This window comes from Microcebus murinus, chromosome X, assembly GCF_040939455.1.
Source record: "Microcebus murinus isolate Inina chromosome X, M.murinus_Inina_mat1.0, whole genome shotgun sequence".
In the NCBI taxonomy this organism is placed as follows: Eukaryota; Metazoa; Chordata; class Mammalia; order Primates; family Cheirogaleidae; genus Microcebus; species Microcebus murinus.
The window spans coordinates 6,858,234-7,002,412 of NC_134136.1; the positions used below are offsets into that span (position 1 = coordinate 6,858,234).

The window sequence follows — 144,179 nt, forward strand, 5'->3', positions numbered from 1 at the left end:
AAAAATGAACAAAATAGCAATAGCAACAATGTATTTAGTTATGTATTATACAAGGGCTGTCCAGAAGGTATCCAGCCATTGTTAATATAATGAGAATGGTTTGCACGACATTGATGTAACCTGGCAGCCAAGGCGAGTGGACTGTAATGCGCATGTGTGAACAGTGACAACTTCACTGTACTAGTCAATGGGGCGCTAGACGTCATTGAGTAGCATGTGTAATATGTGGCCGTTGCATTCAAAATGACTCAACAAGTAGAGCAATAAATCTGCATCAAATTTGGCATTAGCTTGAACATTCTTCCACAAAAACTATTCGGACAATTCAGGCTTTTGGGAATGATGCAATGAGTGCAGCACAAATAAAAGTGTTGCACAAATGTTTCAAAGATAGTTGAGAATCTATTGAAATCGATCTATGTTCTGGAAGGCCTGCAACAAGCAGAACACCTGAGAATGTTGAATGTGTACAGGTTAGTTTAAGAGAAACTGGGAAAACTGTGTGAGCTACCAAGGTGCCTACTTTGAAGGGAAATGAGGCATCATTGTCCCATGTACAATGTTACTTGTATCTTGTATCTTCTTCAATAAATGTCTCTATTTTTCATATTACATGGCTAGATACTTCCTGGACAACCCTTGTATATGTGCTTATGTATAAATGAAATGAATGATAGCTATGTTACAAAGTTCAGGAAGAAGAAATAAGAAATATTTTGTTATCATTAGGAACTTACACTACATGGGAGGGAAACAGTATAGTGTTATTTGAAAGTAAACTTGGATTAGTTGTAAATGTATGTTGCAAACCCGAGGGCCACAACTAAAATAAGTAGAAAAGAATTATAATTGATATGGTAAGAAAGGAGAGAAAATGGAATCGCATTAAAAACTCAATTAAAACAACAAAAGATAGAAGAACTATGTGTCTTAGTCTATTCAGACTACTGTAACAAAATACCTTAGACTGGGTAATTTATAAACAACAGAAATTTATTGTTCAATGTTTTGGAGGCTGTAAAGTCCAAGATCAGGCACTAGCTAATTCAGTGTCTAGTGAAGGCCCTCTTCATCATAAATGACACCTTCCAGCTGTTTCTTCAAATGGCAGAAGAGAAAAATAAGCTCCTTTAGACGTCTTTTAAAAGGGCACTAATTCCATCCATGAGGGTAGACTAATCACTTCCCAAAGGCCCCACCTCTTCATACTATCACTGTGGGAGTTAAAATTTTAACATATAAATTTGCGGAGACACAAACAGCAATGTGGAAGACAAACATAAGAATAATAAAACAAGGGCAACATATAGAACACATAATAAGTATGGTATATATTGATCTAATTATGTCAATAATTTCTTTAAACCACCTCCATGGTCTAAATACACCAAGCATAAGAGATATTCAAAGTAGACCCCCCAAAAAAGACCCAACTATATGTCATCTACAAGGAGCTCACTTTAATATAAAGATACATATAGGTTAAAAGTAAAAGAATGGTGAAAGACATGACATGCAAACAATGACAAAAGAAAGCTAAAGTAGCTATATTAATTTCCAACAGAAGAGAATTCAGAGCAAGGAAAGTTATTAGGCATAAAGAGGGGTATTACATAATGATAAAAAGTCAATACTCCAACAAGAAGTAACATTCCATAATGAGTGAGCACCTAAAAACATAATATCAAAATATATGAAGAAAAAACTGATAGAACTTTAAGGAGAAATAGATGAACCCACTGTTATAATTGGATACATTAACATCTTTCTATCAGAAATGAACAGATCCAGCAGACAGAAAGCTGGTAAGGACATAGTTGAACTCAATAGCACTACCAATCAACTAAATATAATTGACATCTATAGACCACTTCATCCAACAACAGCAGAATACACATTCTTATCAAGCTGATATGGAATATTCACCAAGATAGACTACATTCTGAACTAAAAATACACCTTAACAATTTTAGAAGAATAGAAAACATTCAATATCTGCTCTTGCCACAATGGAATTAAACTAAAAATAAATAATTGAAAGATAGTTTAAAAACCCCCAATTACTTAGAGATTAAACAATATACTTCTAAATAACACATGAGTCAAAGAAGAAATCTCAAGAGAAATTTAAAAATATATTTAACTAAATGAAAATAAGAATACAATTTGTCAGAATTTGCAGGATGCAGCCAAAGTAGTGCTTATAGAGAACATTATAACATTGAATACATATATTGAAAAAGAAGAAGGTCAAGAATCAATAACATAAGTTCCAACCTGAAAGAACCATTAATAGAAAAAGAAGATCAAATTAAACACAAAGGAAAAGAAATAATAAGAATTCAAGCAGAAATGAGTGAAATTGAAAATAAGAACACGATAAGGAAATCAATAAAATCAAAGGCTAGTTCTTTGAAAAGGTCAGTAAAATCAATAAGCTTCTTGTCAAGCTAACTAAGAAAAAAAAAGAGATAAGACACAATTTACTAATATCAGAAATGAAACAGGGAACAACACTACAGTTCTCATGAACATCAGAAAGATAATAAATATCATGAACAACTCTATGCCCAATTTGATAACCTAGGTGATACACAGACAAGTTCTAGAAAGATATAATCTCCCAAAATTCACACAAGAAAACATAGACAATATGATTAGTCCTCTATCTATTAAAGAAATTGATTCAATAATTAATAGTTTTCCAAAACAGAAATCACCAGGCCCAGATGGGCTCACTGGTGAATTCTACCAAACATTTTAAGATTAACTTGTACCAATTTCTATAACCTATTGCAGAAGGTAAACAAAAAAGAATATTCTCTAACTCATTCTATGAGGCCAGCATCACCCTAATATCAAAATCATACAAAAACATTACAAGAAAAGAAAACTACAGAACAATATCTCTTATGAGCATGAATGCAAATATCCTCAACAAAATATTAGCAAAGCAAATCAAATACTGTGCAAAAGAATTATATACTACACCAGATAGGATTTAAACCAGGTGCACAGGGCTGATTCAACATTAAAAAATCAATTAATGTAATCCATGAACATCAACAAGATAAGGAAGAAAAACCATGTGATCATATCATATCAATAGATGCAGACAAAGCATTTGACAAAATTCAGCACTCATTTATGATAAAATCTCTCAACAAAGTAGGAATAGAGGGAAACTTCCTCAAATTGATAAAGAAAATATACAAAAAATATACAGTTAATATTCTATTTAATGATGAAAAACTAGAAGCTTTTCTGCTAAGATTAGGAATAAAGCATAGATGTCCCCTCTTCTCACTGCTTTTCAACATTGTAATGGAAGATATAGCTAGAGCAGTAAGAAAAGGAAATAAAAGGTATACAAATTGGGAAAGATGAAATAAAGCATATGTCTTTCTACATATAACGTGATTGTGTGCATAGAATCAACAATGAGCTGGGCGTGGTGGCTCACACCTGTTATCCTAGCACTCTGGGAGGCTGAGGCAGGAAGATCATTTGAGCTCAGGAGTTTGAGACCAGCCTGAGCAAAAGCAAGACCCTGTCTGTACTAAAAATAGAAAGAAATTATCTGGATAACTAAAAATATAAGAAAAATTAGCCAGGCATGGTGGCAAATGCCTGTAGTTCCAGCTACTCAGGAGGCTGAGACAGAAGGATTGCTTGAGCCCAGGAGTTTAAAGCTGCTGTGAGCTAAGCTGATGCCATGGCACTCTAGCCCAGACAACAGAGTGAGACTCTGTCTCAAAAAAGAAAAAGAAAAGAAAAGAGAAACAACAACAAAAACACCTCCAGGAACTAATAAGCAATTATAGCAAATTTATGAGATACAAGTTTAGTATAAAAAAGTCAATTGCTTTCCTATTTAATATATGCCAGCAGTGAACAAACAAGTGAATTTTGAGATTTAAAAACACATTACTATTTACATTATCACCAAATAAAAAAGAAATACTTAATTATAAATCTAACAAAATATATATGAGGAAAACCACAAAACTGTGAACAAAATCAAAGAACTAAATAAATGGGGTGATATTACATGTTCATGGATAGGACATGGATATATCCTAAATAAATGAAGTGACATTACATGTTCGTGGATAGGAAGACTCAATATTGTCAACATGTCAGTTCTCCTCAACTTGATCTATAGATTTAATGGAATCTTAATCAAAATCCCAGGAATTCTGAGGCTACAGAATAACTGATTCTAAAGTTCATATGTGGAGTCAAAGACCCAGAATAGCCAAAACAATATGAAAAAACAACTCACTATACGTACAATGGAATACTACTCAATTACAAAAAACAATGGTGATCTAGCACCCCTTATATTTTCCTGGATAGAGCTTGAGCCCATCCTCCGAAGTGAGGTATCACAAGAATGGAAGAATAAGCACCACATGTACTTGCCATCAAATTGGCACTACCTGATCAACACTAAGGTGCTCACACAGTAGTAATATTCATTGGGGGTTGAGAGGATGGTGGTGGGTAAACTCACAACTAATGGACTCAGCGAGCATTGTATGGGGGAAGGGCACACCGCCAATCCTGGCTGGAGTGAGGCAAAGTCATAACATGTAAGCAAAATGTTTGTACCCCTATAATATCCTGAAATTTAAAAAAATCTACAGTAATCAAGACAGTATAGTATTGGCAAGAGAACAAATAGATCAGTGGAACCCAATAGACAACACCAAAACAGAACCACATAAATATAGTCAACTCATCTTTGACACAGTGGCAAAGTCATTATGATGGAATAAAGATTTTATGGTGCTAGAATATGGAACTAGAGAAACTGATCATGATGCTGGGAAAAAACTGGACATCCACATGCAAAAAGTGAACCTAGGAACAGACCTCACATCCTTACAAAAATTAACTCAAAACGGATCATAGACCTAAATGCAATAGAAAATTATAAGAGTTCTATAAGATAACATAGGAGAAAACCTGGATGACTTTAGGTATGGCAGTCACATTTTAGATACACAAACAAAACATGATCAGTGAAAGAAATGATTGATAAGCTGATCATCATTAAAATTAAACTTTTCTGCCCTGCAAAAAGTGGTGTCAAAAGAATGAAAAGACAAGCCACAGACTGGAAGAAAAGATTTGCAAAAGACGCATCTGATAAAGGATTATTATCAAAAACATACAAAGAAGTTTTAGAACTCAACAATAGAAAAAATCCGATTTAAAAATTAGCAAAAGGGATTGGGAGTGAAGCAAGATGGCCGAATAGAAACCTACAGCAGTCATCTCTCCATATGAATACCAAATTCAACGACTATCCATGCAAGGAAGCATCTTCAGAAGAACCAAAAATCAGGTGAGTGATCACAGCACCTGGTTTTAACATTATATCAAGGAAACAGGCACTGAAGAGGGCAGAAAAGACAGTCTTGCCCTGCCTACACTACGCCCCCCACATCCCCTGGCAGTGCTGTGCCAGCATGCCAAATGGAAAGAAAATCTGTATGCCCTGGGGGAGGGAAGTCAGGTAATTATGGGATTTTGTATTAGAATTCAGAGCCACCCTGTCACAGGGGAACACAGCATGGGGCAGAATTCTGCTGGCAGCCACAGAGGAGGAGGAAACATTTAGACTGCCCAGCCACAGTAAAGAAAATCATCCATCCCAAAATCTGAGCTTTGGCCAGCTCCAACACTGGCTGATAGAACGTGGCCTGAAGTCTGTAATAAATTTATAAGACTGTCAGGATACAAAATTGCAGTCCTAGGGCACTTCTTACAGTTGCAGGAAGCTGTAAGGCCAAGTTACAGTGGCTGTCATCCCTCCCCCAACTACAGGCAGTGCAGCTCAGGGAGACCTTTCTTCCACGTGGAAAAAAAGGGAAGTTCCAGAGGACTTTGTTTTGCAACTTGGGTACTGGCTCAGCCACAGTAAAATAAAGTACCAAGCAGATTCCTGAAGACACTGAGTCTAGGTCTTAGTTCATGGACAGCATTTCTAGACTCACTCTGGGACAGAAAGAAACACACTGCCTTCAAGGGAAGACCTCAACCCTGGCAGGATTAATCACTTTCTGACTAAAGAGCACTTAGGCCTTGAATACTCATCAGATGTAGCCAGGAAATAGTCACCACAGGCTTTGAGTGACACTGGGCAGGCTTCAGGTGTGACTTGGCACAGTCCTGTCTACCGTGGCCATGAGGGGGTGCCCATATAATTCCTTCCCCAACTATAGCAGCCCAGCAGAGATAGTGAAAGCAGAGAGTGAGAAGCTTTTCCTGATAATCCAGAAAATTCTCCCATATCTTACCCAAGTCCACCAAAGCAGTACCACCAGGAGTCTGTAAGAGTAATAGCATTACTGGGCTTGGGGCAGCCACAGTGCTGATATGGCTATAGCGACCAAACATTTAGATCAAAACTCTCCATTGCCTTTGAATATCTGAAAAGGCCTCTCAAGAAAGGTGGGTTTAAAATAAGCCCAGACTGCAAAGATTAAAATAAATACCTAACTCTTCAATCCTAGGCATTGACAAACATCCACAAGTATCAAGAACACCCAAGAAAACATGACCTCACCAAAGGAACTAAATGAGGTACCAGTGACCATTTCTGGAGTGATAGAGATGTTGACCTTTCAGACAAAGATTTCAAAATAACTGCACACAAATGTTTATTGCAGCACAATTCATAATTGCAAAGATGTGGAATCAACCCAAGTGACCAGCAATTCATGGGTAGATTGACAAAATGTGGCATATGCATACTATAAACTACTACACAGCTATGAAGAAGAATGAATTAAAACTCCTTGCGACAATTTGGTTGGAACTGGAAACCATTATCCTAAGTGAAGTATCTAAAGAATGGAAAAGCAAACACCACATGTACTCACTATTAAATTGGAACTAACTGATAAGCACACATGTGCACAGAGGGAAGTAAAACTCAGTGGAAATCAAGCATGGGGGAGCGGGGAGGAATGAAGGGGAGAAGAGGGGAGGTGAAAACCTATCTAACAGGTATAATGAACACTATCTGGGTAATGGGCACACTTTAAACCCAGACTCAAGCATAACAAAATCAATACATATAAAACCATTTGTACCCCTGTAATATTTTGAAATAAACCTTAACATTTGTACCCCCATAATATGCTAAAATAAATAAATAAATAACAAACAAAATAGCTGGCCTGAAGAAGCTCGATGAACTTCGAGACAACACAGAGAAGGAATTCAGAAGCCTATCAGTGAAATTTAACAAAGAGATTGAAATAATAAAAAATATAAAAATACCAGAGCTGAAAAACTCAATCGATAAAATAAGAAATGCATCAGAGTCTCTCAACAGCAGAATTAACTAAGAAGAAAAAAGAATTAGTGAGCTTGAAGACAGGCTATTTGAAAATATACATTCGGAAGAGCAAAAAGAAAAAAAGAATAAAAAAAAATGAAACGCACCTAAAACATAGCCTCCAAAGGGCAATCTAAGACTTATTGGCCTTAAAGAGGAGGTAGAGGGAGGGAATTCAGTAGAAAGTTTATTCACAGAAATAATTACAGAGAACTTTCCAAACTTAAAGAAAGATATCAATATTCAGGTACTAGAAGGTCACAGAACACCAAGCAGATTTAACACAAATAAGACTACATTAAGTCCTTTAATAATCAAGCTTCCAAAGGTCACAGATAAAGAAAATATCCCAAGGGAAGCAGAAAAAAGAAAAAAATAACACATAAAGGAACTGTGATATGTCTGGCAGCAGACTTCTCAGTGGAAACCTTATAGGACAGGAGAGAGTGGCATGGCATATTCAAAAGGCTGAAAGAAAACCGCCTTAACCCTAGAATATTATATCCTATAAAAATATCATTCAAATATGAAGGAAAAATAATAACTTTCTCAGATAAACAAAAGCTGAGGGATTTCACCAACACCAGACATGTCCTATAAGAAATGCTAAAAGGAGTTGTTCAATCTGAAAGAAAAGGATGCTAATGAACAATATCAAATCATCTGAAGGTATACAAATCACTGGTAACAGTAAGTTCACAAATACAGAATACTCTACTGCTGCAATTGTGGTGTATAAACCTCTTGTATCTTGATTAGGAAGTGTTAAAAGACAAACCTATCAAAACCAATTACAATTATTAATACTTTTTGAGAGATAGATAGTAGAAAAAGGTATGAATGTAAGCAACAAAAAATTAAAAAGCAGGGCGATGGATTTAAAGAGTTGAATTTGTGTTAGATATCTTTTGTTGTTTAATTGTTTGTAACTAGAGTTGTCATATGTTTAAAATGATTATAAAATGTTTTTTTCAGGCCTCATGGTAAACCCAAAGCAAAAAACCTACAACACAGATACAAAAACTAAAAAGCAAGAAATTAAAACACGCTACCAGAGAAAATCACTTTTAACAAAAAAAGACATGAAGGAAGGAAGAAAGTTAGGGCCAGAAAACAACCAGAAATCATATAACAACATGACAGTAGTGGGTCCTTACCTATCAATAACAACATAGAACTTGAATGGACTAAATTCTCCAACCAAAAGGCAGAGTGCCTGAATGGATTTAAAAAAGGACAGCCAACCATATGTTGTATGCAAGACACAAACTTCACCTATAAAAACATACATAAACTGAAAATAAAAGTATGGAAAAAGATATTTGATGCAAATAGAACCCACAAAAGAGCAAGAGTAGCCGTATTTCTACCAGATAAAATAGATTTCAAGACAAACATTATAAAAAAATTGACAAAGACAGTCACTATATAATGATACAAGGGTCAATTCAGCAAGAGGCTATAATGATTCTAAACATATATGCACACAGCATTGGAGCACCCATATGCATAAAGTAAATATTATCAGAGATAGAGAGAGAGATAGACTCCAATATAATGATCGCTGGAGACCTCAACACTCCACTTTCAGCATTGGACAGATCATCAAGACAGAAAATCAATAAAGAAAACATTGGACTTAATCTGCACTGCAGACCAAATGGACCTAACAGATATTTACAAAATGTTTCATCAATAGGTGCGGAAAACACATTCTTCTCCTCAGCTCACAGATGATTCTCAAGGATAGATGATATGCTAGGCCACAAAACAAATCTTTAAAAATTCACAAAAATTGAAGTCATATAAAGTATTTTCTCTGACCATGATGGAATGAAACTAGAAATCAATAACAATAGGAACACTGGAAACTATACAAACAGATGGAGATTAAGCAATATGTTCCTGAATGGTCAGTGGGTCAATGAAGAGATTAAAAAGGAAATTTAAAAATTTCTCAAAACAAATGAAAATGAAAACACAATATATCAAAACCTCTGCGATACAGTACTAAAAGGAGTACTAAAGCAGTACTAAAAGGAAAAGCAGTACTAAAAGGAGTACTAAAGGAGTACTAAAAGCAGTACTAAAAGGAAAGTTTATAGCAATAAATGCCTACATCAAAGAGTAGAAAAGCTTCAAATAAACAAGCTAATGATGCATCTTAAAGAAGTAGAGAAACAAGAGCAAACCATACCCAAAATTAGTAGATGAAAAGAAATTTAAAAATCACAGTGGAAATAAATGAAATTGAAACAAAAAAAAATTACAAAAGTCAACAAAATAAAAAGTTGGTTTTTTGTAAGGATAAACAAAATTGATGCACCTTTAGCCAGACTAAGAATAAAAGAAAGAAGACCCAAAAAGTAAAATCAGCAGTAAAAAGAAGACATTACAACTGATACTGCAGAAATTCAAAGGAGCATAAGAGATTACTATACGTAACTATATGCCAATAAATTTTAAAACCTAGAAGAAATGGATAAATTCCTAGACAAATACAACTTACCAAGATTGGGCCAGGAAGAAATCCAAAACCTGAATAATCCAACAGTAAATAATGAGATAGACGCAGTAATATAAAGTCTCCCATCAAGGAAAAAACCAAGACCTGATGTTTTCACTGCTGAATTAAACCCAGCATTCAAAGAACTATTACCAATCCTACTTAAACCATTCCAAATAATTGAGGAAGAGAGAATATTGCTAAACTCATTCTACAAGGCCTATATTACCCTCATAACAAAACCAGACAATGAAAGAACAAAACAAGAAAACTATATATCAATATCTCTGGTGAACATAGATGCAAATATTAATATTCTCAACAAAATACTAGCAAACCAAATTCAACAACATATTAAAAACATGATCAAGTGGTATTCCTCCAAGGGATGCAAGGAGGTTTTAACATATGAAAATGAAGCAATGTGATGCATCATATCAACTGAATGAAGGACAAAATTATATCATGATTTCATTTGATGTTGAAAAGCATTTACTAAAATTCAACATCCTTTCATGATAAAAACTCTTAAAAACTGGATAGAAAAGGAACTTACTTCAACATAATAAAAGCCATTCATGGCAGACCACAGCTAGTCACAGCTAGTATCATATTGAATGGGGAAAAACTGAAAGCCTTTCCTCTAAGATCTAGAAAAAGAAAACGTTGCCCACTTTCACCACTGTTATTCAACATAGTACTGGATGTTCTAGCTAGAGCAATCAGACAAGAGAAGGAAATAAAGGGCATCCAAATTGAAAAGGAACAAGTCAACATATCCTTGTTTGCAGATGATATTATCTTATATCTAGAAAAACCTAAAGACTACACACACACACACACACACACACACACACACAAACCTATTAGAACTGTTGAACCATTTCAGTAAAATTGCAGGATACAAAATCAACATACAAAAATCAGTAGCATTTCTATATGCCAACAGTAAACAAATTGAAAAAGAAACCAAGAAAGCAATCACATTTACTATAGCTACAAATAAAACAAAATGCCTAGCAATAAACTTAACCAAAGAAGTGAAAGATCTCTATTAAAAAAACTATAAAACATTGATGAAATAAATTAAAGAGGACACAAAAAACGGAAAATATTCCATGCTCATGGATTAGAAGAATCAATATTGTTAAAATGTTCATACTACCCAATGCAATCTACACATTCAATGCAATAGCCTTCAAAATACCAGTAACATTCTTCACAGATGTAGAAAACAAATAATCCTAAAATTTATATGGAACAACAAAAGACCCAGAATAGCCAAAGCCATCCTGAGCAAAAAGAACAAAACCAGAGGAATCACGTTACCTAACTTCAAATTATACTAAAGAGCTATAGTAACAAAAACAGCATGGTATTATCATAAAAACAGACACATAGACCAATGGAATAGAATAGAGAACCGTGAAATAAATTCACACATCTATAGTGAACTTATCTTCAACAAACACACCAGAAGCATACAGTGGGAAAAGAACAGTCTCTTCAATAAATGGTACTGACAAAACTGGATGTCCATATGCAAAAGAATGAAACTAGACCCTTATCTCTCACCATATACAAAAATCAAACCAAAATGGATTAAATACTTAAATTTAAGAACTGAAACTAGGAAACTTCTAAATGAAAATATTGGGGAAATGCTTCAGGACTTTGGTCTGGGGAAGAACTTTTTGAGTAATACCTTCAAAGCACAGGCAACCAAAGCAAAATTGGACAAATAGGATCACATGAAGCTAAAAAGCTTCTATACAACAAAGGAAACAATCACCAAAGTAAAGAAACAATCCACAAAATGGGATAAAATATTTGCAAACTACTCATCTGACAAAGGAATTAATAACTAGAATATATAAGGAGCTCCAACAACTTAATAGGAAAAAATCAAATAATCCAATTAAATAAATGGGTGAAAGATTTGATTAGTCATTTCTCAAAAAAAGATATACAAATGGCCAAAAAGTATATGAAAAAATGTTCAACATTATTAGTCATCAGAGAAATGCAAATCAAAACTACAATGAGGCCGGGAGCTGTGGCTCACGCCTGTAATCCTAGCTCTTGGGAGGCCGAGGCGGGCGGATTGCTCAAGGTCAGGAGTTCAAAACCAGCCTGAGCAAGAGTGAGACCCCGTCTCTACTATAAATAGAAAGAAATTAATTGGCCAACTGATATATATATAAAAAAAAAATTAGCCGGGCATGGTGGCGCATGCCTGTAGTCCCAGCTACTCGGGAGGCTGAGGCAGAAGGATCACTCAAGCCCAGGAGTTTGAGGTTGCTGTGAGCTAGGCTGACGCCACGGCACTCACTCTAGCCTGGACAACAAAGTGAGACTCTGTCTAAAAAAAAAAAAAAAAAAAAAAAAAAAAAAAAAACTACAATGAGGTATCATGTTGCCGCTGTTAAAATGACTTTTATCAAAAGACAGGCAATAACGAATGCTGGCAGAGATGTGGAGAAAGGAGAACCTTAGTACAGTGTTTATTTTTAATTTTTTATTTGTTTTATTTTTTCAGCTTTATTAAGTTTTAACTGACAAAACATTGTATTTATAATGTATAAAGTAATGTTTTGTAATATGTATACATTCTTTAAGATACTTTTAAAAAATTACTTTCTGGATCCACAAACTGCAACTGGCATAAGTGTGTCTCTAACAAAATCCCCCATTCCTGCTAGATCTTTTTTTTATTTTTTATCTTTTTTATTTCAGCTTATTATGGGGATAAAAATGTTTAGGTTTCCTATATTACCTTTGCCCCACCTGAGTCAGAGCTTCGAGTGTGTCCATGCCCCAGACACTGTGCACTACACCCATTAGATGTGAATGTACCCATCCCCTCCTCCCCCACCACCTGTCCAACACCCAATGAATGTTACTACTAAATGTGCACATAAATGTTGATAAGTTAATACCAATTTGATGGTGAGTATACGTGGTGCTTGTTTTTCCATTCTTATGATACTTCACTTAGTGGAATGGGCTCTAGCTCCATCCAGGATAACACAAGAGGTGCTAGATCACCACTATTTTTTGTGGCTAAGTAGAATTCCATGGCATGCATATACTACATTTTATTAATCCACTCATGTATTGATGGGCACTTGGGTTGTTTCCACATCTTTGCAATTGTGAATTGTGCTACTGTAAACATTTGAGTGCAGATGTCTTTTTTATAGAATGTCTTTTTTTCCTCTGTGTAGATGCCCAGTAATGGGATTGCTGAATCAAATAGTAATTCTACTTGTAGCTCTTTGAGGTATCTCTATATTACTTTCCACAGAGGTGGTACTAGTTTGCAATCCCACCAACAGTGTATGAGCCTTCCTATCTCTCCACATCCATGCCAACATTTATTGTTTTGGGACTTTTGATAAAGGCCATTCTCACTGGAGTTAAGTGATATCTCATTGTGGTTTTAATTTACATTTCCCTGATGATTAGAGATGTTGAGCATTTTTTCATATGTTCGTTGGCCATTAGTCTATCTTCTTTTGTTTTTGTTTTTTTTTTGACTGCCCTATGCAATGGTAAGTCTATCTTCTTTTGAAAAGTTTCTGTTCATGTCTTTTGCCCACTTTTTGATAGAGTTGTTTGATTTTTTTGTTACTGATTTTTCTGAGTTCTATGGGAATGTAAATTAGTGCAACCACTATGGAGAACTGTATGAAGGCTCCTCAATAAACTAAAAATAGAACTACCATATGACCCAGAAATCCCACTGCTAGGTATGTATCCAAAAGAAGGGAGTTCAGTATATTGAATGTGTATGTTTATTGGAGCACTATTCACAATAGCCAAGATTTGGCATCAACCTAAGTGTCCAACGATGAATGAATGAATAAAGAAAACTTGGGCCGGGCGCTGTGGCTCACGCCTGTAATCCTAGCTCTCTGGGAGGCCGAGGCGGGTGGATCGTTGGAGCTCAGAAGTTCAAGACCAGCCTGAGCAAGAGCCGAGACCCCGTCTCTACTAAAAATAAAAAAAAATAAAAAAACGTTAATTGGCCAACTGAAAATGGAAAAAAAAAAAAATAAAGGAATAAAAAAAAAAAAAAAAAGAAAAGAAAACTTGGTACATATACACAACAGAATATTTTATAGCCTTAGAAAAGAATGAGTTCCTGCCATTTGCAACAACATGGATGGAACTGGATAACATTATATTAAGTGAAATAAGCCAAGCACAGAAAGACAAATCTTGCCTGTTCTCACTCATATGTGGGAGCTAAATATTAAAATCAATTGATCTCCTAAAGACCTAGAATAGAATGATGGTTACCAGAGTCTGAGAAGGGTAGTAGGGAAGGAAGGATAAATTGGGGATGGCTAATGGGTGCAAAAATATAGATAATTAGATAGAATTAACAATATTTGATAGCACAACAAAGTGACTATAATCAACAAGTTAGAGTATTCTTTAAAATAACTAAAAGAGTGGAATTGGAATGTTCCTAACCCAAAGAAATGATAAATGCCTGAGGTGATGGATACCCCAATTACACTGAATTGATTAATTCACATTGTATGCTTGTATCAAAACATCACATGTGCTATATATATATATATATATATATATATATATATACACACACACATACAATTATGCACCCATAATTAAAAAAATAATAAAAATGAGCAAAAGACCTCAGCAAAGATGATATGCAGATGGTAAATAAGCATATAAAAAGATATTCAGCATTATATGGCATTAGGGAATTACAAATGAAAACAAGATACCACTACATACCCATTAGAATGGTCAAAATCCAAAACACTGAGAACACCTAATGCTGGTGAGGATGTGCAGCAACAGGCATTTTCATTCATTGGTGGTGACAATGCAAAATGGTATGGCCACTTTGGCAAACAATTTGGCAGTTTTTTTTAAAATTAAACATCCTGTTATCATACAATCCAGCAATCATGTTCTTTGGTATTTACCCAAATGAATTAAAAAATTATGTCCACAAAAAAATCTATGCACAGATGTTTATAGCAGCTTTATATATAATTGCCAAAACTTGGAAGCAGCCAAGATGTCTTTCAGTAGGTGAATGGAGAAATAAACTGTGGTATGTCCAGACAATGGTGGACTATTCAGTCCTAAAAAGAAATAAACTAATCAATCCCTGAAAGACTCGGAAGTGAACGAAGTCAATCTGAGATGGCTACATACTGTATGATTCCAACTATATGACATTCTGGGAAAAGGCAAAACTATGGAGGCAGTAAAAAGATCAGTGCTTGCTAGGGATTTGGGAGAAAGGGATGAATAGGCAGTGCACAGAGAATTTTAGAGCAGTGAAACTATTCTCTGGGATAGTACAATGGTCGATACATGTCCCACATTTGTCAAAACCCATAGAATATACAACACCAAGAGTGAAGCCTAATGTAAACCAGGGACTTTGGGTGATAATGATGTGTCAATGTCGGTTCACTGATTGTAACAAGTGTATCACTATAGTGTGGGAGTTGTTTTGTTTTTTAGTTGCAGAAATTCATTAAAACTGAAAAATGTTGTTTAATCTTATATGCCATGAGCATCCATCAAGCTGCCTTTCAAAGAGTAAGCTGCATCTTTGCTGCAGTCACAAAAGCCCTTAAAGACTTTAGGATAACAGAAGGTCTATTTGTATGTCTCCAAACATGAATTCTTAATTCTGAAAGTAAGGGACAGTACAGTATAAGACATTTATATAAAAGTCATGATAGTAATCCAAATCCCTAAACATTTTCTTTGAGGCAATAAATGGCTAAATTCCCCTTTTCAAGAGTATAAGTTGAATTGTTACAGCCAGATGTTAATAGTACAGGAGGTTATGGGGGGAGGTGTCCATATTTCTTTCATCAACTTGTTCATGCATCCCAGTACTTCCTGGCTGCCACAGTTAGCATGTTCTTCAGAACTAATCTAAATCTCTTCCGTTATAGTCTTGCCAATTTTCCCTTTTATCCTGTGTTTAGTAAATATGGACTTTACAGCTAGGCCATTATTCAAGTTCTGATCCATAGGCCCTGCATGAACATTGTAGTCAAACTAGAGAATGATATACTGGCTGCTTCTTACTGGATGTTTGACCTTGGGCCAGTTACTAAAACTCACTGAGCCTCCATTTCACCTCCACTCTCTATCCCTATAAAATAAGGTTTATCTCATCTACTCCCTTTGATTGTAGTGAGCCCAATGGGAGTTTGCACCAGCAAGGACTTAGCACAGGTTCTGGTGTAGAGTGCTGCCTCTAAACTGGGCCTCTGGTTTTCTTTCCTCAAGTAGATAGGCAAGACTTGCATTTCTCTTTTTATTTTAGAGAATCAGCCTCCGTTATCTTCTTTGACTTTTAGTTTGAAACTCCCTACCATGGCTAGAGTGTAGGGTCTGCATTGTCTCTGCATCGTTGGTTGGCCTCTCTACCTTCTGTTTCTTTTTCTCTCTCTTTTCTGCAAAATTTCTCCCCTACATGTTTCTTCTACGTTTTCTAAGCACTAGGCATTGACCCCTACTTGCCTCTTCACACATACATACCTTCTCTTTCCCAGAGCTGAACCATCCTCGGATGTTTGAGAAGCCTATTTCTTCACTGTGTTTTCTTTTGGCCTTCATCTCAGAGCCCTGGATCTTCCTCATTCTTGTTCTCCTAGCCCAGAACTGGTCAGCTGGATCTGGGGCCAGGGTGGGAATAAAGCCCTGGTCATCCACCACTCCAATGGGTGCATGCCCTAAGTACGCACATTCCCACAAAAGAACCTCAATCTTTCTCCAAAACATGCCTTGATCTTGCCCCGACTGTAATGATTTGGGACAGGCCCAGAACCTAGTGTTGCTCATTCTCCAAGGTGTCTTGCCCTAGAAGTACAAAAGCCCATCCCAGTGATGAAGATGGATGGAAAGGGCATGAAGCTCCTCTCCTACCAGAGACCCGATCACCAGCAAATCTTGAATGGAGAGGCAATGTGCAGGGATATTCAAACTGCTCTGGGTCTTCACCCCAATTACTAGCCACCTTCTATGCACTGATGTGGGCCAGGAGAATCAATAGTAGGCCTATGCCCTATGAAATCCCAACCACTCTGCAAATGACAATAATAGCTGTTTGTTGAGCACACTACTGTTGCACTGAATCCTCCTAACATCCCTATGGCTTTCCATTGTCTGTCCCAATTTTCATGTCGAAAACTGAGGCTAAGAAATGTGGGATGCCTTGCAGAGATCCACAGTCAGTCAAGTTTGGGTTTAAATCCATGTTCCATAGATCACCTAATCGTGTATACTTTGGGTAAGTCCCTGCCCTATTCTCAGCCTGTTACCATATCACTAAAGAAGGACTTAGGTCTCTGCATTCTTCACCTTCCTCCTAGTAGTAGTAGGAAATAAATATGGACTTTATTTTAGAGAATAAAGGAGGGCCCAAAATTTGATGACTGGAGTTAAACTTCATAGTACAAAAAGACCCATTCTCCTCTACTTGTCCTCCTGCAGAAGCCCAGACTAGACCTGAATCTGGGCCAACGAGGTGGAGGAGAGTTAAAAGGGGTATAATAGAATCAAGAATATCCTTGGGCTACTCTTGCTGCACTGGGAGGCCAGACCAGGCTTAGAAAATGTTTACCAGGCAGTGAGATTCTCCCAAGCATTAAGGCTGTTAAACAAAAGGATTACCCAGATGCCCATAGTTCATCACAGGTGGACTGCATTGTTTGCAAAGCAATTTCAGATTCATTATCTCCCTCAAGCTTTACAATTAATCTGGGCTGTGGAGAACAGCCCAGAGTCTAACAGAGGCCCCATTTAACCCCTGCTTCTCTAAGTCTCAGAAAAACTAAGAGATTACTCCCTAGGCAGGGGTCCTCAAACTTTTTAAACAGGGGGCCAGTTCACTATCCTTCAGACCGTTGGAGGGCCGGACTATAGTTTAAAAAAAAAACTATGAACAAATTCCTATGCACACTGCACATATCTTATTTTGAAGTAAAAAACAAACGGGCAAAAACACCTGCATGTGGCCCGCAGGCCGTAGTTTGAGGACGCCTGCTCTAGAGGCACTAAGATCATTGCATTGAAGCCACCTGTCTGATTAATCTTCAAATTAAGAAAGAAATCAAGAGTTTTGGTCAAATAAATTAGACTGGAACCTCCCTGTCTGTCCTCCCCCGTCCTCCCACCCATACACACAAACAAACCACAAACCACAAACTAAAGGAATCTTGAAGCCAAGTTCTGCCAAACACTGGGTGATGTTCTTACCGGCTTCTCTTCCAGACATCCCTGCAGTTGGGTCAAATCGCGATTTTCAGTCTACAGCTCCAAGTTCATTTATAGACTCAGTACACAAATATTTCTCAAGACTACCATGTGCAGGGGCAGTCCATTCCACTGGGCTCATACACACCTCCCATGCCCCTTTAAGGTGCTCAGATCCCAGAAGATTCAGATAAGGCCTCAAATAAGGCAGGGATTTTGTTTGGGGTTTGTTTTGTTTGTTTTGTTTTATTTTTACCTCTAAAGCAGACAAATAGTGTCAGTTGGGAAGGGGAGTTGGTAATGGGATTTAGAAAAGAGAAAGAGTGCTTTCTGAGAGGAAAAACATACACTACATAGGGCTTTAGGAAGAAGGGAGTACTTGAGCAGAGCCTTAAATAATAGGGAGAATTTGAACAATTTTTTCTCTCTACAATTTGAGGATTGTGGACAGAAACAGTCTAGGCAAAGGGAACTGCACATGCAAAAATATGTGTTTTTGGTGAAAAGAGTGTTGATCTGGTAGTCAACAGACCTGAGTTTGAATCACAGTTCTGTCATTCACTTTCCTAATGATTAATTACCTCCCCCTTTCAAACCCTCAGTTTCCTCATATATAAAATAATATTGGGTTAGCTAACTTCTAAAGGTCCTCTGTGTGCTTTATTTCTGACATATTTTTTGAAATATCAGGTAGCACCTAGTTTCCCTCAGGATATAATAGGTGAAATAGAATAATACAAGGGTAATTGGGTCTATATTGTGAAGACTTCTGAATGCCAGGCCTGGGAGCCTGACCAGAGAAAGAAAATATTAATAGAAGCCAAGCCTCGGGCCTCAGCCCTGACATTGTACATTTAGCCTGGTACTAACTTGAGAACACATACTTTGCAATCAGGATGGCCTAGAATTGGAACCTAACTTTATCACGCACCAGCTGTGTGCATTTCAATAGTTGTATTGCCTCTCTGAGCCTCAGTCTTTTCATCTCTAAAATGGGAATGATCATAAATACCTCATGGGGCTGTTGTAAAGATTAAATAAAAGTGTGTAAAAAGTGCCTGTGGGTATGTTACTTTCCTGACCGTTAGTCCCTTCTCCCCAACACCAGGCTTTAATTGGTCTATACTGACCAATTACTTTTTTTTCCTTCATGTTCTCTGAAGCAGGCTTCAAAATATGTATGGAATCCAATCGCTTCTGTCCACCCCCACTGTCATTCTCCTGGGTTATTACAGTAGTCTTAATTGATCTTCCTGATTCTATTTTGCCTGCTTACAGTTTATTTCTTAATCCAATGGCCAGAGCAATCCTGTCAAAACTTAAGTCAAATCATGTAACTCCTCTGCTCTCAACCCTACAATGTCTCCCCACCTCACTTAGAGCAAAACCCAGAATCTTTACAATGGCCTATTCCCCGTTAGCTTCGGGATCCCATATATGCTTTAGCTATATCGTCTTCCTTGTCATTTAGACAAGCATTCTCTTTTTACTTGTTCCTTCTATCTGGATCCTCTCTCCGCATTGCTTACTCCATTAACTTTTTTTTTTTTTGAGACAGAGTCTCGCTTTGTTGCCCAGGCTAGAGTGAGTGCCTTGGCGTCAGCCTAGCTCACAGCAACCTCAAACTCCTGGGCTCAAGCGATCCTCCTGCCTCAGCCTCCCGAGTAGCTGGGACTACAGGCATGTGCCACCATGCCCGGCTAATTTTTTCTATTTTTAGTTGTTTGGCTAATTTCTTTCTATTTTTAGTGGAGACAGGGTCTTGCTCTTGCTCAGCCTGGTCTCCAACTCCTGAACTCAAACAATCAGCCCGTCTAGGCCTCCCAGAGTGCTAGGATTGCAGGTGTGAGACACTGCTCCATTAACTGTTTCATATTTTACTTAAATGCCATTTCTGAGTCAAGTCCTCCTAGACCACCACATTGACAATTAAAACACCCCCAGCATTCCCTATCCTCCTCCACTGCTTTTTCTTTTTTATAATAGCATTCGTTGCTGACATACCATAAAATTTAATTACTTATTAGTGTCTCTCCTGACTACAACATAATCTTAATAAGATTAGAGGCTTTGTCTGTTCACTACAGATTTCTCCATACACAGAATGGCACCTAGTACTCAAATATTTGTTGAGTGAATTAATGGTGACACAGCTATTTACATGCAGTGGCCCCATACTGCGTGCCAAGCACTAAGTTAAGCAGTTTGAGTGTATTATCTCAGTAAATCCTGTCCTGTAATATAGGTATTATTAGGATCTACATTTTTAAAAGCATATTCCCTGAGTAGGAAGCAGCCTGGAGTAAAGATTGTAGTAGGTCTTGGGGACAGGGAAGTGGAGAGGAGGAACACAGGAGGTGACCTGGATTTTTGAGGCAAGATCTTGAGTTCATTGGAATCTACTAGCAAGCCCATATCTTTTCCAACAATTGAAGCTTTACAAAGGAAATCTCAAGTCTGCTGCAGCTGTCATGGATTTGAGACTGTGAGAGCTCTTGCCCTTTGGGGCATTGGCTTTGGGACAGAAGCCATACCTGGCAGAAGGGGACACCTGAGACTAGTGGATCGACATGAAAATATGAAAGACCACTATCCACATGGTTCTTCTCTTTCTCTCCTACTCTTTTTCATAACTTACCATCTTTATCTTCCTTTCATTTACACATATTTGTAAAACATTTGATTAACTCAGCCTGCCATCTACTGGAATGTAACCTTAGAAGGGTAGAGCAGGAATTTTTGTCCCTTGCTCGCTGCTGTATGCCCAGTGCCTAGACAATTCCCGGGGCACACAGTAGACACTCAGTATATAGTTGTGGAATGAATCTCTGCCTTTGGAAACAAAGCCACCCTCCTTGGGGATGGTGTAGGGAGGAGAAGGGAGAGCCCTTTTCAGTGGCAACATGGGCGAGTGCCGTGTGGAAACCCCTACCAGGGAATGTGTGCAGAGGAGAGATCAAAGATGCACTGAGCCTGGGCAGATCGGCGAGAGGGAGGCGGCGGCTGCGGTGTAAAGACTGAATCCCAGCGAACAGGACTTTGCCCTGCTTCTGCTCACCTCTCAGACTTTGGAAAGAGCTGGTCAGAAATCCCTGGAGGAGATCCTGCCTCCAAAAGCGCGAGACTGATACTATGGGGACCAGAGAGACAGAAAGGCTAGGAGCTTGGGGGAGAGGGAGCATAGAGTGAACAAGTTCCTGGGAAAGTGGAATGGCCCTTCATTTGAATGCAAATGCTATGTAAAAGCCTGAAGCCCCTTGACGTCAGCCCAGCCATTGGTGGCCCATCTATAGAGGGCTACCAGTCACCTGGAAACCGTCGGGGGTAGGAAACGTGGGACGGAGTAGTCTAGGGGCGCAGAGGAGCTTGCTGCACAACTACCTGCTGATAGATTTATTCTCCGCTGCTTCTCAAAGTCGGGTTGGGGCCTTGGAACTCAGGATGGCTTAGGGAGCTCCTTCTTTCTGTCCTAGCCACCATGTACGGAAGCTGCCTTTTGGAGAAAGAAGCAGGCATGTACCCGGGCACTCTCAGGAGCCCCGGGGGCGGCGGCACAGCTGGGGCGGGCGGCGCTGGGGGCGGCGGGAGTCCGCTGCCAGCCTCCAACTTCGCTGCAGCCCCGGCTTACGCTCACTACGTGGGGTATCCCCATATGCCCAGCATGGCCCCTCACGGGCCATCCCTGGGAGCCTGGGGCGCACCCTACAGTCCCCCGCGAGAGGACTGGAGCGCGCACCCTGGGCCGTCCAGTACAATGGGCACAGTGCCCATGAACGACATGACCTCGAGCCCCGCCGCTTTCGACTTGCCCAACTACAGCAACCTGGGGCCCCTAGACGGCGGGAGTAGCGGCGGCTGCCTGCCAGGCCCGGCTGGCCGGTCGCTAGTCCCCATCGACGCCGCGGGCACCGCAGACGCCACTTCCCCCAGCAGGAGCCGCCACAGCCCCTATGCCTGGATGCGCAAGTCCGTGCAGGTGACGGGTGAGTAACGCATTGCAATGCTCACACACTGTCCTTCCCTCCCTTCTCTACTTCTCTTGGCTTGCCCGCCGTCCTACTTCGCAGGCGTCTCCTGGGACAGTCAGCTGAGACCTCTGCCTGCTTGCCCGGGCCATGAGGTAGCTCCCTCGCGTGCACCTGGGCTCAAAGCTCGCTAAATTTGGCAGTTGGGACTACACCTACCCTATGGGTGGTTTTTCGCCATTCGCTGCTCGATCAAAGGAGTGAGCGCTTGGACAGTGGGCATGTTGAGCCGCAAGGATCGACATCCAGTCCTGTAGTTGCCCAGTGGGAAAACAGATGCACGGGAGAGCTCCGCGGGTGAATGAGGCGAGAGGACAGCGCAGATGTCCCGAGGTTCGGGCCCCGCTGCCAGCCTGCTCCATTTCCAAACCCTGCCCCATCCGGGCGGGCCGTTCCTCCCACCCCCGCAAAAAGTGGTGGCGTTCAACTTAGGTTCACGGTGCTTGGCTGGCAATGGACCCTCCAGTTTAGCCACGAAGGCCCAAAGGCAAAGGGGTCTCGCACCCTGTCCTCCGAAGGAAGCTCCAGCTTCCTTCGTCCAAGGTGGCACAAGCGCGTTGGCCTCAAGTACATTGCCTTCTTCCGATGGCATTGAGGCGGTCGAGAAGGTTATAGCACTGAGCTGGCACATAATACACTACGCAGTCCTCACACCTGCCGGGCGTGAGCGAGTATCAGCCCCAGCACTATTAAGTGGATTAAAGCCCTCATAAATATCCAGGCAGGACTCCTCCAGGCGGAGGGGCTGAATGCAATTCTGCGACAGCGACAGCGCACGGGAAGGCACAGTCTTGCCAGCCCAATGCCGACTAGCAAGAGATGGGGGGATGGGGGCTTGGGGGGGGGAGAGATATTTGTTTTCAGCTGTCTGTAGTTCGTTTACCACGTTCTTATTATTCCAACCCTCACTCCCTGTCATTAGCAAAATTCGACTCTATCACTTTCAGCCCTCTGGGGAGGAAAAGACATTTCAATAGCATTTGTCCACAATGATTATGCTCCTGTTCACAGTTCTGCATTTTCTCTCCCCTCCGAAAAGCAAAGGCAGGAGGAGGATGGGAAGGGACCCACTTTTACCATTAGGAGAACTTTCAGCCAGAGGAGGGAGTTCCAGTTGATTAGAACATTACTAGGGTGGCAATCCCAAGTTAAAAATAGAGTTTAAATACATACTTTAAAGCTTTTGGGGGTAAATCTGCACTTTTAAAAAAAATATATGGGTGACTCCGCCAGCTAAGTAGAATAGAAAATGAGGTTAGGATAAGGCATTCCTAGAGCCCTTATTACATCTAATCTCGGGGTTGTAATTAACATCCATTCACTAAACCCCAACAATCAGCAAAAAGATACAAAAGTCAGAAAAGTAGCTGCTCTCAGTTCAGGGATTATGTTTTGAAACACTTTAAAAGAGGAAAGTCACTAACATGTTGTTTGCAATGGAGAACAATGAAAAAAAAGGACAAAAGAAATTATCTTGAGCCATGAATTTTCTGTTTATGATAGGTTTATCTGCTTAAAAGTTTCCCATTTGCATTTACTTTCACTAGCCTGAGCCTCTCTCTTGGGTAATTCTGGTCCCAGGGGAAGTTTAGAAGGGGCCTCCTTAGTCTGCAGCATCTTCATCATTGGCTAAACCCTCAATCCTGACTTAACTTTACCACCTTCACAAGATTTTCTCTCCAATTTCAATGAGAAGTTTAAAATTGAGTGATATTGGAGCCCCTTTGACTCATGGCAGCCTATCCTATGGATGAGGCTTTGTTAAATTCAACCTTTGTTTCATTTTAATGTCTTATATATGAAAATTATCCTTTTGCTATATTCTTGTAGCCTAAGGTGCACATTTAGCAACAATTTAATAACATGATACAAAATACAGGCCCTCCTCCTAGAAAAATGCATAAAAGCACACAAGCATACACACAAATAATTTTTTACATAATTTCAGGAGATTCATGGATTCACTGAAGCCTTTTCACAGATATTAGGATATAAGCCCCACAAAACAATTAAGCTGATCACGTCACTGGACCACAATGTACCCATTTATATGCTTAGCACATAGTTAAATAAATATTTGTTAAATGAATGAATGAATCAGATCCTCCTAAATTTTCTACTTCACTCTGTAATATTGTGGGACAACACATGGTTTATGGCTGAGAGGCAAATAGATGAACTACAAAATGAAAGTAACCTCTCTCTGATTAAAATAATCAAATGAAAGATATTTCTATAACTGGAGAATGTTTTATTTATTTTTTATTTTATTTTAGTGTATTATGGGGGTACAAGTGTTAATGAAGAATATTTTAAATAGATTTAAGTTAAAGAAAGAAGAATGTACATATTAAGGGGCAATCAGAAAACATTTCCTAGTGACCATTATAGCATTTGATTTTCTAATGAGAGCAAAGTAGTCTAATTTAAAAGTTAGATATGTCTATTCCATTTAGTTCCAACACTGGTCTATTCCAGTACACATTTCAATTGAAAGATTATACGAAAAAGAATCTGATAGAAAAGTGTAGGCCAGGCGTGGTGGCTCACGCCTGTAATCCTAGCTCTCTGGGAGGCCGAGGCGGGCGGATTGCTCAAGGTCAGGAGTTCAAAACCAGCCTGAGCAAGAGCGAGACCCCGTCTCTACTATAAATAGAAAGAAAACTAATTGGCCAACTGATATATATATAAAAAATTAGCCGGGCATGGTGGCGCATGCCTGTAGTCCCAGCTACTCGGGAGGCTGAGACAGAAGGATCGCTCGAGCCCAGGAGTTTGAGGTTGCTGCGAGCTAGGCTGACGCCACGGCACTCACTCTAGCCTGGGCAACAAAGTGAGACTCTGTCTCAAAAAAAAAAAAAAAAAAAAAAAAAAAAAAAAAAAAAAAAAAAAAAAAAAAAAAAAAAAAAAGAAAAGTGTGTATGGAAAGTTAAGTATTTTCATGCATTTTCATATTTTAAACATTAGTAAGGTAGTAACTAAACAGGGCTGGAAAGAGGCTTTCTTTTTAGGGGAGGGAAGGAGGAGTAGAGGAGGAAATAACGATTGATTCTGATTCTGATTGTCATAAACCACTGGACAAAACTGAGGAAGTTATACTTTAAAGGCTTTATTCAATTAGGACACTTTATAAAATGAGTTGCTTAATAATTCTTGAGGCTTATCATTGTCTTCCTTGGTTTTGCTCATTTCACTGGGCAACTTTAAAAGATGAATTTGGATGCAATTTTTAGATAAAAGCAGTGAAGAGTTGCCATAAAGTAAAAGTCATCATGGTGGGGTCCATTACATAATACTCCCTGCAGAAGAATATTGATTTTCATCATCTTTACCCCCATACTATCATTATCATAACCCCTAGGTTTCGAGAGTGATTTTCTATCTAACAGCCCTTTTATAGCCAGTCTCTCAAACGAGCACTATTTTTATTTCATTTAGTGTGATAATAAGTTGCCATATATAATGACATTTGCTTGCAAACTCTGGGGAGATAGTGTCTGCTGGGTAATGGGAAGGACTCCATCTATTTTAAACTACAGAGGTTGGTCCATGTCTTTGGGGAGAAAGCAAATATATTTTAGACTTTGTTACTTTCCTAAAGAAATTCACAACAGCAGCTGAGAAGGGAGTCCCTCACCCTCAGAAATGTCATAGTCTCTGGAAGAAGAGAATGGTTTGAACAATAAAAATAACTACTCTTAGTGCTTTTTTGTTGCTTGGGCATGGAAGTATGGACATTATGCTTTGCCTGAAAATGTCCAAACTTCCTTCATCATTTAATATGGTTTCATCATGTGAGGGGAAGAGAAAATGGTGTGGGAGGAGACAGTTCAAGGAGGGGGACACAAAAAGAGCACCAGGAAATTCAATTGTTTTTCTCTTTGTAAACTGTGCAGTCAGTATTTTCCCCTGAACTCTGTCTTCTTGGGGTTTTAGGTCTTATCTGTCAGATTGGGGCAACAGACTCTTTTTAACACTACGCATGGCTTTGATATGCAGCCAGGCTCTTCCTCATGCCTCCTTTCTTCAGGGGTTATATTGCCGGAAAGGGTGAGGATTTTCATGGCAAATAAAGAGGCCTGGTCTTGACTTTATTGTCCTCAGAAGAAACTGCAAGAGGGGAATTTATGACCAATGGGGGCGGGGAAGAACTACAACCTTTCCAGAGTTCTTCAAGTCTGGTTCCATTTATTGATCACCAAAGAGCAGAAAACACCGACACACACACAAGTTGAATTTTAAAACTTTCTGCCTCAAGTTAGAATTTAAAAACTCAATCACTTTAAGATTAGGAAGGATTTTAGGAAACATCTCTTCAAAGATATATTTTGATCCCAAGATTTGGGGTTCTGGAAATAAATTAAACTTCAAGGTTTTGACTTTGTTCCCATGTATAAATTTTGTCTTTGCAATAACCAAAAGCTAGACCTCTGGTTTCCTGAGTTTCTGTTTAGATTCAGAAAATCAGCTCAAAATTTGGGACTTTAAGGTAGGGTAACTGACTGGGCCTCATCGTTTTCCATTAATGGGAATGGGGAGAGATTTTATTTAGTTCATAAGTCCATGAGTTATTCAGCCATTTAGTTGAATCATAAAATATATCTCTCATCTAGAAATTATTTCTACATTCATGTTCTCTTTTTTTCTTGCCTGGAGATGAAAGGGTGTCTGACATTTGTTTAGGGCTTGTAAATTCCAAACCAATTGGCTGGTGTTCCTGAATGTAAAGAGAGTTCAGGATGGAATCTGATGCTATGTAGCTCCTTTGTTAGGCCTGTGCTGCATCTTAACACCTCAATGGAGTTTAGGTAACTACTTTAAAGAAGGCTTTGTCCTACTGATCGCCCCCCAAAACTTCACATCAAAAACAACCAGGGAAGATCAGAAGGAGTTTCCAAAAGCCATAGAGAAAAAGGAGGAAGATCCTGGAGGGGGTCAGAGAAATTGAAAAGAAAAGGAAACTTCCTAATTACCTTTGGAAAATTTGAAAGGAGGAATACAACTCTATTTGAAGGAGGGCATGAGAAATTAGTTAAATGTTGTAACACAAAGCAAATGTTTGGATATTCTTTCAAAGGGCATGGAATACTCACTCTATTCTGCTTAAGTCAACACCCCTCCTTCCCCTAGTCAATACACTGGGAATAAAAATTGGCTTAAGACTGTTATATAAAAACTATTTGTTCTAATAAGTAATGGGGTTATTCTGAAATAGAATTTGCTAAGTGACAGGAAATGTTTTCTTTTTAAATTACTATCAAAACCAAATTCTGTCTGAGGAGTATATGTAACTATAATGTAAGGATCCCAAAATAGTTTGTCACAATTGGGCCATTCTTATGCTTCTCGGCATGTTAAAACTTGGAATAACATTTAGCACACTGGAATAGGAGTCAAAAGTATGTGTTTGGGTCTCCTCTCCTCAGCTCACTAGCACAAAGTCACTTACTTAACCCTCACTGAGCCTCAGGTTCCTTGTCTATAAACTGGGGATAAGACATGTTCTACATGATTCAAGAAGGTAGGTAATAGGTTTAATGGGAAATAGTATGAAAGAACTGCACAAAATGTAATAGGAAGTGCATGTATAAATAGATGTTGCTACTACTGCAATGCTATGCCCCAATGTAAGTGGGAAAGAAGTTGAAAATCATGGATTAAATGTTTAAGCATTTTTTTCACTTTTTTATCTTTTATTTTTTCATTTCAAAATACTAAGGGGTTACAAATATTACATGGATACCTTGTACAATGCTTAACTTGGGGCTTTTAGTGTGCCCATCACCAGAATAGTGTTTATTGTACCCAATTGGCAAGTTTTTATCCCTCATTCCCCTCCCATCCACCTCCCTTCTTGTTTTCCAATGTCCTTTAAACTTCTTTGTGCCAATGTGTGCCCATTGGGTATTTTTAATGCTTTGATGTAACAGTAGGCCAATGGTAGAAAGATTGTGATTGACTGATCATTTTAGGAGAAACATTAATTAGAGAGATGGTGGTTTCATATATACAGAGAGATACAGATTTAGAGATAGATGTCTATATGTATAGATGATAACAGATAGACACAGAGATATACTGATATCATGACCACAGATGAGAATGTATTTAATGGAGAAATAGACTTATGAATATTTACTTTAAAAATATACTTGCTTTATATTTTAAAGTAATAGATGAAGGTAGGAAGCGTGGCTATGATTTCTTCAACCAAAACAATCTCCAAAGAAGCAGAATACGATTAAATGCAATGCTTTCTTCCCTAACAGGAAAAACCAGGACAAAAGAAAAGTATCGTGTAGTTTACACAGATCATCAAAGGTTGGAGCTGGAAAAGGAATTCCACTGTAATAGATACATCACGATCCGAAGAAAATCAGAGCTGGCAGTTAACCTGGGCCTTTCTGAGAGACAGGTATACCAGAAGTACATCCAACATGTCCCATATAGTGATTTAAATATGCTGAAGTTTTAGGGAAGTCTATAAGCAGAGATGGAGGCAAAACAGAGGACCAAGACATTGTCTAAGTTTTCCTAAAGCCCACTTTCATCCTGTTGGACCTGTGCACCTTGTGAGTATGGAAGCAAAGGATAAGGGCTTAGGAGGTGGAGAGGAATTATAACTCCAATGGAGTTGGTCAAACAAGTCAAAACTTTGATCTCGTTCCCCAAGTAGTCACAACCAACGTGTGAAGTGGAGATTTGGCAATTATCTGGTTCATATTAGTAAAACTCCAACTGTAACTGGACACCAATGCTGCTACCTGAACCAAGTTTTTAAGTTATTCAGTGTTGGAAATTTAATTTAATTTTCTATAGTCTACATAATTCTATGATGCCTGCCTCAAATTTAGCTTTTTGTGAGTGCTCAATGAAGATTAAATCATGACAAGGATCAACAGTTTCCATTTACTCAAATCTTGAAATTATATACTACCTGATGTTTTTTTCACTTAAGTCTAGGAGTAATCCTGGAATCATAGAATTCTAGAATTGTAAAGTCCATTAATGTATTGCCTTAACCCAAGCAGCTTGCTTTTCCATGTGTAAAGGCACATTGGTATTGCTCTGGTCTTCATCTCCATCAAGAAATATAGTATTTCATCACCCTCATTCACTCAGTTCTGTTTTCATTAATTTTTTACTTTTAGGAAGTTTCTCTTAGTGACTGATTTAATTATCTTTGCTATTTAAATCCCTTCTCTGGCCGGGCGTGGTGGCTCACGCCTGTAATCCTAGCACTCTGGGAGGCCAAGGTGGGCGGATTGCTCAAGGTCAGGAGTTCAAAACCAGCCTGAGCAAGAGCAAGACCCCATCTCTACTAAAAATAGAAAGAAATTAATTGGCCAACTAATATATATAGAAAAAATTAGCCGGGCATGGTGGTGCATGCCTGTAGTCCCAGCTACTCAGAGGCTGAGGCAGGAGGATCGCTTGAGCCCAGGAGTTTGAGGTTGCTGTGAGCTAGGCTGACGCCACCACGGCACTCACTCTAGCCTGGGCAACAGAGTGAGACTCTGTCTCAAAATAAAAAATACATAAAATAAATAAATCCCTCCTTCTTATTGGTACTCCTTAGCATTTGGCATTGTATCGTTATTTATTTCTACCTGTGCAACAGAGGAGGTGGGTGAGGTGGAATGTAAAGAGCATTGCATTCAGAGTCAGTCAGTAGCCCTAGACTTGCTCTCGGTTTTATTTCTTGCAAGGCACTTAGTCTATCTGAGTCTCAGCTTTTTTCTTATATACGTTAAGTGAGCATACTTCACAAGGTCGTGGTAAGGCTCAAATGAAGTGATACATATGAAAGGGCTTTGTAAATGCCAAAGTACCTGTACAATATTAGCAATCATTGTGTTAACTGCATTCAGTATGTAGCCCCATTAAATACAAAGCTTTTTGTGTTTCAGGTGAAAATCTGGTTTCAGAACCGCAGAGCCAAGGAGAGAAAAATGATCAAAAAGAAAATCTCCCAGTTTGAGAATAGTGGAGGCTCAGTGCAAAGTGACTCTGGCTCCATCAGCTCTGGGGAACTGCCTAACACTTTTTTCACCACCCCATCTGCGGTCCGTGAATTTCAACCTATTGAGATACAGCAGGTCATAGTCTCTGAATGAAAGAAAAGCAAAGAGAAACGGAAAGTACCCTTTCTTTAGTGGTGTCTTTTCCAGTGTCTTTTTCATCTTTAAGATATCAGCAAGGGAGTTCGAGTGGGGCAGCATTTGGAACAGGTGGATGTGCAACGGGTTGAAGATAATTTAGGGGACGCTTACTGTCAGAAACTATCCCAAGAAAACTCCTGTCATGTGCTATGCTATATGTCAGTCACTCAGGAAGCTTAGGGGTAAGCTATATATTTAAAAGTTGAATCACAAGCCTTTGCAACTCTGTTTACAATTTCAGAAATTTGCTTGTGAACAGACTGTAAAAGACAGTTATGTTAGGAGGCACTTTATGTATACTTGCATTTGTTATTTGATGCTGGGTGTGTTCTCTTATACTGTCTTTTGGGGAATGCGAAGAAGGTGCCAGATTATCTCCAGCTACCTTTCCAAGTGTTCTATTCACAAGCTAAAAAAGTTTTCCTAACAAGATAAATTTGTAAAAAGCAACAGAGGGTGATTCTGAATCCATTGTCACTGGTTAATAAAAACAAATAAAAAAGACCATTTTGTCCCTCAATCATATTTGTCTGACATCAATTACCTTATCTCAGAACTTTTAACCTACAGTGTCAATTTTAAATCTTGTCAAAACAATGAATTAAGACTAGCAAGGCAGATCTCCAATTCACAGAATCAACTGCTCCCCTCTCCTGTCTTTCCACTCCAATTACTGTTATAGTCCAGTGCCAATCAGACTTACACAAGCACAAGGACAGTGAGGTGCCCTGTAGCCCCTCCCTGCCATCACCTTTCACCTGTTCAATATTACCCACATCATGTCACTTTAATGTAGTGTACCCCAAGGAGCAGTAGTTTACAGGTTACAAACACAACTTGGCTAAGGAAAGGGGTTGCAGTGAGCAGGGTTGCCTGGAGTTTTTGTGTTGGTTCAGTATACTGTTTGCATATTGAAGTGGTCAAAAGCTAGACTCTTAATCCTTTTAAACTGAGATGATTTAAAAACTTTAAAGAAAAGATTGATTAAAGTAAGAAGGCAATCAATCAGGGTACAACGTTTCTCTCTTTTTTAAGATGCATCTTTGTTGTTCATAAGAGAATTAGAATTTTGAGCACAACTACCTGTCTTTGGGTTGACAGTAAACCATTTACCCCCTTCTCCCTATGAAAATCTCAGAAAGAGGCTTTACTTTCTGTGGCTGCTCCTGAAGGTACCTCATTTAGTTCTGAAAATATTTAAGGGAAAACCCCTTACATCTTCAATATGATCTCTTGGCATTATAATCTTCCCAACACATTTATGAGGAAGGTATCAATTGTCCCATTTTATTGATAAGGAAACAGGTGTGAGCCATCAGGTCACTTTCCAAAAACACATAGCAAGGAAATTGTGGATGCTGATGAGAACTCCTAGCTACAAAGGATGTACCCTTTTCTATTCATTTTAGATTTGATTATATTATTGAAGTTGCCCACAGCTTCCTAAACACCAATCAAAGGGTAATTACCACCTATGAATGCAGCCTTAGCCTTTTGTTTTCCAGCTTCTTTACCCTCCTGCTCAGTGAATTTGGGGTTTATACTAATAATCTTAATAATGCCTTATATGTGTATGATATTCTATATTTTTTAATGCACTTGTACACTTGTTATATTATTTGGCCTGATTAGATATGCAAGAATTCTATTCCTATTTTGTAGTTTAAGAAACTAGAGACTAGAAGGGCTTAAACGTCTTTGGTAAACCAATTCTGTTAGCCCAGGTCTATGTATTAGAGGATGGTGATGAGGATAGACAAATTTAAATTCCCATTTTCTGCAAAAATTTACTGACTTTCCAGTAAGTTGACAGCAAAATCTAGGACTAGAATTCAGGTGCACTGATTCAGTGAATATTTATTGAGTGCCTGCTCTGTGCCAGGCACTACACAAAGATTCTTGACTCTCAGAACAACACATTCTACTCAACCTGACTGCCTCCAATACATTTTGGGTGGACTACATAGCATGCTAATTGGCTGACAAGTCATATAGAGTGCTGAAAATAGAAAATCAACATTGAAATGTGTCCTTCCAATGTAGTGTGGACAGAGTAGGGGTGTTACTTGCCTATGTACACTCAAAACTTAATTTCTTTATCCCACTCCACAAAAGATGTAACTTTCGCTATAGCAGTTGAATTTTCCTAGTACCTCCTCTTTCTTGTTGTAAACTTTCGTTCCATGGAGAAGAGATATTTCCCTATTTTTATAGATTCTGATTCTGTAAAATCTGTAAACAGAACCAAAAAAATGCAGCCTTTGTTTTTAACAGCATATTGCAGCCACTTTCTCTATGAAGACATGCGAATTCTTTCTCTGAGACCTGAGAAAAACATACACCCCCATGATTTTATGGCTAGATTACGGTGGTGTATGCTGGAAGTATGTAGGGAAAAGAAGTCTAAACACCAAAGCTTAAAACCTGCATTCAAAATAGGCTTCAATAAAGACTTTCTTTCTGGCAAGGGAAGAGGCAGGAATGAAAACATAACAAATGGCTGACAGTGTTCAGTTACAGTAGTGGGATTATGAGGGGTTTCCTTCTTTTCATTACTTTTCAAATTTATGCTGTTCTTATTATATTCCTTAAGAATATTCTTGACCAGGCGTGGTGGCTCACGCCGGTAATCCTAGCACTCTGGGATGCTGAGGCAGGCAGATTGCTTAAGGTCAGGAGTTCAAAACCAGCCTTAGTGAGACCCCATCTCTACTATAAATAGAAAGAAATTAATTGGCTAACTAACATATATATAGAAAAAATTAGCTGGGCATGGTGGCGCATGCCTGTAGTCCCAGCTACTCGGGAGGCTGAGGCAGGAGGATTGCTTGAGCCCAGGAATTTGAGGTTGCTGTGAGCTAGGCTGACGCCACGGCACTCACTCTAGCCTGGGCAACAAAGTGAGACTCTGTCTCAAAAAAAAAAAAAAAAAAAAAAGAATATTCTTAAAGAAATATATTTTCACTCCAAACATTTTTTTTATTTCAGCATATTATGGGGAACAAATTTTAAGGTTTCGAATAATGCCCTTGCCCTCCCTCCCCCCACAAGCCTGAGCTTCAAACGTGACCATCTCCCAGATAGATGGTGCACATCTCACTCATGATGTATATATATATATACCCGTCCCCTCCTCCCACTCCCACCTGCTCAACACCCAAACATTTTTTTATTTTATCCTCAAATAATTTTCAGACTTTAGAATCCTCCTTGCAATTTATTCAAGTATTCCAATCTCCCAGTACCTTTCTTACGGCCCTTGATTTTATCTGGGAGTTGTTTGTGTGGAGTTGCAAACTAGGGTCTTTGGGAAGATCTGGCTTCTTTTCAAAGAAAGAAGTGAAGCAAAGCCCAAGGAAAGTTTTCCACTCTTGGCTCAGATCCAGAGAATCTAGCTTCTTTTCCGGGTTGGAACATTTTAACACTATCAAGCCAAATTAAGAAGGAAAGGAGGGGCCATCAAGGGCAAGGGTGGTGGAAGGGAAATATGTATTATAACAGGGAATGAGGAACATTTGGGGGGTTATGGATATGTTTATTATCTTAATTCTGGACACTGTTTCATGAGTGTATACATGGATCAAAACTAAAACTTGTATACTTTAAACATGCAGTTTCTTGTGTGTCAGTTATGTTTTAAGAAAGCTGCAAAAAAATATAGCAGAGTGGTTGCAACCCTAATAATAAAAAAGAGGGGAGGGAGTCACTAGAGGATTTAGTCTATGAAGATAGTCACTTTATATAACTTAGGTGCAGCCCCCTGGGTAGGAATCACTTGCTTGTATATTCATGTCTTAGTGTGCTACTGAGGACAGACATTAATAATTGATAATCATTGGGTCTTTCATATGTGAATAAATTTGGAGGGTAGAAGGAGACCAGTGTATGCGAGCACTGAGTCTTCAAAGTGGCAATGCAAAGAAGTCCCCTATTGCATGCCTTCAGGGACAATATTGTGATTTAGTAATAAAAGATATTTACATAGTATGGTATAAGAAGCACTAAATTAGGAATTGAGACCTGGAGTTTTAGGTTTTTTTGTGTTTTTTTTTCTGTTCAAAACAGTTTATTTTATTTTATTTTATTTTTGTCAGACAAACACATTGATTTCTGGACCACAGTAGAGGATGGAAACCTTTCACAAACTTATTTATTTGAAAATACAAATATAAAATTATACTTTCCACATCTGTGATGTGAGAGACTGCCATCCACATAGTAATTTTTTTACAACAGGGCTTTAAGAAAGCCACACACAAAGACCTGAAAGATGCTTGAGACATATATATATAGATAGATACATATATATGTATATATATAAAAAAAAATACTCACTACCAAAGTTCTCATCAGTTTCATACTAAAGTATAAAAGTAAGGGTGAGGTCAGCCACAGTGCTAGGGAGAGTTTTATTTAGATACATTTATGTCCACATGAAACGCTTAGACTTGCATCCTATTACACATGGAATTCCGCATCTACAATACACCATGAACGGCAGATTGGCTAGCCCACGCTACTCAAGAGGACACGCACGGATTCCACACAGGATGGCACAGTATGTACAGAATACAGTAGTACAGAGCCTTCTGGGAGGCTCTGGAACTTTTGTCTCTCAGCCCCCCGGCCCCGCCCCCCTCACGCCCCTGCCTCCCGGAAATGAAATCCTGCCTGTGACAATACATTCTGATGATCTGATAGCCAAGTGTTTGGATTAAGGTTGCTCCCCAAGAGGGGATGGGTTGTATCTATATGTTTTTGTGTTTTAGTTTACTTACTTTTTTTTTTTTTTGGTGGAAAAAAAAAGAAAGAAAGAAAGAAAGAAAAAGAAAACAAACATATTACAGTATTAAAGTATTGCTTAACTTCCAGCATCTCCTTGTGTAGTGTCTATGCCCAGGAGGGACTGAGCTGACTTCTGCTTGCTTTCTACTTTAGGGTGAGGGTGGGGGAACCTGCCAGTGTCGCTCTTCAATGTGCTTGCCTACAGTCTGTCCCTCTCCTCTACCCTCGGCCTCCCCTGCTTTTGCCGTCCTTGGGAGATGGCCAGGCTTGTGAAGCACATTCAAGAAAAAAGAAAAGAAAAGAATTCTCCCCTCCCCCACCCCCAGTCTCTTTTCTGTCCCTGCATGCCACTTGCAACCGATAAAGAGAAGTATGAGTTAGTGTTTCTTTTGTAAACAATTTCGTATGCAATATAATACAGAAAGCATGGCTGACCTTCAATAAAAAAAGTAGTAAACTATATTGCTTTATTCTTGAATATGCTGCAGTGAGTGAATGGCAGAATGAGCAGTGTGGTGGTGGAGGCTAAGTCCCTAGCCCTCGTTTGCACTAAAGATCAAAATAGGTTTTGTTTTTCTATTTGGAACCAAAAATAATTTTTTTTCTCCAAAATCCCCAAATGAAAAAGAACAACAACCAAACCCCACCCCGCCCCACAAAATCGAAAACAAAAACAAAACAAAGCCAAAAACAAAAAAACTGAACACCTTTCAGGTCATTAGAACCAACAATTACCCAATGATTTTTATACTAGTCTAGCAAGATGTGTGTAACATTCACTGGCTGTGATTGCTGTGCAGTGAAACATTAAATTGACAGCAATAGAGCCATGCTACCTTAAAGTCCAAGCTACGAGTTCAAATTAAGATGAAGGTTATGAAGGGTAAAAAACACAAAGGCCTGTTGGGGCTTCGTTTGAATCAAGCCCATGAGCGACTGGGATAGAGCACGAGGCTGTTTGGTTTTCCCGATGGGTGGAAGGAAGGCCACAAACCAAGTCTGCGGAAACTCCTGGAAAACAGACCAAAGGCTCGGTCATCTCCATCAGCCCCAAGTCCAGGCAGAGCCAGGAACGGGGCCAGGAGCTAGTGCCACTCACTCTCCTCTGCTTGCGAGGAGAGGAGTTCGGGGGTCTCAGGCAGATGGACCTGGAAGCCAGAAAGTCACCCGGTGGCTATTTGATAATTCCGGGGAAAAGCCATCAGCCAAGAGGGTTTCTCCCCCAGGGAAGGCGAAAGGTGGTTCCCATGTTCGCCATTGAGCTTAACTGAAACAAAGACAAGGCTGAACATCAGTGCTAAAAGAAATTTACAAAAATCTTTCAAAATGGACTTCTAGATGGATGGGGGGGACTAACGTGAACCTTAACCTAGGTAGCCACATTTAAACATATCGGATTTCCACGAGATTTGTGCTATGGGCTACTGGGTCTCTTCAAAAGGTATATAAACATCTAAAACATATTCACACAGATTATCAATTTTTTCTGAGCATTCTTAAAAAAATATTTTTTTTCTCTTAGTAAAATCATTTTAATATACCATGCCTCCCTCTTTTAAAAAATAAATTTAAAAAATCCAGTTTTGCATATCTAGCATTAGCATTTAAGGTAGTATGGCACACCCCTTCACAGTGAGGGGGGATGGGGGTCTACAAAACGCCATAGAGTCTGCCGGCATTTGAACATTGTGAGACCTTGGGTTAGTTGAAACCACATCAGATCAGCAAAAATAAAATTAAACTTGAAATTAAAAAAAAAATTAAAGGAAAAAACTGCCCCAAAATTATTAGCTTGTTTTTTTTTTCATAAATAAGAGAAAGTTCTATCCTTACTGGTCCTAAATCTGAATAACTATGTCTAATTTTTTAAACCTTAATTATGTTATACCTATCAATATGTACTAGAAGAAAGAGGAGAAAAAAAGTCACTACACTAGTACCAGGACAGCACGCTTACAAGATAGCCATTTTATACATTATTAACATACAATGATCAACAAAGAGTCTTTTAAGAGGTGATGAGGGTGCAGAGAAAAGGAAGGGAAATACAGTACATCACCGACATAGACAAAACAGTAATTAAATTCCCTAGTCTAGACACTGAATTTATGGGAATTTACTGTCTCTTTTTTTCCTTTGTTTTTGCTTTTAAATAAAACTTATATTTTGTTATTTTATTATTTGAACAAATTTTGATATTTTAAAAGCGCTCAGCATTGTACTTTAACCTGGTTGTTTGGAAATTAAAAAAAAGAAAGGAAAAAAAAATAAAAAAACCTCACCAAACAATCTAATATTTTATTGGAAAAACAAAGAACATGATTTTTTTATTATTATTATTTTAAAAAATGTTGTTACTGTTTAATTAGAATTGAAAAGGCTTTTTTTCTTTCTTTCCAAGTTAGCATTTTGGAGTCTTTAGTTTGAAGATGCTTTTGCCCTACCATGTCTGTGAATGTCTACATTAGTCTACTTTGTTAGTAAAATTTATAAAAATAGGAGTGCAGCAGCTCTTTATAATAAATGTCGCATTCAGTGTCTCCTACTGGCTGTGCCTTAAGTACCAAATTTATAAACGTAACAATTTAAAAAATATTAATAAAACGTCAATATCACATTTTAAAAAAGAAAAAATATATATATCCACACTACAATATGTTTTAATGCCATCTATTGAGTTGTACTTCTATAGTTGCTGTTGCCGACCTATTACCAATATTTAAAAAAGAGTTAAACTAAAAAATATCCTTCATCATAAGTATCTTTCCCCAACCGAGGACCATATATTATAACAGCCAAATGTTAAACATGTGCAAACAGGAAATTGTCACTTTTTCCCACCAGTCACGGTGCAGTGATGTTTATACTTTTTACTTTTAAAATTCTGTTTACATCTACAATAAATTAAAAAAAAAATTCTTCCATAGCCTCTCTGGTGATACTTGCAGCACTGAGGTATTAAAAAAAATATATAAACCAAAAGGTTCCTTTCCTAATTTGTAAATAGAAAGCGAATGGAGAAAGGGTTGTGTTAACGTAGGCTCATCCACTCCTGGCCCGTGGGCCCCCCCGGATCTGGAAGCAGGGGGGGGGTCGGGGGGAGAAGAGAGGCAAAGTGTCCTAGGGACCTTTGGAGGTGCTGAAATGATTGGACAATAGAAAATGATCAAATATTTAAAAATTAAGACTGAAAAAGAATGTCTCCCCATCCCCCCCCACCCAAGCCAAACAGGTGTGCTTTGAAACTTTAAATATGTTAAATATTAAAACTGTAGCTTTAGGCCGGGCGCGGTGGCTCAAGCCTGTAATCCTAGCACTCTGGGAGGCCGAGGCGGGCGGATTGCTCGAGGTCAGGAGTTCGAAACCAGCCTGAACAAGAGCGAGACCCCATCTGTACTAAAAATAGAAATTAATTGGCCAACTAATATGTATAGAAAAAATGAGCCGGGCATGGTGGTGCATGCCTGTAGTCCCAGCTACTCGGGAGGCTGAGGCAGGAGGATTGCTTGAGCCCAGGAGTTTGAGGTTGCTGTGAGCTAGGCTGACGCCACGGCACCCACTCTAGCCTGGGCAACAAGCGAGACTCTGTCTCAAAAAAAAAAAAAAAAAAAAAAAAACACAGCGAGATATCACTTATCTCCAGTGAGAATAGCCTTTATCCGAAAGTCCCAAAACAATAAATGTTGGTGTGGATGCAGAGAGATAGGAACACTCATACACTGCTGTATGAGGGACTGCAAACTATTACAATCTCTGTGGAAAGGTATACGGAGATACCTGAAAGAGATACAAGTAGAACTACCATTTGATCCAGCTATCCTATTACTGGGCATCTACCCAAAAGAACAAAAGACATCTGCACTCCATTGTTTATAGCAGCACAATTCACAATTGCAAAGATGTGGAAACAACCCAAGTAGCCATCAGTACTTGAGTGGATTAATAAAATGTGGAATATGTATACCATGGAGTTCTACTGACCACAAAAAACAGTGGTGATCTAGCACCTCTTGTATTATCTTGGATAGAGCTAGAACCCACTCTACTAAGTGAAGTATCCCAAGAATGGAAAAACAAGCACCACATGTACTCACCAGCAAATTGGTTTTAACTGATCAACACTTCAATGCATATATAGTAATAACATTCATTGGGTGTCGGGCAGATAGGAGGGGCTGGAGGGGATCAGTATATTTATACCTAGTGGGTGCAGTGTGCATCATCTGGGGGATGGACACGCTTGAAGCTCTGACTTGGGTAGGGCAAAGGCAATATATATAACCTAAACATTTGTACTCCCATAACATGCTGAAACAAAAATAAATAAATAATAAGTAAAATTTTACAAAGTATCTTTTTCAATCACAGTAGAATAAAGTATAAAGTCAGAAATCGACAGCAGAAGAAAATTAGAAAATTCTTAAACGTAGAAAGTAAACAACAGACTTTTAAACAACACTAGGCCAAAGAAGAAATCACATGAAAAATCAGAAAATACCTTGAAACAAATGAAAACAATAACAGATCATATCAAAACTTATGAGATACAGTAAAGTAAGTACTAAGAAGGAAATTTAGAGCTGTAAATACATTAAAAAAGTAGTATTTCAAACCAACAACTTAATTTTATTCCATAAGAAACTAGAAATAGGACAAACTAAACTCAGAGCTCTTAGAAGGAAAGAAATATTTAAAATTAGTGTGTAGATAAATAAAACAGAGAATACTAAAAACAAAAGAGAAAATCAACAAAACCAAAATGTGGTTCTTTAAGAAGATCAATGAAGTTAGCAAACTTTTAGCTTGATTGCCTAAAAAAAAGAGTAGACTTTTACTAAAATTAGTAATGAAAGTGGAAATATTAATATCAATTTTGCAAAAATAAAAAGGACCATAAAAGAGTGCTATGAACAATTGTACGGCATCAAATTTTGTAACATAGATGATAAGGGCAAATTTCTAAAAACCTTCCAAGACTGAATTTTACCAAAGACAGCCAAATATTACAAGAAAAGAAAAACATTGAGCTATATCTCCTTTGAATATTAATGCAAAAATTGTTACCAAAATACTAGCAAACCTAATTCAGTAGCACCATAACATGAGTATACACAATGACCAAGTGGGATTTATTCCTGGATTGCAAATGTGGTTAAACATATGAAAATCTATCAATTTTCATTTTTTTTAGAAACAGTTTCCTGCTCTGTAGTTCAGGCTGGAGTACAGTGAGACAATTTTAAAATCCACCAATTTTATACACTACATTAAAAGAATAAAGGGAAAAACCATATGATTACCTCAACTGCTGTTGAAAAAGCATTACATAAAATTGAACACTATTTCATTTAAAAACACTTAACAAACTAGGAATAAAGAGAAACTTTACTCAATATAATAATGCCCATTTATGTTAAACACATAGCTAAGATCATACTTAATGGCAAAAATTTGGAAGCTTTTCCTCTACTACCAGGAACAAGACAAGGATTCTTGTCTTTTGCTATGTCTGTTCAACATACTATTGGAAGTTCTAGCCAGAACAATGGGCAAGAAGAAGAAATAAAATCATCCAATTGGAACAAAAAAAATTAAATTAACAATGTATGAAATGACATTATCTTATATAGAAGACTGTAAAAATTCTACACACACATGTATACACATGAAAACACACAAATACAACTAAAAAATGAATTCAGCAAATTTACAAGATACAAAATCAATACACAAAAATTGGTTACATTTCTATCAACCAACAATGCCTGATCTGAAAAGAAAATTAAGAAAATTTAATTTATATTAACACAAAAAAAGAATAAAATATGAATAAAATAAGAATAAGAAATATACTTAATGAAGGAGATAAAAGATTTGAATAGTGAAAACTAGAAAATGTTGCTGAAAGCAATTAATGAAGACATAAATAAATGTAAATACATTTCCACATTCATGGATTGGAATACTTAATATTGTTAAAATATCAATACTAGACAAAATGAACTACAGATTCAATACAATCTTTATCAAAATCTCAATGAAGTGTTTTATTTTGTAGAAGTAGAAAAACCCACTCTAAAACTTATATGGAATCTCAAGTTAGACTGAATAGCCAAAATAATCTTGATAAAGAACAAATTTGGAGGACTCACACTTTGTGATTTCAAAAATTACTATGAAGCTACAATATTGAAGAGTGTGGTACTGTCATAAAGAAAGACAAAATTAAAAATGTTCTTGTTGCTAATGAGTGAAATGTGTAACGTTTGGGGGATGGTCACGCTTGAAGCTCTGACTCGAGGTGGGAGGAGGGGCATGGGCAATATACGTAACCTTAACATTTGTACCCCCATAATATGCTGAAATAATTTAAAATGTTCTTGTTGCAAATGATATTAAAAAAATGAAAAGAATACTCCTAGGAGGAGAGAAAATATTTGCAGTCATATATCTAACAAATGAGTTGTATTCAGAAAATATATATAAAATACAACTCAATAATAAAAGATAAATATCTCACTTAAAAATTAGACAAAAATTTGAATATATGTCAAATCAATAATCTAACCTTCCACCTCAAGGATATAGAAAAAGAAGAGAAATATAAACCCACAGCACACAGAAAAAATTAAACAAGAATGATAAGAGCAGAAATCAGTGAAATTTAACCCAGAAAAATAGTAAGTAAATAAATAAATAAAATAAAACAAAAAGCTTACTCTTTGAAGCGTCCAAAAAAACTGGCAAACCTCTAAAATGATTGGAAAAAAAGAACACACAGGCTGGGCGCGGTGGCTCACGCCTGTAATCCTAGCTCTCTGGGAGGCCGAGGCGGGTGGATTGCTCGAGGTCAGGAGTTCGAAACCAGCCTGAGCAAGAGCGAGACCCCGTCTCTACTATAAATAGAAAGAAACTAATTGGCCAACTAATATATATAGAAAAAATTAGCCGGGCATGGTGGCTCATGCCTGTAGTCCCAGCTACTTGGGAGGCTGAGACAGAAGGATCGCTTGAGCCCAGGAGTTTGAGGTTGCTGCTAGGCTGACGCCACGGCACTCACTCTAGTCTCAAAAAAAAAAAAAAAAAAAAAGGACACACAAGTTACCAGCATCAGAAAAAAAAGGAACTATCACTACAGACCCTGCAGACATCAAAAGGATAAGAATATAATACAAACAACTGTGCACACATGAATCTAAAAACTTAAGTGAAGCGTATGAACTCCTTGGAAAACACAAAGTATAACAATTATCTCAATATCAAGTTGATTATTTGAATACCTCTATGGCTGTTAATATAATTGAATTTACGATTTGAAACTCCCCCAAAAAAGTCTTCCAGCTCAGAAGATTTCACTGGAAAACTCTATCAAAGGTCTAAAGAATTAAAATCAATTCTACACAACCCTTCCAGAAAATAGAGGAGGAAAGAACATTTTTCAATTCATTTTGCAAAGCTAGAATCTTGATACTAAGATCAGACAAAAATAGAAAACTACATAATACCCCTACAGATGGAAAAATCTGCAGCAAACTATTAGCAAATAGAAATCAGCAATATGTAAAAAGAATTATATACTATAACCCACTTGGGTTTACTCCAGGGATTCAAGGCTAGTTCAATATTCAATTAATGTAATCCATTATATAAAAGAAGAAAATTAAAGAAGAAAAATGACATGATCATATCAATTGATACATACAAAGCATGACAAAATTAAACACCCATTGATAACTAAAGCTCTCAGAAAACTAAAAATGGAGTGGCGTTTTCTCAGCTTGATTAAGAATAAATACCAAAAAATCAACAACTAAATGTATCCTTAATGCTGAAAGTCTGAATGCTTCCTCCCTAAGCTCTAGAACAAGGCAAGGATATCTGTGTTCATCACTCTTACTCAACACAGGCCTGGAAGTTCTAACCAGTGTAATAAGGTATTAAAAGGAAATAAAAGGCATAAATATGAGAAAGTAAAAACTAAAATTTCCGGCCGGGCGCGGTGGCTCACGCCTGTAATCCTAGCACTCTGGGAGGCCGAGGCGGGCGGATTGCTCAAGGTCAGGAGTTCAAAACCAGCCTGAGCGAGACCCCATCTCTACCATAAAAATAGAAAGAAATTAATTGGCCAACTAATATATATATATGTAAAAATCAGCCGGGCATGGTGGCTTGTGCCTGTAGTCCCGGCTACTCGGGAGGCTGAGGCAGGAGGATCGCTTGAGCCCAGGAGTTTGAGGTTGCTGTGAGCTAGGCTGACGCCACGGCACTCACTCTAGCCTAGGCAAGAAAGTGAGACTCTGTCTCAAAAAAAAAAAAAAAAAAAAAAACCTAAAATTTCCCACATTAGCAGATTATATAATTGTCTATGTAGAATGCCCAAAAGAGTCTACAAAATTTTTTTTTTAATTTATTGATATTGAGTTCAGCCAAGTAGCAGGATATAAGATCAAAACACAATAATCTACATTGCATTTTCTTAGACAAAATATTAACATGTGAAAACCAAAATTTTAGAAGACAATACTATTTACAATTGCTCAATGACAGAAATACTTTGTTGTAAATCTAAAAAATACGTACAGGATCTGCATCTCAAAAACTTCAGGGGCCGGGCGCGGTGGCTCACGCCTGTAATCCTAGCTCTCTGGGAGGCCGAGGCGGGCGGATTGCTTGAGGTCAGGAGTTCGAAACCAGCCTGAGCAAGAGCGAGACCCCGTCTCTACTATAAAATAGAAAGAAATTAATTGGCCAACTAATATATATACAAAAAATTAGCCAGGCATGGTGGCGAATGCCTGCAGTCCCAGCTACTTGGGAGGCTGAGGCAGGAGGATTGCTTGAGCCAGGAGTTTGAGGTTGCTGTGAGCTAGGCTGACGCCACGGCACTCACTCTAGCCAGGGCAACAAAGCGAGACTCTGTCTCAAAAAAAAAAAAAAAAAAAAAAACTTCAAAATGTCCATGAAAGAAACTAAAGAAGATTGATGTAAATGTAGAGACATACAGTGTTCATGGTTTGGAAGACAACATAATAATTAATTCTCTCCAAATTTCAAGTTTAGTGGAAATGCCAATCAAAGTCACAAGATTTTTTTGTACTTATACACAAGATTATTCTAAAATGTATATGAAGAGGCAAAAAAGCTAGAATAGCTAAAACGAGTTTGACAAAAAAGAATAGGCTGAGAAGCATTAGTGTACCCAATTTCAAGACTTATTATATAGCTACAGTAATCAAGACTGAATGGTACAGGTGAAGATGTAGATGCATAAACATTGGAACAGAACAGATAACCCAGAAATAGACACAAAAATTATGCCCCAACATTTACAAAGTTGCAAAAGCGGAGGAGAGCCAAGATGGCCAACCAGAGACATGGCTTCTTGGACCGTCTGGCATAAGAGTAGAGTGTCCGACTCAGGAGAGCAGAGAACAATTATTGCACAGATGTGGACAACTGGGAGAGACAGCAGAGGAGTCTGGAGACCCTACCAAAAGGAGCTGTGAAGCTAAGAGAAAGGAGGAGAGAAAAGAGAGATCGGCAGCCTGAACCAAATCCAGGGAGTCCTGGAGCCCAGTGAAAGAAAGGGCGGACGTCTCTCCTCCCCCAACCCAGGTGCCTCCGGCCAGCAACAGGGCACAGGGGAGTGCTAAGAGGGAGCAGAGAGCTGACATCTCTGCATCTGGATCCCTCCTCCTCTGCACCTCCTCCACTGCTGGCATCTCAGAAGGTTATTCTGACTGAGGCCTGCCTGTAGCCATGGCTCCACCCCCCAGCCCCAGAGTAGCTGAGAAACTTGGCTCCCTGCAACAGGAGCGCATTCCCAGCCAAACCTGCCTCGGAGGGAGAGCCGCGGTAGTGGCAGCTCCGACACTAGAACGGTGAGGGAGACCACGTCCCCTCCTCCCACCATAGTAGCCCGTAGAATATTCTGTGCCGAGTGACCTGCTTTTCAGCACTGAAGGTGGGACAGCTGCAGTTCGCGATGTTCCTGCCCAGAGGCATTTGGTGTGTTCACCTCATGACGGCTCAAATGGAGGGAGGCGTTGCAGTTCCCTGCTTGGGTGGCAAGAGAGAGCCCTTGTGAACATATCCAACGGGAGGGTGTGGAGGAGCACAGAGGAGAGGGGGGGCTGTGAGCACACCCCATCCCCCAATACCTGCTGGAGAATAGCCATACCGGAGTAGGCTGCAGCACTAGGGCTGAATTTGTATAGGTCGTGGTTCCCATGGCAACTGACTGCTTCGGAGCTCAGGCTGAACTGAAACAGTGGTGCCCCACATTACTCACTTCAATAGGGAGTGCAGCTTGATCCAAGAGTCTCTTGAGCTGCCACTACCCCCCTGATGGGAATGTCCCCCCATTGGAGACCTCTGTGGATAGAGAGACCTACCTGACTTGGGGGTCTAGTGGTGGGAAAAGGGTGTACAATTGAAGCTCCTCCTATCTGCCAGCATTGCATGTAGACACATGCCAGCATGTCAGACACACAAACTGTGGGTTAGCTGGAGAGCCAGTCTTTCATGGAGAGGGAATGCACATAGACTAACAGGAGGGGGAAATGCTCTGGAGTCGCAGAAAACAAGTAGGGAGGAGACATGCCCCACCCTGCAGAAAAACCAGGCTAGTGGACAGGGATGGAAAAAGCCTGGCTAGAGGCCTCAGCAATCAATCTCATGATTAGGCTCCTCCCAACAGGAGCAGCTCCCCAGGCTTGGAGAGGTAGCCTTAAACTCTGTACCAGCAGCTCCCCCTAACAGCTGGGTAAGCAAACTCTGAGCTCCATAGAGGCTCAGCAAAGCCCCACACCCAGGCTCTCCCACCCCAGCCATGATCTATCTTGCTCCTACCTCTATGCCAGGGGGAACAGGGTCCAAGCAACCCTTGGAAACCACAAGGCCCCTCCCAAAGCTAAGGGTATTCATAAACCCGACCTAGGGGACCAAAGCCTACCACAGGCACAACAGAATACCTCCACAACTGGCTCAACAGAATACCTCCACAACTGGCTCCTCCATGTAAACTGTTAATATAATCAATGACAGTGGGAACAAGCCCATAGCTAAACATACCACCTTCCATCTCAAGCTATGGATTGGTACCCACAAGTACAATCCATTGGCTCAGAGATTAAGATGGGACACCAAACTCACTACACATTGGGAAGAGGTGAAGACAACAGGTCAGAGGTAACCCAAGAGGTTCATCAAATCTGCTAAAACACCCCAAAGGCAACTCAGGACTAGCATTTCTCTCCCAGCACAGTCAGAGATTGATCTTTAGGGACTCAGAGACAGGGCCATAAACTAGTCCTAGCACCCCCAGTTCTCAACCCAGTGGCCAAATGAGAAGGAATCGGCAAAAGAACTCTGGAAACATGAAAAATCAGAGTGAAAAGATGCCGCCAACATAAATCAATAACTTCTCACCAATGGATACCAACCTAAACAAAATGCTTAAAATGACAAATGAAGAATTTTGAATATGGAGTGTAAGAAAGATCAATGAAATACAAGAGAAAATAGAAATCCAACACAAACAAGCAACAAAAACAATACAGGAAATGAATGAAAAAATCTCTAAGGAAATTGAAGTATTAATGAAAACCAAAATACAAATTCTGAAAATGAAAAATTCATTCAAGGAATTACAAAACACAGTAGAAAGCCTTAAAAATAGGCTAGATCACACAGCAGAAAGAATCTCAGAGTTTGAAGATAACATCTGTGAGATAAACAAAATCAAAGAGAAAAAGCAGAAAAACAAAAGGAATGGACAAAGCCTACAAGAAATGTGGGATTATATAAAGAGTCCAAACATAAAAATCCTAGGCATCCCTGAGGTCAAAGGAGGAAAGGGTTGGATAATTTACATGAGGGAATAATTGAGGAAAATTTCCCTGATATACAGATACAGATACAAGATATACAGATATAAGAAGCACACAGGATTCTTGGGAGATTCATCCTGAATAGGTAATTACCACATCATATAGTCATTAGGCTGGCCAAAGTAAACACGAGAGAGGCACTCCCATGAGTATTAAGGTGAAAACAGCAGCAACATACAAAGGAAAACCTATTAGACTAACTGAAGACTTCTCAACTGAAACCTTACAAGCCAGAAAGAAGGGATTGGGGATGCATCCTCAGTCTTCTAAAACAGAATAATGGCCAACCTAAAATTTTGTATCCTGCAATACTAAGCTTCTTATATTAAGGAGAAATAAAGACTTTCCCAAACACGCAATCACTGAGGGAATTTGTAAAGACCAGACCTGCCCTGCAAGAAGGACTCAGACCTGCATTATACACTGATCAGCAAAATAGACACCCACCAGTGAAAAACTGCCCAAAAGCTAAAGTCCAGAACCCAGATACTACCATTGTTTGAAAGGTAAAACAAAACAATAAGGATCTGCACAATAGAATGAACAGAAATCCACCCCAAATATCAATCCTCTCAATAAATGTGAATGGCTTGAACTGCCCACTGAAGAGACATAGGCTGGCTGACTGACTGGATAAAAAAAATACAAGCCAAGTATCTTCTGTCTCCAGGAAACACATCTAACCCACAAGGACTCATTCGGATTCAATGTGAAGGAATATAAAACAATATTCCATACAAATGGAAACCAAAAGAGAGCTGGTGTAGCCATTCTCATATGAGATAACAGACTTTAAATCAACAAAAATAAAGAAAGCCAAAAATGGTCACTATAGAATAGTGAAGGGAACAATTCAACAAGAAGATTTAACAATCCCAAATATTTATACACCTAACACAGGAGTGCCCAGATACATAAAGCAAATCTTACTTGAGCTAAACAAAATGATAAACAGCAATGCCATAATAGTGAGAGACTTTAAAACCTCACTGAAAGAACTAGACAGATCCTCCAAACAGAAAATAAGCAAAGAAACAATGGACTTATATATAACTCTAGAACAAATGGGCAATACAAACATCTACAGAACATTACAACCAAGAAACACTGAATATATGTTCTTCTCTTCAGCGCATCAGACTTTCTTCAAAATTGATCACATCCTAGGCCAAAAAACAGATACAACATATTTACAAAATAGAAATTATTCCATGCATCTTCTCAGACCACAGTGGAATAAAATTCGAAATCAATTCCAACAGAAACACTCCTCTTTACACAAGGTTGTGGAAATTAAACAACCTATTGCTGAATGATTATTAGATCAAGGAGGAGATAAAGATGAAAATCAAAAGATTCTTCGAACTAAATGATAATGGGGACACAAGTTATCAAAATCTATGGGATACAGCAAAAGCAGTCCTGAGAGGAAAATTCATCACCTTAAATGCTCACATCTAAAAGACAGAAAGATCACAAATCAACAACCTAATGAATCGTCTCAAGGAACTGGAAAAGGAAGAGTAAAAAATTCCTAAACCCAGGAAAAGAAAATAAATAACCAAGATAAAAGCAGAACTAAATGAAATCAATAACAAAAGAACTATATAGAAGATTAATGAACCAAAAAGTTACTTCTTCCAAAAAATAAGCAAAATTGACAGGCCTCTTGCTAGATTGCCCAGAAGCAGAAAGGAATGGACTTTAATAAGCTCGATGAGAAATGAAAAAGGAGAAGTCACTACTGATGTTGCAGAAATACAAAACATCATCTTTGAATACTATAAAAATCTCTATGCACATAAATGTAAAAACATGGAGAAAATGGACAAATTCTAAGAAACACACAACCTTCTTAGGCTCAATCAGGAAAAATAGGAATCCTGGACAGACTGATAAAGAACTAAAATTGAAGTAGCAATAAAAAATCTTCCAACAACAAAAAAGTCCCAGACCAGATAGTTTCACACCCAAATTTTACCAAACCTACAAAGAAAAATTTGTACATATACTGCAGAAACTATTCCTTAACATTGAGAAGGAAGGAATCCTCCCCAACTCATTTTACAAAGCCAATATCACCTTGATACCAAGTCAGGAAAGACACAACAACAAAAAAAGAAAACTACACATCAATATCCCTTATGAATACAGATGCAAAAATTCTCAATAAAATCTTGGCAAACCAAATTCAACTACACATCAAAAAAATAATTCACCATGACCAAGTGGGCTTCATCTCAGACATGCAAGCATGGTTCAACACGAATCTATAAATGTAATTTACCATATAAACAGAAGCAAAAACAAAGACCATATGATCCTCTCAATAGATACAGAAAAGGCATTGGACAAAATTCAGCATCCCTTTATGATAAGAACTCTTAACAAAATAGGCATAAATGGGACATACCTCAAAATAGTAAAAGCCATATACAACAAACCCACAGCCCACATCATACCAAACAGGGAAAAATTGAAAGCATTCCTGCTTAGAACTGGAACTAGAAAAGGTTGCCCACTATCACCACTTCTATTCAACATAGTGCTGGAAGTCCTTGCCAGAGAAATCAGGCAAGAGAAGGAAATCAAGGGTATCCAAATGGGGAAAGAAGAGGTCCAACTATCATTCTTTGCTGACAGTATGATCTTATATCTAGAAAATCCCAAAGATTTAACCAAGAAACTCCTGTAATTGTTCAATGAATTCAGCAAAGTCTCAGGCTACCAAATCAATGCACAGAAATCAGTAGCTTTCATATATGCCAAAACAGTGAAGTTGAGAATCAAATTAAAGGCTCAATATCTTTCACAATAGCAACAAAGAAAATAAAATACCTAGGAATATATTTAACTAAGGAGGTGAGAGACCTCTATAAAGAGAACTTCAAAACACTGAGCAAAGAAATTACAGAGGGTGGGAACAAATGGAAAAATATATCATGGTCTGGATCAACAGAATCAACATTGTTAAAATGTCTATACTACTCAAAGTGATTTACAGATTTCATACAATCCTTATTAAAACACCAATGTCATTTTTTGCAGACCTCAAAAAAATAGTTCTATACTTCATGTGGAACCGGAAAAGATACCAACTAGCTAATGCAATCCTACATAATAAGAATAAATCAAGAAGCATCACTTTACCAGACTTCAAGCTATACTATAGGGTATAGTAACCAAAATAGCATGGTACTGGCACAAAAACAGAGACATAGATCTATCAATAAAAACAGAGGACACACATATGAATCCATCCTCATATTGCCATCTGATCTTGGACAAGGAAGATAAAACATACACTGGGGTAAAGAATCCCTATTCAATAAATGGTGTGGGGAAAACTGGATAGCCACATGCAGATGGCTAAAACAGGATTCATATCTCTCACCCCTCACAAAAATTAATTCATGATGGATAACAGACTTAAATCTAAGGCATGAAACTATAAGAATTCTAGAAGAAAATGTTGGAAAAACTCTTATAGACATTGGCCTAGGCAAAGAATTTAAGACCTCAAAAGCATTCACAACAACAACAAAAAAAAAATAAATGAAAATAAAGGCTGGGCATGGTGGCTCATGCCTGTAATCCTAGCACTCTGGGAGGCTGAGGTGGGCAGATCGCTCAAGGTCAGGAGTTCAAGACCAGCCTGAGCAAGAGTGAGACCCTGTCTCTACTAAAAATAGAAAGAAATTAATTGGCCAACTAAAAATATATAGAAAAAATTAGCCGGGCATGGTGGCTCATGCTTGTAGTCCCAGCTACTCTGGAGGCTGAGGCAGGAGGATCACTTGAGCCTGGGAGTTTGAGGTTGCTGTGAGCTAGGCTGATGTCATGGCACTCTAGCCCGGGCAACAGAGTGAGACACTGTCTCAAAAAAAAAAAAAAAAAAAGGAAAGAAAAGAAAAATAAATGGGATTTGATCAAATTAAATAGCTTCTGCATAGCCAAGGACACAATCAATAGAGCAAATATACGACCTACAGAATGGGAGAAAATATTTGGATGCTATATATTCAATAAAGGGCTGATAACAAGAATCTACAAAGAACTGCAGCAAATTAACGAGAAAAAAATTAAGCAACCCCATTAAAAAGCGGGCAAAAGACATGAACAGAAACTTTTCAAAAGAAGATAGATTAAGGCCAACAAACACACGAAAAAATGCTCCACATGAAAAAATGCTCAACATTGCTAATCATCAGGGAAATGCAAATCAAAACCACAGTGACATATCACCTAACTCCAGTGAGAATTGCTTTTATCCAAAACAACAGATGATAGCGAAGATGCAGAGAGAAAGGAACACTTACACACTGTTGAGGGACTGCAAACTACTACAACCTCTATGGAAAGTAGTACGGAGATACCTCAACAACTAAAAGTACACCTACCATTTGATGCAGCAATCCCACTAGGTAGTTACCCAAAGGAAAAAAGACATTCTATTAAAAAGACACTTGCAATCGAATGTTTATAGCAGCACAATTCACGATCACAAAGATGTGGAATTGACCCAAATGCCCATCAATACCTCAATGCATTAATAAATTTTGGTATATGTATACTATGGAGCACTACTCAGTCATAAAGACAAAAAGATATGGAAATCTAGTATCTTTTGTAACAACCCGGATGGAACTGGAGGCCATTCTTGCTAGTGAAGTATAGCAAGAATGGAAAAACAAACACCACATGTACTCAATACTAACTTGAATTAATCGACCCACACTTTTGTGCACATAGGGAAGTAAAATTCAAGGGAAATCAAGCGTGTGGGAGGGGGGAAGGAGGGGATGAGTAAATTCATACCATAAATTCATACAGGTATAATGCACAATAACTGGTTGAAGGGCACACTTATAACTTTCACTCAAACTGTACAAAAGCAAATTATGCAATCAAAATGTATGTACTCTGGTAATATTCTAAATAAATAAATAAGTGTTACAGCTGTTTTAAACTTGAGTCCCTCTCAGATGATAAAGCCTGTGATCTTATGCCTCAGGTCCCCATCCATTAGATGAGAGAGTTAATCAAATGCCCTGCTTAAAACAGGGGGAAGAATGTTAGGTAGCCTGCTTTCTTTTCTATCCACTCCTTGATTTACTATTCTCAATGCTAAAGTATCATTTAGAAGCCATGGTGTTTCTTGTGTTTATTGACAATATATAAACAAAATGTGTTTTTGTCAGCTTGTTCAATCCCAAATTTTCCTACAGTTCAGTAAAATAAATTACCATTGGAATCACACATACCTTTTAAGCACAATGTATATACAAAAAAATGGATGAGCAGTTTTGACTATACTTGTGCATTTAGCCAAGTATAGCACTTCCCTGAACCACTTTGTCCTTTTGACATCTGACTAAATGTCAGGGGCCTCTTTCCATTTGGGGAGAATTTCCTCCTCCCTTTCCTTTCCTCCCATTCCCCACAGCCATCATTTCTTCACTTTTACCATAGTTCCAATACCTTATTAGCACTTGTTGCAAAGTCTACCCTTTGCTCCCTTCCCTTTCTCTCCTTCATATATCCCTTCCTAACCTAATCTCAAGTGGTGAAAAGGAGAAACTACCATTTAAGCAGTAATCAGCAAAATACTTTTCCCTCTAGATATTAACTTAGTGGACCATTGTGGATAATATATTTGGAAAAATTTTAGTCTCATCTATGGTTTTTGTTTTTGTTTTTTGCTTCTTGAAAGAGAACTGGTGCAGAATATGGAATTGATCTTAAGTCTAAGGCATTTCACTCCCACAGTTGATATATGACACATTTATTAACATCCAAGAAAAGCAAAGATATATATATGTTGCCAGAAGGCTATTATGAAATATTTTAAGGTTCCAGTTCTTATAATTTCTGGCTAATAGATGAAGTTCTCTATAATACAAAAAGCTATATTTTGTTGCTTATTGATAGTGCTACAGCTTACTTTTAAAAGTTCCTAAATGATCAAACTTTTGAATAAAATGGAAAATTTTTCACTTTAATAACACAAACTCCTTGATGATAATGATTTGATTTGTTACTCTTACCGAACTAATTTCTTCCTCCTACATACACCCTACAAACTTTGTTTATACTGTTATACTGTTACACTGTTACTGTACTGCTCATCCTGAATTAAAGTGTGGCTGTCCGTTTCTAGAGTCTCACCATGTGATTGGCATGTGGCTGTACTACAGCAGAAAGAGCAATGAAGCTGGTATTAGAATACCTGGATTACAACATTTGTTGTGTTACTTAGCTGTGTGCTTTCATGACTTAATGATATGGATTTTTGTGCTGCTGCCAAATATGAACTAGTTTGGTACATTGTAAACTCAAAATATATGATCTCTACAACATTTTAGTAGGTGTGGAGAAGACAGACTATTTAAAATGGAACATTTTGGACAAAATGTCACCATAAACCTCAATAAATTTCTTCAAATTTCTTGAGACTCGGTTTTGGCATCAAAATATATATATCATGCCTACCTCACAGGATTGTTTAAAGGTTAACTGAAGTGTTATGTGAAAGAGCCTAGCCCAGTGTCTGGAAAATGGATGATGTTAATCCATGTTTTATTAGGTTGGCAGGCTTCCCCACCCCCCACCCCCTTAAAAAAGCCTCCAAAATTCAATATACATATTCTATATTCTGATTCATCTTTTAAGAAACAGCTCAAAAGGCACCGCTGTACAAAACCTTTCCAAACAACTTCAGGCAGTATAGCCCTTTGGTAGGAGCACTGGGCTTTTGGAATCAGAAGAGACCTCCAAATGTAAAACCAGATCTACCATTTAGTAGCTCCCTGACCTTGGACAAGTTATTTAATCTCTCTGCATCTAGATTTCCTATCTGCAAAATGAGATCATCGTGGTACATACCTCATAGGGTTGTAGAGGATTAAATGAGACATGTATATAGAGCACTTATTACAGTCCCTGACATTTACAAAATCCTCCATAAGTACTACATAGAAGTAGTAATAGAGTTTCCTCTTGAGTAAAATGTTAATAAAAAATGCTTCCCCTGCCTTTCAGTGCTGTGGCAAAGTTGTGACGCAAAAGCCTTTTAAAGTGTCAATTGTTAAACGGTAAGAGATTGGTATATACCGTATATTTTGGGCAAAGAGCTAACTTTACTTTCATAGAATATGCCTTCCCTCGCCCGCCTGCACTGGCGGTAATAATACCCAGCTTAATTAATAGGAAATTAAGTCAGAAGCTGCGTCCCCCAGATAGAAGCCGCGGGCGCGGAGAGCGCAGTACTAAGATCAGCACCGCAGAGCGGACCTCGGTAATTCCCCGGAGTTCACCTCGAACAGCCCCCTCCCCTCCGAGCCGCGCAAGCGTACACTGAATTTGCTCGTCTCTCTCATACCCCCGCCTCCAACAACCGTCCCCCCCGCCCCCCTCCCGTGTGCCCAACACGCAGGCGCGTTTCCTCAAATCCCGTCCCTACCCCCCTCCTCCTCCTCTCTCTTCATTTCGTTCCCCCTCCTCTTCCAGCACCTCAGCAGGTTCAAACTCTTCTCCGTGAGAGTGGCGGCGATCGCCAGGTCACGTGATGAGCATCCTGCTGCCCAACATGGCGGAGTTCGACACCATCTCGGAACTGGAGGAGGAGGAGGAGGAAGAAGAAGCAGCAACGTCGTCGTCGTCGCCGTCGTCGTCGTCGGTATCTGGGCCCGACGATGACGAGGATGATGATGATGATGAGGAGGAGGAGGAGGAGGAAGAGGAGGAGGAGGAAGAGGAGGAGGAGGAAGAGGAGGAGGCGCCGCCCCCGCCTCGGGTAGTGAGCGAGGAGCATCTGCGGAGATATGCCCCCGACCCTGTATTGGTGCGGGGCGCCGGCCACATCACTGTGTAAGCGAGAAGGGGCCACGGGGTTTGAAAAGGCTGAGATTTGGCAACAGTGGAATGAAGGAGCCAAGGGCCTGGGGAGGGGGGAGGGCTAACTGAGGCATACAGTTAGTAAAGGACACCTGGTCTAAATGGAGAAACTGAGGATGGATAGGTGTAAAGGAAGTGGGGAGAGTATAAGCGTGATGCAACAACGCCAGGTAAAAAATGAGTATAGGACAGGGAAGTTAGGGGGTTGGGAGCCAGAGGGATTGGAGTAGGGGCGAACCTCCTTTCTTGTATGTATGCGGGCAAGTGAATAGTCTCCTAAACTGCAGGATGTACTAGAAGGTTCTTTGCTGCCAAGATTGGTAGCTAGTGGAAAACAGCGACTGCTATGACATGTGACAAGAACTAGGCTTGGCTTCTTCAAAACAGAAACACAATATATTTTGTGAATAGTATTATGGAATGTCCATTCACCCACATATTCATCTATCCATTCTTTCTATCTAATCTTTCCTTAAATATCACACCATTAGAGGTTCAGGTTGAGAGGCAGCTATGGACAGTAGAAAGAGCAATGGATTGAGAGGGCTCTTAGATGCTAGTCCCAGTTTTGCTTCTTATTGGTCCTGTGACCTTGGTCAGGCTGCTTCCCATTTCTGGGCCTTGATTTCTTCATCTGTAAAATAAAGAGTTTGGAATACTAGATGGTTTCTAAAGCTTTTCACCTGTAAGAGAATTTAAGATACCTCCAGGGGATTTTGTATGCCCAAATATTAAATATGCAAACATTAAATATATATGGAAATTTAGTCCTCCAGGAGCTGAAGATGATTTGTTGAAAATTTATCCAGGGTGGCCTTTTAAAATATTGAACTCTTGGATTATGTTTGAGAAAACAAAATGGGGAGGGACTTCATAACATAGTAGTTGCGATGCAAAAGAAAAAATGATGGTTCTCTGGGCTTTAAAGAGTGCTTTTTCATTTTTATTTGGTTGAACTGCAAATGCTTGGAAATTTGAGTATTGTGTTCATCCTCTTAACTATGCAGTCATTTACTGCATTTTCAAAATAGGCCTATTCTTTGTTATTGTGTCATGCTGCCTCTGATTTTGATGATGGCTCACCTAATCCCTTTGACTTTCAATTGAGTTCATAATGTATTATAAATCATATATTAGAATATGTACTACCTCCCCCATCGTGTTAGCTTTAATTTTTAGCATGCTGAGTATTATCATTGTGATATACTTTTGTAATCTTTTCATGAAATGTATTAACAGAGATTTTGAAATTGTGGAAGGGCTTGGGGAGAGTTTTAGACCTGCTTTTTGATTAGGCGATTTTAAGATAATTTTTCCTGGTCCAAGAATTCTGCAGATAGCTTACAGTGTTCAGATGCCAACTTACTGCGCTATTTTACTTCCTTTCATCACTAGGGAGACAATTTATTACTCTAAGTATTATTCTGGCACCAAAGGTTACTTTCATGCTGATTATTTCACATGACTCTATTCCAATCCCTAATTTCATACTCCAACACTGTACCCCCACATTATTTTCTAAAATTCTGACGATGGAGAAAGAGCAAGGAAACAGAATTTAAATTCCCTGAAACTTATTTGTAATTCCCTTCTACCCTCCACGCAACCATAATAAAGTACTTACCAACCTGTTTTCTTCATGAAAAGTGGAGCACTGACACTTGCCATGCCCAGGCCCTTATGATTGGTGTAATGTCCCTCCCAGCTTAAAAATTCTGGAATTAGGAGTGTTAAGTAGTAGTGCTGGTAGTAACTGTTGGTATTAATTGACTGAAGCAAAACCTGAAAAGTAGTGTACCAGTACTTGAATCACTAACCAATGTATAGTTTGGAAACTTTAGTTTTATTGTATGCATTCTCTCATCTAGAAAGTGTATTTGATGTTAAATGTCTGGGATTTGAAAAAAGATTACATGTTTAGGAGAAAGTTTTACTAGATCTGAGAAACAGGTCTTTCTATGGCAGTAAAGCCTTACTTACATCAGGTAAAGTAAAATACTTATGAAACAGTTAATCTTATTTTGAGACATCTAAAATATCATCTTCTGTTTCATTTTTTTCTGGCATAGGAATGTTAGAGTTACCCTAAATTACATGCCCTATTGGAATGAAATATTTCTTATTCTCGCCCAACCCTGAATTTTTTCCATTCTTTGTGCAGTCTTTTATTGTATAGAGGACTTTGTTTCCTTTCAGAGTTTAAAATTCGAGTTATCACCTCAGACTCTATATATATTAAGCCCAACATTTTTCTCTCCCCACATTGTTTGTGCTTTCCAATTGCCTCATTTCTGACCCTGATACTACCATTTTAATCTCTCAGTATAACACCTAAAATCTTTGAGATATTTTGACTCTTCCTTCTCCTTGATTTGCCCTATGCTAGTCTGTCTCCAGAATTATGTCATCAGACCTTTTGAAATGTCGCTTAGATTTTTCATTTTCTCCATTCCTATTTGGCACTACTCTAGTTTGAGTTGCCATCATCTCCTGCTTAAATTATTGCCATAGTCTGCTGCCTCTCCCCACTCCAATCCATCGTGCATGCTTATGCCAAGCTAATTTTCTTAAAACACAATTTAATCATGTCACTTCCTACTGCAAACCTGCATTGGATCTTAATTAGGCCTGAGTTCCTTTGCCTTCTTCCTGCAACCTTAGAGTTCAAGGAGTCCCTCCATTTGTCCAGCTTTCAGCCCTCCATTTGTACCTTCCATACCTTCTCTTAGATCTTGCTCCATCAGGCAGCCTCAATCCCTCCAGTATTCCTCTTTCTACCTCTCTAGTAGCTCAGCCTTTAAACATATTCAGTCTAATTTTTTAGAAACAAAGTAAGACAAAAGCCTTCCTCTACCCATATTCCCTTTAGTTACTGTTTAATCTGACTTCCTTCTCCAAATTTCTAAAGAGTAGCTATGTTCACCTTGTCTATTTTCTCTTCGCCCCTCTGTGATCTACATTCTGCTACCACAACCACAGAGGAGCTGTCCTCAGTCGTAATCACTGTGACCTTCTTGTTGCTAAATCAGTGGACATCTTTCATTCCCTATCCTCCTGGTCCTCTCTACTGCATTCGACATCTATGATGACTCCTTTTTTCAGAAGCTTCTACTCTGGGGTCACAAACACACAGGCCTGCAAAAGCAAGGCAGGTCACAGAAGAGAGTGCAGCATTAAGGAGAGATGGGGGCTTGGTTCAGCTGGAAGGTATCTATCTTTTCTAAAGGTGTTCAAATTCTGATTTAAGAAAAAAAAAAGACATCTTTCCAGCCAAACAAACCTGAGAACTCCTTGGCCACTTCACTCTTCTGGTTCTCCTTATACTTTTCTGGCTATTCCTTAACTGCCTCATTCATAAGCTTCTCCTCCTCTTTTGCCCCTTAAATATCAGTGATCTCTAGAGTTTTGTTCTCAGACTGATACTTTTCCTATTCCCTACTCTCCGTGGGTGGTCTCATTTTACCTCTCATGTTTTCAATTATTTGATGTCACTCAAATATGGATTTTTTGTTTCAGACTCTGCTCGGGGTCTTATCTGAGCTTTTCTCAGTGGCCCACTGTCATCTTAAATTCAACATATTCAAACAGAACTCATTCCCCCATATTCCCTTACACCTCCCATTACCCATCTTTGGTTTTCTTTCCTACTTACACTTCCGACAGCTAAGCAATTAGCAAATATTAACAATATATGACCTAAAATTTTCTTTTTTTCCTCCCTACCACCATTTCACTACCGTAACTATCTGTCCTGCCTTCATCCTTGTCACCCTCACATCCATCCTCTAGCCTGCTGCTACATTAAGACACCAAAATTGTGTATCTAACTAAACCACTTTTCCTGCTTAAGATTATTCTGTGGTTTTTCCTTTACCTCAGCATGTAGTCTATGCTCCATAACATGGCATACAGGACTGGACCCTGCCTATGTAGCAGCCTAATCTTCTGCCATTTCCCTTACTGCTTGTTTGTTATCTGCTGTTTGTTATCTCATTGCCTCTGCTCAAGCTGGGGCCTCCATCTGGAATGCCAATACCTTCTCTTGCCCAGGTTCTCCATATGTCACCACCTCCTGCAAGTCCTCCCTGCCCCCAATAAATTATAAGTTGCATGCAACAACAGTTTGATTCCCTCTCAATCCTCAGTGCCTAACACAGTGCCTGACATGAAGTGAGTTGAATGAATATTGGTTCACTTTAGTAACGCTCGCTATGCCCATTCAACAAATACTACTTAGTTGAATCTCACTGTGGAGAGTACTTATTTCTAAGCATAGAGATATGTAGATACAACAGTATCACTAATCCCAGTGATAGGGTTTATGTCATGGGCTTAGCTCTGAAAACTTTGTTAAGCTAGCCCCTATGTGTCAGTACCCTTGTCTCTTTGTATTATGTTAAAATTTTGGATTTCCTGGTTACTTTAACAAGATACTGATCTTCTAACATGCAATTAATTATAATTTCTTAAGTAGAATGACCTAACCATATAAATTATAATTCCAGTTCTGACATGATGACCATAAATGTATATTTGGAGATCTTTTTCCAATTTAAAAAAATATATATGGCTAAATTAACTCCCACAGATCTGAGATTATAGAAACAGAAATAATGAAATGTCTCTTGAAAGTATTAAGTGTTTCAGAAATACTATACATCTCAGGGATATAACAGTATCACTTTTTTCTTCATATTTTTTAGGATAAATATTTGGATCCAGTGTATTGAAATACAGAAAAAATTATATCACATGAGATTTTTTCCCTTATTTATTAGACTCTTTATATTACTCTTTATATTACTTAAAATATTTATTTACTCTTGATGTTGCACCTGTGTAGAAGTTAGTAGAGATGACAGATTACCAATTCTCAGAGACTCATAAAATTTTCTCATTAAAATTAATCTGAAAAAGCTGGAGTTGCCAGATTATAGAATTGAAAAAGATGGCCAAATTTGCTAAACAATGCACTTCTGCAACTCTTAGCACTATAAATATTGATACTTCACAAATTAGGTAATAGAATGCCTTTTCTATAAACAGATGTCTTTGAGGAATTGCAGTGATACATTGTTAATTTGTGTTTATACAAGGTGAATATTTTATAAGGTTTTGGGCTTTGAGAATGCTGAAGCTGTGATAACTTGCCATTGTACAGTGTGGTAAGACATAATTATTTCCATGTGAAAGATTAAAGAGATTTAACTAGAATCTTTTAAAAATCTCTTTGTATTTTATGGCGTAGCTTTTCCCTTTGTATAGTAGAGTTCAGTCTACATGCTTCAGAATCAGTATTACTACAAGTGTATAGTTTTCTAGTGAAGCCATGCTTCTTGTTGGCAGAATTTTACTACCCTGTTTTCTTAAACAAACTGAGCATGTGAATTTTGATTTGTGCAAGATTTTTAAAAGGCTGATGTATAGTCACCTTCAAAAAGGTGAAAAACAGTGAGGGATGTAGGGAGGAAGAGAAGAGCGATGATCAACTAGAGGGCCCATCCTTCTTTGCCTCAGTTTCCTTTCCTTCAAAGAATTGTTCTAAAAAATTCAAAATTTGAACATTGAAGACACTTGACAAAGAAATACAATTAAGAACCACCAACTGGGTCAACTTCAAACACAAAATAAATTCTATATTTAATGAAGTCAATAAAATGATAGTGTGAGCAGTTCCAAGGCAAGTGCCTGTTTGTCTAATGCTGAAGAGCCCCACATCTTGGCTAATGTCTGTCACTGATCAGCAATGAGCAGATGAGTTTGTCTAGCCTCTGTGGACTCATAGTTTTTTAATGGTTGGTTTATGAAACAGAGCTGAGGTATTTATTCACCAACAACCATTTCAACATTTTCCTAGTAGCTACTAAGTGAAATGTCGGGCCTAAGGTTATTTAATATTTTTTTAATGTGCTAGGTCTCTAAAGGGGAAAGTTAAGCAAAGAAATCCCTGGTAGCCAAGAACAGGATTGCTACTGCCTATTAGCCAAAATTATGAAGAGAGTAGGGGACTTAGTTTGCCTTACTTCATACTTCTTGATGCGGATATATGTAGGTCATAGGGGAATATATTAAGAAGTAAAATGATACTTTCTTTACCATTGCTAATATACTTTTTATGGTTTAGGAAATGTGATCCCTTTTTATATTAGAGAAGAAAATTAGTGATATGAATATAGCCAGTGTTTCTTCAGAACTTGAGCACTGGGCTAAGCTGTGTAAAGAATACAGAGAAAACAACTAGGCCTTGCTTTACAGAGCTAACAGGTACATTGCCTTTAAGATATTGACATGGAGCAGCAAATAATAAAAGACAACATTTTATTAACCGTTGAATTGTATAGAGCAGATTAAAAATGGCAATGAATGTTCGGAGAAGGGAAGCCCATGATAGGCTTGAGCATTCAAGCTATTACAGCAGGAGTTGGAACTTGAGCCTCGAAGCCTATGTAGGACTTAAACTAGGGACAGGAAACAAGAGGAACCACGTGAGAAGAGACAGGAGCCAATGTGGCAGTGGCAATGGAAAGGAAAGAATCACTGTGAGAATAATTTCAATGGAGCAAATGACAGAACTTAGGGACCACCTGGTTATAAGCAAGGTGCAAAAAAAGGAGAAGGAAGGTGCGAATATGCTTCCAAGGTCTAGGTTAAAGGAAGAGAATAATGTGTCACTGACATAGATGAAGAATTTGTAAAGGGGAACACATTTCCAAGAAAAGATAACATTTAATTTTATATGTTTCACATAAGATGGTATTATTTTGTGGTAAGATATCCAAATGGAAATTTTCATTATACAATAGAGATGAGAGACTAGAGCATATTTGAAAATATATTACTAGAGAAATAAATTTGTTGGTCATCAGCATAGAAGTGATTGTCAAAGCTATCAAATACAGTTAAACTGTTCTAATTCCCTTAGAAAGAAAAGCAGAAGACTAAAAACTAAATTTTGGGAAAAGGCAAGAGTGTTAGGGAAGAATGGAAGAATGGGAGTAGTTAGGAAGGGAGTAATCAACAGTGTCACAGCTGCAGACAAAGTCAAGAGAAAAAGTTCTGAGAAGAGGACATTGAATTTGGCAGTAAAGAAGAGAAGGTGAATTTGTCTTTTTGCATAAATTTACTGAATAATAAATTATTTTCAGCAAAACGACAGCATCAAAAATCAGGTTTCAAAATGTCTTAAGAAAGGAGAGGATATTAGGGAAATGAAAACAATGGAAAATCCACTTACTGGTGATAAGTGAAAAGAAAATAGCAAAGGTAAGAATTTTTGAAATAATAAAAATATTCTATACATTTTGAGGGATACATGTCTGTATCCACTACATATTTGATATCTAGTGGAGGAATGGCAGCTGGCAAAAGCTAAAATGGTAGCAGTCTCTAATTGAGGTAAGAACATATTATTGACATTGCATCTAAAAGGCATTTAGACAAGATGTGGAAATAGAGCTCTACTTTATATCATGTTTACTTTCTAAAAATGAAAACTGCATGTATTTCTTTGTCACACAATAAGAATTTACTTTTTGTGTAATAATGAATTAAAACGTCTGACTAGTGATAGTCACTATTTGACTAGCTAAATGATTTAAATGAAATGTTTCTTGCACTATTGAATATTTGTCACGTCATTGATTGCCGAGTTAGCACATAATTACAAATATATGTTTAATACTAGAGTGCCAGTTTTTCAAGCAGCAGATGAAAATTGCCATAAATATTCATACACAGGGGTGTCTCATCTTGTTTTAAGTTTGGCTATACTTTAAATTTATAGCTTTAAAGGGAAAGTGCTTGCATATTATAATCTCATTACATGTTGTACTGACACCTGAACAGAAGTAATGAAGAATTTTTTTTAATGTAGTTAGGGTCTTTTTATACTTGCTAATTAATTTTCTCAACTGTTTTAAAATATGGAATTTGTTTTAAAATACATTTTGAATGCACATAGCGTAGTATATTTAGGCACAGGTAGGTATCTTGCCACTAGCTGCTAAGTATAGAGAGATTTTGTGCTTAAGACTGACTTGTGTCTTTGAAAATGGGCTACTAGCATAAATGATGCAAGCACAATATGATATTCCTGCATAGAGTTGTAAATGTACATTGTATTCCTACCATTTCTTTAATGTGACCCTAAGACCAAAGTGCCATAAATCAGTTGAATCAAATAGTACAGTAGCTTATTATTCAACAAGGTTTTGATCCTTTTGTAGTTCATAAGCGTGATGATTGGGTTTTCACGCGCATGCGTGAGATGTGCCTCCCTCAGACCTTGTTACGACATCGGCGCATTACCCGTCTGACGTAAAAAAAGAAAAAAAAAAAAAACACAAGGTTTTATTAAACACCTGTTAGGGCAGAAAGGACTTCAGGTTAAACATTTGAAAGTTGCGGCCCCCCCCCCCACTTACTAACTGCATGACTGTGGGTAAGTCATTTAATTAGTTTATTTTTAATTTTTTTTCTAAATGTCAGCTTCCTTGTATATAAAATAGAGATAACAATACCTCTCTTGAAGGCTTTTAAAGTATAGAAGTAATATATAGTCATGGATCACGTTAACTATAGGGATACATTCTGAGAAATGTGTCTTTAGGTGATTTCATTGTGCAGACATCATAGAGTGTACTTCATCATAGAGTGTACACATCATAGAGTGTACATCATAGAGTGTACACAAACCTACATTGTATAATAGCCTACTACATGCCTGGGCTATGTGGTATAGCCTATTACTCCTAGACCAAAACCTGTACAGCATGGTACTGTACTGCATATTATAGGCAGTTGTAACACTATGGTAAGTATTTATGTATCTTAACATATCTAAACATAGAAAAGGTACAGTAAAAATATAGTATAAAAGATAAGAAATGGTACACCCATATAGGGTACTTACCATGAATGGAACTTGCAAAAATTGGAAGTTGCTCTGGGTGAGTCAGTGAGTGAGTGGTGAGTGAATGTGAACGCCTAGACATTACTGTACACTACTGTAGACTTTATAAATACTGTATGCTTAGACTACACTAAATTCATTTTAAAAATGTTTTCTCAATAATAAATTAACCTTAGCTTACTGTAACTTTTTTATTTTATAAACTTTTAAAAAATTTTTTTTGACTTTTGTCAAACACAAATACATTGTAGAGCTCTATAAAAAAATATCCTATCCTTATTCTATAAACTTTTTTCTATTTTTAATTTTTTTAACTTTTTTGTTAAAAACTAAGACATACACATGTTAGCCTAGGCCTACATAGGGTCAGAATCATCAATATCACTGTCTTCCACCTCCACATTTTGTCCCACTGGCAGGTCTTCAGGAACAATAATACACCTGGAGCTGTCATCTGCTATGATAATAGTGCCGCCTTCTGGACTACTTCTTGAAGGACCGGCCTGAAGCGTTTTACAGTCAACTTTTTTTATATAAGTAGAAAGAATACACTCTAAAATAATGATTAAAAGTATAGTATAGGCTGGGCACAGTGGCTCACGCCTGTAATCCTAGCACTCTGGGAGGCCGAGGAGGGTGGATTGCTCAAGGTCAGGAGTTCAAAACCAGCCTGAGTGAGACCCCGTCTCTACTAAAAATAGAAAGAAACTAATTGACCAACTAAAATATATATATACACAAACAATTATCTGGGCATGGTGGCACATGCCTGTAGTCCCAGCTACTCGGGAGGCTGAGGCAGAAGGATCGCTTGAGCCCAGGAGTTTGAGGTTGCTGTGAGCTAGGCTGACGCCACGGCACTCACTCTAGCCTGGGCAACAAAGTGAGACTCTGTCTCAAAAAAAAAAAAAAAAAAAAGTATAGTATAGAAAATACATAAGCCAGTAACATAGTCATCTATTATTAATATCAAATATTATGTACTGTACATAATTGCATGTGCTATACTTTTATGTGACTGGCAGTGAAGTAGGTTTATTTATACCAGCATCACCACAAACACGTGAGGAGTGCATTGCACTATGACATTACAAGCAGTACAACATCACTAGGTGATAGAAATTTTTCAGCACTGCTATAATCTTACAGTACTGCTGTCATATTTGCAGTCTGTCATTGACCAAAATATCAATTATTATGCAGCACATGGCTGTATTTATTTAGCACAGTGTTGAGCCCATGGTATGTACATAGTTATTGGTAACTGTTATTGTTATTGCCTACTTCATGTGGAGTTCTCAATAAATGTTAGTGTCTTTTCCTTTTTGCTAACAACCTGTTCTCCACTAACATAAAATTGTAGTCACTAACATTAAGGAAATAACCTTTGTTATCCCTATTGAAATCAACAAGCAGGTGAGTAAAGGCTTGTAAAACTGATTTTTACTTCTTAATACAGATTTCAGTGAATGTACTAAAAGAGAGATCTTTCAAGACTAGGATCTGTTTTCTCAAAATTGGTCAAGTTCACACATGAAAGCCATTTGTAAGGATCAACCTTTGAGTGAATAGTAACTGGTCACAAGTTGTCCAGCTCTATAGTTCCAAAGGCTCTATTAGTTGGAGAGGAGGTACTTTTTATTAGGAACATTTGCATACACATACACGAAAGTGCAAAGAATAGTCTGATGCACTCCCACATACTACCCATCATCCAGCTCCAACAATTATAAACTAAAGTGTGTTTTGACAGAAACAATTAAATCAAAAATTGACATTTCCACCTGTATATATAAGTGTTTCTCTAATTTATTATTTTTTAATCCCACATCATGAGTCTAGTTAGAATCCCACTTTAACATTTGTTCCTTGTTAAGCTTCTTTTACTATTAATTTGGATTAATAAAGATTTATTTTCTATAAGCATCATATAAAATGTTTTCAGTTCACATTTTTAAATCAAAAGACCAAGAGAAAAATGCATGATTTTGTAACTTTTTTAAAAAAAAAAGAGGGAAAGAGTTAAATGTGCCGGGTAGAATATATTTTGTTTTGTCTTTGTTTTTAAGGTTTGGCTTGAGCAACAAGTTTGATACTGAATTTCCCTCAGTTCTAACAGGGAAGGTAAGTGAGAACCTGCTTTGAATTTTTCAATTCTAAAGCATTGTTTTATGGCTTATTCAGTGTTAAGACAAATGCTCTGAATCATTGGTAATAAAGTTAAATAACAGGAGGCCTCCGTACTTGGAAACTGTGTTGGTAGTGTCTGAAAGCTGTCTCCATGGCTACCAGCCTCTGACCAATTATTTTGTCCATTGTCCATTAATGCCATCTATTATTTATTTATCTGCTCAGCTTTTGCAGTTTTTCATGTTTTCCTCAGCACAGGAAGCTATAATTGTTTTCATCTAGGTCAGTAATTGCCTATGTTTTTAGAGTTAAAGGTATTTTTTAACTATATCACTCTATTAATTTTTAAAGTGCCATATAGTATGATTTATTATACATGAAAAAAAATCAAATGTTGGTTAGATATTTTTCTGACTTTTGGATAGTTTTGAGTTTCTAAAATTAGACTCACTGTTATAAATTAACTTTCTGTTCCCTGGTTCCTCTACATTCAGTAGTATCTTCTAGCAAATTCAAAGACCTCCTAGAATTTGAAACTATAAGTCTAGAGACCTAGTGTACAGCATGATCACTATAGTTAATATTGTATTGTATACTGGAAATTTGCAAAGAGAGTATATTTCAGGTGCTCTTACCACACACACACAAAAAAGATAACTGTCTAAGGAGATAAATATGTTAATTTGCTTGACTATAGTAATTTCACTGTGTATATGTGAATAAAAATATTATGTTGTATACTTCAAATATATACAATTTAAAAAAAGAAACTAGATTTGGAAAATCCTCTTGTAACTGTAATGCTAACTTTCTAGGCCCAAAAGGAGAAGACTCTGCCTGGGGCAAAATGTTATTTACTTTCCTTTGTTACTGGAGGAAATGTAGAAGAAGAGAGAAAAGCCATTAGATTACAGAATGGTCAATGATTTCCAAATGGCTAATAGCTGAATGCTTGGGTGGCTAAAATGATGATTTGGGGTTAATTTTTTGTATTTCAGAGGCTGTAATTTAATTTCATTCTGTTTAATTTTAGTACTAGAATAATGTTATTTGTCAGTATAGATTTTTAGTGTATTTTCAAATTATTCCATTTTGAAAGGGCTTTTGTACTATTTCAGTGTGAATTTTTCTCATATTGTTAGTGAGAAAAGCCAGGTATGAATCAGTACATATAGTATTATAAGAAATGGGAGAAATAAACACATTAATAATTGTATTTTTGCATAAAGGAGTTCTAGAAAGATATACATGAAACTAATAAAAAATGATTACTTTTGATGGAAGAAGGGGAATGAGATGGATGGAGGCAAGGGTGACAATGAGGCATTTGCCTGAATATCTTTTGGTATTGTTTTCATTTTTGAACCTTCATTTAGTTTTAATTTGTTCTCTCTTGTTCTAAATTCTTTGAGAATGGGCTAAGATGCTTCTACCGATACTGCCTTCTTTTTGTCATGATGCATTTTCCAGCTGTTTACTTTCCTCACTTTTGGCCTAATGACAATCTTCTTCACAGCCTTCTACGGTGGGTAGAAAAAGACAGCAGACCTGTTTATTTTTTCAAAGAAGTATCTGTGAAATCATAAGAAATTCTATTTAATTTAACCTTGAAAGTTATGTTGTACTTTATTTGCTTCGTTTCCCCCCTGAAAAACCAGAGCTAGCTTGAGACAAAATAGTTAAACAAGCTTTACAGTCAGATCTGGGTTGAAATCCGGGTTGTGTCATTTACTGGCTGTGTGGTCTTGGGCATGCCACTTTTCTGAGCCTCCAGTTCTTATGTAAAAAATAGAGATGCTGCTGATAGCGATCTCACTTCCTGTTTTAAGGATTAAATGAGAGAGCATATATAAAATTGCTAGTATATTGTTAGGTACTTATTAGTTTCCCAATGTTAGTTTGTGGTTGCTATTGACTGTTCTTCGTCAATGTATCCCAGTTTCACCCTGATTATTTTTCCAATTTACTCACTCAATTTTTAATTGCTTTCACTACTTTATCTAAATAATGGTGTTTTCTCTGATCCCACCACTAATTCGTCCTTATTGACTGTGGACGTTTTCTATCTCTCCTGAGGTATAATAGCAAATCTTTCCATAGATTAAAAAGCAGATGATCATAGTCCCTGGCTAAATTAACCCTAGAAAATTTGTGGCCATTTAACTTTTTAGGACACAACCTTTTGGTGTGAGTTTTGGCCTCACTCTCTAGTATGTTGTGCTTTCCTATCCTATTCATTTAGAATAATTCAGCAATTGAAGCAGCAGCCTAGACTTGAATTTGTTTACATAAATTAAGCATTCATTTGTTTTCTCCTAATGAATAAAATAGCTGTGGTAATATCTCTTGAGTAATAACATATTTGTAGAAAGATGATAAATTCAATATTAAAATTTAAAAGAATGTGAATTACCAGAGCTACAATGGAAAACTTATTCTTCATGTTTCCCTTGATGCTGCTGCATGTGTTATCTGGGCAGTTATGTCCAGCTTTAATATTGACTTCGTTTTTAAAAAGTTTGAATTACAGGTCCAAGAAATTCTAGAAAATGCATATCCTAAAATGTATGTCAGTGAATGGAGCTCCCAGGTATAAGAATTAACCGTTTTTGAAACTGGGCAATTTTATGTGCTCAAGGAATCCTCAGAATATCTTTTCACACCTCATTTATTTCCAAGCCATCTGAAACTAAAAATTCCACTGGCCCAAAATATAGTATACTTTTTTAAACTAGAGAAGTAAGAATGGTAAGCAGCTTTTGATTTGCATTCATACAACCTAAGTGCTCTGGATACGAGCTGTTCTTGAAGATATCTGTTCTTTCCAAGTTACTGTTTTTGTAGCACATATAATGATGCATGGATATTTATTCAGTGTGCATTATCTATAGTATACAAAATGTCTCGTGTTAGATAAGGTATAAATGATAGTGTGATTTTTTTTTTTTTTAGTGTGTGTTTGGTGATGAGAAAAACTCTAAAAGGAATTCTGAAAGTCTGATTTTTGAAAGTCACATGGTAATAACATTGGTTTCATTCATTTTCTCTTTAATAAGATAATTTTTTCCAGTAGGCACTTTAATTTGTGTAGTTTCCTTTGGATTATCAAAATGTTTCTCTGATAACTGGGGGGAAGAGGCAAAAAGAATTTACAGAATCTGAAAAAGAATTAAAAGGGAAAAAAGGTCTGAATTCCATACTTACTTAACAGCCCTTGTGTTAAAATGTTTAAAAATAAATAAATGTAACTGCTAAAGTAGAAAAAATATTACAAAACTAGTCATCCAGTATGAATGAGATCCTAAATAGCTTTTATACCTGCCTGAGCTAAACAAAATTGCGGAGTACAGTCTATAAATCCAAAAAGCCATTTTAACAGGGTCTGTATGGCTCAATATTAATTTGTTTGCTTCCTACATTTAGAAAAGATTGTTTTCTCTGTTTCACTAAAGATAAGTCCTCCTGAGTGGAGAGGAGGTAAAAAAAAAAAAAAAAGATAAGTCCTCCTGTCATGACAGGACATATAGAGCAGGTATAGACACGCATATTCTGGTGACTAGAAAATGAAAGAACCACAGAACTTTAGAAATGAAATTAAAGCTTCCAGCCCTCAGCCCTCAGCTTGAAACAATTATATGGTGTTAAGGGGAGATTAGTGTGCAGTGTTGGGAATCGTAAGCTATAAAAATTGATCTTCACTATTGTGATCCAGTATGACAAGTGATTGAAAGGGTTATGTTCCCTACTATTGAAGGAGGGAAATCAGTCCTGCTGGGGTTTGCTTAGATTTTCTTCTGTTTGCAAAGTTTCCTGCATCCTGTTATAAAATATTATGACCCTTTCCCCTACCTTTATGATGTGGTTTTCTTTTTTCTTTCCAAAAGAGTAAAAGAGAATGAAATGTTTCTTTACAACCTACCGTTCGGCTAGAAAGTAAGGGGCTTCCAACTACGCTTCATTACTACAGATACTCAATTATATGGAAGTAAATGAGTAAAATGTTATTAACTCTGATTCTACACAGTTAACTAAACATTTCTTTCACATTGTTTAAAATTGGGAGTTAACCAATTCTCATTTCCTATGTTTTTATCTCTGTTTTATTACTTTTACTGTTATTCAAATACAGATTTCTTTCACAGCCAATCCTGGCCTCCTTTTAAAGTCAAAATGCAGATTTTAGTTTGTTGTTTGAAATTCTAGTAAAAGTGTTTCTTTTCAATATATTGTCTTATAACTTCAAAAATTTGAATTCTCAGTTTTAATAACTTGAGTGTTTTAATTTTTAATTTGAGGTAAGAGAGTACATACAAACTAAGAGTTATGTATTAAAAGTGGAAAGTGTTGGTAAAGAAGGAAAATTGTCACATTTTAGGAATGTTTTTGCTTTCATTTCCAGAAGTGTATAATAAAAGAAAAATTTTATGAACAATTTTATGTACTTAGCATACAATTTATTTTATTCAGCATGTTTTAAATAAAGAGCCAGTTTTCCTTTCCCCTCTTTCCTTTAATTCTCTAGATTTACTCTCCCTCAGACTTCCAACACTATTTATCCCTAATAGAAGTGGAGCTTTCTTTTCTGAGGCTCCTTATAAATATATTTTTTTTTTCTTTTGAACTGTCTCATTTCTGCATTAGGCCTCACCCTTTACTTTTATTTTTGCATCTGTGCTGTGCTTACTTTTAAATAAAAAATTTAAATTATAATTACAAGCAGTTAAAATTGTAAATGGACAGATTTAACAGTTTTATGATGTGCATGAGTTTATATAAAAATTTGCCATATTTTAAAAATGTGTTAATGATTCTGGATATACAATTTAAAGAGAAGTGATAGTAACATAATATTACAGATTAGAGCTAAATATGTACATTTTTCCTTATTTTAATTTCTGTTTGGTTGCTCAGTGATTCCCTAGGAAAAAAACAAGTTGAATATTGCAGTAAATCTTAAGATAGTAACTTTGTACCTTTTTTTTAGAAAGAACATCTTGGTTTTTTTCACTGAAGAATTGAAGAACTGAAGAGTGTTGAATCTGCATTCAAAATGTAGCAGATTATCCTTTTGTTTATAATATTATGTATAGCCAAACTGTGGAGAATTGTTATCTGATTAAAACCCTTGTCTTCAGCTGAGAATCCATGCAAATGAGCTTTTCTTTTCTTTCTCCAAATCTTAGAGACATTATTCATAGACTTGCTTTTTCAAAACATTCCAGTCAGGAGGTTCTTTCCAAGGTTTAATTTCCATTCTCTGTGAGGTATATAAAACAAAGATTATTATTCTCATTTGATTTTGCCTGGGATTTTTCATAGCTAATAAATAACTGTAGTCTAGATCTCTTGATTTACTATCTAATGTCCTTAGCTTGTTGGTAGTTTCTGTTTTTAATGATAAGACATGATTCCCTGAATTTATTTTCATACTTACCCCAGAAATTTTGTCATTTAATAGGAATTCTTTGTACACAGTGATTGTCTTTCTATCATGTTGCTGACAATCTAGATGGAGAATGAGATTAGTTTACTTGCCCCATGTAAACACATTTTCAAACCTTACAATTTCACAACTCTTGTTGGTTAACAAATTAGGAAGAAAATCCAATTCCTAAGCTAAGCAATTAACCTTATTGGGGACATAAGCAATTCTAGTAAAACTTATTTATTCAGTGTTCTAATCATGATTGAGCTGAATTCGGTGGTCCTGTATCTTTATAATATCTGCTAATAGGTATATGTTTTATAGTTTTGATTCTAAGACATCTCTATTAAAAGACAATAATGTAATAAATTGATTACTCTAGTACAATTTTTATTTGGAAGAGTAGTAAGGCTCGGCCAGGCGTGGTGGGTCACGCCTGTTATCCTAGCACTCTGGGAGGCCGAGGCGGGAGGATTGTTGGAGGTCAGGAGTTCGAAACCAGCCTGAGCAAGACCCCGTCTCTACCAAAAATAGAAAGAAATTAATGGACCAACTAAAAATATATATAAAAAATTAGCCGGGCATGGTGGCACATGCCTATAGTCCCAGCTACTCAGGAGGCTGAGGCAGGAGGATCGCTTGAGCCCAGGAGATTGAGGTTGCTGTGAGCTAGGCTGACACCACGGCACTCTAGCCTGGGCAACGGAGTGAGACTCTGTCTCAAAAAACAAAACAAAAAAAGAGTAGTAAGGCTCTATACTTTTGATCTCTAATGTGCTAATGAGGTTTTCATTTTACAGCAGATTACTTTTCCGTAACAATTTCATAATTTTTCCTTTTACAGCCAAATGCTGAAATTTTTCCCATAAACCTTACATTCTGATGGCCTTGTAAATGAAAGGGAATCACTTTTGTGATCCAGAAATGTGACTTCACTGAAAGCAAACTATTTTTAGTATACCTTTGAATTGTATAACCTTCAAGCAAATTTTGGTGTAAATCTAATTATGCCAGTCATGCTCATGCCTTTGAACTGACTTTGTCATTGTTTACAGAAAGGCAAAAGCAGCCACTTCCAGGAATGGAAGTAGTAACTAGAAATATTAAATCTGTGTATTTAGAGCTTTCCACTTTCAAACTTTACAGCACTTATGTGTCTACTTTATGCTGAATATTACAAGCCATTTTGAGTGTAATCACTAGGCATTGGCTTTTGTTAGTGTAACTTTTCCCTGCAAACAATGCCAAGTGTTAAAATTGTTATGTTGCAGATTTGCCAAGGAAAAAGGTTTGAGAGTTGCCTTTTAAAAAGTAGTCTAGGAATATTGCCAAGATCTAATTTTAATTCCATATCCTCTAGTAGTATTTGGATTTTTATTATATCATGCTTGTAGTCTTACTCAACTTTTTTTTTTTTTTTTTGTGTTATATGTGTAACATGGACTTACTCAACTTTTAGAATGACTGGAGACTATAATATTGCCTTGATAATGAGAATATTTGGTAAGAAAACTACTAGACAGGTAGTTTTCCTTCACCATCAGTTTTATCGCTGCCATTTTATTGTTGGTCATTTCAGAAGTTTTTGAACATCAGACTAAGTTCTGTGAACATGAAATTATATGGTTTCGCTTTGCAGTGTCATCCAAGAGTATGTGATGTATATTTATGGAGAGTATATATATTAAGACATTTGTAATTCCTTAAAGTGTTTGTAATAAAACTAACATTTTTCTTAGGTTTAGAGATAAATAGTGGAAAGCTGCCCACAAACTGTTAAAGATTATGCCCTGTTGTAGGTGGCTCCAGAAGAATTTAAGACCAGCATTGGCCGTGTGAATGCATGTTTGAAAAAGTCTCTCCCAGTCAATGTGAAATGGCTGCTGTGTGGTTGTCTCTGCTGCTGTTGCACACTGGGTTGCAGCCTGTGGCCTGTTATTTGTCTCAACAAAAGAGTGAGTAATCATTTTATTATATAATAATAATAAGAGCTAACCTTTATGGAACACTTACTATGCACCAAAGACTCTTTCCAAGTACTTTACATGGTTTATTTAATTCTCATAACAATGTTATCCTTTTTGTAGAATTAAGGAAACTCAGGGACAGAGAAATCAAGTTATTTGTCCAACCTTTATCAATACTTTATCACTTAATATGGGTTCTCATCATTTTAAATAAATGCAATGTAAGTGAAGTACTTAAGTAATTATAAATGTAGATAGGCTACTTACACTTTTTATAAAACCTGAAGCCATGACTTAAGTTATTTCCAGGTTACAAGTATATGGGAGAGCTTCTTCTGATCCAAAGAAAGGCAGAAGTGATAATAACCTACAAAGTTTGGGGGAAAATCCTTAGTTTTGAACACATTACAATAACATTCTAACATGACATTACTAGTATGTCGTGGATTTAAGACTATTATCTTAATCTTGTCTTCTTTAAAATTTCATTTTAGTTTTTGGAATTCTTTTCCCCATTGGTAAGATATCTTTTAAAAATTTTAATTAAAGCCAATGAGGAAAATTAATTCATTTTTCCTAGTACCATATTAATGATTTCATTTAAACTTTTAAGTAATATTTAGCCCACTAAATCAGATTGAAAATTATAGTACCTTGTGGAGGAATAATTGGTGGCACAGTAGTTTCTTTAAGGCCACAAATATTCCCAAGAAGTACTCATTATTATTTTTCCTCTCCATCTTTTTCCTATCTTCTTTAATGTCTGTTTGAAAAAGACAAATAACAAAATACTGCCTATGAGTTTTTAATGGAAAAGTTAAGCATTTTATTGATTCCCTTGGTAAACACTAGTTGGTCAGAGCTTTACTTTAAATACAGCTTAGTTTATTGTTTGTCAAAGCATGTTCAATATTTTTGTATGGCTTTCTATCAGTAAAAAAAAAAGCTGACAGCATAAGTTCCTTTCCTTAACTGTTATATCTTACTTTTAAAAGTTATAATCTATAACTCCTACCTATCTCCATTATTTTAAAAGCTTCAATGCGAATTACTCATGATTTGGATTTCTCATCATGTAAATAGAGCTAACCTCAGTTACTTAAGAAGAGATTTTTTTATTTTAATGTTATCCATTATCTATCTTTTTTTCTGATGTCCTCTTTATGCTTTGCCTATTTGTAAATACTTCCACCAGAAGGCCTGAAATAGGGAGACCAGTTTTGTTTTTTTTTTTGATCATTTGATTTTACTATGAGCACTTCTAATAGAATATTCAGTGGAAAATAGGATAACACGGATGCTGTGATCTCTCCCTATTCTTCATTACTTTGGATAATTAAGAGTTCAAACTGAAATTGAGTTATCTGTGTATTCAAATTCCCTTATCTATCAATTTAAATAGTTTAATTAATATAGATTTGCAAACTATCATCCATGAGCCAAATCCAGCCCACTGTGTTGTTAAACATAGGAGTCAATTACCAACATTTAAAAATGGGAATATTTAAAATAAAATTTGGGATATCTAGTCTCTCATAAAATCTAAAGATCTGGCAATACTAGACTCACATGCCTATATTTTAGCAATTGGCTCTAGCTGAGTGGCGGCTGCTCCTTTTAAATAGAACAGTCTCTAGTTCACCATAGAACCTGCCTTGCTCTATTAGGCACTGTAGTCCACAGCCTCTGATTTTGTATATGCCATGTTGTCAACACTCTACTAGACAATGAAACATGAAGTACATGCTGATGAACTTGTTCAAAACACTGTCCTTTCTAGAGCCTCAGTCTCCTCACCTATAAAATTGGAGTAATACTACTTACTTTTAAAGAGGTTTTGATGATGAAGAGATTTAAGAGATTTAGCTTTTTTGTCTACATATAAAATAAAATAATTTAAGAATTTTATGCCTTCACTACTGCTTCCTAATTTGTAAAATAAGTTGTATAGACTATAATTTCTATAATAGTTTAATTGGAAGGATGATTAACATTCATAAAGTCCAAATCCCTTATTTTACAGGTGTGGAAACTGAGATCCAGAGAGGTGAAGTAACTTTCTTAGGGTCACGCAGGAAATAGCACAACCAGAAAAATAATCCTTACTTTTTTTTTGTTTCATTTTTGTCTCTAACACTGTATTTCCTTGACTACATCATATTTCTTTCATCAAATTTCCTGAGGTAAGAAACATTAGGATAAGTGGTATGATAAATAGTTGGCCCACTGGGTTTTAATTCTCTAGCATTGGTTGGAAAATTTTTTCATAGAGAACCAGATAGTAAATATTTTAGGTGTTGTGGGCCAGAGGTCTCTGTTGCAACTACACAGCTGTGCCATTATAGCGTGTAAACAGCTATAAATAATACATGAGTGAGCATTCCTGTGTTCTCATAAAACTTTATTTACAAAAACAGATAGTAGACCAGATGTGGCCTGTGGGCTATGGTTTGCCATCCTGCTCTAGCCATCTCTAATTGAGTATCTAGCTTTATAGAAGTCATGTCTCTGTTTAGCCACAAAATACAATGGAAATAATAGGATTATTCTGTCCTACATCAAAAAAGTTGCTATGTGAACTAATGATTGTAAAATGTTTCCAAGGAAAGAACTTCTATGTAAACAGTCTGCCTTATGAACTATATTATTAACCAGTAATAATTCATGGACTTTTTCTTTTTTAATTTCAAAATATTAAGGGAGTACAAATGTTTTTGGTTACATGGATCACTTTTGTAATGTTTGAGTCATAGCTGTAAGTGTGCCCATCTACCAAATAGTGTTCATTATACCTGTTAGGTAGGTTTTTCCCCCTCCCCTTTCCCCCTCCCCCTACATGATTTCCACTGAGTTTTACTTCCTTCTTTGCACATATGTGCTCATTGATTGGTTCCAGTTTAATAGCAATTACATGTAGTGTTTGTTTTTCTATTCACTAAATACATTACTTAGTATAATGGTTTCTACTTCCATCTAAATTATTGCAAAAGACATTAATTTGTCCTTTTTATGGCTCAGTAGTACTTCTTCATGTATATATACCACATTTTATTAATCCACTTATGAATTGGTGGGCACTTAGGTTGATTCCTCATCTTTGCAATTGTGAATTATGCTACAATAAACATTTGAGTGCAGGTGTCTTTGTGATAAAAAGATTTCTTTTCCTTTGGGTAGATACCAAAGTAGTGGGATTGCTGAATTGAATGGTAGTTCTACTTTTAGTTCTTTGAGGAATCTCCATACTGTTTTCCATAGAGGTTATACTAATTTGCAGTCCCACCAATAGTGTACAAGCATTCCTTTCTCTCTGCATTCCTGCCAGCATATATTGTTTTCAGAATTTTTAATAAAAGTCATTCTAACTGGGGTAAAGTGATAACTAATTATCATTTTAATTTTGCATTTCCCTGATAATTAGTGACATTGAGCATTTTTTCATATGTTTGCTGGCCATTTGTCTATCTTCTTTTGACAAGTTTCTGTTCATATCTTTTGCCAACTTGTTAATGGGGTAGTTTGTTTTTTTTTCTTGCTGACTTACTTGAGTTCTTTGTAGATTCGGCATATTGGCCATTTATCAGATATAAAGTTTGTGAATATATTCTCCAATTCTGTAGGTTGTCTGTTTGCTCTGTTGATTATTTCATTAGCTGTATAGAAGCTTTTTACTTTAATCAAATCCCATTTATTTATTTTTGTTGTTGCTATAATTTGTCTTTGGGGTCTTAGTCATAAATTCTTTCCCTAGGCTGATACCTACAAGAGTTTTCTCTACATTTTCTTCTAGAATTCTTATGGTTTCATGTCTTACTTTTAAGTTTTTTATCCATCTTGAATTAATTTTTGTAAGTGGTAACAGATAGGGGTCCTGTTTCCTTCTTCTGTATGTGGCTATCCAATTTTCCCAACACCATTTGTTGAATGGGGCTTGTCTTCTTCAATGTGTTGTCTGCTTTGTCAAAGATCAGTTGGTTGTAGGTAAATGGTTTTGTATCTGGGTTCTCTGTTCTGTTCCATTGGTCTGTCTCTATTTTTTACCAATACAATGCTATTTTGGTCACTATAGCCTTATAGTATAATTTAAAGTCTGGTAATGTGAAGCCTCCAAATTTGTTCTTTTTGCTTAAGATTGCTTTGGCTATTCAGGCTCTTTTCTGGTTCCAAATGAAGTGTAGAATTATTTTTTCTGGATCTCTGAAGTATGGTGTTGGTATTTTGATATTGATCGCATTGTATCTTTAGATTACATTAGGTAGTGTGGACATTTTAACAATATTGATTCTACCAGTCCATGAGCATGGTATGTTTTTCCATGTATTTGTGTCCTCTGCAATTTCTTTCCAAAGCATTTCATAGTTCTCCTTTAGAGATCTTTCACCTCCATGGTTAAGTATATTCCTAGATATTTTATTTGCTTTGTAAGTGTTTTGAATAGTATTTAATCTTTGATTTGACTCTCAGTTTGACTGTTATTGGGATATAGAAATGCTACTGATTTATGTACATTGATTTTGTAACCTGAGACTTTGCCGAATTTATTTATCAATTCCATGAGTCTCTTGGTGGAGTCTTTAGGATTTTCTAGATACAAGATCATATTGTCAGTGAAAAGCAATAGCTTGGCCTCCTCTATCCCTTATTTGGATACCCTTCATTTCTTTCTCTGGCCTGATCACTCTGGCTAGGACTTCTAGCACTCTATTGAAGAGAAGTGGTGACAGTGGGCATGTTTGTCTTGTCAGTTTTTAAGGGGAATGTTTTCAATTTTTCCCCATTTGGCATGATGTTGGCTGTGGGTTTGTCATATATGACTTTTTAAATTTTGAGATATATTCCTTCTGTGCCTAGTTTGTTGAGGGTTTTTATCACAAAAGGTTGTTGGATTTTGTCGAATGCTTTTTCTGCATCTATTGAGATGATCATACGGTCTTTTGCTTCTGTTTATGTGGTGAATCACATTTATTGATTTCCATATGTTGAGCCATGCTTGTATCTGAGGTATGAACACCGCTTATTCATGGTGGATTATGTTTTTGATGTACTGTTGAATTCAGTTTGCTAGTATTTTATTGAAGATTTTTGCATCTGTAATTCATAAGGGATATTGGTCTGTAGTTTTCTTTTTTTGTTGTTGTTGTGTCTTTTCTTGGCTTTGTATCAAGGTAATAATGGCTTTGTAGAATTAGTTGGGGAGAATTCTCTCCTTCTTAATTTTATGGAATAATTTCTGTAGCATGGGCACCAGCTCTTCTTTGTAGGTCTGGTAGAATTTGGCTGTGAATCCATCTGATCCAGGGCTTTTTTGTTGCTGTGGGAGGTTTTTTATTACTGCTTTGATCTCACTGCTCTTCATTCATCTATTCAGGAATTCTATTTCTTCTTCATTGAAGTTTCAGAGGTTGTATGTTTCCAGAAATTTGTCCATTTCCTTTACATTTTAAAGTTTATGTGTGTAGAGATTTTCATTCCTGATTGAGGTTATTTGGGTCCTTTCTCTTCTATTCCTGCTTAATCTGTCAAGAGATCTGTCAATTGTGTTTATCTTTTCAAGGAACCAACTTTTTGTTCCATTGATTCTTTTTTTTTTTGCTAGAGTGAGTGCCGTGGCGTCAGCCTAGCTCACAGCAACGTCAATCTCCTGGGCTCAGCGATCCTACTGCCTCAGCCTCCCGAGTAGCTGGGACTACAGGCATGCGCCACCATGCCCGGCTAATTTTTTGTATAAATATTTTTAGTTGGTCAATTAATTTCTTTCTATTTTTGGTAGAGACGGGGTCTCGCTCAGGCTGGTTTCGAACTCCTGACCTTGAGCAATCCGCCCGCCTCGGCCTCCCAAAGTGCTAGGATTACAGGCATGAGCCACCACGCCCGGCCTTCATTGATTCTTTGTATTATTTTTTTTGTCTTCCATTTCATTTAGTTTTGGTCTGACCTTTGTTCTTTCTTTTCTTCTGCCAGCTTATGTAGTGAGAGATAAATAGTTCTGCCAAGAGTAAAGCAAATTACCTATTATATCTGTATAATTTAGGCCTTTCATTCATGCTTTTCACAAAATACATTCTATGCTCTTAGCAAATACAGCATGCATAAAGCTAGTGCAGAGTGTATTATAACTTGGTTAATAGCATATTTTTTATCATCTTTGAACCTATTAATATTAGCATTGAACTTGAGTCATTTGGTTACAGCTATATATAAGAAAATGATGCTTGTGACATATAAGTACTAAAAGCTGATAAATTTGCTTCCTTTGTTTTTTGTATTTGTGGTAAGTTTTACTGTCTAACATGTAGGCTTTTATCTGCTTTGCAAAGTATAATGGTTGGTATTGAGACAACCTTGATACTTTTCTCAGTTTGAGAGTTATACATCTAGTTTTTAAAAATACTTTATTGAGAAATAATTTAGATAACATAGTTTAATCATATTAAGAGGACAATTTATTAAATTTTAATATACTTATAGAGTCATGCAACCATCTCTGTGATCTAATTTTAGAATATTTTCTTCATCCTAAAAGGAAACTTTATGACCATTTTTAGTCACTCCCCATTTCATCCTAATCTCCCCAGCCCAAAGAAACCACCAATCTACTTTCTCTCTTATAGTTGCATTTTTTTATTATTATGAGTACAAAATAGTTATATATCTTTATAGAGTACATGTGATATTTTGAAACAGGCATATAATGTGAATTAATCAAATCAGGGTAATTGGGGTATCCATCATGTCAGGCATTTATCACTTCTTTGTGTTAGGAACATTCCAGTTCTACTGTTTTAATTATTTTAAAGTATACCCTAACTTATTCTTGATTATAGTCACCTTATTGTACTATCAAATATTTTTCATTCTATCTGACTATATTTTTGTACCCATTAACCATCCCCACTTTAGCTCTCCCTATCTGATACATTTCCCAGCCTCTGGTAACCATCATCCTGCTCTCTGTCTCCCGGAGATCAGTTGTTTTGAATACTTAGCTCACACATGTGAGCGAGAACATGCAAGATTTGTCTTTCTGTGCTCGGCTTATTTCACTTAATGTAATGTTCTCAAGTTCCATCCATGTTGTTGCACATGGCAGGATTTTATTCTTTTATGTGACTGTATAATATTCCATTCTGTATATGTACCACAATTTCTTTATCCATTCATCCGTAGATGGACAAGTAGGCTGATTCCAAATATTGGCTATTGTGAATAGTGCTGCAATAAGCATGGAGGTATGGATATCTTTTCAATACAGTGAATTCCCTTCTTTTGGATATATACCTAGCAGTGGAATTGCTAGGTCATACGGTAGTTCTATTTTTAGTTTTTTGAGGAACTTCCATATTGTTCTCCATAGTGTGCCCTATTTTACATTCCCACCAACAGTGTACAAGGGTCCCCCTTTTTCTACATCCTCATCAGCATTCATTATTGCCTGGTTTTTTTTTACAAAAAGCCATTTTAACTGTGGTAAGATGGTATCTCATTGCAGTTTTAATTTGTGTTTCTCTTATGACTAATGATGTTGAGCACTTTTTCATATACCTGAGCATCCAAATTGGAAAAGAAGTCAAATTATCCTTGTTTGTAGATGATATGATCTTATATCTAGAGAAACCTACAAACTCCACCAAAAAAACTATTAGAACTGATAAACAATTTCAGCAAAGTTGCAGGATACAAAATCAGCATACAAAAATCAGTAGCATTTCTATATGCCAACATTAAACAATCTGAAAAAGAAACTAAGAAAATAATCCCATTTATAACACTTACAAATAAAAAAAAATACCTCGGAATAAACTTAACCAAAAAAGTGAAAGATCTCTATAAGGAAAACTATAAAACATTGATGAAAGAAATTGGAAAGGACACCAAAAAACGGAAAGAAATTCCATGATCATTGATTGAAAGAATCAATATTGTTAAAATATCCCTACTACCCAAAGCAGTCTGCAGATTCAGTACAATCCCCTTCAAAATACCAATGGGATTTTTCACAGAAATTGAAAAAATAATCCTAAAATTTATATGGAACCACAAAAGACACAGAATAGCCAAAGCCATCCTGAACAAAAAGAACAAAACTAGAGGAATCACATTACCTGACTTCAAATTGTACTATAGATCTCTAGTAGCAAAAACAGCATGGTATTGGCATAAAAGAGACACATAGACCAATGGGACAGAATGGAAAACTCAGAAATAAATCCACGCATCTATAGTGAACTTATCTTCAACAAAGGTACCAAGGACATACAGTGGAGAAAGGATAGTCTCTTCAATAAATGGTGCTGGGAAAACTTCATGTCATTATATGGAAGAATGAAACTAGCCACTTATCTCTCCCCATATACAAAAATCAAATCAAAATGGATTAAAGACATAAATCTAAAACCTGAAACTATAAAACTGCTAAAAGAAAACATTGGAGAAAGGCTTCAAGACATTTGTGGGGCAAGGACTTCTTGAATAATGTCCCCAAAGCACAGGCAACCAAAGCAAAATTAGACAAATGGGATCACATCAACCTAAAAAGCTTCTGCACAGCAAAGGAAATAATCAACAAAGTGAAGAGACAACCCATACAATAGGAGAAAATATTTGCAAACTACCCATCTGACAAGGGATTAATACTAGAATATATGACAAGCTCCATGAACTAAATAGGAAAAAATTAAATAATCCAATTTAAAATGGGCAAAAGATCTGAATAGACATTTCTCAAAAGAAGACATGCAAGTAGCCAACAGATTTATTTGCATTTCAGTGCATTTCATGTATTGCAGCCATACAATATGTATTTTTATGGCTAGCTTTTGAGACTGAGCATAATAATTTTTATTGTAGGAAAATGTACATGACATAAAATTTGCCATTTAAGCAATTTAAAGTATATAATTTAGTGGCTTTAAGTACATTGGCAGTGCTATGCTAGTATCACCACTATCTAGCTTCAGAACTCTTTCAACACCTGCAAGGCATCACCTTAATACCCACGCAACCATCACCATGGTTGCATGTCACTCCTTATTTCCCTTACCTTCTGGAAGTTAAGGAGCATTCTCTCTGCTGTTTTTCAAAACAGTTTAAGAAGCATTGGTATTAACTCTTTTGTAAATATTTGGGAGAATTTACCAATGAAGCCATCTAGTCTTGGGATTTTTTTTTTCTTAGAAGGTTTCCAGTTACTCATTCAATCCCTTTACTTGTTACAGGTCTATTCAGATGTTCTGTTTCATTTTTTTTTACTATTTATGTTAACATTGGTAGCTATATCATAACAATTTTATTTTATTTATTTTTAATCTCTTGTAATTTTTTTTATTTCGGCATATTACAGGGCTACAATGTTTAGGTTACGTATTTGGCCCTTGCCCCACCCGAGTCAGAGCTTCAAGCCTGTCCATCCCCCAGATGGTGCACACCACACCAATTAGGTGTGTATATACCCATCCCCTCCTCCCCCCTCCCATCTGCCTGACACCTGATGAATGTTATTACTATATGTGCACTTAAGTGTTGAACAGTTAATACCAATTTGAAGATGAATACATGTGGTCCTTCTTTTTCCATTCCTGGGATACTTCACATAGTATAACGAGTTCCAGCTCTATCCAGGATAATACAAGAGGTGCTATATCACTATTCTTTTTGTGGCTGAGTAGAACTCCATGATACACATATACCACATTTTATTAATTCATTCATGTATTCATGGGTACTTGAGTTGTTTTCACATCTTTGCAATTGTGAATTGTGCTACTACAAACAGATATCTTTTATATAGAATATCTTTTGTTCTTTTGAGTAGATGCCCAGTAATGGGATTGCAGGATCAAATGGTAGTTCTACTTGTATCCATTTGAGGTGTCGCCATGTTGCTTTGCACAGAGGTTGTACTAGTTTGCAGTCCCACCAGCAGTGTATGTGTGTTCCTAATTCTCTGCATCCATGCCAACACTTATTGTTTCAGGACTTTTTGGTAAAGGTCATTCTCACTGGAGATAACTGATATCTCATGATGATTTTGATTGGCATTTCCCTGATTATTAGAATATTGAGCATTTCTTCATATGTTTGTTAGCCATTAGTCTATCTTCTTTTGAAAAGTTTCTGTTCATGTCCTTTGCCCACTTTTTGATGGAGTTTGAGTTTTTCGTACTGATCTTCATGAATTCTATATAGATTCTAGTTATCAGCCGTTTATTGAATGTGTAACATGCAAATATTTTCTCCCATTCTGTAGGTTGTCTATTTGCTCTTGTGATAGTTTCCTTGGCTCTGCAGAGCTTTTTAATTCATTTTTGTTGTTCCTATGCTTGCCTTTGGGGTCTTCTTCATAAATTCTTTGCCTAGGCCAATATCTATAACAGTTTTTCCAACATTTTCTTCTAGAATTCTTATAGTTTCATGCCTTAGGTTTAAGTCTGTTGCCCACCATGAGTTAATTTTTGTGAGACGTAAAAGGTGTGCATCCTGTTTTAATCTTCTACATATGGCTATCCAGTTTTCCCAGCACTATTTATTGAATAAGGATTCTTTTTCCCAGTGTATGTTTTTGTCTGCTTTGTCAAAGATTAGATGGCTATATGGGGATGGTTTTATATCTGGGTTCTTTGCTCTATGTCTCTGTTCTTGTGCCAATAAAATGCTGTTTTAGTTACTGCAGCTTTGTAGTATATAGATAGAAGTCTAGTAATTTTTTTTTTTTTTTGCCTCCTAACCTTGCCAGATCAAGATGTGGATGTCAGTCACAGGCATCAAAGGGAGAGAGGGCACAGAATGAATTCCATCAAGCCACAATTTGGCCACCTAGCTCGCCCTGGGAAATATCAGAGAGATTTCAGTTTGAACTGAGTAAAAGGACGAGTTGAAAAGTCTAGTAAATTGATGCCTCCCAATTTGTTCTTTTTGCTTAAGATAGTTTTTGCTTTGTGGGGTCTTCTCTGGTTCCATAAGAGTCATAGAATTATTTTTTCTATATCTATATCCTTAGTTAAATGTATTCCTAGATATTTTATTTTCTTTGTTGCTATTGTGAAGGGTATTGAACCCTTGATTTGGTGACTGTTGTTGGTGTATAGGAATGCTTATGATTTCTGTACATTGATTTTGTAACCTAAGACTTTACTGAATTTATCAATTCCAATAGTCTCATGGCAGAATCTTTGGCGTTTTCTAGATATAAGTTCATATCATCAGCAAAGAGTCATAGTTTGACCTCTTCTGTCTCCATTTGGATACCCTTGATTTCCTTCTCTTGTCTGATTGCTCTGGCTAGGATTTCCAGCATGATATTGAATAGAAGCAGTGATAAAGGGCAACCTTGTCTGGTTCCAGTTCTAAGTGGGAATGCTTTCAATTTTTCCCCATTCAGTATGATGTTGGCAGTGGGTTTGTCATGTATGGCTTGTATCATTTTTAGATAAGTCCCATCTATGCCTATTTTGTTAAGCGTTCTTATCATAAAAGGGTGTAGAATTTTGTCAAATGCTTTTTCTCCATCTACTGAGAGGATCATATGGTCTTAATTTTGCTTCTGTTTATGTGGTGAATTACATTTATAGATTTGTATGTTGAACCATTTCTGCATCTCTACGATGAAGCCCACGTGGTCATGATAGATTAATTTTTGATAGTCACCTGAATTCAGTTTGCTAGGATTGGGTTGAGTTTTTTTGCATCTCCATTCATAAGGGATATTGGTTTTGTTGATTTTTTTTCCACATATTTTGTGTGTCTGTTGTTAGTTGTAACTAACAGGTAACATGTGTGTTTATAATTGTTGTTTCTTCTTGATAGACATATCCTTTTATCAGTATATATTGTTATGGACTGAATTTCTTCCTCACTCCTCACCCTCTCCTCTCTCCCCCTTCTTTTCTCTCCCGCCCGTATTCCCCTTCCCTCCTCCTCTCCTTCTCCCCACTATGTGAAAGTATAGCAAGATGGCAGCTGTCTACAAGCCAGGAAAAGGGCCCTTACCAGATCCTGACTATGTTGGAACCATGGTCTTGGATTTCCCAGCCTTCAGAACTGTGAGAAATAAATATATTTTTTAAGCCACCTAGTCTATGGTATTTTGTTCTAGCAGCCTGAGCAAACTAAGACACATAGACACACACACATACACACACACACACACACTGATCCTCTTTTTATTTTGTACCTTTATAATATTTAAAGTCTATTTTGTCTGATGGTATAGCCACCTCAGCTCCTTTTTGGTTGCTGTTTACATAGAATATCTTATTCCATCTTTTCACCTTTCAGCCTATTAATATCTGTGTCTTAATGCTTAAGTTGGGGCTTTAAAAAAACAACAACAAAAAAAATATCTGTGTCTTTAAATATAAATGAGTTTCATGTGGACAACATATAGATGGATCATGTTTTTTAATCCATTTCCATATCTCTACCTTTAATCTATTTACATTTTAAATCATTGATGATAATTTATTAGCTTGCTAGAGCTGCTGTCACAAAGTACCATGGACTAGGTGGCTTAACCAACAGAAATGTATTTCCCTACAGTTCTGGAAGCTAGAAATCTGAGATCAGGGTGTCAGGAGGGGAGGGTTGTTTTTTCTGAGACCTCTCTCCTTAGCTTGGAGGTGTCTTCTCCCTGTGTCTTCAAATAGTCTTCCCTCTATGCATGTCTGTATCTTAATCTCCTCCTCTTTTAAGAACGCTAGTCATATTCGATTAGTGCACTCCCTAAACACCTCATTTAAATACCCTAATTACCTCTTTAAATACCCTATTTCCAAATATAGTCACATTGTAAGGTACTAGGGGTTGTGACTTCAAGACATGAATTTTGAGAGAGTATAATTTGGCCTATAACACATAAAGAAGACTTACTTTTGCTATTCTGATATTGTTTCCTGTATCATATCTTTTTTTATTCCTCAATTTATTTTGTTTAATTGAGTTTTGTAGTGTGCTGTATACCTTCTCATTTCCTTTTCTGTATATTTTTTAGTTATGTTCTTAGTTGTTACAGTTAACATTTTAACACATTGCCACACTAGAAAAAAAATTTCCTTGGGGCCATAGTGTTTTATTAGGAAAATAGAATAAAAACTTCAAAAACTAAATGATCCTTTCTAATTTAATAAAAAATGTGTTATTTTTTATTATTTTCTATGTGTGAGTTATATGCAAGTTGAAAAATAGTTCTCACAGCTCCCAAGTTGAAGAGACATGTGAGTTACATATGCATCATGAGGCCCCAGGCTCAAAACTAGCATGACTTAAATATAACTCACATGGCAGTTAATGTGTTAAACTTATAACACACTAGTTTGAATTAATACCACCTTAGCTTCAGTAGTATACGAACATTACTACATAGCTTTGTACTTTCCTCTTTATGTTGTTATTATCACAAATTGCATCTTATATTTTGTGAGCCCATTAATATAGATTTATAATTATCGTTTTGTGCATTTGTCTTTTAAGTCATGTGGAATAAAATAGGAAGTTCCAAACCAAAAATTTAGCAGTATTGGCTTTTTATATACTTACGTAGTTTTACCATTGTTCTTTATTTCATCATATGACTTGAATTATTGTTTAGTGTCCTTTCATTTCAGTCTGAAGGTCTGTCTGTAGAATTTCTCACAGATGGTTGTAATAATCATGAACTCTCTCAGTCCTTGCTTGTCTGGGAATTTCTTAATTTTTACTTTTCTTTTCTTTTTTTTTTTTTTTTTTTTTTTTTTTTGAGACAGAGTCTCTCTCTGTTGCCCAGGCTAGAGTGAGTGCCATGGCGTCAGCCTAGCTCACAGCAACCTCAGTCTCCTGGGCTCAAGCAATCCTTCTGCCTCAGCCTCCCGAGTAGCTGGGACTACAGGCATGTGCCACTATGTCCGGCTGATTTTTTCTATATATATTAGTTGGCCAATTAATTTCTTTCTATTTATAGTAGAGACGGGGTCTCGCTCTTGCTCAGGCTGGTTTTGAACTCCTGACCTCGAGCAATCCTCCCGCCTCGGCCTCCCAGAGTGCTAGGATTACAGGCGTGAGCCACCGCGCCCGGCCAATTTTTACTTTTCTTAAAGGACAATTTTGCTAGGTATAAAATTTTTGGTTGATAATTACTCTTTTAGCACTTTAAATACTGAATGTCATTCCACTGTTTCTGACCTTCATGATCTCTGATGTGAAATTAGCTATTAATTTCATTAAGTATCCTTTGTACTTAACAAATCATTTCTGTTTTAACTGCTTTTAAAATTTTTACTTTCAACAGTTTGATTATAATTTGTCTTGGTATGATTCAGTGTGAGTTTATCCCACTTGGAACTTATTTGGCTTCATGGACTTTTCTTTTTATCTGTGTATAAATTCAAATAAATGTCTGTGTCACTTGGTTTCATCCTGAAGAACTTCCTTCAGTATTTCTCATAAGGTGGGTCTACAGGCAACAGATGCTCTCAGTTTTTATCTAGGAAAGTCTTTATTTTGTTTTCACTTTTTTATATGTAATGTTTTAATTAGTAGATTTTTTGAACAACTTTAGGTTTAGGTTTATAGGAATAAAATGAGCAAAATATACAGAGTTTCCATAAACTCCCTCATTCAATACCAATCTCCCCTACTATTAGCATCTTGCATTAGTGTGCTACAGTTGTTATAATTGATGATCCAATGTTTATATAGTAGAGTTAATTAAAGTCCATGGTTGGTATTAGGGTTCTACATTCTGTCAATTTTGGCAAATGGATAATGACATATATCCATTATTTATAATATCATACAGAATAGTAGATTCTTGGCCCTAAAAATCCACTATTCTACACCTATTCGTCCTACCCTCCCACCCTCAAACCCTGAGCAATCACTAAACTTCTTATTGTCTCCATAGACTTGCCTTTTCCAGAATTCCATATAGTTGGAATTATACAGGATATATTCAGATTGGCTTCTTTTACTTACCAATATGCATTTATTGTCCTTTCATTTCAGTGTAAAGGTCTCTCTTTAGAATTTCTCACAGGCAGTTCTAATAGTCATGAACTCCCTCAGCCCTTGCTTGGCTGGGAATTTCTTAATTTTCACTCTTTTTAAAGGATAATTTTGCTAGGTATAAAATTTTTGGTTGACAATTATTCTTTCAGCACTTTAAAAACAGTATGTCATCCCACTGTCTCTGATCTTCATGGTCTGACCTTCATGTCTTTTTGTGGCTTGATAGTTTCTTTTTATCACTAAATAATATTTAATTGTTGGGATGTACTGAAGTTTGTTTATTCATATATTGAAGGGCATCTTGGTTGCTTCTATGGTTTGGCAATCATAAATAAGACTGTTATAAATGTTGAAGTACAAGATTTTGAGTGGGGAGTTTCTGATGATTGGATCATATGGTAAGAGTATGTTTAATTTTATAAGAAACTGCCAAACTATCTTCCAAAGTGGCTGTACTATTTTGCATCCCTACTGGCAATGAATAAGACTTTTTTTTTTTTTGAGACAGAGTCTCGCTTTGTTGCCCAGGCTAGAGTGAGTGCTATGGCATCAGCCTAGCTCACAGCAACCTTAATCTCCTGGGCTCAAGCAGTCCTTCTGCCTCAGCCTCCCAAGTAGCTGGGACTACAGGCATGCACCACCATGGCCGGCTAATTTTTTCTATATATATTAGTTGGCCAATTAATTTCTTTCTATTTATAGTAGAGACGGGGTCTCGCTCTTGCTCAGGCTGGTTTCGAACTCCTGACCTCAAGCAATCCTCCCGCCTCAGCCTCCCAGAGTGTTAGGATTATAGGCGTGAGCCACCGCGCCAGGCCAAGAATAAGACTTTTTGTTGCCCCACATCCTCACCAACATTTGGTGTTTTCAGTGTTATGGATTTTGACCATTCTAAGAAGTGTATAGTTATATCTCACTATTGTTTTAATTTTCAGTTGTGCAAAATCATGATATTGAGCAGATTTTATAAGCTTATTTGCCATCTGTATATCTTCTTTGGAGAGGTTTCTGTTCAAGCCTATGTCCCCTATGCCCATTTTTTGTGGAATCAGTACAGGATGGTTCCTGAAGGAAAAGAGGGCTGAGTGCCCTCCAAGTCACCCTTTCTCACCCATTTCTCGAGGAACCATAGCAGGGTGGGATCTGAGGTACCTATGCCCACTTTTTAGTTGGATTGTTTATGTTTTTATTGTTGAGTTTTTTAAAGAGTTATTTGTATACTTTGGATACCAGTCTTCTATAGGAAGAATATTTGCAAATATTTTCTCACAGTCTGTGGTTTGTCTTTATATTCTCTTAATAGTGTCTTTTGAAGAACAGAAAATTTTGATTTTAATGAATTCCAGCTCACCAATTTTTTCTTTTATGCATTGTGCTTTTTGGTGCTATATTTAAGAATCCATTGCCAAACCCAAGCTCTCCTAGATTTTGTTAGAGCATATTCTAGGAGTTTTATAATGTTGCATTTTATAAGTAGGTCTGTGATCTATATTGAATATTTTATTGTGAAAGGTCTAAGGCTTGTGAATTGATTCACTTTTTTCATGTGGATGTCTAGTTGTATCAGCACCATTTGTTGAAAAAACTATCCTTTTTCCATTGACTTGCCTTTAATCATTTGTCAAAGATCAGAAGACTGTATTTGTGTGGGTCTATTTCTGGCCTCTCTATTCTGTTCCATTGATTAACTAATCAGTTATTTGAACAATACCACACTATCTTGATTACTGTAGCTTTGTAGTAAGTCTTGAAACCAGGTAGTATTGTTAGAGTAGGAAACTAGGAGACAGGTCTGAGACTGGATGCAGGTGCTTGGAGATCAGGTGCAGGTATTAAACAGCTCTTAAGCAGAAGCTAACTAGAGGGACTGACAACCACAGACAAGAACTGGCCCCAACTGGCATGTCAATTATCTCTGCCTCCTTATGTGAACTTTGGCTAATTACGATATAATTCACATTGTGGTTTTAAAATTTCTTTGCTTTTGAAGTCACCATGATAGTTCCAATACAGCCATATAAAGTCTGAAAATGGGAGGAGACTCAATTCTAGGAATTACTACTCAAAATTTTAGTAAAAAGCTAACCCATTAGCCATGAATATTCCTCCCCTCAATTAGTAAGACTAGAAAATATCTAATACCACTTCCTCTCAGTGCAGCTGCTCTTTTCAAGCCTGCCTGTTCTCTTTTCTGAGAGTATACTTTTGCTTTTAAAAGAGGATTTGCTTGCTTGGCTAATGGGGTGTGTCTTGAAATTCTTGTCTGCAACATACACCAAGAACTTGGAACAACCTCCGCTTGTAGGCCAGTGACAGTCTCAGTCCTCTGAATTTGTTCTCCTTAACTGTTTTATTGACTATTCTGAATCTTTTGCCTTTGCCTATAAACATTATAATTAGTTTGTTAATATTCCCAAAAACAACTTGCTGGGATTTTGATTGAATTTGCATGTAATCTGTAGCCTAAGTTGGGAAGAACAGACATCTTGACAATACTATTTTTATTTCAGCATATTTTGGGAGTACAGATGTTTAGGATACGTGCGTTGCCTTTCCCTCCATTACCCCCCACAACAGAGTGAGAGCTTCAAGCGTGTCCATCCCCCAGATGGTGCACATTGCACTCATTATGTATGTATATGCCCCATCCCCTCCTCCCACCCTCATCTGTCCAATGCCCGATAAATGTTATTCCTGTATGTGCACTTAGTTGTTGATCAGTGAAACCAATTTGCTGGTGAGTGCATGTGGTGCTTATTTTTCCATTCTTGGGATACTTCACTTAGTAGAATGGGTTCCAGCTCTATCCAGGAATATACAAGAGGTGCATTGTTTCTTAGAGCTGAATAGTACTCCATGGTATACATATACCACATTTTATTAATCCACTCATGTATTGATGAGCACTTGGGTTGTTTCTACATCTTTGCAATTGTGAATTGTGCTGCTATAAACATTCAAGTGCAGGTGTCTTTTTTATAGAGTGCATCTTGACAATATTGAGTCATCTTATTCATGTTCAAGATATATCTCTTCATTTTTTAGGTCTTTCATTTCTTTCATCAGAGCTTGGTAGTTTTCCTCATATAGATCTTGTACATATTTTGTGAGATTTATACCTTATTTGGGGGTGCTAATTATGTTATTGTTTTTAATTTTAAATTCCATTTGAATTCGTACTAGAATGAGTTAATACTTTGGGTGCTGTTGGGATGAAATGAATGTATTCTGCATGTGAGAAGGACATAAATTTTGGGGGGTCAAGGGTTTATAGCTATCCAAAATTCATATGTTGAAACTTAATTAGGAGGTGCGACTTTTGGGAGATGATTAGATCATGAGGGCAGAATCCTTATGAGTGGGATTAGTGCCCTTTCAAAAGAGACCCTAGAGAGCTCCCTTGCTCTTCTACCACATGAGGACACAGCAAAATGGCCCTCATATGACACTAAATCTGCCAGCAACATGATCTTGGACTTCCCAGCCTCCAGAACTGTGAGAAATAAATTTGTTCTTTATAAACCACCCACTCTGCGATATTCTCTTATAGCCGCTTGAACAGACTAAGACAATCCCCAATCTTTTTTTTTTTTTTTTTTTTTTTTTGAGACAGAGTCTCGCTTTGTTGCCCAGGCTAGAGTGAGTGCCGTGGCGTCAGCCTAGCTCACAGCAACCTCAAACTCCTGGGCTCGAGCGATCCTTCTGTCTCAGCCTCCCGAGTAGCTGGGACTACAGGCATGTGCCACCATGCCTGGCTCATTTTTTATATATATATCAGTTGGCCAATTAGTTTCTTTCTATTTATAGTAGAGACGGGGTCTTGCTCTTGCCCAGGCTGGTTTTGAACTCCTGACCTTGAGCAATCCGCCCGCCTCGGCCTCCCTACAATCCCCAATCTTTATACTTTCTTTTCTTTCTTATCTTATTGAGTGGTAAAAGTGTGCCTCCTTGCCTTATAACTGATCTTAGCAGGAAATAATCTAGTATCTCACCTTTAAGTATGATGTTACGTGAAGATTTTTTATGGATGCTCTTTATCAAGTTGAGGAAATTCATCTATATTCTTAGTTTTCCGAGAGTTTTTATCATGGATGAGTATTGCTATTTCTCATATAGGTTTTTTTGTATCGTATTGATGAGATCATCTGATTTTTCTTCAAGCCCATTGATGTGATGGATTACATTAATTGATTTTCAGATGTTGAACCAGCTTTGGATACCTGGAATAAATCATACATGATTATCGTAAACATTAATACATTATATTTGATTTGCTAATGTTTTGTTGAGTGTTATTGTATCTTTGGTCATAAGATATTGGTCTGCAGTTTTCTTTTGTGTAATATCTTTGTCTGGTTTTAGTATTAGGGAAAAACTGGCCTCGTAGAATGAGTTAGGAAGTATTCCCTCTGCTTCTCTTTTTTGGATGATATCATTCAGAATTCATGGCCGGGCGCGGTGGCTCACGCCTGTAATCCTAGCACTCTGGGAGGCCGAGGCAGGCGGATTGCTCGAGGTCCGGAGTTCGAAACCACCCTGAGCAAGAGCGAGACCCTGGCTCTACTATAAAAATAGAAAGAAATTAATTGGCCAACTAATATATAGAGAGAAAAAATTAGCCGGGCATGGTGGCACATCCCTGGAGTCCCAGCTACTTGGGAGGCTGAGGCAGGAGGATTGCTTGAGCCCAGGAGACTGAGGTTGCTGTGAGCTAGGCTGATGCCATGGCACTCACTCTAGCCTGGGCAACAAAGTGAAACTCTGTCTCAAAAAAAAAAGAATTCATATAATTTCTTCCTCAAATGTTTGGTAGAGTTTACCAGTGAATCCATCTGGATCAGGTGCTTTCTGTTTAGGAGGTTATTAATTATTGATTCAGTTTATTTAATAGATGTAGGCCTATCTAGATTGTCTTTTTCCTTGTGTGAGTTTTAATAAGTTGGCTTTCTTAAGTATTTGATCATTTTTATATAAATTGTCAAATTCATGAGCATGAAGTTTTTAATAATATTCCTTCTTCATCCTTTTCACATCCATGGAATCAGAAGTGATGTTCCCTGTTTTGTTTCTGTTAGTAACTTTTGTCTTCTCTCCTTAGTTCTTACTTAACCTGGCTAATGATTTATTAAATGTACTGATTTTTTTCAAAGAACAAGCTTTTCATTTTATTGGTTATCTCTATTGATGTCTTGTTTTCAATTTCATTGATTTCTGCTCTTAATTTGTATTATTTATTTTCTTATACTTTGTTTTTTATATCAAAATATTACAGGGGTATAAATGTTTTTGCTACATGGATATCTTATATAAGGCTTAAGTTGGGGCTTTTAGTGTGCCCATCACTAGAATAGTGTTCATTGTAACTGATATGTATGTCTTTAGCCCTCACCCCTGTCACCATCCCTCCTTCTTGCTTTCTAGTGTCCTTTGCGTCTCTTTGAGCATGTGTGTGCCCATCACTTAGCTCGCAATTATTAAAGAGAACACGTGGTGTTTGTTTATCCATTCCTGAGATACCTTACTTAGGATAATAGTCTCCAGTCCCATCCAAGTTGCTACAAAAGACATTATTTCATTCCTTTTTATGGCTGAGTAGTATTCCATGGTATATCTTATACTGAATTTTCATTATCCACTCATAAATTGACAGACATTTAGGCATTTTCCACATCTTTGCAGTTGCGAATTATGCTGCAATAAACATTTGGGTGCAGGTGTCTTTTTGATAAAATGACTTCTTTTCCTTTGTGTAAGTACCCAGTAGTGGGATTGCTGGATCAAATGGTAACTCTACATTTCTTTCTTTAAGAAATCTCCATACTGTTTTCCATAGAAGTTGTACTAATTTGCAGTCCTACCAAGTGTATAAGCATTTCTTTCTCTCAGCATCCATGCCAGCATCTATTGTTTTTCGACTTTTTGTTCTTTTCATTTTGTTTTTATTTTTTGAAAGCAGTCACTGGTTACTAACTGAGCAGATTAGAAAAATAATCATGGTAGATACCTTAGTTCATTCTTCTAATGAGCCTATAGACCTGGTCTTTGCTGTTGCCAGCATCTCTACCTTCTGCAAAATGGGTTGTCTTTTTCTTCGTTTCACCCTGTGGAGATGATAAGTTGAGGGGCCACAGGAAGTTATTTGCTTCTTTGAAGCATTTTCTAACAGTATAAATCTCATGAATCAGGTCCTCCATGCAGATGATGCCATATTTGCCAAAAGATGGAGCAATCAAAGCATTATCTATCAACACAATTCACTTCTTATTGATTTTGCCATAACCACGCTTGTAGATTAGTTCATTTACTGACTTCAGGTTTGAGTACCCCCATGCAATGTATGGTTCTACAATCCTCAACATGTTCATTGAAGCCTTGTTGAGCTTAACAAAGGTTCCATTGAAGATCTGGTGAAGGCAAAGAAACTGCAACACCTTTTGGACCTTTGGGCTCACACCATCGATATCTCTGATTCTGATGACAAACGCCAATTTGGATTCTGCAGGTGCATAGAAGTTGCCAGCTTTCCTTGCCATCCTAGCCATTCAAATCTCAGTTCTGTGCGTCTGCCTATATTCCTTGTGATAATGCTAGCCTTTTTTTAGATAAGCTTCCTCCTTGCTTTTTGAAGCATCTTTTGGGCAAACTTCTTTCTCAGGCATTTGATCTTCAGCTTTGCGAAATTCCTTCACTTTTTCTTAAGGGTTTCTGGCACAGCAAGAACCTTCTTTTTCTTCTCTGTGACACCCTCCATGGTTCCAGCCAGAAAAGAGCTCAACTTTTTAATAATGGCCATTCTGACAGGGGTAAGGTGGTATCTCACTGTGGTTTAATTTGCATTTCCCTGATGATTAGTGATGTTGAGCATTTTTTCCTATGTTTGTTGGCCATTTCTCTAACTTCTTTTGAAAAACTTCTGTTCATGTCTATGCCCACCCATTAATGGGATTATTGGTGGAGTTGTTTGCTTGCTGATTTGTTTGAGTTCTTTGTATATTCTAGATATTAGTCCTTTTTTGGAAGTATAATTTGCAAATGTTTTCTCTGATTCTATAAGTTGTCTATTGATTCTGTTCATAATTTCCTTTGCTGTGCAGAAGCTTTTTGACTTAATTAAATCCCATTGATTTATTTTTGTTGTTGCTATATTTGCCTTTGGGGTCTTCATCATAAATTCTTTGCCTAGGCCAATGTTTACAAGAATTTTTCCTATGGTTTCTTCGAGAATTTTTATGGTTTATATGTGTTACATTTAAGTCTATTATCCATCTTAAATTAACTTTTGTATATGGTGAGAAATAGGGGTCCTGTTTCATTTTTTTGCATGTGGCTATCCAATTTTCCCAGCACTATTTATTGAATAGGGCTTCCTTTCCCCAGAGGATGTTGTTGTCTGCTTTGTTAAAGATCAGTTCAAGCCTGTAATCCTAGCACTCTGGGAGGCTGAGGTGGGAGGATCGCTCAAGGTCAGGAGTTCAAAACCAGCCTGAGCAAGAGTGAGACCCCATCTCTACTAAAAATAGAAAGAAATTAATTGGACAACTAAAAATATAGAGAAAAAAATTAGCCGGGCATGGTGGCACATACCTGTAGACCCAGCTACTCGGGAGGCTGAGGCAGAAGGATTGCTTGAGGCTAGGAGTTTGAGGTTGCTGTGAACTAGGCTGACGCCATGGTACTCTAGCCTTGGCAACAAAGTGAGACTCTGTCTCAAAAAAAAACAAAAAACAGATCAGTTCATTGTAAGTAGATGGTTTTATTTATGGATTTTCTATTCTGTACCATTAGTCTATATCTCTACTTTTAAACTAGTACCATGGTGTTTTGGTTACTATAGCCCTGTAGTATAATCGAAGTCAGGTAATGTGATGCCTCCAGATTTGTTATTTTGCTTAAGATTGCTTTGGCTACTTGGGCTTATTTTGGTTCTAAATGAAGCATAGAATTGTTTTTCCCAGATCTGTGAAATATGACATTGATATGTTGATGGAGATTACATTGAATCTGTAAATCACTTTGGGCAGTGTGGACATTTTAATGATGTTGATTCTACCAACATGAACATGGAATGTTTTTCCATGTATTTGTGTCATCAATGATTTCTTTTATCAGTGTTTTGTAGTGCTCCTCATAGAAATCTTTCACCTCCTTGGTTAAGTATATGCCCTGGTATTTTATTTTCTGTGCAGAGATTGTTAATGGGATTGAGTCCTTGATTTGACTCTCCACTTGTTATTATTAGATATAGAAGTGCTACTGACTTTTGTACATTGATATTTTAATCTGAGAAATTGCTGAATTTATTTATCAGTTCTAGGAGTCTTTTGGTGGAGTCTTTAGGGTTTTCTTCTTTCCTGATTTTGATCCCTTTTATTTCTTTCTCTTGCCTGATTGCTGTGGCTAGGACTTCCACCACTATGTTGAATAGAAGTGGTGACAGTGGGCACACTTGTTTTGTTCCAGTTCTTAGTGGGAACGTTTTCAACTTTTCCCCACTCAGCATGATGGCTGTGGGTTTGTCCTATATGGCTTTTATAATTTTGAGATATGTTCTTTCTGTGTCAAGTTTGTTGATGGCCTTTGTCATGAAAGGGTGCCGAATTTTGTCGAATGCTTTTTCTGCAACTATATATATATGATCATATGATCTTTGCTTTTGCTTCTATGTGGTAAATCATATTTATTGAGTCCCCTATCTTGAACCATCCTTGCACCCTGGGGATGAAGCCCACTTGGTCATGGTGGATTATTTATTTGATGTGCTGTTTAATTCAGTTTCCTAGTATTTTATTGTGGGTTTTTGCATCTATATTCATATGGGATATTGGTCTATAGTTTTCTTAAAAAGTGGGCAAATATATGAACAAACATTTTTCGAAAGATAGACAAATGGCCAACAGGAAAAAATACTCAACATCACTAATCATCAGGGAAAGGCAAATTAAAACTACATTGAGATACCACCTTACCCCTGTCAGAATGGCCATTATTAAAAAGTCAAAATATAAAAAGTAAATGTTGGCATGGATGTGGTAAAAAGTACTTGCTTTTACACTATGGTAGGAATGTGAGTTAGTACAACCTCTATGGAAAACAGTACAGAGATTCCTTGAAGAATTAAAAGTAGAGCTACCGTTCAATCCAGCAATCCCACTATTGGATATCTACCCAAAGAAATAGAAGCCATTTTACAAAAAAAAGACTCCTGCCCCCAAATGTTTATTGCAGCACAATTCAAAATAGCAAAGACATGGAATCATCCTAAGTGCCCATTAACTGATAAGTGTATAAAGAAAATATGGGAGTTATTTACACCATGGAATACTACTCAGCTATAAAAAGGGATGAAATAATGTCTTTTGCAGCAACTTGGGTTGATCTGGAAGCCATTATCCTAAGTGAAGTATTTTAGGAATAGAAAAACAAATACCACATGTACTCACTTATAAGTGGGAACTAGGCAATGAGTATACATGGTCACACAGAGTGGTATAATAGACTTTGGAGTCTTAGAAGGAATGAGGATGGGTGGGCATGGAGGATCAAAAATTACCTATTGGGTACAACATATACTATTCAGGTGACAGATACATTAAAAGCCCTAACTTCATCACTATGCAGTTAATACATGTATTAAAAACACCACTTGTACCCCCTAAATCTATTGAAATTTCTTAAAAAATTAAGTGGGTTTTTTATAGACAATATACATTTGAGTCTTGTTTGTTCATCCAATCTGACAATCTTTTTAATTGATGTATTTAGGTCATTGATGTGTTGAGTAAAAATTGATATGATATATTTATATCTACTGTATTTATTACTGTTTTCTATTCATTGTCCTTGTTCATTCTTTCTTCATCTTTGACTCTTTTTGTGTCTTCTTCTGTTTTAATTGAGTATTGTGTGTGATACAGCTCTTAATCCTCCCTTATCAGTTATATTTCTTTTTTAACTTTTTTGTAGTTACCCTTGAATTCACAATAGACATTTACAACCAATCCAAGTCCACTTTTCAAATCACAGTTTACCACTTTCCAGGTAGTGCAAGTACCTTATAACACAGTATTCCCAATTCTTCCCTCCCACCCATTATAACATTGTTGTCATTTGTTTTGCTTATTCATAAGCTATAATCACTGAATTGTTGCTATAATTATTTTGAACAAACTATTACCTTTTAGATCAATTAAGAATAAGAGAAAATAGGCCGGGCGCTGTGGCTCACGCCTGTAATCCTAGCTCTTGGGAGGCCGAGGCGGGCGGATTGCTCAAGGTCAGGAGTTCAAAACCAGCCTGAGCAAGAGCGAGACCCCGTCTCTACTATAAATAGAAAGAAATTAATTGGCCAACTGATATATATATAAAAAAAATTAGCCGGGCATGGTGGCGCATGCCTGTAGTCCCAGCTACTCGGGAGGCTGAGGCAGGAGGATCGCTTGAGCCCAGGAGTTTGAGGTTGCTGTGAGCTAGGCTGATGCCACGGCACTCACTCTAGCCTGGACAACAAAGTGAGACTGTGTCTCAAAAAAAAAAAAAAAAAAAAAAAAAGAATAAGAGAAAATAAAAGACATTATGATATCTTTATTTATTCCTTTTCTAATACTCATCCTTTGTTTCTATAGATCTGAGTCTCTGACCTGTATCATTTTCCTGCTCTCTGAAGAACAACTTTTAACATGTCTTCAAGGCAGGTCTACTGGGTCATAAATTCCCTTAATTTTTGTTTGTCTGAGAATGTCTTTACTTTTCCTTCATCACTGAAGAATAATTTGTATGGGAAGGGAATTCCATCCCATCTATTCCATTGCATTGTATTCCCATCCCAATTGTATGGGATGGAAATTCCAGGTTGGTGGTACTTTTAGCACTTTAAGTATTCTACGTCACTCTCTTCTTGCTTGCATGGTTTCTAAAGAGATATCCAATGTAACTCTTCTCCTTGCTTTTTTAATCTGTATGGATTTTTTCCCCTTTGGTTTCTTTCAAGATTTTTCCTATGTCTATGATTTTCTGCAGTTTCAATGTGATAGGCATTGGTGTAGATTTTTGGATATTTAACACAGGTTAGTGTCCTTTGAGCTTCCTGGATTTGAGGTTTTGTGCCTATCATTGGTTTGGGGAAATTCTTTGTCACTATTGCTATCCTCCCACCTTGGCCTCCCAAAGTGCTAGCATTATAGTTTTGGGTCTAATGTTTAAGTCTTATTCCACCTTGAGTTGATTTTTGTAAATGATAAAAGATAGGGGTCCAGTTTCATTCTTCTGCATATGGATATGCAATTTTCTCAGCACCATTTATTGAAGAGGGGTTCTTTCCCCAATTTATGTTCTTAGTAGCTTTGTCAAAAATCAGTTGGCTATAAATATGTGGATTTATTTCTGGGTTCTCTGTTCTGTTGCATTGGTCTGTGTGTTCATTTTTATTCCAAGATCATGTTGTTTAGGTTACTATAGCCTTTTAATATATTTTGAAGTTAGGCAGTATGATGCCTCCCTCCAGTTTTGTTACTTTTGTTTAAGACTGCTTTGGCTCTTTGGGCTCTTTTTTAGTTCCATATGAATTTTGGTATTTTTTTGAAAAATGAAATTGGTATTTTAATAGGGGTTACATTGAATCTGTAGATTGCTTTGTATATTATGGTCATTTTAACGATAGTGATTCTTCTGATCCATGATTATGGATGTATTTCCATTTGTTTCTGTCTTTTTTGATTTCTTTCATTAGTGTTTTATAGTTTTCCTTATAGAGGTCTTTTACCTCCTTGGTTGAATTTATTCCTAGGCAATTTTTAAGCTATTGTACATGGTATTGACTTCTTGATTTCTTTCTCACCTAGTTCATTATTGGTGTATAAAAACGCTACTGAGTTTTGTATATTGATTTTGCATCCTGCAACTACACTCAATTTATTTGTTAAGATATAAGAGTTTTTTGGTAGAGTCTTTAGGGTTTTCTAGATATAAGATCATATCATCTACAAAGAAGGACAAGTTGACTTCTTTTCTGATTTGAATGCCTTTTATTTCTTTTTCTTAACTGATTGCTCTGGCTAAGACTTCCAATACTATGTTTAGTAGGAGTGGTGAAAATGGCCATCCTTGTATTATTCCACTTCTTAGAGGAAAGGCTTTTTAGCTTTTCCCCATTCAGTATGACATTAGCTGTGGGTTTGTCATATATGGCCTTTATTATGTGGAGGTATCATTCTTGGGTGCTTAGTTTGTTGAGAGTTTTTGTCTTAAAGGGATGCTGAATTTTATCAAATGCTTATTCTTTGTCTATTGAAACGATCATATGTTTTTTGTCCTTCAAGCTATTGATGTGATGTATCATGTTTATTGATGTGTGTATGTTGAACCACCCTTGCATCCCTGGGATAAATCCCAGTTGATCATAGTATATTATCTTTTTGATGTGCTGTTGGATTTGGTTTACTAGTATTTTGTTGAAGATTTATGCATCTCTGTTCATCAGGGATATTGGCTTATAGTTTCCTTTTATTGTTGCATCTTTATTTGGTTTTGTTATCAGGGTAATGCTAACTTCGTAGCATTTGTTAGGGAGAATTCCCTCCTTTTCAGTTTTTGGAATAGTTTGAGGAGAATTGGTGTTAGTTCTTTGAAAGTATAGTAGAATTTGGCCATGAAGCCCTCCAGTACTGGAATTTTCTTTGTTTGGAGACTTTTTATTATTGATTCAATCTTATTACTCATTACTGGTTTGTTCAAGTTCTTGGTAGATTGTATATGTCCACAAAGTTATCTTTCATGTTTTCCAGTTTGTTAGTGTATAGCTATTAATAATAGTCTCTGGTGATTTTTTTTATTTCTGTGTTATCAGTTTTATTATCTCCTTTTTCATTTTTGATATTGTTTATTTGGATCTTCTCTCTTTTTCTCTTGGTTAGTCTTGCTAGCAAATTATTAGTTTTGTTTATCTTTTCAAAAATCCATCTTTTCAGTTCATTGATTTTTTTGTACTGTTAGTTTTTTGCCTCTTTTTTGTTTAGTTTTGCTTTGATCTTTATTTTTTTTTTCCTTCTACTAATTTTGGGTTTGGTTTTTTTTCTTGCTTCTCTAATTCCTTGAGGTACATTCTTATATTGTTTATTTGAAGTCATGCTACTTTTTTCATATAGACATTATTGCTGTAAACTTCCTTTTTAGCATTACTTGCTGTATCCCATAGGTTTTGGTATGTTGTGTTTCAATTTTCATTTGTTTCAAGAATTTTTTTTATTCCTTCAGGATCATGTTATTTAATTTCCACATATTCATACAGTTTCCAGAGTTCCTTTTGTTATTGTTTTCTAGTTTTTTTTCTATTTTATTCTGAGAAGATACTTGGTATAATTTTGATTTTTGAAAATGTCTTGAGAATTGTTTTATTTCTAACATATGGTCTACCTTGGAGAATGTTCCATCTGCTGAGAGAAGAACGCGTATTCTGTATCTGTTCAATGAAATCTATAAATGTCCGTTAGGTCCAGTTAGTCTAATGTATAGTTTAAACCCAGTGTTTCTTTGTTAATTTTCTGTCTAGAGGATCTAGCTAATGTGGAGAGTAGGGTATTGAAGTCCCCAACTGTTATTGTATTGGGGTCTATTTGTCCCATTAGATTTAATATTTGCTTCATATATTTAGGTGCTCCAGTATTGGGTACACATATGTTTAGAATTGTTATATCTTCTTGCTGAATTAATTCCTTTATCATTATCTAATGACCTTAATTTTCTCCTTTTACTCTTTTTAACTTAAACTCTGTGTATGTGATATAAATATAGCTACTCCTGCTTGTCTTGGTTTCCATTTGCATGGAATATCTTTTTTCATTCCTTTATTTTCATTTTATATTTGTCTTTATAGGTGAGATGACTTTCTCATCAGTGTATTGTTAGGATTCTAGTTTCATTTCTTTTACTCCTCCAAATCACACGTTGACATTTTCTCCCCAATGTTGGAGGTGGGGCCCAAAGGGAGGTATTTGGGTCATGGAGGTAGAGTCTTTATGAATGGCTTGTTTCATCCTTGTGGTAATGAGTAACTTCTTACTCTATTAGTGCCAGTGAAAGCTGGTTTTTAAAAAGAGCCTGGCATCTCCCTCCCTTTCTCTCTTGCTTCCTCTCTTGCCATGTCTTCTTTGCACACACTGCCTCCCCTTCACTTCTACTGTGAGTGGAGGCAGCCTGAAGCCCTCGCCAGCAGCAGACAGCACCATGATTTTTGTATAGCCTACACAACTATGAGCCAAATAAACCTGTTTTCTGTATAAATTATCCAGCCTCAGGTATTCCTTTATAGCAACAAAAATGGTCTAAGATGTTGAATTTTCCTTTTTTATATGAATCACTTTACCAAGCTGTGGTTGACACATGAGGGCTGTCCAGAAAGTATCCAGCCATGTAATACGAAAAATAGAGATATTGAAGAAGACACAAAATACAAGAAACTTTGTATATAGGACAATGACGCCTCAGTCCCCTTCAGAGTAGGCACTTTAGGACCTCACACAGTTCTCCCAGCATCTCTTAACCTAACCCATACACCAGGGGTCCTCAAACTTTTTAAACGGGGCCAGTTCACTGTCCCTCAGACTGTTAGAGGGCTGGACTATAGTTTAAAAAAAAACAATGAACAAATTCCTATGCACACTGCACATATCTTATTCTGAAATAAAAAACAAATGGGCAAAAACACCTACATGTGGCCTGCGGGCCATAGTTTGAGGACGCCTGCCATACACTGTCAACATTGTCACGTGTTATGCTTGTTGTAGGCCTTCCAGAATGTGGGTCACTTTCAACAGATTCTCGACCATCTTTGAAGCATTTGTGCCACACTTTTATTTGCACTGTATTCATTGCATTGTCCCTGAAAGCCTTCTAAATCATCCAAATGGTTTCTGTGGAGGAATGTTCAAGCTTAACACAATATTTGATACAGATTCATTGCTCTACTCGCTCAGTCATTTTGAATGCGATTGCCACACAGTACACGTGCTCACTCAATGGCATCTAGTGCCCCACTGACTAGTACAGTGGAGTCGTCGTCGTTCACGCATGAGCATCCCAGTCCACTCTTCCTTGGCTGCCAGGTTACATTGATGTCACGCAAACCATTCTTGTTATTTTAACAATGGCTAGATACTTTCTGGGCAGGGCCTCGTATAAAAAGCTATACATCTTAGTTTGTTCAGGCCCCTATAACAAAATGCCATAAACTAGGTTGCTTAAAACCAACAGAAATTTATTTCTTACGGTTCAGTTCCATGATCAAGGTGCCAACAGATTTGTTGTGTGATGAGAGCCCACTCCCTGGTTCATACATGGAATCTACTCGCGGTGCCCTCACATGGTGGAAGGGGCTAGCTAGCTATCTGGGTTATCTTTTATAACTAATCCCACGATCTAATCATCTCACGACAGCCTCACATCCTAATACCATCACCTTGAGAATTAGGATTTCAATTATGAATTCGGGGAGAACATAAGCATTCAGTCTGTTCCAGTGTATGTATTTAATGTATACATCTCAATGAGTTTTGGAATAAATATCCACCCTGAAAAAGCATCACTATCATCAAGGTCATAAACATATCCATCACTTCCCAGAGATTCTTGTTACCACCTTTATTATCATTATTACTGGTATTTTCTTGGTAAGAATACTTAATATGAGATGTACACTTTTGGCAATTTTAAGTATTCAATACAGTATTGTCACCTGTAGGCACTATGCTGGGTAGTAAAGCTGCAGAATTTATTTGTCTTGCATAACTGAAACTTTGTACTCTTTAACCATCAACTACTGATAGTCCTCTCTCCCCAGCTCCTGGCAACCATATTCTACAATACTGTCTGCTTCTATAAGTTTGACTATTTTAAATTCTACATGTGATATCATAGATTATGTGTCTTTTTATGTCTGGCTTACTTCACTTAACATAACGCCTTCCAGGTCCCTACATGTTATCATAAATAGCATAATCTTATTCTTTTTTCTGCTGAATAATATACCATTGTGTGTATATATCACTATTTCTCTATCCATTTGTGTGTTGATGGACATTTATAGATTATTTCTGTATCTTGACTATTGTGAATAACGCTGTGAACATGTGAATACAGATATATCTTCAAGATCCTGATTTTAATTCCTTTGAATATATAACCGGAAGTGGGGTTGTGGATCATGTTGTAATTGTATATTTCATTTTTGAGGAACCTCCATACTATTCTACCAAGTAAATCTACCAATTTATGTTCCTACCAACAGAATACAAGGGTTCATTTTTCTCTACATGCTCGCCAACACTAGATTTATTTTTTTAATAATGAGCATCCTAAGAGGTGTCAGGTGTTATATCATTGTATTTTTGATTTGCATTACCCTGATGAATAGTGACGTTTTATATACCTGTTGTCTATTTGTATGTCTTCTTTGGAAAAAATGTCTTATTCAAATCTTTGCTCATTTTTAATTGGTTTTGTTGTTGCCGTTGCTATTCAGTTGTAAAAGTTTTTTATACATTTTGAATATTAACCTCATATAGATATAAGGTTTGCATATACATTCTCATATTCCATAAGTTTGCCATTTTTATTTTGCTGATTGTCTCCTCCTTGGCTGTGCAAAAGTTTTGTTACTTTGATGTTATCCGACTTATTTTTGCTTTTGTTGCCTCTGCTTTTGATGTCATATCTACAAAATCATTGCTAAGAGCAATGTCTATGAGTTTATTCCCTATGTTTTCTTTTAGTTGTACTGTTTCAGGTTTTATGTTTAAGTCTTTAAGCCATTCTCAGTTAATTTCTGTGTGGTGTAAGATAAGAGTCCACTTTCATTCTATTACAAGTAGATACCTAGTTTCCCAAGACCATTTATTGAAGAGATTGTCATTTCTCCATTGTGTATACTTGGTGGCCTTTTCAAAAATTAGTTGATCATATATGCATGGGTTTATATCTGGACTCTTCTGTTGGTCTGTTTGTTTTTATGTCAACACCATACTGTTTTGAATATTATAGCTTTGAAATATAGTTTGAAATCAGAAAGTGTAAGGCAGGGATCCTCAAACTTTTTAAACAGGGGGCCAGTTCACTGTCCCTCAGACCGTTGGAGAGTGCACACTGTGGGCCTAGGATGAGTCAGCTGCTAAGCAGGACAGGCAACTGCGGCAAAAACACCTGGCCGGCCGATTAAATGTCCTAGGCAGATGGTATGTGGCCCATGGGCCGTAGTTTGAGGACACCTGGTGTAAGGCCTCTAGCTTTGTTCTTTTTTTTAATTTTTCATTTCAGCATATTATGGGGGTACAAATGTTTAGGTTACATATATTGCCTTTGCCACACCCAAGTCAGAGCTACAAGCGTGTCCATCCCCCAGACAGTGCACACCGCACTCATTAGGTGTGTATATACCCATCCCCTCCTCACTCTCCCACCTGCCCAACACCTGATGAATGTTATTACTATATGTGCACTTAAGTGTTGATCAGTTAATACCAATTTGATGGCGAATACATGTAATGCTTGTTTTTTCATTTTTGTAATACTTCACTTAGGAGAATGGGCTACAGCTCTATTAATGATAATATAAGAGGTGCTAGATCACCATTGTTTTTTGTGGCTGAGTAGTACTCCATGGTACACATATATGACATTTTATTAATCCACTCATGTATTTATGGGCACTTGGGTTGTTTCCAAATCTTTGCAATTGTGAATTGTGCTACTATAAACATTCCATTGCAGATATTTTTTTTTTTATAGAATATCTTTCGTTCTTTTGGGTAGATGCCCAGTAATGGGATTGCTAGATCAAATGGTAGATCTACTTGTATCTCTTTGAGATATTTCCATAATGTTCACAGAGGTTTACTAGCTGACAGTCCCACCAGCAGTGTATAAGTGTTCCTGTCTCTCCATATCCATACCAACATTTATTGTTTGGGGATTTTTTTGATAAAAGCCATTCTCACTGGAGTTAAGTGATATGATATCTCACTGTGGTTTTGATTTGCATTTCCCTAATGATTAAAGATGTTGAGCATTTTTTCATATGTTTGTTGGCCATTAACCTGTCTTTTGAAAAGTTTCTGTTCATGTCCTTTGCCTACTTTTTAATGGGGTTGTTTGATTTTTTCTTGCTGATTCTCCTGAGTTCTATAGAGATTCTAGTTATCAGCCCTTCATCAGATGTGTAGTATGTGAATATTTTCTCCCATTCTGTAGGTTGTCTGTTTGCTCTTGTAATAGTTTCCTTAGCTGTGTAGAAGCTTTTTAATTTGGTCAGGTCCCATTTATTTTTGTTGTTGTTGTTGTTGTGATTGCCTTTAGGGTCTTCTTCATAAATTCTTTCCCTAGGCTGATGTCTATAAGAGCTTTTCCAACATTTTCTTCTAGAATTTTTATGGTTTCATGCCTTAGGTTTAAGTCTGTTATCCATCATGAGTTGATTTTTGTGAGAGGTGAGGTACAGATCCTATTTCAGTCTTCTACATGTGGCTATCCAGTTTTCCCAGCACCATTTATTAAATAAGGATTCTTTTCCCCATTGTATGTTTTTGTCTGCTTTGTCAAAGATCAGGAGAGTATATGAGGATGGCTTTATATCTGGGTTCTCATTGTTTCATTGGTCTATGTCTCTGTTCTTGTACCATTACAATGCTGTTTCAGTTACCATGGCCTTGTAGTATAGCTTCAAGTCTGGTAAATTGTTGCCTCCTGATTTATTTCCAAATGTAATCTTGTCAAAACTTGCTTTTGGGCCGGGCGCGGTGGCTCACGCCTGTAATCCTAGCACTTTGGGAGGCCGAGGCGGGCGGATTGCTCAAGGTCAGGAGTTCGAAACCAGCCTGAGCGAGACCCCGTCTCTACCAAAAATAGAAAGAAATTAATTGACCAACTAAAAAAATATATACAAAAAATTGGCCGGGCATGGTGGCGCATGCCTGTAGTCCCAGCTACTCGGGAGGCTGAGGCAGGAGGATCGCTTGAGCCCAGGAGATTGAGGTTGCTGTGAGCGAGGCTGACGCCATGGCACTCACTCTAGCCTGGGCAACAAAGTGAGACTCTGTCTCAAAAAAAAAAAAAAAACTTGCTTTTGCTATACAGCATCTTCTCTAGTTCCATAGAAAGCATAGAATTATTTTTTCTAGGTCTTCAAAAAATTATGTTGGTATTTTGATAGGGATTGCTTGAATCTGTTGATCACTTTGGGTAGCATAGACATTTTAACAATGTTGATTCTGCCAATCAATCAGCATGGTATGGTTTTTCATCTGTTTACATCCTACTGGCTTTTTAAACATGTTCTTTTCAGTGTAAATTCTGATATGCATTGGCTTGCTTTATGCAGCATATAGACTTTGAACTGACTGCTATATGTCAGGTGTTGTGCTAGGAGCTGTGGTAGGAAACTTTCTATGAGGAATCGTATTAGTTTGGCATTTCGTGGTTATTTAAAATAATCCTGTGTACATGAAAACCTAGATTAGATCCATAAGTAGAAAACCATGATCCATGAAAACCTAGATTAGATCCATAAGTGACTACTATTTCAAGTTAGAAGTATTGGTAAGATTTTCACAATAGTCCAGTGAATGGCCTCACAATATAGAGCAATTCATACATATTTCATCTTGGAAAGCATACATAGAAATCTGATTGATAGATAAATAATCTTATTGTAACTGTGTAATAATCACCCAAAATCTTACTCCTCTTTTGACAGTTTCTGTCAATTACGTTACCTTTTTTTCTGATTTCTAGTAGAAAAACAAGAGGAGAAAGTAATGGGATTTTACAAGTAAGCAGAAAAATATAGATACACATAGTTTACAAAAGCTCTTCAGTTCATCTTGTAACAAAGTCTTGGTCCTTTTTCTTAGACAAGAAGATCAATTCAGAAGTTATTAGAATGGGAAAATAACAGATTATATCACAAGGTAAGAAATTATAAACAAATAACTGCTACGTTCATATGTTTATATTATTAAATTGAAAAAATAAGCACTAAATGTGACTTTTTAGGCCACAAAGGAATGGATTAGAGAACTAGTATTCAATTTTTAATATCTATTTCTGTGACATATTTTTAAGTGTTATGTTTTGTATCATATACTCACTCCTAGATTTTCGGTGATTTATTCAAATTATACATTTGTGATTCGTTTAAATTGATATAAAAATTCTTAACCAAACTGTACTTTCTTAGCTTGCTTTGCACTGGAAGTTGACTAAAAGGAAATGCGAAACTAGCAACATGATGGAGTATGTAAGTATGAAGTTGTTTTCAATTACATGTTTGGGACTAACCCTAAATGTAACATTTTACTGCTTATCATTTATCAGGTATTCTTTGTGCCTTTTTTTCTCCTCAGCCTGAACTTTTGTCAGTTGGAACCTCTTTAGTTTTGTAGCCAACTACAATATTTTGAAAGCTAGCAATTATTTGGATCTTAGAAAAGTTTCAGCTAGCATATGTAAATGAAAACATTGTACAACCTTAGTCTTCTTTTAACGTAGGTATAAACCATAGCATGTGGTGGGGACAGCTGCTATTGAACAAAATATTTCTAAATACAATCTTGTCAAAACTTGCATAAAATATGAATTGACTTCTGTATTCCAAATTCATATTTCTGGCCTTTTTGGTTGACATTTAACTTTTAGTGATAAAACTATGTGTTTGAATATTTTTTTTACTGAAAGCTATTAAAATCATAGTCAAAAACATAATCCACATATAGCCCTTATGATCAATTTAGCATCATTAACATCCAAAAGAATATTAAATTTATCCAAGCTTCAAGTTGTTGACATGTGGTACATATTTAACAGTAAACATTCCATTTGCATTTCATAAACAAGCATTATTATGATATTTATCTCCACTTTGCATAGTTTTGGGGAAAATGTATAAATGACCACAAATCTAAAATCTGTAGATAAAACATTCAAAAACATCTTAGGTTTTTATTATATTTCCAAACATTTCTGTAATTAAAATGTTTTAATGAATGTATTTGGATACTTTGTTATTTTTCACAAACAACTTGTAAAAGATAGTAATCTTCAACTAATAGCAGCTCTAATTAAAAAAATATATAGATACAATGTAAGAGTATTTTTTAAATCTGTATAGCATAGTTTTAATTTCTTCAACTTTGGGGGGAGTAGGAGAAGGGTTTGTTTCTCTGAACCTAAACAAATAGTTATTGTAAATTAGGTAGTAAAAACTATTAGCTACAGTAAGTAGTTTTGTTTGCTAACTTAATTTTTAAATAGCTGACCTAACAACAACTTGTGGTTTAAGTTCTTTACTCTGTTTTGTGCATTTCACTTTTTATAGTGCAGGATCAAAATATAGTCCTACGAAAATGATTACAGACTTCCTGGGCTATGTTATAATAAATGAAAAATATCTTGTCAATATATTCTTATTTTTATTTTACAGGTAATACTAATAGAATTCTTACCAAAATATCCCATATTCCGACCTGACTGAAGAGTTCTATCCAGTCACTTCTGTGTTATCTGTCATTTCCTACCCTTAGTGCCTTGTAGATGATTTTGGAATGAAGATGGTCTCCTTTGCTGTGTTCAATTTACTGTTTATAATGGTAGAATATTCTCCTTGCTCTTTTATTTGTGTTGGTTTATGAAGAAAATTTGCACATCCTTTTTGTTGTTAAATGAGGCTTGTGTTTTGCACTCTCAAATTTTAAATACACACACACACGTGTGCATATACATATATAGATAGTTGCCATTAAAGATAAAACATCAGTGCTGGTGTTTATAAAACAAAAACTTGTTCTGAGCATGCTGCCTTATAATTTTCATACGCACTGTTTCTAAATATGCATCATTTTTCTAGGCTACTTGATGCTCTGTAATCCCTTACTGGACACACTTAACTAGCTTTTGGTAGCTTTTAGAAATGGTTTTACTCTGCTTTAAAGGACATGCAATTAATAGCACTGGTTTTGTCCTGCACTTTGCTAAATTATCACTTATGTTAGTGGATAAAATATTTAACTCCTAAAGACTTGTAAATAGTGTCTCTTTGCATAATGTAAAATGTGGTATGCCATGGTTTACGGAATGTAATATTCCTTTTACTGTATTGCCAACAATTCTGCATAGATTTGAATATGAATGAATTTTGCAAGTATCCTTTTGAATGTAGAGACTGTTAACATGCTGTTGTATGGCAAAGCCATAATAAGTATGTTAAGAATTTCAGGTGTAGGGCAGGGTTGCCCTTTGTAACAAGTGGATTAACATTGAAATCATTATCTCAGATATTCTGCATTGCGCCTGAAACTAGGAACCTTATTATTTCCATTTCATTTAATTCTCCACTCCTACTGCTAAAGGAATTTATTTGACATCTGACACATTTCACAGTCTCACCATTCCTCATTTATTTCCCTTCAGTTAGCCTTTCCCTCATTTGAAAATACTCACAATTATGACCTTAAAGTATTTTGAAATTTCAGACATCTTGGGAGGTATCCATGAAAGCTTTCTAACCGCTTTCTGGAGTTTTGATATTCTACTTTGGGAAAGAGGGAGAACTAATTGAGAAGTTGTACCTAAAGAATATATAGTAGCTGATTCATAATTGATAAAATATTCTCAATCCTCTTCTTAAGGATCTTTTAAAAACATTTGGACATTGTTAATGAGAAAAGACCAAGTGTTTAGACTAAAGTATTTTAGTTCATAAATCCACCACACAGATAGCCATGTCATTGGTGCCTATTTCTGTTTCTCTTCACAACTAAGATGAGTGGAAAAGCACTACACTCTCGAAGTCTACTAGAATTTGAAATTTTAGTATAATAAAAGCTTTATATCACATTAATTCAACTGCAAACGTATGCCTCTGTAGGCATCATTTGTCATTCATAGTGCTAAAAATAAATTAAAAGTGTCTGGGACTGAATATTTTATTTGTCATCTTACTCTAAATTGCTTTTAGTAAACTTTTTAGGCAAGCATTCATCCCAGTAAAGAGAACAATCATTTCTTCATACAAGGTCGAGCCTTTTTATACCACTTTTAAAATTTATGCCTAATTTGAAACCCACAATCCAGTTAATAAAAAGAGGGGAAGAGGAGATGTTATTTGATATGTGATTGTAATTGTTTGCACACTTTCCCCCCTCCCTCTAAAGAGCCCCATTACCTCTATGTCCCTCAGCCCCCCCAAATCTGTAACTTTTAATGTATTGTATATGCCTACAAATACCATGTGTCTGCCTGCTGTAAAACTGAAGGTGTATTTTTATAGACAAGGTGGAAACCTCTGAAAATGCATACCAAATGTCTTGTTTTATAGCTAAGGTCAGGGAAAAATTGTATCTGTGGTTTATATTCCAGCTAATGTCATTGAATTTATGCTTCAAACTGTGACATTTTAATACCAAAATTGATTTCCAGCATAATACAAAATGTCTAATTATTATTGATAGAATAATTGCTTTCAAGTGTCAACCCTTAAAAATCTTTTTTTCTGTAACCTTTGAATTTGAACAGATGGTGGTCAGAGTAGCTTTTTCTGCCATGTATAAATCATACTTGGTTTTGCTCAAAGAATAATAGGAAGAGGTAAATTGTTTCCATGAAACAAATACTGAGATGGGAATACAGTGTATCTGGAGGTGAAAGAGTATAATTCAAGTCACAGTAGTATATGTCATAAAAACCATTTGCCAGTATGTGTAAACTTACTTTTAAAGCCTAGTCTAATCACTCTTAAATTTATCATTTTGTTGTTTATTATGCTGGTTGACTCATCGTAGTTTCTTGAACTACCCAGAAAATACCCAATTTTTTTTTTCTCTCTCTTATGTGACTGTATTTTCAAACTGTTTTTCCTTACAGGAGGCTGATTCACAATTGGGTATTTTGGAGTGTTTTAGGAGAGTTGTTTTCAATGAAATTGGCTACAGTGAATGCTGAAATGACAGGGCACACTGTAGTGATTAATTCCTTCCCTTTCAAGCCTTTTTTCTTTTATTCTTAGGATAAAACATACTTGTGTTTTTCCATTGGGTTAGTATTTTTTTGAAAGTTGTTTTTAGATTGAAGAAAGTATTTTTGAGTTTCTTTATTACATTATATTCCTTTATGAAACCTGTCATGGTAGTTTCTAGAGAAAAATAACACGTATTTGCCAAAATATATAAGTCTCACAATGCTTAGGGTACAAGTTAAAACTGTTTCTTTAAATTAATGTTCCAGTACTTCTCATTTGGCCCAAGATTCTTGCTTAATAAATTGGTCCAACTGGTAATTTTTAAGCTTGTCCAAAAGACCAGTAGCATGTGTATTATTAATGACAAATATGGGCAAGTATCATTTATAGAGTTATTAACTCCATCCCAAATATATCTCTATACTTTGTTCTCTCCTAACCCCTTTGTTAATTTAGAAAAGAGACCATTATAGTCAAACATTAGAAGAAGATGGAGAAGTGCCTTTTCTTTTTTGAACAAAGATAGCATATTATGCTGAAGGAAGCAGAATAAACGAATTGGTCAATCATTAAATGAGGAATCATCCTTTTCAACTAGGTAAAAAAAAAATATTTTACTAATATTTTCCGGCCGGGCGCGGTGGCTCACGCCTGTAATCCTAGCACTCTGGGAGGCCGAGGCGGGCGGATTGCTCAAGGTCAGGAGTTCGAAACCAGCCTGAGCAAGAGCGAGACCCTGTCTCTACTATAAATAGAAACAAATTAATTGGCCAACTAATATATATAGAAAAAATTAGCCAGGCATGGTGGCGCATGCCTGTAGTCCCAGCTACTCGGGAGGCTGAGGCAGGAGGATCGCTTGAGCCCAGGAGTTGGAGGTTGCTGTGAGCTAGGCTGACGCCATGGCACTCACTCTAGCCTGGGCAACAAAGCGAGACTCTGTCTCAAAAAAAAAATATATATATATATTATTTTCCTTTTATTATACAGACCACTTTCCTTGTTTTCTCCTAATCATGTGGTATATTGATGACAAAATATTACAAAACAGGACTATCAGTCACTTAAAATTAATATAATTCTGATGCTAGTAAACATGTAATTTAACGTGGTTCTGGAAGAACAGTAGTCTTTGATTGAAGCCCTACCAAAACCCACTTAAGTGTTTAATGCACGTGATATTCATATTATGATGTGTAAACACTAAGCAGTTAATCACACTGTGTTAATATTTATCACTTTGCCATTTTTAATGAAACTTGTTCTTGTTTTTTGATAAGTTGAGTAAAGTTTAATAACATTTGTAAGCCTTTGAACAAATAGTGGTTTCTTTCGAAATGTATGAGAGCTTTACAAAATAATTAGCATTTTTATTTTGTTTACAAATAAGCTGCCACTTAAAAAAAATCAAACCTTACTACTTGAATATAAAGCCCACAACAATATTTCATTAGAATTTACTATATTGACCTAAGAGGATATAGAAATTATATTCACCTGATTAACTGGAGCACTTTCACATAGTGAAAATATTTTTTGCTAATTTGATTATAAGTGTTCAGATTCACTGAAATTATGTCCTCTTATGCCTATAAAAGTCTGCTTTTTAGAAAAATCTGTTTTGCAACAATTCTCAAATTATTCAGATTCCTTTAAATGGTGAATTGTTGGGAAATTTTCCACAGAAAAGGAATAGGTTTTATTAATACCTACTCATATAATATGTGGACTAAAACAATTGAAAAGTATGTATATATAAATGACCTTATCTTGCCCCACATTTCCCTTCCTGATTCTGAGCCAGGCTTTTTATTTTGATGATGGCAACCTGAGAATATGTTCTACTTTCTGTGGATTTTGTCAAAGTCATACTATATGCGGAAATGATCTAATATTGTGGGTCCCAGGCAGGTCATCTAAATTGCATGTCAGTATCTTCATCTATAAAATTATAGAGTTGAAACTAGGGCTGGATAGAAAATTAGAGATCACATAACATTCTGTGATTCTAGGTATCCTTAGGAAAGTTTTACTCTACAGAATCCCAGAATGATTATCCTCAGATCTACTACCCTCGGTGGAAACTCCTACAGTGCCTTGCACATAGCAAAAGTTCAGTTTGCTGACTGGCTGCTAGCTGATGCGTGTTAATACCACACAGACTCAGAGGACCTGATACCTGATCGACCTTAGTCCCTCCATGCTAAGAGTGAATGTAGTTTCCCTGGGAACTGAGGACTGCAGTCTGTGTGCTTTGCCTATGTGGAATCTGACTATACAGTTGGCATTCAGGCAAGAGTAATAGTTGTGACAATAATGGAAATATGGGAGAACCCACTTTGACATTTATGCGAAGAGTTTCATATCCTATCCAACATCTGCTTTAGCGTCTGATCAAGTTCCATACCTTCAGAAAGACCTGTTGGAACAAATTGATAAAATTAGGTGGAAAGGAAAGTGGTATGGAATTCAAACCCAAGCCACTTCTGGTTCAATTCTTAGTTCTGCTGCTTAATTCCTCTGTACCTCATGTCCTCATTGTTGAAGTGGGGACAATAATCTGGACCTACCTCACAGGGGAATTGAGGATTTTTTTTTTTTTTCAAATAGTAGTGTGCTTTGAAGATGACTGAAAGATATACTGGATATCGTAATTATATGATTTCTAAATAGAGTTCTTTAAATCCATGTTACGTTTTCTTTCTCAGATCCTACAGAATGATTGTTGCAGTTGATCTGTTTTTTTCAGTAGTAAATTTTAATATTAATCCCCTATGTGTTAAACATGGGTATGTGTGTTATGCTATTACTTTAGGGAGGAAAAGCAGGTGGGTGTAAACTAGTGGTTCCCAACTTGGGGCAAATGAAGATAGTGGGGGGAGGGGGGATATCCTTGAGCCTTTTTCAATATTTCAAAAAGTATACTAGAAATCATATATTTATCCATAATGCTGTTGCACAAGCCAACTAAGACATGTATTTTGCCTGTATTTCCATGCGTTTTGCCTGTATTCTTTCAATTCTCTCTGTTAACCCTGCTTATCAGCACTGATCAGAAGTTGTGAATGGCAGTATGCTTTTGATTAATAAAAAAGTGAGAAAGCCTATTATTATATGTAGCTTCGTAAATACCTGAAAACACGGGAAAGAAATAATGAAGGAATTCTTATGGTGAAAATGTTGGAAGCCACTTTTATAAAGGAACTAAGATTATTCGACCCTCTCCACAGATTGCTTACCTAGTCCCTAAATAATGAAATGCGAGAGAGAGAGAGAGAGAGAGAGAGAGTATATGTGTATATGTGTGTTGGCTATATTGGGCTTTATAATGTCAGGTTAGAATTTGCCTTCAGTTTTTTGGTTTTTTTTTTCTGTTTAAGGGTGATATAACTGAGCTAATTTATTTAGGTGTGTACATGTAACTCATACATATACACACATAGGATTACAAATGTGGAAAGTGTTATAATGTCATGTTCTAGCATTGGACTAAATATCAATTTCTCAGTCTCTTAGAGTATTTCTGTGTATAAACTCAACATGATGAATCAAGGCAGTAATTTCTCAAATGTTCCTTTTATTCCTGCTTATTTTGTTTGCTTTTTATCTTGGCTTGATTTTTAAAATTTTTCATTTCTCTCGTACACAAATAGTGTAAAATTGTTTTAATGCCTGGACTTTGAAACGAGTAACAACCGTTTGAAATTATGTAATCTACAAGCTAGTTTGCCATCCTTGGACTAACCACATACAAATATGAGTCTGGCTGCAAGTACAGGACATCCAGATAGCTAGAAAATGACCACTGATCAAAATGTCTGGTTGAGAAGCCTAGGATTTCTACTTTTTGGCAGAGGATTCCTGTTGAGACAACTTTACCAGAAAAGAAAAATAGTGGATATGTCCATCCTAACCAAGAACTTTCGTGCATCTTGTATTTGTTACATAGCCCGTGGAATGAATTCATTTTTCTCCCTCGAGTCCAGGAGTGACTCCCCTAGAAGAACTCAACCTATATACAGCTGTGCCAAAATGAAGGATACCTGCCTCTCTGGAACTTTCACTGCTGCTTCTGTCGTCGTTCACTTGTCGGATAAAATTTTATTATCTCAGGATGCGAAGTTAAAATAAAGTGTAAATCTATGTTACTGAATTGAATTGTGTGTTTTTGGTCCATCTTCCTTTCTCTCTTCCTTTCCCTGTGTTTTCATCATTATAAGGTAATTACATGAGAATTCCTTTTAAGAAGAGTATTTTGTATATTGCCCGTTTCTACCTTTGGTACTGTTACATCTGATCCTGTAAGTAATTTATGCTAGACAAGCATGACTTAGTGATGCTGTGAATTCAGTTCCAGACCACCACAATACAGAAAATATCACAGTAAAGTAAGTCACACGTTTTAGATTTCCCAATGCATATAAAAGTTATGTTTATACTATAGTCTGTTAAGTATGAAATAACATTGTGTCAAAAAAAAGTACATCCCTAATAATTCAAAAATACTGCATTGCTAAAAAATGCTAATGATCATCTGAGCCTTCAGTGAGTTGTAATCCATTTGTTTGTGAAAGGTCTTTTTTTTTTTTTTTTGGAGACAGAGTCTCACTTTGTTGTCCAGGCTAGAGTGAGTGCCATGGCGGCAGCCTAGCTCACAGCAACCTCAAACTCCTGGGCTCAAGCGATCCTCCTGCCTCAGCCTCCCGAGCAGCTGGGACTACAGGCATGTGCCACCATGCCTGGCTAATTTTTTCTATATATATTAGTTGGCCAATTTCCTTCTATTTATAGTAGAGACGGGGGTCTCGCTCTTGCTCAGGCTGGTTTCGAACTCCTGACCTTGAGCAATCCTCCCGCCTCGGCCTCCCAGAGTGCTAGGATTACAGGCGTGAGCCACCGCGCCCGGCCAGTGAAGGATCTTGCCTTGATATCGATGGCTGCTGACTAATGTGGGGGGTAGTTGCTGAAGGTTGGAGTAGCTGTGGCAATTTATTAAAATAAGACAACAGTGAAGTTACCACACTGACACTTCCTTTCACGAATGATTTCTCTGTAGCATGTGATGCTATTTTATAGCATTTTACCCACAGTAGAATCAAAGTTGCAGTTAGTCCTTTCAAATCTGCCACTACTTTAACAACTAAGTTTATGTAATATTCTAAATCCTTTGTGGTAATTTCAGCAATGTTCACAGCATTTTCACCAGTAGATTGCATCTCAAGAAACCACCTTTTTTTGCTCATCCATAAGAAGCAACTGTTCACTCATTCTAGTTTTATCATGGGATTGCAGCAATTCAATCACATCTTCAAGGTCCATTTCTGAAATTCTAGTTAGCCGGGCATGGTGGTCCATGCCTGTAGTCCCATCTACTCGGGAAGCTGAGGCAGGAGGATCGCTTGAGCCCAGGAGTTTGAGGTTGCTGTGAGCTAGGCTCACGCCATGGCACTCTAGCCTGGGCAACAGAGTGAGACTGTCTCAAAAAAATAATAATAATAAATAAATAAATAAATAAAGGATAAAGATTTGTAAACTGTTAAATGTGTATTAGAAACTCCAACCATTTGAATTTTTTCAGTGCTCCAAGGAAGGGGCTGCTTGAGGCAGGTGGGGTTAAACACAGAGAGAGTTGATCTAATATCAGTAAGAATAGTGAGAACCTTCTTTCTGATAATTAAAGAAATTTTGCCCAAATGATTAAGAGGCAAGATTGGAAATCTCCCTGTGTTTCCTTGGAGCACTCTTACTCCATAAGGGACATAGAGGGTGGCAGTTTATTAAGGGGTCATTTAGCAAGTTTTAATTGTATACAATTTTTTTCCAATGTGCAGGTTTTTTGCAGTAGTAGCAGACCCCTTTAAGATTTGGTTTTATGGCATTTGACTGCCATGTTTTTTATGAGGGGTAAAGAGTTGTTGAAGCTGTAGGTTCATTATTTTCTTTGCCCTCACTTTATTGGTCTTAGTATTAATAATTGGGTTAATTGGTTGTCCAGCTTAACTAAGTCAGAGGTGGACATTGTTTCCCAATTAAGTTGAGGCTGGTTAAACTAAAATTGCAAGCTGTTCATACTAGCCATTTACAAACTTAGAATTAAAAGCCATTTTGGTAGATTTGGCATCCAAGGGAATCCAGAGTTTTCTTACAACAATTTCAAGTCTGTTGTAATAATCATGTACTACCTCGCATTCGTTTTGAGTGCCATCCTGTGAGGAGGGAGCCCTGTGGCTAGCGCATGCTCCGGTGCAAGTTTTGGAAATTGGGGGAAAAGGTGAGTGGCAGCAGGCAGGTGAGACGTGCTATTTATTGTCAGGGGGATACAGCAGTGGTGAAAAGCATGGCCAAGAATATGGCTAGCATTTATATGTGGCTCTGAACAATGGTGGCAACATGCCATGAGAAAGCATGATCACATGGGTTCACATATGAGCCAACACCTTGGTTACATAAGTGTGCTGACTCATGCCTCCCCAGAAGGCAGGCTAGCCAAGGGGCTCGGATGGAAAACATACTGTGGCAGTCTTCTTAGTCTAGCCTAAGAAACCTGTTGCCTATACAAATGCATTTTCCCTTACATTCCACCCCCTAGGTAATAGGTTTCATGGCCGACACGTGGGCCCATAGGGAGGTCCCTTGGGCACAAAAGCCACAGCAACAATACAGGGAATCGATAGACCTCAGCAAACAGCTCCTAACACTAAAAGGGTTCAACTTCAGGAGGATGAAGGACATTCCCACCATTGCTGTAGTGGGTCACCAGTTAACTGCTGGATGGCCTGTACCTGGCCATCAACTTCCTTCGGTGCAGAGGAGATACCGTGCTGGCGATCAGGTATAGATACACAGCACTCAGTATGTGTGACTGCGCATGTGCCTCCTTGAGCTGCAGTGAGGAGATCGGGGGCCATGTGGTTTTGCAAAACTACCTTTCTCATCTAAGTGACCTCATCCATCAGGACAGTCAAGGCCTACCAGGTTTGATTCAGGGCCCGAGCAGTATGTTCTGCTAGGGCAGTCACTTCTATCTCTACCTTCGTGGCTTCACCCTCAGGAAAAAGGATGGCTACCAGGTAAAACCACCATGGGCTCCATTTCGCCCGATGCCAACAGGAGAACATGGCATCCCGGTTATGTGGCTTCTCAGTAAAGGTGTGGAGGAACTTCCATGGGATATATGGCCAGCCCCACGTGTGTCTTCCCATCCAACGGGCCGGAAGATAAAGCCACTCATGCAGGAAGATAAAGCCACTCATATCTTCCACATATTCACAAAAGTCCTGGGGACGGTCCCCACCAAAGGTTTCCATTCCACCAGCAGGTGGCATTACTATTCCAAGTAATGTTTGCACAAAACTCTTTAGGGATCCATCCCACAGTGTGCTTTCTCAAAGCCATTCCCTGTTTTATACATAGAGGGGCCACTTGGCACAGTACGGTACTACTTCTTCCCCTAATGGCCAACCCCGACTGTCCCAAACTGCGTATCCCAAAGTGGGATGTGGGTGTGGAGTCCGTCACAGGTGTTTCTCGAACAGGGTCGTAGTTGGCGTCCTGGGGACCCCACATGGCCAGGAAAGTACAGCTCTGCAGAGAAGTGGGGGCGTTGCTCCAGGGCAGGTCGCCGGAGGTTTCCGCCAGGAATTCCACGTAGACCCAGCAGTGAGAAGTGTCCGTGACTTGAGCATAAGTGTGAGCCCAGGAGGCAACCCTGGTAGGTAAGAACGAGCAGACAGTGGGAGTTACCCACTAAGGGTAACTCATGTCCTTCAGGCAGCACACAGGTTACCTGTCCACCCTGGGACAAGATTGTGGGGGGAATTGCCTTTTGTCCTGGGCGATGGTACCACACAGTCTCACCCATAATAGTTTTGGCAGTTTCAGGGGCCAAGACAAGGGGAACCTAGGGAATTACCCAAAGAGCAAGAAGTAAGGTGCTGGCCGGGCACGGTGGCTCAGGCCTGTAATCCTAGCACTTTGGGAGGCCGAGGCGGGCGGATTGCTCCAGGTCAGGAGTTCGAAACCAGCCTGAGCAAGAGCGAGACCCCATCTCTACTATAAATAGAAAAATTAATTGGCCAACTAATGCATATATAGAAAAACTTAGCCGGGCATGGTGGCGCATGCCTGTAGTCCCAGCTACTCGGGAGGCTGAGGCAGAAGGATTGCTTGAGCCCAGGAGTTTGAGGTTGCTGTGAGCTAGGCTGACGCCACGGCACTCACTCTAGCCTGGGCAACACAGTGAGACTCTGTCTCAAAAAAAAAAAAAAAAAGTAAGGTGCTCATGAGGAGGGTGCCCTTTCCATGGTGGCCTGCCCTGACTGTCACCCATTGCTGCTCAGGGGTGAACATGGCGGGCGACATACTGGACAGGTACTGTAACCCATCCCCCCCACAGACCAATTCACCAGGGTTCGGGGCCTGTTATACTCCATGACCATGTCCATGTTTTCGTCTCTCCTTCCTTGAGGGGAGTTGGGGCTGGAAGCAGAACAGTTCTGTCTTGAGTTACCTGGGGTTGCATCAATGGGTCCTTGATGACATCTGTCAATCAGAGGGGTGTGGTCTGCTTGTAGGTTAAATAATCTAAGCGCCCAAACAGCCTGATCCAACCTCCGTGTCCAGTGATGGAGAGATAGGTGGAAAGTTCCACTTTTTAGCTTCCCCTTCAACAAACCATTGTATCGCTCTATCATGCCAGCGGCCTGAGGCCAGTAGGGCACGTGGGCTATCCATTCAATGTCCATTTGGCATGCCCACTGTTGGACTTCATGTCCCATAAAATGACTACCCCAATTACTTTCTATAGTGAGGGGTCGCCCATATAGAGCGGTTAAATGTTCCAATGCCCTAATGGTAGATATTTGGTCAGCCCAGGCCACCGGGTAGGCAAAAAGGAGGCCACTAGCGACATCAACTGCTCTGAAGGCATACACCACCATGTTAGACCAAGGCAGAGGACTGACATAGTCAACCTGCCATCCCTCCAAAGCATGGTTTCCCTCTCAGACATGCCCAGGAACAGCGGGGAGATGCCTACAACGTGGATACTGTTGGACACATACCCCACATTGTCAACAAGCCATCCATAAATCTGCCATAAGTATGTGTAGATTCCACCTCTGGTTCACGTGAGCCATAGTCTTTATACCAGCCTGGCCCAGACAGCGGTGTAACCATAGGGTTTTGTCAGCTAGCAAGAGTGACCTGATCCATCGCACCCTTGCCAGGGTGTCAGCCTCATTCTCAGGGCTGACTAGAGGTCCATGTCCTGAAACATGATACACTCAGACCTCTTTCTGATATCTTTGCTGCAGCAAGTCTTCCCACATTGCCTGTCCCCGCACTGGGCAGTGTTCTACTAGCCAACGTTGGGCTTTTTATGTAGATAACCAGACAGAGAGGCCCTTAAACACAGCCTGGCTATCAGTGCAGACATGTAAAGGGGACAGCTCATGCACAATTACAATCCACACGGCACACAACTCAGCCCATTGGCTGCTCTGCCCTTGCGCAATTCCAAACCAAATTTCATCATGATCCAACTGGATGGCCACTGCCATCCACTGGGCCAAGGGGCCGTGACTGAGTCAGTCAGCATGCCATGCCTCTTGCTGGAGGAGGATCTCGTCCTTCAGGGTACGGGCTCTCTTCCCTAGGTATTAGCATGATCTGTGGGTCAGCATCAGACACAAATTCAACAGGGCCTGGTCCTGTCTGCAACTCGGCAGTCAAAAAGGGCTGGAGCTGAATTCTGCTCATTGCGCCAAGTAAGCTCCCCACTTCACCAGAGTGGGTGTCTAGTCTACCCTGATTGCGGGCCGGCTGTCCACGACCTCGCCCATCCTGCTATGGGGTAGGTGGCGCACACTAGCACCATAGACTGCCCAGTTATAGCTTCACAGGCCCGAAGGGCGGCATACACGGCTGCCAGCTGCTTTTCCACCAAGGAATAGTGCTCTTGGGGGCCCTTCCAAGTCTGGGGCCAAAACCCGATAGGGACTCACTGCTTATACTGGCGCTGCCACAAGCCCCAGCCCATCCCACTTGAGTCAACTGTCACATGGAGGTCAAATGGCTGTGAGCGGTCTACTACTTGAAGCATCTGGGCCTGTGTAACAGCCCTCTTGGCTGCCATAAAGGAGGCCTCAGCCTCCAGGGACCAGTCCCACTGTGCCCCCTTTTTACACAATGAATGCAATGGCCACAACAGTTGGGCCAAGTGGGGAATGAATAGACACCAACACCCCACAAACACTTGTAGCTGTTTTACTGCAGTGGGTCGGGGAAGGCTTGAATCTTATCTGTAACTGCCTTGGGGATTGCTTTTGTCTTACCTGACCAGACAACACCCAAGAATTTGACAGGCCAGGTCCCTGGACCTTGGAGTCTTTCACCACCCAACCCCATTGCTCCAATAAGATTCAAAGACTGGCAGCGGCTTCTTCTAGATCTGTAAGGAAATCAGAGGTTAACATTATATCATCAATGTAATGAAACAAAAACAATGAGGATGGCTGACTCCATATGGCCAAATCCTAAGCCACTAATCCATGGCATGTGGTTGGGCTATGGAGGTAACCTTGGAGTAACACCACAAATGTCCATTGTCATCCTTCCCACATGTAGGCAAACTGGTCTTGAGTGTCCGTAGCTATGTCTATGGAGAAAAAGGCATTGGACAGGTCCACCATATAGTGCTACTGTCCAAGCACCAAAGCGAATTGATCCATCAAATCCAGCGTAGACGGCACCGTGGCATGCAGTGGGGGAGTCACTTTATTCAGCTCCTGGTAGTCTACTGTCATTCTCCAAGTTCCATCTGATTTCTTTTTGTTGTTGTTGTTGAGACAGAGTCTCACTTTGTTGCCCAGGCTAGAGTGAGTGCCGTGGCACCAGCCTAGCTCACAGCAACCTTAAACTTCTGGGCTCAAGCAATCCTCCTGCCTCAGCCTCCTAAGTAGCTGGGACTACAGGCATGCACCGCCATGCCCGGCTAATTTTTTCTATATATATATTTTTTTAGTTGGTCAATTAATTTTTAGTAGAGATGGGATCTCGCTCAGGCTGGTTTTGAACTCCTAACCTTGAGCAATCCTCCCGCCTTGGCCTCCCAGAGTGCTAGGATTACAGGCGTGAGCCACTGCGCATGGCCTGATTTGAACATTCTTTTTTTTTTTTTTTTTGGTGACAGAGTCTCACTTTGTTGCCCAGGCTAAAGTGAGTGCCATGGCGTCAGCCTAGCTCACAGCAACCTCAAACTCCCGGACTCAAGTGATCCTCCTGCCTCAGCCTCCCGAGTAGCTGGGACTACAGGCATGTGCCACCATGCTCGGCTAATATTTTTCTATATATATTAGTTGGCCAATTAGTTTCTTTCTATTTATAGTAGAGACGGGGTCTCGCTCTTGCTCAGGCTGGTTTCGAACTCCTGACCTCGAGCAATCCGCCCGCCTCGGCCTCCCAGAGAGCTAGGATTACAGGCGTGAGCCACCGCGCCCGGCCTCCATCTGATTTCTTAACTGGCCAAACAGCAGAGTTGAATGGACTGTGAGAAAGGTACACTATGCCAGCCTTTCCAGCTGCAATATGGTTTGTAAACTTTTTCATGCCCCCCGGGCAAGTGATACCCTTGGCTGCGGACCACATGATGAGGCGTGGGCAAAACCTGCTGTGAGTGATGAGGTGGCCACGCACCACCAGCGTCACAACCCTAACTCAGAGGTGGAACTCACTCTGGGAGGTGGTTAGGGTTAAGCCACACAGAATGTCAACACCCAGAATAAATCCTTCACTGGGGGACACATACACAGTGTAAGGCCTGGAGGCCAAACGCCCTATCCGCAATGGAATAGTCACTTGCTTAACTTCGACAGCTTGCCCCCCATGGCCATGTATGCAGGCTGTCTGTCCAGCAAACAGCTCGGGCTTTCCATAGATTAGGAGCAGTCAGCTCCCGTGCCCACCAAGGCCAAAACCCGCTGCACCTCTGTAGGGACCAATGCGTAGCAAGGTCCACATGAGGCCTGCAGTCATCCAGGGTCCCCTCTAACTGGGTGCCTTGGCCTAACCCCTAGTCTATATTAAAGAGGGGATTTTCCAACCATAAAATCCTGCAGCCCACATTGCAGGTCTCTCTGGCGGGCGTCTCAGTTTCCCACCTCTTGGGTGCTTTCGTGAATGACTGGTGAGGAGCCAGCTGATTCCCCAAAGCCAGCAATAGCTTATTTTATTGTTTATCTGTTTTCTTTTTATCTGCTCCTGCTAGAAACATGTGGGTTCGAGACACCTTCTGGGCCCCTTGTACTGCTTTCTTCTGCAGGGGGCCCTGAGCTCGTGGGCCCTTCTTGGGTCCTTGTAGCACACACACTTGTTCCTTCCCCCCTGTCTGCCCTTTGGCATCTCCCAAAGCTGCCATGGCAGTGGTGACCTCACGTTTCCACTTCCCCATACAGGGAGTGAGCACAGCTGCCAGCGAGCCAAACGAACCAGGGGGACCTGTGGCTAAGATTAGGTCGTGCGCGCACGTAATGTAGCGTTCCACGTCAGGTCCCCACCGGTTATCTACCGTAAAAGTGGCCTGGCGCATTCCCAATTCCCCAAGAATCGGAATGAAGTCCATGCAGAAAGTCCCCTTACTCGCGGTTTGGGGCAGATCTCTGGCATCATCCCATACTGTGCGGGCAGCAGCCAGGAGCCATTCAAGCAAGCAGTGGTGGCCCTCGCCACGGCGACCACTTGTCTGTACCCTCTGTCTCAGGGAAGGATGTACAGTCATGGATGCCAACTCCTCCAACTCCCTTGGGGAACACAGGATACTCTGCGTCCCCTCATCCCATAAACACAACAACCGGGCAGGCGCGGTCTCCCCAGGGCGCCGCCTGCACTGTTTGCCCAGCTCCCGCAGCTCCTGTTACTGTGGCGCCCTGCGCCTCCCCCCAGGGCACCCACACATTGTGCAGGCTCCGTTCCCTGTTTCACGACAGGGCAGGCTCGCAGCCGAGGAGGGGCCCCAGCTCAGTCTCCTGCACACTTGCAGTTTTGTCAGCAGCCAAAGTCAGACCGCTCATTAATTTTTTCTCCAATTCCTGCACCTGGGCTTCTTTTTTTTTTTTTTTTTTTTTGAGACAGAGTCTCGCTTTGTTGCCCAGGCTAGAGTGAGTGCTGTGGCGTCAGCCTAGCTCACAGCAACCTCAAACTCCTGGGCTCAAGCGATCCTCCTGCCTCAGCCTCCCGAGTAGCTGGGACTACAGGCATGCATCACCATGCCTGGCTCATTTTCTTTTCTATATATACTAGGTGGCCAATTAATTTCTTTTTTTTATTATTATTTATAGTAGAGATGGGGTCTCGCTCTTGCTCAGGCTGGTTTCGAACTCCTGCCCTCGAGCTCCCAGAGTGCTAGGATCACAGGCGTGAGCCACCGTGCCCGGCCTGCACCTGGGCTTCTAAATCGTCCTCTGTCTCTTGTAAGTCCCTTGCCTGGGCTTCCTGCCACAGGGTGTCCAGTCCTTATGCTACTCCAGGAGGGCTGTAAGGAAGAGCCAGCCCACCCGACCACCTGCTGCCCACTCCCCCGGCTGCACTGACTCCTCCAAGGCCTTCAATGTCTTTTCCGGGGCGGCAGGCGTGCGTTCCACGTGCTCCCACTCTGTGGCAGGGGCCCACGATATGGGAACCACTGCCACAAGCTAAGAGGAGGCCACATGTCCTCCCCTGCTGGAGTGGAGGAGACACTTAAACATCCAAATCCTGCCAGACTACACCAAGTGTGAGCAGGAAGCTCTGTGGCTAGCGCGGGCTCCGATGCAGGCTTCGGAAACTGGAGAAAAGGCAATGGCAGCAGGCAGGTGAGGCGTGCTCTTCATCAGCAGGGACAGACAGCAGTGCTGGAAAGCATGGGTGAGAACATGGCTCTGAACAATAGTGGCAGCATGCCATGGGAAAGCGTGATGACACGGGCTCACATAGGAGATGACACCTTGGTTATATAAGTATGCGGACCCATGCCTTCCCAGAAGAAGGGCTAGCCAGGGCGCCAGGCTGGAAAAAACACTGTGGCAGTCATCTTAAGAAATCTGTCGCCTGTACAAATGCATTTTCCCTTACACGGCCTGAATCTTCTTCCAATCTGCTCGTTTAGGGAATGCTAAAGGAATGGCTTGATATAAATTTTTGGCTCTTTCTTGGGCTTTTTCCCAATCAGGAGGCATATTGCGTTGAAGACCCATTATATGGTTGTTCCAAGCTCCTTTTGCCACGCAATGCTGTGCCCAACCTTTTCCAAGAATTTTGACATTTTCCAGCAAACTTATTAGGGTCCTCAGTAACTTCGAGGAGCTCTTTAGCTATAGCCTTAAGTTCAGATTTTGTCCAGGGTGTATAAGAAATGCTTACGATTTTTTTTTTAACATTTTGGTTACATTGTATATCTTTGCCTCTCCCTAAGAAGGGTGAGAGTTAACAAAACAACAACAACAAAAACTTTTTAGCAGGTGGTGGGCAGGCAGGAGTGGGGAGGAGGAAAGGGATGTATAGTTTTCATAACGTGTGCGAGGCACGCCACCAGGGGATTGGACATTTCGGGAGAGGGAGGGGGCAGGAGCAATATTTGTAACCCTAACAATATTTGTACCTCCACAATATGATGAAATAAAAGGAAAAAAAAAAAGAAATGCTTAAGAGAGTGCCCTCAGGCCAGGCGCAATGGCTCACGCCCGTAATCCTAGCACTCTGGGAGGCCCAGGCGGGAGGATTGCCCGAGGTCAGGAGTTCGAAACCAGCCTGAGCAAGAGTGAGAACCCGTCTCTACTACAAATTAAAAAAAAAAAGAAATTAATTGGCCAACTAATATATATAGAAAAAATGAGCCGGGCATGGTGGCGCATGCCTGTAGTCCCAGCTACTCGGGAGGCTGAGGCAGGAGGATTGCTTGAGCCCAGGAGTTTGAGGTTGCTGTGAGCTAGGCTGACACCACGGCACTCACTCTAGCCTGGGCAACAAAGTGAGACTCTGTCTCAAAAAAATAAAAATAAATAAATAAATAAATAAGAGAGTGCCTTCATTATTTGAATGGAGCTTGAAAGGGTGAAAAGGTGAAGTTGAACAGGTTTAGCACAAACAGGGGAATCAAAGGAAGCTTCGGGGACAGAAGAGTAGAAGGGAAGTTCAACATATGTAGGATATAGAGACAGGAGCAGGAGTGGGGGAACGAAAGTTGGAGGAAGAAACCTGAGCCTTGAGGACTTTTCTCTCTCTTTCAGATTTTTATTAGCCTCTGTGAGTTTAGAAACTTTGTTTTGGAGACAGGCATTTTTATAGTCCTGAATGCATTTGGATGCCTCCAAATGCCAATTAAACATGTACCCTATTCGGGTTGTTTTATTTTAGAGTCATGGTCTTCCAATTTAATTCAGAGAACACCTAGTTTTGTTTTGTTTTTTTTTTTTTGTTTGTTTGTTTTTTGAGACAGAGTCTCGCTTTGGTGCCCAGGCTAGAGTGAGTGCCGTGGCGTCAGCCTAGCTCACAGCAACCTCAAACTCCTGGGCTCAAGCGATCCTCCTGCCTCAGCCTCCCAAGTAGCTGGGACTACAGGCATATGCCACTATACCTGGCTAATTTTTTCTATATTTATTAGTTGGCCAATTAATTTATTTCTATTCATAGTAGAGATGGGGTCTCGCTCTTGCTCAGGCTGGTTTTGAACTCTTGACCTCGAGCAATCCGCCCGCCTCAGCCTCCCAGAGTGCTAGGATTACAGGCGTGAGCCACCGCGCCCGGCCAACACCTAGTTTTGATAAATCAAAGGAGCCCCAATTTGATCATTGTAATTCCAAAGTGTCTTGTATAGAAGGCTCACAGTTCCAGATAAATAAGTGTGGAGAGTCCATAATTTTTGAACATATGACCAGCTGGAGTCCCAGAAGAGAAACAATTATTACAAGGCTTGGAACTAACGAATTTCATATTTGTAATAATAATACTTACCAATGGGAGAACTCCTAATCAATAGGCCAATAGGAAAACCCGGCCGGGTGTGTGGCTCACGCCTGTAATCCTAGCTCTCTGGGAGGCCGAGGCGGGCAGATTGCTCGAGGTCAGGAGTTCAAAACCAGCCTGAGCAAGAGCGAGACCCTGTCTCTACTATAAATAGAAAGAAATTAATTGGCCAACTAATATATTTAGAAAAAATTAGCCGGTCATGGTGGCGAATGCCTGTAGTCCCAGCTACTTGGGAGGCTGAGGCAGGAGGATCGCTTGAGCCCAGGAGTTTGAGGTTGCTGTGAGCCAGGCTGACGCCATGGCACTCACTCTAGCCTGGGCAACAAAGCAAGACTCTGTCTCAAAAAAAAAAAAAATAGGCCGGGCGCTGTGGCTCACGCCTGTAATCCTAGCTCTTGGGAGGCCGAGGCGGGCGGATTGCTCAAGGTCAGGAGTTCAAAACCAGCCTGAGCAAGAGCGAGACCCCGTCTCTACTATAAATAGAAAGAAATTAATTGGCCAACTGATATATATATATATATAAAAATTAGCCGGGCATGGTGGCGCATGCCTGTAGTCCCAGCTACTCGGGAGGCTGAGGCAGGAGGATCACTTGAGCCCAGGAGTTTGAGGTTGCTGTGAGCTAGGCTGACGCCACGGCACTCACTCTAGCCTGGACAACAAAGCGAGACTCTGTCTCAAAAAAAAAAAAAAAATAGGAAGCCGGGCGCGGTGGCTCACGCCTGTAATCCTAGCTCTCTGGGAGGCTGAGGCGGGCGGATTGCTCGAGGTCAGGAGTTCAAAACCAGCCTGAGCAAGAGCGAGACCCCGTCTCTACTATAAATAGAAAGAAATTAATTGGCCAACTAATATATATACAAAAAATTAGCCGGGCATGGTGGCGAATGCCTGTAGTCCCAGCTACTTGGGAGGCTGAGGCAGGAGGATCGCTTGAGCCCAGGAGTTTGAGGTTGCTGTGAGCTAGGCTGACGCCACGGCACTCACTCTAGCCTGGGCAACAAAGCAAGACTCTGTCTCAAAAAAAAAAAAAAAAAAAATAGGAAAACCCACACACCAGGAAAACTCTAGCACAGGTTTAAAGCCTTTGTTGGTACAAATGGAACAACTATTCCCAAATTCCCAAATAAATGAGTTGATCTCCACCCAAGGAAGAAGACTGTAGCCCAAGGGGACTTACTGGTGAGAATGTCAGCAATCCAAGGAAACAGAGTACAAGGGGCTTTTTGTTGTGGATATCTCACCGGATTCACTCTTGGGTTCTACTTCTGAGTTCTTTGTATTACTTGATTACTCTCCCTGGAACTTCCACTGTTATGTTGAATAGAAGTGGTGTGGGTGCGCATCCTTGTCTTGTTCTAGTTTTCAACTTTGCTCCATTCAGTATGATGTTGGCTGTGGGCTTGTTACATATAGTTTTTACTGTTTTGAGATATCTTCCTTCTATGCCTAGTTTTTTTTTTTTTTTTTTTTTTTTTTTTTGAGACAGAGTCTCACTTTGTTGTCCAGGCTAGAGTGAGTGCCGTGGCGTCAGCCTAGCTCACAGCAACCTCAAACTCCTGGGCTTGAGTGATCCTTCTGCCTCAGCCTCCCGAGTAGCTGGGACTACAGGCATGCGCCACTATGCCCGGCTAATTTTATATATATATATATCAGTTGGCCAATTAATTTCTTTCTGTTTACAGTAGAGACGGGGTCTTGCTCTTGCTCAGGCTGGTTTTGAACTCCTGACCTTGAGCAATCCGCCCGCCTCGGCCTCCCAAGAGCTAGGATTACAGGCGTGAGCCACAGCGCCCGGCCTATGCCTAGTTTTTTGAGGGGTTTTTATCATGAAGGTATGCTGGATTTTATAGAATGCTTTCTCTGCATCTATTGAGATGATCATATGGCCTTTGTTTTTAATTCAGGTTATATAGTGATCACATTTACTGACTTGCGTATGTCAAACCATTCTTTTATACCTGAAATGAAACCCACTTGACCATGGTGAATTATCTCTTTGGTGTGCTATTGGATTTGGTTTGCTAGTATTTTATTGAGGAATTCTGCATCTATGTGTAGGGCAGAGGAAGGGCAGAGGAATTTTTCCAACTGTCGGGAATTTACTTGGGTGGGGCAATGAGCTAACCGCAAACCTTTGCTTCTGGTCATCGCTAGCTTGCCACACCGCTGTATGGGGAGTTATGGGATGAGGTCATTGAAGCACGGGCGCCTGGCCCATCAGGCAATAGAGGGCAACCAACCCGCCAATTATTTCAAAAGGCAATAGTGGGCCGGGCGCGGTGGCTCAAGCCTGTAATCCTAGCACTCTGGGAGGCCGAGGCGGGCGGATTGCTCGAGGTCAGGAGTTCGAAACCAGCCTGAGCAAGAGCAAGACCCCGTCTCTACTATAAATAGAAAGAAATTAATTGGTCAACTAATATATATATATATATAATTAGCCGGGCGTGGTGGCGCATGCCTGTAGTCCCAGCTACTCGGGAGGCTGAGGCAGGAGGATCGCTTGAGCCCAGGAGTTGGAGGTTGCTGTGAGCGAGGCTGACGCCACGGCACTCACTCTAGCCTGGGCAACAAAGCGAGACTCTGTCTAGAAAAAAAAAAAAAAAAAAGGCAATAGTGGGCAACCAATCATTTTAAAGGTCAACGCATGATCCACGCGTGATCAGCTTGTGCGCAGCTTGTGCACATGGGGATAAAAGGCACGCCGTTGTTCCCATCGGGGTCCTTACCTGCGAGAGTGGCCACTGCGTTGGTGCTCTGGGGCTTGGACCCTGGCTAGCCAGAAAATAAACCTCCTCTTGTGTGATTGCATCCTCGATGTCTCTGCTTTTCTGTCCGGTGGGGCTGTGGAAGGTCGGTCCCTCACATATGTTCATCAGTAATATTGCTCTGTAGTATTCTTTTTGTTCTTGTGTACTTTCCCGGCTTTGGTATCAGGGTGATACTGGCTTCATATAATGAGTTTGGGTAGCTTACCTCCTTCTCAATTATTAGGAACAGTTTCAGTAGGATTGATATCAGTTCTTCTTTGTACATCTCATAAAATTTGGCTGTGAATCCATCTGGTCCTTGACCTTTTCTCATCAGATTTTGTGTTACTGATTCAATCTCACCATTAATTATTGGTCTGTTCAGAGCTTCTATTCTTTCTAATTCAAGCTTCAGAGAGTTTATACGTTAGTTTGTAGGCATAGAATTGTTCATAGTAGCCTTGGATTATCTTTTGTATTTCTGTGATGTCAGTTGTAATATCTCCTTTTCCATTTCTGATCGAACTCATTAGAATCTTCTCTCTTCTTTTCTTGATTAATCTATGTAGTGATCTAACAATTTTGATTATCTTTTTTTTTGTATATATTAGTTGGCCAATTAATTTCTTTCTATTTATAGTAGAGACGGGGTCTCGCTCTTGCTCAGGCTGGTTTCGAACTCCTGACCTGGAGCAATCCGCCCGCCTCGGCCTCCCAGAGTGCTAGGATTACAGGCGTGAGCCACCGCGCCCGGCCTTGATTATCTTTTTGAAGAATCAACTTGTTGTTTTGTTGATGTTTTGTATTTTTTGTTTCAATTTATGTATTTATTTATTTTTTATTATTATTATTTTTTTTAGACAGAGTCTCACTTTGTTGCCCAGGCTAGAGTGAGTGCCATGGCGTCAGCCTAGCTCACAGCAACCTCCAACTCCTGGGCTCAAGTGATCCTCCTGCTTCAGCCTCCCAAGTAGCTGGGACTACAGGCATGCACCACCATGCCCGGCTAATTTTTTGTATATATATTTTTAGTTGGTCAATTAATTTCTTTCTATTTTTAGTAGAGACGGGGTCTTGCTCAGGGTGGTTTCGAACTCCTGACCTCAAGCAATCCGCCGCCTCGGCCTCCCTTTAGTTTAGGTCTGCTCTTATCTTTGTTATTTATTTTCTTCTTCTAACTTTGGATTGGGTTTGTTATCACGTTTATAGTTCCCTGAGGTATGATACTAGGTTGTTAACTTGTGATCTTTCAATCTTTTTGATGTAGTCATTTAGCACTATAAACTTCCCTCTTAGCACTGCTTTTGTTGTATCCCTGAGATTTCCACAAGTTGTGTCACTAGTTTCATTTATTTCAAACATTTTTCATTTCTGTCTTAATTTCATCATTGACCAAAAGATCATTCAGGAGCAGGTTATTTAATTTCCAGTATTTGTATGGATGTAACATTTCCTTTTGGAATTGATTTCTAGTTGTATTCCACTGTTAAGAAACTTGATATGATTTCAATTTTTCAATTTTTTAAGACTTGTTTTGTGGTCTAACTTATGATCTATCCTTGAGAATGATTCACAAGTTGAGGAGAAAAACATGTATTCTTCAGCCGTTGGAAGAAACATTCTGTAAATATCTATTAGATCCATTTGGTCTGTAGTGCAGGTTAAGTCCAATGTCACATTGTTGATTTTCTATCTGGATGATCTGTCTAATATTGGAAGTGGGGTGTTGAGATCTCCAACTATTACTGTATTGGGATCTATCTCTCTTTAGCTCTGATAATATTTGCCTTATATACCTGTATGCTCCAATGTGGAATGCATATATATTTAGAATTATTATATCCTCTTGCTAAATTGATCCTTTTAACATTATTTAAATACCTTCTTTGTCTTTTCTTACAGTTTTTCTCTTTAAATTTATTTTATCTGATAGAAGTATAGCTACTCCAGCTCTTTTTTTGTTTCCATTTGCATGGAATATCCTAGGAATATATTTAACCAAGGAGGTGAAAGATCTCTACAAAGAGAACTATGAATCACTGATGAAGGAAATTGCAGATGATGTAAACAAATGGAAAAATATATCATGGTCATGGATTGGCAGAATCAACATTGTTAAAATGTCCATACTACCCAAAGTGATTTACAGATTCAATGCAATCCCCATCAAAATATCAATGCCATATTTCACAGGTCTAGAAAAAATATTCTATGCTGTGTATGGAACCAGAAAAGAGCCCAAATACTTGAGGCAATATTAAGCAAAAAGAACAAATCAGGAGGCATTGCTTTACCAGACTTCATGCTATAGTACAGAGCTATAGTAACCAAAACAGCATGGGAGTAGCACAAGAAGAGAGACATAGACCAATGGATCAAAACAAAGAACCCAGATATAAAACCATCCTCATATTGCCGTTTGATATTTGACAAAGTAGACTGCAATATAGATTGGGGAAAAGAATCCCTATTCAATAAATGGTTCTGGGAAAATAGGATAGCCACGTGTAGAAAACTGAAACAGAATCCATATCTCTCTCCATTCACAAAAGTAATTCAAGATGGATAACCATCAGAAATCTAGAAGAAAATGTTGGAAAAACTCTTCTAGGTATTGGCCTAGGCAAAGAATTTATGAAGAAGAACCCAAGGGCAATCACAGCAACAATAAAAATAAATAAATGGCACTTGATTAAATTAAAAGGCTTCTGCACAGGCAAGGATACAATCAACAGAGCAAATAGACAACCTACAGAATTGCAGAAGATATTCACATGCTATACATTTGATAAAGGACTAATAACCAGAATCTACAAAGAACTCAAGCAAATTAGCAAGAAATAAACAAACAACCTCATCAAAAGGTGAGCAAAAGACATGAACAGAAGCTTTTCAAAAGATGATAGACTAAAGGCCAATAAACATACGAAAAAGTGCTCAATGTCACTAATCATCAGAGCAATGCAAATCAAAACCACAATGAGATATCACCTAACCCCAGCGAGGATGGCCATTATGAGAAAGTCCCAAAACAACAGATGCTGGTGTGGATTCAGAGAGAAAGGAATGCTTACACACTCTTGTTGGGACTGCAAATTAATACAACCTCTATGGAAAATAGTATGGAGATTCCTCAAAGAACTAAAAGTACTTGATCTAGCAATCCCACTACTAGATATTTTCCCAATAAAAAAAAAGTCATTTTATCAAAAAGACACTTATACTAGAATGTTTATTGCAGCACAATTCACAATTACAAAGGTGTGGGATCAACATAAGTGCCCATCAATTCATAAATAGTTTAATAAAATCAATAAAATGTGGTATATGTATACCATGGAGTACTACTCAGCCATAAAGAAAATGAATAAATACTTTTTGCAACAATCTGGATGGAACTGGAGACCATCCTCCTAGGTGAAGTATCACAAGAATGGAAAACAAACACCACATGTACTCACTATTAAATTGGAACTAACTGATCAGCACTCATGTGGTACAGATGCCAATAAAACTCAATGGAAATCATTCAGGTGGAATGGGGGAGGAGGGGATGGGTGGACTCATACCTAACATGTACAATGTACACTATCTGGGTGATGGGCACACATAACTTTGACTCAAGCAGTATAGAAGCAATCCATGTAACCAGAACATTTGTACCCCCATAATATGCTAAAATTGAAAACAAGAAAAAAACTATTTTATCTGATAGCTGTATGACTACTGCTCTTTCTTGGTTTCCATTTGCATGGGATATCTTTTTCCATCCCTTCATTTCCAGTCTATGTGTCTTTATAGGTGAAATGGGTTCCTCATAGACAACATATAGTGGGATCTTTTATTATTATCCATTCAGCCACTTGATTGGAGAGTTTAGTCCGTTCTCATTCAATGTTACTATTGATAGGTAAGGACTTACTATTGCCATGCTGTTAATTGCACTCTGGTTCTTTTGTGGTCTTCTCTTCCTTTCTTCCTTTCTTCTTATCTTCCTTTGAGTGAAGTTATTTATACTGTGTCTTAATTTCTTGATTTTCATTTTTTGTGTATTTTTTGTAATTTTTTTTATTTGTGATTACCATGAGGCTCGCAAAATCACCTTTAAAACTAATTATTTTCAAAAGATGACAGCTGTTTATTAAAAAAACAACTGAACGAAGAGAAAGCTAAAAGAAACTACATTTTAACTCCATGCCCCTTGCTTTTTGACTTTTTGTTGTATCCACTTATATATTTTTTATACTGCCTCTTACGTAATAAGTTCTTGTAGTTATATTTTAGATAGATTTGTCTTTTAGCCTTCCTGCTGAAGATGTAATTGGTTTATACACTTCAATTATAGCAATAGAGTATTCTGTATTTGTGTACCTACTGTTACCAGTGATTTGTATACCTTCAGATGATTTGATATTGTTCATTAACATCCTTTTCTTTCATACGGAAGAGCTCCTTTTAGAATTTCTTGTAGGACAGGTCTGTTGTTGATGAAATCCCTTAGCTTTTGTTTGACTGGGAAAGTCTATTTCTTTTTCATGTTTGAAGGAATTTTTGCAGGATATAATATTCTAGGATTGATGTTTTCTTTTTCCTTCAGCACTTTGAATATGTCATGCCAGTTTCTCCTAGCCTGTAGGATTTCCACTGAGAAGTCTGCAGCCAATTGTACTGAAGCTCCTTTATATGTTTTCTTTTATTTTCTTGTTGCATTAGGGCCTTTTCTTTATCCACGACTTATGGAGCTTGATTATTAAAGACCTTGAGGCTGTCTTGTTTGGCTGTCTTGTTAAACCTGCTTGGTGTTCTATGACCTTCTTGTACCTGAACATTGATATTTTTCTCGAGGTTTGGAAAGTTCTTTGTTATTATTTCTTTGAATATACTTTCTATTCCGATCTCCCTCTCTATCTCCTCTTTAATGCCAATAACTCTTAGATTTGCCCTTTTCAGATTATTTTCTATATTTTGTAGATGTACATTATACTCTTATTGGTTTTTTTTTTCTCTTCTGACTGTGTATTTCATATAACACGTCTTCAAGCTCACTAATTCTTTCTGCTTTATCACTTCTGGTATTGAGAGACTCCGTTGCATTTCTGTTTTTCAATTGATTTTTTTCAGTTCCAGAATTTCTACCTGATTTTTTATTATTTCAATCTATTCTCTTTGTTAAATTTCTCTGATAGCTTCTGAATTCCATCTCTGTGTTGTCTTGAAGTTCATTGAGCCTCTTTAGGACAGCTATTTTGAATTCTTTGAAAGGTCATTTATCTCACCGCTCTGGGAATTGTCACTAGTACCTTATCTACATTGGTTGGTGAGATCAGATTTTCTTGGATGTTCCTTATGCTTATTGATGTTCATCAGTGTCCGTACATTGAAGAATTAGGTATTTATTTTCATCTTTGCAGCCTGGGCTTGCTTGAACTTTTCCTTTTTGAGAAGACTTTCCAGATAGTCGAAGGGAAGTAAGTGTTGTGATCTAAGTCTTTGGTCACTGCAGGCATATCAGCACTAGGGGGCACTCTAAGCCCACTAATACTGCAACTCTTGCCGCCGCCTTGCGGTACTGCTTTGGTGGACTTGAGTAAGACATGGGAGAATTCACTGGATGACTAGACAAAGTCTCTCAGTCTTTCCTCGCATTCCCCCAAACAGAAGGAGTCTCACTCTCTGCTGGGATGTCTGGAGTTGGGGGGGAAGTGCCTTGGGCACTCCTTCATGGCCACCACAACTGGGTGTGCACCAGGTCACACCTGAAGCTGGCAGTCTTGCCCAAAGCCTGTGGCAACTCCTCCCTGCCTGCAGCTGTTTATTCAAGGTTCAAGGGCTCTTTAGTCAGCAAGTGGTAAGTACATTTTGCCAGCATTTGGTTTTGCCTTTCAGGGCGGCGGGTTCCCGTCTGCCCCAGGGTGGGTCTAGAAAAGCTGTCCAGCAGCCAGGGCCTGGACTCAGGGACTTCAGGATTCTGCTTTGTACTTTATTTTTCTGTGACTGAGCTGGTACCAAAGTTGCAAGACAAAGTGTTCGGTGCTGTTTCCTTCTCTTTCCCCAAGCAGAAGAACACTTTCCCTGAGTAGCACTGCTGAAGCTGGCAGAGGGCTGGCGCAGTCACTCAGTTGGCCACCACTGCTGGTATCTCAGTGGGTCACAGCACCCCAGGTGCACTGACTCGGAGCCCAGCACGGGCACAGCAATTGTCCAAGACCTGTAGTCTTTGTGGCTTGATTACCGTACAGATTGATTCCAAATCCTGGTCTGCTTTCATCCGCCGGTGGGGGAGCTAGCTGGAATTAAGATTCCTACCACTGGGGGGCAGCATTCTCCTCCGGCTGGGGTTGGTCTGAACGCTCCCTCCCATGGGAGCTGGCAGAATTTTGCTGTGTGTTGTGTTCTCCTGTGACACAAACGCCCTGTGTTCCAATGCAAATTCCCATAATCACTTTGTCCTCCCAGAACACTGGCAGACCACTGCCAGTGGCTGGGGGAAGAGTGGTGTAGACAATGCAAGACTACTCTCTTGAGCGCCTCTTGCCTTGACATAATGTTAAACCCAGGTAATTGCTCAGCTGACATTTTGTGCCTGACTTTTCATGCTTTCTTATGTGGATAATTCTTCCATTTGGTGCTCTTGTGGAGGGACAATCACTGGAGGGTTCTATGTGGCCATCTTACCTTTTCTTTTCTTTTTTTTTTTTTTTCATGATTCAGTTTTTGTAGGTTGTATGTATCCAGGAATTTATCCATTTCTTCTGTCACCATGCCTAGATAATTTTTCTGTATTTGTAGAGACAAGGTCTCACTCAGGCTGGTCTCAAACCCCTGACCTCAAGTGATCCTCCTCAGCTTCCCAAAGTGCTAGGATTACAAGAGTGAGTCACTGCGCCTGGCCTCAGATAGTTTCTTGATTTCTAACAAGGGATTTTTTTAGGTATTGTTGTTGAATCAATGTGTCTATGGGCAGCATGTGCATGGTAGGACGAGCCCAGGGGTTCCTTTTCTGCCATCATGCTGATGTCACCATTCCATCTGTTCTTATATGTTGCCTACTTTTTCCATTAGAGCTCTTAGCATATTAATCATAGTTGTTTTAAATTTCCCTTCTGCAAATTTCAACATGTCTACCATATCTGAGTTTGGTTCTGATGTTTACTCTGTCTCTTCAAACTGTAATCCTAGCACTCTGGGAGGCTGATGTGGGTGAATTGCTCAAGGTCAGGAGTTCGAAATCAGCCTGAGCAAGAGCGAGACACCCTCCCCTCTATTAAAAATAGAAAGAAATTAATTGGCCAACTAAAAATATATAGAGAAAAATTTAGCTGGGCATGGTGGCACGTGCCTGTAGTCCCAGCTACTCGGGAGGCTGAGGCAGGAGGATGGCTTGAGCCCACGAGTTTGCTGTGAGCTAGGCTGATGCCACGGCACTTCTAGCCCAGGCAACACAGTGAGACTGTCTCAAAAAGAAAAAAAAGAAAAGAAAATGACACTTGGTCTACTCTGTAAAAGTAAATGAGGTAAATAGGCCATTAGAATAGATTTTGTTTATCTGACTAGGAGTTACACTGTGTTTACTATTTGCTATAGCCGTAGATATCAGAGGCAAAATATCTTGTAGCTTTTTGTCTCTCCTGTTGTCTTTGGATTTCCCTAGAGACTTCTTATATAAAGCCTGAGCTGTACAGTTTTTTAAATTGTAGTCCAGTCTTATTATACAAGAGTCCTCTGGGGTGGTAAGGTGTGGGTAGGAGGTAAATTTTCAATATTCCTATGATTAAGTCTCAAGGTTTTCAGTGAGCCTACGCCCCTGGAATGTAACCTTCCTAAGTGCTTCTCAGTTTTGTTTTGTATTATTTTGTTTTCCCATTAATTGTGCCAAGAAAAGTAAAGTGGCTGGGGTTATTAATAGGCATTTTCTTTCTCCAGGTGGGTTAGGCTCTTTTCAAATTCCATTAGGTTAGCCTCTGGCAAATTACATATTCTTAAGTCAGGCCTTTAGAAGAGCAGAATGCTCTAGAGCTCGGGAGGTATTTAAAAATGGAACATACTTTTTTTTTTTTTTTATCTGTCGCCCTGGGTAGAATATAGTGACAACATCATAGCTCTCTGTAACCTCAAACTCCTGAGCTCAAGTGATCCTCCTGCCTCAGCCTCCTGAGTAGTTGGTATTACAGGAGTGAGCCACCATGCCTGGCCGCATTTCCTCCTTCATCCCTGCTCCTGTTTTTTCCAATTTTGAACATAGCAGTTTGCCCCAGGACAATTTTCTGGATCTAAGAGAAGTTGTTGATTTTCAATTTGTTCAGTTTTCTTGTGAAGATGAGAGTGATGAATTCTAAGCTGCTTACATTTTGAACCCTAAACCACCACGGAAGTTATTTGATTACTAATTCACTCACTTTATTTGTTATAGATCTGTTTATATCTTCTATTTCTTCTTTGAGGCAGTTTTATTAGTTTTCATGTTTCTAGGAATATTTATTTCATCTAGTTTATTGAATTTGTTACCTTACAATTGTTTATAATATTCTCTTGTCATGTTTTTTTTTTGTTTGTTTGTTTGTTTTTTGTTTTTTTTTTTTTTGAGACAGAGTCTCGCTTTGATGCCCGGGCTAGAGTGAGTGCCATGGTGTCAGCCTAGCTCACAGCAACCTCAAACTCCTGGGCTCAAGCGATCCTCCTGCCTCAGCCTCCCGAGTAGCTGGGACTACAGGCATGTGCCACCATGCCCGGCTAATTTTTTCTATATGCTTTTAGTTGTCCAATTAATTTCTTTTTATTTATAGTAGAGACGGGTCTCACTCTTGCTCAGGCTGGTTTCGAACTCCTGACCTTGAGCAATCCGCCCGCCTCGGCCTCCCAGAGTGCTAGGATTACAGGCCTCTTGTAATGTTTTTTATTCCACTGCAGTTAGTAGTAATGTCCCTGCTTTCATTTCTGATTTCAGTAATTTTAAGTTTTCTCTCTTTTTTTAATGGTCAGTATAGCTAAAGGTTTATAAATTTTGTTAAACTTTTCAATCAACTTTGGGTTTGTTTTTATTTTCTCTACTGTTCTGCTATTCTGTTTCATTTATCTCTAGTGTTTATTATTCCTTTTCTCTGCTAAATTAGAAATTAGTTTGTTTTCTAGTTACTTTAGGTGACGTTACATTATTTTTTACACTCTTCTTTTTAATATCAGCATTTACAAGTATAAATTTCCCAATGAGCACTACTTTTGCTGCTTTCCATAACATTTAATATTTAGTGCTATTATTTTTCTTCATCTCAAAGTATTTTATAATTTCCTTTGTAATTTCTTGCCTTATTGGTTGGTTAAGTGTGTTTGTGAATTTACATCTATTTGTGGACTGCCTTGATATTCTTTTGTTTTTGATTTCTAGTTTAATTCCATTGTGGTCAGAGAAGAAACTTTGATTCCAAATTTTTTCAATTTGTCAGAACTTGTTTTGTGGCCTCGTATATGGTCTATCCTAGAGAATGTGCCATGTGCAAGTAAGAAGAATGTCTTTTCTGACGTTGCTTAGTGGAGTCATCCATGTAATTCTGTTAGGACTAGTCAGTTGTTTCAAGATGTTATCAAGTCCTTTATTTCCTTGATAATCTTCTGCCTTGTTGTATTTATCATTGAAAGAAGAGTATTAATGTCTGTAATTATTATTGTTCAACTGTCTATTTCTCCATATTAGTTATGTCAGTTATTATTGCTTCATATATTTTGGAGCTGTCTGGTTAGTTGCATATATGCTTTTAATTGTTATTTCTTCTTGAGAAACTGATCATTTTATTATTATGTAATATCTTTCTTTGTCTCACGTAATAATTTTTGTAGTAAACCCTATTTTGTTTGGTTTTTTTTTATTTCAGAAAATTATGAGAGTACGAAATAACCTCCCTTTTTGTTATTTTATATTAATATCTTTTTTCTTCCTTACACTTTGAACTATTTGTGTATTTGTTTCTGAAGTTTGGCTTTTTCATACAGTATTGCGTTCAGTCATGTTTCCTTGTGCAGTCTGCCATTTAATTTCTACATTTTCATTGGAAAGGTAAATCCATTTACATATTATGTAATTACAATTAGGGAAGGACTTCTGCCATTTTATTATTTATTTTTTATGTCTTTCTTTTGCATCACTTCCCACATTACTGTTATCTTTTGTGTTTAATAAATATATCTTGTAACTTTTTCCCTCACTTTTTGTATCTCTTCCTGTGTATTTTTCAGTTATTTCAGTTATTTTCTTAGTAGTTACTCTGGGGATTATAAGATTAAGATATTAATATATAAAAATCTACTTCAAATTAATACCAACTGAATTTCAATCGTTTACAACATCTTAGCTCTTATAGTGCTTTGCCCCTTTGAAATTATTGTCACAAATTGCATCCCTATATGTGTTGTGTCGATTAACATAGTTTTATAATTATGTTATACATTTCTCTTTTTTAATCACATATGAAATAGAGAAGAATTATAAACCAAAATACATTAATACTACCATTTCTATTTATATATGTTGTTACCTTTGCTCACTTCTTAATGTGGATTTGAGGTACTACCTAGTGTACCTCATTTCATCTTGCAGGACTTCTTTTAGCATTTCTTGTAAGGCAAGTATACTATTGATAACTTCTCACACTTAATTTGAGACAGAGTCTCCCTTTGTTGCCCAGGCTAGAGTGAGTGCCATGGCGTCAGCCTAGCTCACAGCAACCTCAATCTCCTGGGCTCAAGCAATCCTGCTGCCTCAGCCTCCCGAGTAGCTGGGACTACAGGCATGCGCCACCATGCCCAGCTAATTTTTTCTATATCTATTACTTGGCCAATTAATTTCTTTCTATTTTTAGTAGAGATGGGGTCTCACTCTTGCTCAGGCTGGTTTCAAACTCCTGACCTGGAGCCATCCTCCCTCCTCAGCGTCCCACAGAGCGAGAATTACAGGAATGAGCCACCAGGCCCAGCCTAGAAGTTACTTTCAAATATAGTATAAGGCAGGCATAAAGAAGTCAATGAGATTATGTCAGACATCATGTTTTAACCAGAAAGATTATGATTTAAATTTCAAATAAAGCTTCTAAACCTGGCAAAAAAAAAAAAAAAAAAAACAGCCATAGATAATACGTAGACTAATGGACATGGCATTTACCCAATAAATATTTATGGAAACTGAAACTTGAATTACACATAATCTTCAAATGTAATAAAATATTCTTTTTAAAATTTTCTTTGAAGAATGCATAGATGGCGAAACCATTGTTAGCTTGTGGAATAAACAAAAACAGGTGGTTTTCTACTTACAATCTTCTGTAAAAAAGAAAAAATAAAAATAAAAAAAAAACAAAAAACACGTGGTTAGCCATAGTTTTCCAACTCCCATTTCGTTTTCGTTTCTTTTTTTTTTGAGACAGAGTCTCACTTTGTTGCCCAGGCTAGACTAAGTGCCATGGCATCAGCCTAGCTCACAGCAACCTCAAACTCCTGGGCTCAAGCCATCCTCCTGCCTCAGCCTCCCGAGTAGCTGAGACTACAGGCATGGACCACCATGCCCGGCTAATTTTTTCTATATCTACTAGTTGGCCAATTAATTTCTTTCTATTTTTAGTAGAGACGGGGTCTCACTCTTGCTCAGGCTGGTTTCAAACTCCTGACCTGGAGCAATCCTCCCGCCTCGGCCTCCCAGAGAGCAAGAATTACAGGAATGAGCCACCACGCCCAGCCTAGAAGCTACTTTCAAATATAGTATAAGGCAGGCATATAGAAGTCAATGAGATTATGTCAGAAATCATGTTTTAACCAGAAAGATTACGATTTAAACTTGAAATATACCTTATAAACCAGGCAAAAAAAAAAAAAAAGCAGCCAGAGATAATACGTAGACTAATGGACATGGCATTTACCCAATAAATATTTATGGAAACTGAAACTTGAATTTCACATAATCTTCAAATGTAATAAAATATTCTTTTTCAAATTTTCTTTGAAGAATGTATAGATGGCAGAAGCATTGTTAGCTTATGGAATAAACAAAAACAGGTGGTTAGCCATAGTTTTCCAACACCCATTTCGTTTTCTTTTTTTTTTTTTTTTTTTTTTTTTGAGACAGAGTCTCCCTTTGTTGCCCAGGCTAGAGTGAGTGCCATGGCGCCAGCCTAGCTCACAGCAACCTCACACTCCTGGGCTCAATCAATCCTCCTGCCTCAGCCTCCCGAGTAGCTGGGACTACAGGCATGCACCACCATGCCCGGCTAATTTTTTCTATATCTTATAGTAGGCATATTAATTTCTTTCTATTTTTTGTAGAAATCGGGTCTCACTCTTGCTCAGGCTGGTTTCAAACTCCTGACCTGGAGCAATCCTCAGGCCTTGGCCTCCCAGAGTGCTAGAATTACAGGAATGAGCCGCCACGCCCTGCCTAGAACCTACTTTCAAATATAGCATAAGGCAGGCATATAGAAGTCAATGAGAATATGTCAGACATCATGTTTTAACCAGAAAGATTATGATTTAAACTTGAAATATAGCTTATAAACCAGGCAAAAAAAAAAAAAAAAGCAGCCATAGATAATACGTAGACTAATGGACATGGCATTTACCCAATAAATATTTATGGAAACTGAAACTTGAATTACACATAATCTTCAAATGTAATAAAATATTCTTTTTCAAATTTTCTTTGAAGAATGTATAGATGGCAGAACCATTGTTAGCTTGTGGAATAAACAAAAACAGGTGGTTAGCCATAGTTTTCCAACTCCCATTTCGTTTTCTTTTCTTTTTTTTTTTTTTTTTTTTGAGACAGAGTCTCACTTTGTTGCCCAGGCTAGAGTGAGTGCCGTGGCGTCAGCCTAGCTCACAGCAACCTCAAACTCCTGGGCTCAAGCGATCCTCCTGCCTCAGCCTCCCGGGTAGCTGGGACTACAGGCACGCGCCACCATACTCGGCTAATTTTTTCTATATATATTAGTTGGCCAATTAATTTCTTTCTATTTATAGTAGAGATGGGGTCTCGCTCTTGCTCAGGCTGGTTTCCAACTCCTGACCTTGAGCAATCCGCCCGCCTGGGCCTCCAACAGTGCTAGAATTACAGGCCTGAGCCACACACGCTCAGCCTAGAGAGATACTTTTGAACTGAGGCCTTGCCT

At 38.1% G+C, this 144,179-nt stretch overlaps 2 protein-coding genes, 1 non-coding gene and 1 pseudogene across 4 annotated transcripts; 3 read left to right on the forward strand and 1 right to left on the reverse strand.

The window, feature by feature from the left end:
- The first annotated feature begins 21,606 nt into the window (after nucleotides 1-21,606).
- Nucleotides 21,607-30,270, forward strand: CDX4 (caudal type homeobox 4). Its single transcript, XM_012756092.3, has 3 exons — nucleotides 21,607-22,111; nucleotides 28,423-28,568; nucleotides 30,064-30,270. The coding sequence occupies exons 1-3, from the start codon at nucleotides 21,607-21,609 to the stop codon at nucleotides 30,268-30,270; spliced, it is 858 nt and encodes a 285-aa protein (XP_012611546.1).
- A 24,141-nt stretch (nucleotides 30,271-54,411) lies between these two features.
- Nucleotides 54,412-116,436, forward strand: CHIC1 (cysteine rich hydrophobic domain 1). 2 transcript variants are annotated; one of them, XM_012756093.2, is made up of 6 exons: nucleotides 54,412-54,860; nucleotides 65,868-65,922; nucleotides 73,153-73,308; nucleotides 108,189-108,245; nucleotides 108,515-108,574; nucleotides 109,757-116,436. In XM_012756093.2, exons 1-6 carry the CDS (start codon nucleotides 54,559-54,561, stop codon nucleotides 109,805-109,807), a joined length of 681 nt encoding a protein of 226 aa, XP_012611547.2. In that variant the 5' UTR covers nucleotides 54,412-54,558; the 3' UTR covers nucleotides 109,808-116,436. The 2 variants fall into 2 exon arrangements, with proteins under 2 accessions (XP_012611547.2, XP_075855579.1); XM_075999464.1 differs by lacking the exon at nucleotides 109,757-116,436 and having other exon boundaries at nucleotides 108,515-109,749.
- Nucleotides 63,101-63,204, forward strand: LOC142866137 (small nucleolar RNA U13). Its single transcript, XR_012916197.1, has one exon. It is a non-coding gene; the product is annotated as a small nucleolar RNA U13 (small nucleolar RNA).
- Nucleotides 94,302-94,927, reverse strand: LOC105866645 (large ribosomal subunit protein uL30-like; annotated as a pseudogene).
- Nucleotides 116,437-144,179: the final 27,743 nt, after the last annotated feature.

Coding starts and splice junctions, on each gene's coding strand:
- CHIC1 (XM_075999464.1), top strand. CDS start 54,559: ATGAGCATCCTGCTGCCCAACATGGCGGAGTTCGACACCATCTCGGAA. Junction 65,923..73,152: donor CCTCAGTTCTAACAGGGAAG/GTAAGTGAGAAC, acceptor GCCCTGTTGTAG/GTGGCTCCAGAAGAATTTAA. Junction 73,309..108,188: donor TTATTTGTCTCAACAAAAGA/GTGAGTAATCAT, acceptor CCTTTTTCTTAG/ACAAGAAGATCAATTCAGAA.
- CDX4 (XM_012756092.3), top strand. CDS start 21,607: ATGTACGGAAGCTGCCTTTTGGAGAAAGAAGCAGGCATGTACCCGGGC. Junction 22,112..28,422: donor CAAGTCCGTGCAGGTGACGG/GTGAGTAACGCA, acceptor CTTCCCTAACAG/GAAAAACCAGGACAAAAGAA. Junction 28,569..30,063: donor TGGGCCTTTCTGAGAGACAG/GTATACCAGAAG, acceptor TTTGTGTTTCAG/GTGAAAATCTGGTTTCAGAA.